General features: G+C 32.8%; 19 protein-coding genes and 1 non-coding gene across 28 annotated transcripts in view; 14 read left to right on the top strand and 6 right to left on the bottom strand.

The window, feature by feature from the left end:
- The window catches only part of LOC107008532, a 2,569-nt gene extending 2,387 nt beyond the window's left edge, over window positions 1-182 (top strand). The window contains exon 1 of the mRNA XM_015207616.2: window positions 1-182. This exon is cut by the window's left edge and continues 2,387 nt beyond it. The gene's annotated coding sequence lies outside the window, so the exon portion shown is untranslated.
- Window positions 183-6,147: 5,965 nt separating this feature from the next.
- On the top strand, window positions 6,148-11,577 carry LOC107009936 (65-kDa microtubule-associated protein 3). Of its 4 annotated transcripts, XM_015209239.2 has the most exons (14): window positions 6,148-6,356; window positions 6,620-6,687; window positions 7,331-7,419; window positions 7,525-7,731; window positions 7,835-8,077; window positions 8,366-8,575; window positions 8,653-8,808; window positions 8,949-9,108; window positions 9,310-9,461; window positions 9,542-9,629; window positions 9,934-10,007; window positions 10,147-10,221; window positions 10,305-10,530; window positions 10,691-11,295. In XM_015209239.2, exons 3-14 carry the CDS (start codon window positions 7,348-7,350, stop codon window positions 11,293-11,295), a joined length of 2,268 nt encoding a protein of 755 aa, XP_015064725.1. In that variant the 5' UTR covers window positions 6,148-6,356; window positions 6,620-6,687; window positions 7,331-7,347. The 4 variants fall into 4 exon arrangements, with proteins under 4 accessions (XP_015064725.1, XP_015064733.1, XP_015064740.1 ...); XM_015209247.2 differs by lacking the exon at window positions 6,620-6,687 and having other exon boundaries at window positions 10,311-10,530; window positions 10,691-11,577; XM_015209254.2 differs by lacking the exon at window positions 6,620-6,687 and having other exon boundaries at window positions 7,359-7,419.
- An 8,864-nt stretch (window positions 11,578-20,441) lies between these two features.
- LOC107011210 (AT-hook motif nuclear-localized protein 1-like) lies at window positions 20,442-24,796 on the top strand. Of its 2 annotated transcripts, none has more exons than XM_015210621.2 (6): window positions 20,442-20,687; window positions 21,380-21,712; window positions 22,543-22,610; window positions 23,576-23,707; window positions 23,925-24,092; window positions 24,247-24,796. In XM_015210621.2, exons 2-6 carry the CDS (start codon window positions 21,409-21,411, stop codon window positions 24,529-24,531), a joined length of 957 nt encoding a protein of 318 aa, XP_015066107.1. In that variant the 5' UTR covers window positions 20,442-20,687; window positions 21,380-21,408; the 3' UTR covers window positions 24,532-24,796. The 2 variants fall into 2 exon arrangements, with proteins under 2 accessions (XP_015066107.1, XP_015066115.1); XM_015210629.2 differs by lacking the exon at window positions 20,442-20,687 and adding an exon at window positions 20,758-20,890.
- A 91-nt stretch (window positions 24,797-24,887) lies between these two features.
- On the bottom strand, window positions 24,888-27,220 carry LOC107011225 (protein cornichon homolog 4-like). The gene is made up of 5 exons (XM_027915780.1): window positions 27,073-27,220; window positions 26,411-26,592; window positions 26,183-26,305; window positions 25,930-26,051; window positions 24,888-25,205 (listed from the first exon to the last, which is right to left on the bottom strand). Exons 1-4 carry the CDS (start codon window positions 27,142-27,144, stop codon window positions 26,024-26,026), a joined length of 405 nt encoding a protein of 134 aa, XP_027771581.1. The 5' UTR covers window positions 27,145-27,220; the 3' UTR covers window positions 24,888-25,205; window positions 25,930-26,023.
- A 375-nt stretch (window positions 27,221-27,595) lies between these two features.
- On the bottom strand, window positions 27,596-29,995 carry LOC107013596. Its single transcript, XM_015213476.2, has 7 exons — window positions 29,739-29,995; window positions 29,594-29,650; window positions 29,022-29,147; window positions 28,304-28,373; window positions 28,121-28,213; window positions 27,931-28,044; window positions 27,596-27,849 (listed from the first exon to the last, which is right to left on the bottom strand). Exons 1-7 carry the CDS (start codon window positions 29,876-29,878, stop codon window positions 27,796-27,798), a joined length of 654 nt encoding a protein of 217 aa, XP_015068962.1. The 5' UTR covers window positions 29,879-29,995; the 3' UTR covers window positions 27,596-27,795.
- Window positions 29,996-31,087: 1,092 nt separating this feature from the next.
- LOC107032578 (ATP-dependent DNA helicase 2 subunit KU80) lies at window positions 31,088-37,494 on the top strand. Of its 2 annotated transcripts, XM_015234208.2 has the most exons (12): window positions 31,088-31,368; window positions 31,536-31,628; window positions 31,748-31,799; window positions 32,788-32,919; window positions 33,409-33,809; window positions 34,599-34,885; window positions 35,002-35,197; window positions 35,301-35,507; window positions 36,058-36,225; window positions 36,327-36,653; window positions 36,757-36,887; window positions 36,994-37,494. In XM_015234208.2, exons 1-12 carry the CDS (start codon window positions 31,354-31,356, stop codon window positions 37,112-37,114), a joined length of 2,130 nt encoding a protein of 709 aa, XP_015089694.1. In that variant the 5' UTR covers window positions 31,088-31,353; the 3' UTR covers window positions 37,115-37,494. The 2 variants fall into 2 exon arrangements, with proteins under 2 accessions (XP_015089694.1, XP_027771574.1); XM_027915773.1 differs by lacking the exons at window positions 31,088-31,368; window positions 31,748-31,799.
- Window positions 37,495-37,876: 382 nt separating this feature from the next.
- LOC107010066 (peptidyl-prolyl cis-trans isomerase FKBP43-like) lies at window positions 37,877-46,161 on the bottom strand. 2 transcript variants are annotated; one of them, XM_015209334.2, is made up of 11 exons: window positions 46,010-46,161; window positions 45,856-45,929; window positions 42,405-42,777; window positions 41,060-41,321; window positions 40,305-40,457; window positions 39,962-40,195; window positions 39,120-39,402; window positions 38,927-39,014; window positions 38,805-38,846; window positions 38,665-38,713; window positions 37,877-38,455 (listed from the first exon to the last, which is right to left on the bottom strand). In XM_015209334.2, exons 1-11 carry the CDS (start codon window positions 46,020-46,022, stop codon window positions 38,371-38,373), a joined length of 1,656 nt encoding a protein of 551 aa, XP_015064820.1. In that variant the 5' UTR covers window positions 46,023-46,161; the 3' UTR covers window positions 37,877-38,370. The 2 variants fall into 2 exon arrangements, with proteins under 2 accessions (XP_015064820.1, XP_015064825.1); XM_015209339.2 differs by having other exon boundaries at window positions 39,120-39,399.
- An 885-nt stretch (window positions 46,162-47,046) lies between these two features.
- On the top strand, window positions 47,047-53,394 carry LOC107008886 (glutathione S-transferase zeta class-like). Of its 2 annotated transcripts, none has more exons than XM_027915770.1 (10): window positions 47,047-47,341; window positions 47,483-47,582; window positions 47,725-47,781; window positions 49,809-49,849; window positions 49,950-50,021; window positions 50,303-50,356; window positions 50,448-50,523; window positions 51,578-51,639; window positions 51,816-51,875; window positions 52,902-53,394. In XM_027915770.1, exons 1-10 carry the CDS (start codon window positions 47,153-47,155, stop codon window positions 52,998-53,000), a joined length of 810 nt encoding a protein of 269 aa, XP_027771571.1. In that variant the 5' UTR covers window positions 47,047-47,152; the 3' UTR covers window positions 53,001-53,394. The 2 variants fall into 2 exon arrangements, with proteins under 2 accessions (XP_027771571.1, XP_015063582.1); XM_015208096.2 differs by having other exon boundaries at window positions 47,051-47,341; window positions 49,764-49,849.
- Window positions 53,395-64,799: 11,405 nt separating this feature from the next.
- Window positions 64,800-67,717, top strand: LOC107003251 (methylsterol monooxygenase 1-1-like). Its single transcript, XM_015201556.2, has 5 exons — window positions 64,800-65,355; window positions 66,177-66,502; window positions 66,614-66,761; window positions 66,889-66,921; window positions 67,472-67,717. Exons 1-5 carry the CDS (start codon window positions 65,026-65,028, stop codon window positions 67,535-67,537), a joined length of 903 nt encoding a protein of 300 aa, XP_015057042.1. The 5' UTR covers window positions 64,800-65,025; the 3' UTR covers window positions 67,538-67,717.
- Window positions 67,718-68,618: 901 nt separating this feature from the next.
- TRNAK-CUU lies at window positions 68,619-68,691 on the top strand. Its single transcript has one exon. It is a non-coding gene; the product is annotated as a tRNA-Lys (tRNA).
- A 322-nt stretch (window positions 68,692-69,013) lies between these two features.
- LOC107003232 (transducin beta-like protein 2) lies at window positions 69,014-78,247 on the bottom strand. The gene is made up of 10 exons (XM_015201534.2): window positions 77,903-78,247; window positions 76,468-76,573; window positions 75,994-76,054; window positions 75,555-75,847; window positions 72,989-73,128; window positions 71,871-71,945; window positions 71,264-71,354; window positions 70,959-71,162; window positions 70,246-70,290; window positions 69,014-69,435 (listed from the first exon to the last, which is right to left on the bottom strand). The coding sequence occupies exons 1-10, from the start codon at window positions 78,125-78,127 to the stop codon at window positions 69,350-69,352; spliced, it is 1,326 nt and encodes a 441-aa protein (XP_015057020.1). The 5' UTR covers window positions 78,128-78,247; the 3' UTR covers window positions 69,014-69,349.
- Window positions 78,248-79,722: 1,475 nt separating this feature from the next.
- On the bottom strand, window positions 79,723-89,609 carry LOC107003225 (protein transport Sec1a). Its single transcript, XM_015201522.2, has 22 exons — window positions 89,361-89,609; window positions 87,959-88,017; window positions 87,093-87,174; window positions 86,646-86,724; window positions 86,455-86,505; window positions 86,247-86,343; window positions 86,105-86,137; window positions 85,712-85,840; window positions 85,242-85,433; window positions 85,074-85,157; window positions 84,900-84,998; window positions 84,747-84,817; window positions 84,396-84,492; window positions 83,788-83,913; window positions 83,598-83,693; window positions 82,623-82,736; window positions 82,455-82,532; window positions 81,536-81,747; window positions 81,186-81,276; window positions 81,012-81,101; window positions 80,353-80,458; window positions 79,723-80,262 (listed from the first exon to the last, which is right to left on the bottom strand). Exons 1-21 carry the CDS (start codon window positions 89,431-89,433, stop codon window positions 80,402-80,404), a joined length of 2,010 nt encoding a protein of 669 aa, XP_015057008.1. The 5' UTR covers window positions 89,434-89,609; the 3' UTR covers window positions 79,723-80,262; window positions 80,353-80,401.
- Window positions 89,610-91,914: 2,305 nt separating this feature from the next.
- Window positions 91,915-97,873, top strand: LOC107003241 (probable protein S-acyltransferase 14). Its single transcript, XM_015201545.2, has 7 exons — window positions 91,915-92,385; window positions 93,625-93,844; window positions 93,935-94,026; window positions 94,899-95,022; window positions 95,124-95,209; window positions 96,149-96,214; window positions 97,440-97,873. The coding sequence occupies exons 1-7, from the start codon at window positions 92,170-92,172 to the stop codon at window positions 97,563-97,565; spliced, it is 930 nt and encodes a 309-aa protein (XP_015057031.1). The 5' UTR covers window positions 91,915-92,169; the 3' UTR covers window positions 97,566-97,873.
- A 339-nt stretch (window positions 97,874-98,212) lies between these two features.
- Window positions 98,213-101,154, top strand: LOC107012034. Its single transcript, XM_015211756.2, has 6 exons — window positions 98,213-98,664; window positions 98,851-99,026; window positions 99,102-99,182; window positions 99,746-99,821; window positions 99,919-100,011; window positions 100,744-101,154. The coding sequence occupies exons 1-6, from the start codon at window positions 98,331-98,333 to the stop codon at window positions 100,881-100,883; spliced, it is 900 nt and encodes a 299-aa protein (XP_015067242.1). The 5' UTR covers window positions 98,213-98,330; the 3' UTR covers window positions 100,884-101,154.
- A 467-nt stretch (window positions 101,155-101,621) lies between these two features.
- Window positions 101,622-105,994, top strand: LOC107010397. Its single transcript, XM_015209683.2, has 7 exons — window positions 101,622-101,775; window positions 101,928-102,162; window positions 102,502-102,596; window positions 102,709-102,789; window positions 103,008-103,083; window positions 103,168-103,260; window positions 105,597-105,994. The coding sequence occupies exons 2-7, from the start codon at window positions 101,934-101,936 to the stop codon at window positions 105,758-105,760; spliced, it is 738 nt and encodes a 245-aa protein (XP_015065169.1). The 5' UTR covers window positions 101,622-101,775; window positions 101,928-101,933; the 3' UTR covers window positions 105,761-105,994.
- A 3,613-nt stretch (window positions 105,995-109,607) lies between these two features.
- Window positions 109,608-110,967, top strand: LOC107031512. The gene is made up of 2 exons (XM_015232920.2): window positions 109,608-110,044; window positions 110,213-110,967. The coding sequence occupies exons 1-2, from the start codon at window positions 109,988-109,990 to the stop codon at window positions 110,804-110,806; spliced, it is 651 nt and encodes a 216-aa protein (XP_015088406.1). The 5' UTR covers window positions 109,608-109,987; the 3' UTR covers window positions 110,807-110,967.
- A 5,811-nt stretch (window positions 110,968-116,778) lies between these two features.
- Window positions 116,779-118,995, top strand: LOC107016468 (pentatricopeptide repeat-containing protein At2g45350, chloroplastic). Its single transcript, XM_015217110.2, has one exon. It carries the CDS (start codon window positions 116,902-116,904, stop codon window positions 118,777-118,779), a length of 1,878 nt encoding a protein of 625 aa, XP_015072596.1. The 5' UTR covers window positions 116,779-116,901; the 3' UTR covers window positions 118,780-118,995.
- A 1,348-nt stretch (window positions 118,996-120,343) lies between these two features.
- Window positions 120,344-123,724, bottom strand: LOC107008196 (BRASSINOSTEROID INSENSITIVE 1-associated receptor kinase 1). Its single transcript, XM_015207124.2, has 4 exons — window positions 123,155-123,724; window positions 122,332-122,592; window positions 121,288-122,142; window positions 120,344-121,189 (listed from the first exon to the last, which is right to left on the bottom strand). The coding sequence occupies exons 1-4, from the start codon at window positions 123,612-123,614 to the stop codon at window positions 120,705-120,707; spliced, it is 2,061 nt and encodes a 686-aa protein (XP_015062610.1). The 5' UTR covers window positions 123,615-123,724; the 3' UTR covers window positions 120,344-120,704.
- Window positions 123,725-130,032: 6,308 nt separating this feature from the next.
- LOC107008179 (40S ribosomal protein S13) lies at window positions 130,033-132,200 on the top strand. Its single transcript, XM_015207105.2, has 5 exons — window positions 130,033-130,184; window positions 130,273-130,345; window positions 130,927-131,065; window positions 131,158-131,344; window positions 132,003-132,200. Exons 1-5 carry the CDS (start codon window positions 130,162-130,164, stop codon window positions 132,034-132,036), a joined length of 456 nt encoding a protein of 151 aa, XP_015062591.1. The 5' UTR covers window positions 130,033-130,161; the 3' UTR covers window positions 132,037-132,200.
- A 614-nt stretch (window positions 132,201-132,814) lies between these two features.
- Window positions 132,815-139,099, top strand: LOC107008178 (tRNA 2'-phosphotransferase 1-like). 2 transcript variants are annotated; one of them, XM_027915744.1, is made up of 8 exons: window positions 132,815-133,082; window positions 133,169-133,264; window positions 134,931-135,078; window positions 135,420-135,509; window positions 136,585-136,639; window positions 137,940-138,062; window positions 138,454-138,510; window positions 138,833-139,099. In XM_027915744.1, the coding sequence occupies exons 1-8, from the start codon at window positions 132,892-132,894 to the stop codon at window positions 138,955-138,957; spliced, it is 885 nt and encodes a 294-aa protein (XP_027771545.1). In that variant the 5' UTR covers window positions 132,815-132,891; the 3' UTR covers window positions 138,958-139,099. The 2 variants fall into 2 exon arrangements, with proteins under 2 accessions (XP_027771545.1, XP_015062590.1); XM_015207104.2 differs by having other exon boundaries at window positions 132,823-133,082; window positions 133,154-133,264.
- Window positions 139,100-139,127: the final 28 nt, after the last annotated feature.

Raw genomic sequence — 139,127 nt, 5'->3', positions numbered from 1 at the left:
AGGTTGAAACATCTGGCAGCCTCTTTGTCGTCTTTGCTGTTGTAATTCTGTAAAGTACAGCCCATGAGCTTCTTTGCACATACATTAGATAGTTATTTGACCTGTCATAAATTTTCAAAACTTAAACTTGGTTGCACTTGCCATATCTGAGTTAGCGATTACCTTTTACTATCTTGCATTTATTGTATATGCTGCTGCTCTATTGATTTTACTTCTCAGATGCTAACCAAAGAATTGAGGACAGTGATAATCTGAATTTTCAAATAACGACCAAGATTGACTAAACCTGTTTCTGTTAGCTATATTAATTTAGGAATTAGGATAAGATGAACTCTTTAGCAAAATTTCAGCTTTGTCTATAGAAGTATGTAATATCAAGCATTTGTGATGCCCATGTGTGTGATATATATATTATGCTATTAGCAATTGGTGGGTAGTATCCAAAGGAATAGCCTAGAAGACCATAAGTTGAAATTTATCCAAAAGATTGCTTATAATCTGGTGAAACACAAGGGATCTTGTGGATTAATAGAGTGACCAAGTGTATGTGGAGAATATGGGTGAAGATTTGTATTGATTATGTTGATTAACATGAACATCATGACTCATGAGCCCGTCCCATTGTAAAACAGTTTTTGTTGATACCTCCTCCTTTTCTTCTTCCACGAATGTGGAAAAAATTTCAAGTTATTTTTTTGATGGTGGCAAAACCTTCTAGTTGGAGATGACAATTTGAAACTCTATGAAAACCCAACTTTTTTGGACAATTGAGGAGTTAGTGTTGATGTACCATTGGCTTATATTTTTGGCTTCTGATTCAGGTTGAACATAGATACATGACATGATTCTATTCAATAGTAGTTTGAAATCATCATGTAAATAGACTTCCTTAATACATACTCTTGAGGATATACCAAAATAATTTGACTTGCTAATCAACTCATCTTGATGTGGAAAAAGAATAAAGAAGACAAGGATAAAAATCTAGCTTAATTCACGATTTGTTTCGGTCAAGTTCTATTTTGGCCTGTTTGCTCTAAAATCTAAGTCCTATTGCAGAAACAAGGGAAATTTTGGAGAAGATGAGACTGTATGATGTTCATTCAACACATATAATTGTGTATGATCCTGTTATGTTATGACGCAATAATAACAATAATTAATAAGCATATGCAAACCTCGTTGATATTTGGATAATCATTAAAAACTAATCCAATTTAAGTAAGAACTTTATTTTCTTGAAAGATGAGTCTCAATCTAAATACAGAGTACTTATAATTGTGTTACTTATTTGAATTCCTGATACCTTGATCTGATGAAGAGACATGTTTTTGACTATTTATTAAATCACCAGGACTTCTCTAGGAAAGTTTTGGCAAAATTAAATGCAGTCAATCTCTAAATTTTACACACATTCTTGGAATTGCTTTTGAAGCGATTTATAATTCCAAATCTATTATGCATCCCTGGTGTGAGAACAATCTGTGGATATATGATTTGTCAAACAAGTGTAATAAGTTGTGATGGTGTTGTTAAAATTGTTGCCCTTGTACCTAGAGAGATTTTTATGGTTTGCTTATAATTAATTCTTTCCAGTCAACTCTTGAATTAGTTCCCTGATTTGCTATTTTTTGAAAATGGAAATGGCAATTCTTACTAAATTTGTTTATGCTTAAGATAAACATAATCAATGTGTTCATTCTATTGACCATAAGTTGCTAAGTTTAGCCTCAATTTCTGAAAGCCGTTATGAGGATTGAGGCGAGGACCTCTTAAGCTGCTAGCAAACATTGAAAAAGTGTGAAGGTTTATTGTTTAAGGACTAGTTTGTGGCATATATCTTAAATTGGACATATACAATTGATGAATAGAAAGCTTATGGGAACTTTTCATTGTCTGTAATTTTCTGTTCAACCATAAAAGCTATCGTCACATATTTCTGTAATTGTTTCTTCATTTTTCTTAATTACGTGTATACCATCCCAGAATGAAAATGATGGGCAACAAATTGAAGTTTATTTAATATTTCCTTGAATGTGTGTTGGCACCTCTCCTTTACAGAAAGAGCTTATGCAAATTTTTCTGTCATCACTTTTCTTTTTCCTTTTCTATTTGAATTGTTGCTATAACTACACTTTGGTCGTAGAAGTATCATATATTTGCATGTCTAAAGAAGGCTGATGTCTGCTCCTGCTTTTACTAAGGATAAAATTCACGTCTTGATCGTTATTCCTTGTTACGTCATCCCTTATTACCCCTGAGGTCTTTACCCACTTATCCACAATTTTGTAACTCCTGCTCCACATACCTGAATTCTCTTAAGTAAATACATTCGTCCTCTTGTCAAAAACATGTGTGGAAGGCTTATTATCATTTCATGGAGCTTCTTTGGATCTCAAGGTCCTTCATTAACAAGAATTTCTATCTTCTTTTTAACTGTACTTCTGCCACTCTTAAAAGTAATTGGTGATGTAGTTGACAAGTTAAACATTTAACTCATAAAATTGGAATCAAAATAAATGCTTCTTCCTGTTTCTGCTCTTCTTTTTTCAAGTTATGGCTCATCCTGTTAATTAGATTTTTCATGTATCTAATAGGGTAGGTTTTGGTATCCTAAGCGTAGAATAGATCACCCATTATGGATCTTGGAAATTGGACAGACTAGTTTTTCTGGCTCTGGGTTGTTAGAAATGTATGAGATGTTCAAGAGTGTTTTATGGCTAGTTCCCGTATGAGAGACATCACAAACGGACTGCAGGAACATCGATAGCACAATGTTGGCAGGCTGCTATTTTGAAGAATACAAGCTTTTGACATATGGATTGAGTGTTGTAAAGGTTTTGGTGAGTAAAACTTAAGATTCAGTAAGTTAATTATTTGCAGATTATTGCTCTTTATGTCCTTACTTAACATACTGCGTCTTGATCATCTTTTATGTTTGCATTATTTGCTTCATTTGGTTATTTCTTTTTGGAGAAAATTTACACATTGGGAAATGCTCTTTGTTACTCAACTGGTGTTGCCTATGTTATATTGCTTAGAGATGTTCATTAGTGAAGCGCAGATGACAGTTTTCTAACCTTAAAAATGAAAACAATGCTTTCTTATCTTCTGCTTCGCCTGCATAATACCTTATTCTTTCTCGTCTTCTTTTACTTAAGAAAGAAGGCATATTCCGCAGAAAATACTTCCAGTTTATTGTTTAATGAACTGCTTGGCATTCCTCAGTACATTTTGTGATAGAAGTGTTCTGCTGTGATGCTTCCAATCTTTTTGTTGAATTTCTGCATTTATTTTCTCATTACGTCCTTCTTGGGTAGCTAAGATCTTTATTTTTGAAAGGAAGTTTAAAGGTCTAGTGGAGAAGAATTTGTAGCCCCATAGCTTTCTCTTTTATTTTTTCATTTTACATAAATAAAATGGAAGGATAAAATTTTACTGTTGGGAGTTACATGTTCATAAGCATAGGATTGACTCTCTGAATGTCTTCTGGATGGACAAGATCCCCCTCTGGCCAATCCCTGCTGATTATGGGACTTGGTCCAGTTTGCACCTATAAAGCTTGGCATTCTTATTGAACCTTTAAACCCCAAAGTACCTCGACTATTCTGTGAGTTTCAAATTTCAGTTATGTCAGCACATTTTATGTATGAAAATTAAACAACAATTACAATTGCTGTTCGATGCTTTTTCTCTCTTTCATATGTTTCACATGGGATGTGAATTCTAAAATCCAAGCTTTCTGAGCAACTGGTTATGTTGTGCCAAAATCCAAGCTTTTTGCCACTTTGGGGTTCCCTCAAGATTAGTGGCAACTTAGGTTGTCCAATCAGTTGATCCATGTGAAGAAGTGTAGTGGAACTCCAATTAATCTGCAAAGCCATGTGAACTTCATCCCACTTCAGCTCAGTCAGTGGTCACCTGGTCTCAAGCGTCCGTGAGGAGAGGAGCAACACTTGATGCCTCTTTTCTCAACTTGGTACCTTGAGGGGATCAGAACAAGCTAGTCCTCTTCCTCTGCACATTTCCCATTTATGTATGTGTACAGGTTGCCTCGTATGGTAGTTTGGAAGGCTTTGTTTCGAGAAAAAGCACAAGTAGAGACGACCTCTGTGAGCCATTTTGTGAGGTCTGTCTCAGACAGATTTGCTTGATGCTAAAACATAGTCATTTTGAGGTTATTAGCTCCTATATAACACAAAGTTGGTAGTTTAGTTTATATTTAAACATGAGTTCTCAAGAGGGTAAGTTATAAGTTTCCAGCCAATAATGTTTCTTGATATTCTTTGTAATTGCTATTTTTTCTTTTTGGATTGTTATCACCAAAGCTTCTGAAGTGTGGATCACAATTGGTTGTAGTTATTTTGCTATGGTCCATTTAGGGGTGATAATTTCAGCTCATATTAATAAAATGAGTCCATTTTGATCATATGTAATGATTTGGATCGCTCATATTATATTGGTCAAATATGGGCTTCAAACTATTTTAAAAGTCTCTTCAAATATGGTCAAAACAGATTCAATATGGATATCCATTTGATCCATATTAGATCATTTATTTTCATTTTTACTCAAAAACAATTTAGAGGCAAGTTGGTAGAAGTTCACAGAATTGAGTGTAACAGTATAACATAGTTACACGAACAACTCATTTCGTTGAACAGAGTTCAACTCATTCGATTATTGGCAAAAGTACCTCAACTTATCCGAGGAAAATGACTCCGTTGCATCAGGCTTTCCCGCTTTAAATGTCAGCTCCAGGTTTGGGGCGGCCCATCTGATTAGTTCAGCTATCACTGTTGGAAAACCCACCGGTTGTTCGGCTATCTCACACTCCTAAAGCAAATTTGAATTTCTTTCTTAGTGGGGGTGGGGAGCGGAGAATGCCTGGGAGGAGAGGGTAAACTCTTCTTTTTTTCTTTTCGCAAAAACAGATTATTATTTTTTTTTGAAAAAAAAAGGGTATGTTGGTGGAAGGTGGAGTGGGGGGCAGGGGGTTGCCAAGGGGCGGGGTAAATTTTTTTTTAAAAAAAAATAGATTTTTTTTATTTTTGAAAAAATACTTTTTTTTAGGGGTAGGTTGGTGAAGGGGGGGGGAGGGGCGCCCCGGGGTATGTGAAGAGAGGTACATTTATGTTTTGAAAAACAAATTTGGTTAAATGGGTTAGAACCATTTTGACTAAATCATATTTGACCATATTATATTTGGATGGATTATGATCCACCCTATTTTTTCTCAAATCATATTCAAACCATGCAAAACCAATCTAATCCGACCGTTTGCCACCCCTAAGTCCATTGCACTAACTGACATATTTTTAGTATCCGATATTGTTATAGGGTTAAGGTTTACATATATTTTATTGTATTATATCCTACTTTATGAAATTACACTGGGTATGTTGTTATTACGATTGACATCCTTGCGTTTTTTGGCCTGATTATTTCCGTGCCACAGAATAGAATGGAGAGATTTCTAATAGGGTCTTCTTGTATGTCCACTTTCTTCAAGTGTGCTGTATTTTTATTTTTTTTGTCATAGTATATACCTTATGGCTGAAACACAACTTCACAATCTTAATCGAATAATTAATCAAATTAGCAGCCCATTACTGCAACAACTCAAAAATAGCCGTACTTTTTTGTCAATTACATATGGTAGTCGATCCATATGGATGTGAATATTACGATCATATGAAATCGATTAGGATATAAAAGAATACTTGATAATCTTTGTTATTTAACAATGTTTTTATGCAAAATCCTTTAAAGTATTATAAGTGTCATACGTTACTCAAATTATAATTTTCAAAAGTTCGTAAACTCCTTTCGTATCCAAATTTTTTAGCATGTAATAAAGAATATATAAGATTTTTAAACAGGAATTGAATAGGTAAAAGGTTAAAAATAATCCGAAGCTTTTATAAATGGTGAAAAACTTTTCTCAACTATCAGTTTTCGAAAATTTCATGCTGAAAATATCAAATATTTTTTTTTACCTTTAATCATATCTTTTGAAGATTGACATAGTATTAAATTTACTTACTAATTATAAAATACAAAAAAAAAGGAAAAAAAAAGAGTAAAATGAAGATGTACTTTGAAATTCAAAAACAGTGGATTATGAAACGGCCTATAAAGAGATAAAAGCGCTCTCTTTGTGCATACGTTTGCTTTACAAAAGAAAAGCTAACGTTTTTCTTTCCCTCCTTCTCTCACTCAAATTCAACAACACAATCCTCCATTTCCCTTTTAACAAAATTTCATATTATCACAACAATAACTTCACTTGGGTTGAGCAAATTTGCCGGAAAAGGATCACAGTTTTCTCTTAATTACGGCTGATCAAAATTCTAGTAAGGGTTTTAATTACTCGAGTTTCTTTGTATTTTAGATGATAATTGGTGCTCTGTTTTCAGAATTCAGTATCTGTGTATAGGTGAAACAAATAATCGCAATATTCACATTCATGGAGACTTCTATACTATTTTGTTGCTACATTTAACTGGGTGGGGTTTAGTGCTTCTTGAATTTTAACTCAATTTTACAAATTAAAGGCGGTTTTCAAGTTGAAAGCTGTTATTTCTAATCTAAATGTATTATATTTCCTTTAACTTAGGACTTGGCTTTTCATGAATCTTTTGAGTTGGCGTGGTCTATCAGAAACAACCTCTCTATCTTCTTGAGGTAGGGTTAAGGTTCCACTTGTGAAATTACACCGGATATCTTGTTGTTGTTGATTGGCATTTTTTGAATAGTTAGTAAGTAATGGTTCATGGAGCAAAAGAGTTTTAGATATTCAAGATTTTTAGTTTCTGGTAAGGGGGACAGATCAAGAGGTTTGTCTGTTAGCGCGCATCCAAAGAAGTAGGGTTCTAGTTTCTATGGCAATTAGTTCGTCTTTCTTGGAATTTTACATATGATAATCTTCACATTTTGGACTAGAAACTAAACATGGCTTAAAAGGCCTTTTTTTTTTCTTGCAGTATCCTTTTAAATTGCATGAAATTTATTATTGAGGTATAGTTGATTGATTGGACAGATAAGTTCTGGTGCGATATATGTTTTTATTGCCTAACAAAATAAATATCAAAAATCATTTGCGAGATTCTGTCCAAGAGGTGCTAAATGATCATCATAACTTTTGAAACAATGAAATTGTTAATGCTTCGTTTTCATTTTAAGGTTGGAGAGTGATAAATCAGCAAATACTTCAACGTTTTATTCTAAATTTAGCTGGGATTTTCCTATGTAGCTTATCTAAATTCAATCTCCGTGCTTCAGGATTGCCTTTAGCTTTTCCATTTACCATCTCTTTCTCTTTCTCAAGGTGTTAATGCTTCAACAATGAATAACAGCCAAAGTGAGAAGCCTTTTCATATGGAAACAACTTGTGGCTCTCTTCTCTCTGAGATGCAGGTTTGCTGGAACTAGGCTCTTTTATTGTTATTAAGAAATACAAGACTTACATTGTGTTCTGAGAGTGTACTCTTTTTTTGTGTGTTACCTTGTATTTTGGATCAGAGAATATGGGATGAGATGGGAGAGCCTGATATCGAAAGGGATAAGATGCTTTTCGAGCTACAGCAAGAGTGTCTGGAGGCATATAGAAGAAAAGTGAATCAGGCAAGTCGTTGCCGGGCTCAACTGCGGCAAACTGTTGCCGACTCTGAAGCAGAAATTGCAAAGATATGTGCAGCACTAGGAGAACAATCATCATATGCTAGGCAGGTGAGACAAACAAAAATCTCTCCTTTGGAGCATTCAGTGAAACTTTATGATCTTTTGCTTGGTATGTAGAAAATTTTCAACATTTAGCCTCCTTACATAGCAGATTTCCAGAAGTTTGAAGGAAGAGCTTGAGGCCATTAAGCCTAAGTTAGAAGAGATGAAGAGGAGAAAAGGAGAGAGGATGAACCAGTTTGCGGCTGTTGTTGATCAGATACAGACTTTCTCGAAAGAGCTCTGTTTACACTTCCAAGAGAATGCTCAAATGAGTGTAATTGATGAGAATGATTTGTCTGTCAGAAGACTAGAAGAAATGCAGAATTATTTGCTTGCTTTGCAAGAAGAGAAGGTTTTTTCTGTTTCTTCTCTTTACTTGCTTCAAACTCTGCATGTTTTAGCTCACGATTGCTGCCTTGAATAAAATTATTACAAAAAGTTCCAACTTTTGCAAAATGAGTTCGGTAAACTGTCACTTCACAGACACATCAGAACAGCTTACAATAGAGGAAAAAACAAACGGGGAGTATCATTCCACTATTAATGTTGCAGAGTTTCATAATAATCGGAAATATTTCCTCTGCAATAAAGAATTACAAGAGTTACTGTTTGTCTAATAGAATCTTGTAAACATTTTCAGAGTGACCGCCTGAAGCTGCTGGTTGACCACTTGACAACTATCAATTCATTATGTGTTGTCCTTGGGGTTGATTACAAACAAACTATTTCTGAGGTTGATCCAACCTTAGACGATTCTCGTGTCTTGAAAAACATAAGCAAAGATATGATCTTTGAGCTTTCTGCTATGATCAACAGATTGGAAGAGCTCAAGAAACAAAGATTGCTTAGGGTTAGTATAAATGTCAATTTAATTGTTCCATACCACATATTTGTCTCTCTACTGATGCTGTTCTTCTTGTTGTTTAGCTTCAAGATCTTGCAACTACCCTGATTGAGCTGTGGAGCTTGATGGATACACCACTAGAGGAGCAACAGAAATTTTATGATTTCACCAGGCACATAGCAGCTTCAGAAAATGAAATAAATGAGCCTAATGTTTTGTCTGCCGACAGTCTTCAACATGTATAAAATACATAAACTAATTCTCTTCAATTATTATTTTAGGCTGTTAATTTCTAGCAGAAATTGAGAGCTCTCTAGGCTTGTTGTGATGCTTTCATAGCAGTAATGAAAATTATTGCAATTCTATAATACTTATGCAGGCAGAGGCAGAAGTGTCAAGATTGCAGGCAATGAAATCAACAAAAATGAAAGAGGTTCTTCTGAGAAAGAGGCTGGAGTTGGAGGAGATCTGTAGGAAAGCACATTTGGTTATTGAAACACAAAATTCAGTTGACTTTTCTGTTGAAGCTATAGAATCTGGTAACTTATTCCTGTCATGAATTAGTCATCAAGATTACACGTAGCTACTTCTAACCAAATGCATTCTAACTGAATCATTTTGTGATAATTTATGGATTATTGTATGCTTAAGCAAATTGATTTCTTAAAGAAATTTATTTAGTTTCCATTATGTGTGAAGTTTTTGTTGTATTTCTCAAGTAGTAAAGCTATAATTTGTAGGCACAATTGATCCTTCATATCTGCTTGAGCAATTCGAGGTCCAGATTTCCAAGGTTAAAGAGGAAACCTTTAGTAGGAGAGAGATTCTTGAAAAGTTGGAGAAGTGGTTGGCTGCATGTGATGAGGAGTGTTGGTTGGAGGAATACAACAGGGTTGGACGTTATGTTCTGTTTTTTGACCTTTTTCCTGTATGTTCTGCGCCATACTTCTGTTTCTAATATGTTTTATTTAGGATGAAAATCGTTACCATGGTGGAAAAGGTACACATCGTAATTTGAAGCGAGCTGAGAAAGCTCGAGTTCTTGTCAACAAAATACCTGGTACGGAACCTATTTTCTGTTCCCCGTGTCTCCCATCATTAAAAATTGATTTTGCTAATACAAATAACCTGCCTAGATTTTGATATTAATCTTCTTTGAGTTAGCTTACTGCATAACAAGTGTACTCTAAGAATGCAGATACCAGAAAGTAAGAGTTAAATCACATGTGTGGTTTCTGAAATTTTGTTATGCTAATCAATTATAGTTTATCATTAACAAATCACTTACATTGTTGCATGTCTGTTTAGTGTGCCAATTAAACTTGATTAGTTTGGTAAGAATCTTAAAATTGACTTTGTGGCAGCTATGGTGGAGACATTGAGATTGAGAGCTAGCGCTTGGCAGAAAGAAAGAGGACATGAATTCTTGTATGATGGTGTAAGCACCTAACTCGACTTTGCTATAGCAATATTAAGCAAGACTAACCATGCATCCACATCTGCAGCTGCCTTAACTCTTCGAAGTTGATGATAACGCTCTTGTATTGTTTACTTACGCCTTCAGTTTTGCTTTCCAGGTAGCCGTTCTTTATATGATTGAGCAATATTGTGTTCTAAAGCAGGAGAGGGAGCTTGAGCGTCAGAGACAGAGGGTATGGATTTTCCATTTTATTATTACACATGAAATGACTTCTCTGTGTATTAGTTGTTTATAAGATTCTTCTTTTTATTCAAGGACCAGAAGAAGCTTCAGGGACAGTTGATGGTGGAGCAAGAAGCACTTTTTGGTTCAATACCTAGTCCTTCAAAGAGTGCAAAGAAGAATTTTAGACCATCAATGGGAGGTTTGACCAATAAAAGACTATCGCTTGGAGGATCAATGCTTCAAACCCCATATGCTGGTAAACCTGCACCATCCTCTCGACTGTCTAGCTCGTTGAAACAGCAAACTCCCCAAAGTGGTAGGCTTGTGATCTTGTCCTCTAGTGTATCTGAATTTACTTTTCCACCAAAATTGTTGTATACTCATTTCTATGTCTATGTTTATTGAGCTTTTGAGGCTTCTAAATTGGACCGCGCTATTGATATTCAAATTGTCTAACTTTTGACTTTTTGTTGTAGGCAGAAGAGATAGCATCTTGGCACCAAGAAAGAACCAAGGAAGCCTCTATCCCCCTTATACACCTAGAACTGAATTAGTACAGACAAGAAAGGCCCCTTTAAATCCACCTAGAAGTGAATCAGCACAGATAAGGAAGGGACCGTTAAATCCACCTAAAAATGCAACAACACAGACAAGGAAGCCTCTTTCTCCCTTGTCGTCATTGTTATCATCAAATGCTAGTACCATCAATATTCAGAATCAGACCCTAAAAAGCGGGGTGGTCCAGGAAGCACTGTATTTGAACAGAACACCAGTTATGACTCCAACCAAGATTACCTCTGCTGAAGGAAGACTCAAGGAAACAGTGTCTTTGAACAAGACTCCAATTACGACTCCAACAAAGATTGCCTCTGCTGTTGAAGGAAGTATTACCCCAAAAACATTGCCCATTCCAATGCCAGCAACTCCTTCATCAGTTTCCACTGCCATGCAGACTGCAATGACCCCATCCAGTCGCCATGTTTCTGCTTGTGCTGATAATATCGAGTACTCATTCGAGGAGAGAAGAGCTGGATACGTTCCATTGCCACATGCCAACGTCATTACCAAATGCTTGATTTAGCGGTACAACTAGTATCAATGGATACTCATCTGGTTTTACAGCCAATGCCTTTTCCTTTTAACGTGGTTCCACTCGAACCCTGCACATAGTGGGAGCTTTGTGCACTGAACTGCGCTTTTTCTTTAGTCGTTCGTACAGATACGAGGTGTGAGGGATGTGCTGTTTTATTTGTTTTGATGATGTGGTGGTGTGAATTGAACCAATGTTCTCAATAAGAGTCCTCCAAGGCCAAAGAATATGGGGATTTGCTTTTCCAACAGTCAAAGTTACTTTTTGAGAGAATTTGCTGGTAAGTTTATGTGAATATTGGATTGCTTCAATTGGTAGCTAAAATTAGTAAAATATGAAACATATTTTAAGTCAAGGTCAAGTATCTTTTGATTCAAGCTTCTTCGGTCCACAACTTTTTTTTTTTTTTGAAAAAAAAGACAACCAAATGACAATTTAATTTGAACTATTCATTTTATCTAAACTGAATAGTTTTTAGTCTCATAAAATGTTATATATTTGAAGCAAAACATAAGTTTACATATAAATTAAAACGGAAAGTATTGAGAGGTGTTAAATGAATACACCTTTTTGATATGGATAAACGATTTGCTAGTCTTTTATGACAATAAAAAATGTTTAAGTTTTATGATGGAGAATTAATTTAACACTTAAGAGATGCAGACCGATAATTTTCTTATGTTCTAATTGTATAAGTGCAAAAGATCATATTTTCTATGAATTTATTTGCCTAACCAATTTATTTATTCCTACCGCCAAAAAAAAAAAGGTGAACAGAAACGAAAATAACAATAATTTAAGCTTTTGACTAAAATTTCAGCAACTTATCAAAGATGGGCCATGACTGCCCCAAAAAGCCTAATAGGTCCCACAAATGTCCTTTTTCCTTTTTGATTTTTTCATCCCTCAGTATCTTAATTTGATTTTGCATTGCTATTGTGATTGCAATAATAAATAAATATAATTGGAACAATTTGATAAAACACTCATCTGTTTGAATTAATGTGGAAATACCATTGAAGAGGACTCACTTATGTTGTTCATATATTAATTAGCTCACTCAAATATTTTGGTATACATGGCCGATATAGGTCGAAAATAAATTGAAAGACGTGATTAGATAGGACATGACATATTTTTAATTGAGAACATCATTATTATAAGAAAATATAGATATCAAAGATTTTAAACATACGGATTGTAGAATAATAGTCTCATCTCCTTATTTATCTTTCTCATATTAGCTGAAACAGTTGTTTCATGCCATATTAATTGTCTATCTGACTAAATAAAAAATTAATTAAAATTTTAATATATTATTTTTGTAATTAATTCTTTTTGAAGTGTTTATATTTATTTGTAAAGTTTTTAAAATATTTTTTAAAGTGTGAATTAATAAAATTTTCTTCCTGTAAATGATTTCTTAATATATGTATTAAAAATGATCAATTAAAATGAGACAGAGAGGATAGTATTAATCAATTATTTCACATGAGATCTTATCCTCCGTTTTTTTACTAGCATACGTGTTTGTTTATTTATCAGAGTGTTTTTTGTTATATAGTTAACGTTGTTTTTCTTTCTATTTTTTTATTTTGATTATTTTTCTTTTGAGTGCAAGATATTAACTTTGAAAAAAAAAAGATATGCTTAGAATAAGTCAAATTACATTGATAATATAAAAAATTAATTATTTGAATTGTTATTGTGTATTATTACACATTTATATTGTAAGTTACTAATAATATTTTATCAGTCATTAACTATTTTCTTTTTTTAGAAAAAAAAAACCTTTTCTATCGTATAGTATATAAAATTTAAAATGTTGAATTTTGTCTCTTGCGGAATTAGTTGAAATCTGTCATAATTAATTTTGAAAATCATTGTTGATTGAACCCGTGATTCAAAATTGATGTAGCCTACTTTTTGGCAGAAAAAATGTAGGGTATTTATTAGGAAACAATGAAATTTTCATTGACTATTGGGTTTTTATATTTTGATTTTCGATCCAAAATATTTAAAGAATTGTCATTTAGTGCGTAACTTTTGGATTAAGTCACTATGAATTAGATTCACAAAATCTATACAATTGATTACTATCGCTATTTTAATAATAATAATAAAAATGTTTGTTTCAATATTAATCTCTCGAAAACATTGCGTTATAATTATTAGGAAAGAGTCTGTATTCAAACGATGAGTATCAACTAGTATATGACGATATTAGCTAAGGACCCGTTTGGTCATAGATTTTCTAAACAATATTTAAAAAAAATTTAGCAAATAATGTTTGTTCATATATTTTGCCATTATTTAGGAAATATGTTTGGCAAATATCCCAAATTTCTCAATACTAGTTTTTTCTAGTATTTGGGACAAATATCATTATTTGGGACCTTTTGAAAATTAAAATTATACCTCAAACTTTTATCTTTTACAAAAACATTTTCTATTAGTAGTTGTTTGTGTTGTATTATATAATTTTTTACGTGAACACCAAAATAGTGATGAAATATTTAGTAATATTAAATGATGATATGATTGTTGATGAAAATAATGAAAAATTAGATCAAGGTAACAAAGTCATGTGTTTCGTCTACTTCACGATGTATGAAATAATGCTTGTTGCACTCACTCCAAATTACCACATTGTTCTAGTGTCATGGACGCTATTTGTTATTGTTGTAACGAACATCCAATTGATTTGTAATACAAACTTATAGTTAGTTTTGATAGTTTTTAAAACTTATGGGTATAAATCATGTTTTTCTAAAAAGGTGAAATATATTTCTTAAATCCTATGACCAAACAGATGGTGAAATTTCACCCAAAATTTTCATTCAAATAATATTTAAAAATTTATGACCAAACACTAGCTAAGTATTAATAATTATCAGTTATTTAATGTATATTGTATTAACTGAAAACATGTAAAAGAAAAATTATATTAACACATATATATTGTGTTGTTATAAAATAAAGTAAATAATGCAATTTAATAATGTCAATTCTTCAATATAGTTATATATATGCATTGGTGCCGTAAAAAATACATGATACTCAATTTACGTGATATTATTTAAAGTTTAAAAATTAAATTTATTTTTTATTTGACTGTTTTAATTTTATATGTCAATATTTTAAGTCATGTATAATATTTTTCACTTGGATTTAAACATGTCAATATTATTTAAAAAGATTTAGAATTCAAATTTATTGTCAAAACTAAAAATTTGACTCTTGAAAATTGTATAATTTCGAGATTTCATTGAAAGGTAAAGTTTTATGTGACGTAGAATTGAAAGGTAATTTGAGCAATCTAACATGGTAAAAGTTTTCTTGTTGTTTTCAAGTTAATAATTTGGTAGATCCGATTGCATGTCTCCCACGTGTGAAAAATTACTTCCACCAACATAAATGAGAATAATATTATATACTATTATTCCATTATCATTTTATGTGATAGTTCAATACTCTCAAGAAAATATCACTTTCTCTTTTCCTATGAAAAAAATAGTTTATTGTTATGTGTGTTTTACTTTGATGATACTACTTCTTAGGACCCATTATTATAACTAGTTTTTGACGTTGAATTTAAATAGCTTAATTAATTAAGTATTTGTATTTTTATTTTATAAGTGAGAATTCGATTATTTCTATGTTGTTAGGATCGAACTCACGTACACACACTAGATGAATGAAGAACACAAGAGCTTTCAAGAGAAAGAGATGAGAAATCTAGAGAGAGAGAGAGAGAGAGAAAATCCAATTTTTCGTGGTAAAACCCCGTGAGTAAACTTCCATGGCGGTGAGGTATATTTATATTAATAAATCAGAGTATTTTTTGTTACAGAGAATAAATAGGAAAACCTAAAATAGAGAATAAATAGGAAAGCCTAAAATAGAGAATAAATAGAAAAACCTAAAATTAATCAGGCTCCACTACCTAACAATTCTCCCACTTGGAGACTGACTCAGTCATCCAAAAAATACATTCTCAAAAAAAATCTCTTCATCATCAACATCTTTACCGCACCGCAACATCTGTAGCAACAACTACAGAAGACCAACCGAGGTTTTACATAACCTCAGTTTCCCAACATCAACACATTTCGTCAACATGTCTGCCGGGTTCTTTGCACCCTCTATCTTCTCCAAGCACATATCACCATCCTCCACTGCCCTGCGAGTGAAATGGTATCGCCTTCTGATGTGCTTTGTCTTCGAATGATAGACTGGATTTTTCACCAACTGTATGGCACTCTGGCTATCTGAGTAAAGAATCTTCTCGCTCTGCTTCTTGCCCAATTCCTCAAGATAATCTGCCAGCCATATCATCTCTTTCCCAGCTTCAGCTATTGCCACATACTCAGCTTCAGTTGATGAAAGAGAAACATACTATTGAAGCCTGGACATCCAACTCACTACTGTTCCACCTATGGTGTAAACGTACCCGGATGTACTCTTGCTCGAGTCAACATCCCCACCAAGATCAGCATCCACAAAACCCTGTAGAGTCACCTTGCCTTTCCAAAACAAAGTGAAGTACTGGATGTACCTCTCAGATATCTCAGAAGCCACTTCACAGCTTCCCAATGCTCTTTCCCAGGGTTCGCCATGTACCTGCTAACAACTCCCACTGCATGTGCTATATCAGGTCTAGTGCAGACCATAGCATACATCAAACTACCAACTGCTGAAGCATATGGAACAAGTGCCATGTGATCACGCTCCTCGGCAGTCTTGGGTGACTGCTCCTTTGACAATTTAAAGTGATTTGCCAATGGAGCAGTCCTGGGTTTAGCATCATTAACCCTGAATCTGCTCAAAACCTTCTCAATGTACAACTCCTGAGATAGATTTAAAGTGCCAGTAGATCTATCCCGAGAAATCTTCATCCGCAAAATCTGTTTCGCTGGACCCAAATGTTTCATCTCAAACGCTGCAGACAACCTTGTCTTCAGATTGTTAATCTCCCTCATACTAGATCCTGCAATCAACATATCATCCACATACAAGAGTAGAAAGACATATGAATCAGTGTATTTCTTGAAGTAACAACAAGGATCCTTTTCAGCTTTGCAGAATCCACTCTTGGTCATGAAGGAGTCAAACTTCTTGTACCACTGCCTTGGTGCTTGCTTTAGTCCATACAAGCTCCTGGTGAGCTTGCACACCATGTGTTCCTTGCCTGGAACCACAAATCCTTCCGGTTGCTGCATATAGATCTCTTTGTCCAGATCTCCATGTAAAAACGCTGTTTTTACATCCATTTGCTCTAGATGCAAATTCTCCGATGCAACAATACTCAACAGAATTCGAATAGAGGTTAACTTCACAACAGGAGAAAATATTTCAGCATAATCAATACCTTTCCTTTGTGAATATCCTTTAACCACTAAACGAGCCTTGAACCTTCTTTTGCCATCTGGTTCAGTCTTGATTTTGAACACCCACTTGTTCAGCAAAGCTCTCTTCCCTGCAGGTAACTCAGTCAACACCCATGTGTCGTTCTTCTCAAGTGACCTCATCTCATCATCCATGGCTTGCTCCCACTTGATCGAATCCTCCACCTGTAGGGCCTCATCAAAAGACTCTGGTTCCCCCTCATCAGTCAGCAATAGATAGTGTAATGAAGGTGAATACCTATCTGGTGCCCTGATGGATCTGGATGATCTCCTTAACACCTGCTCAGGTGTAACTTGCTCCACTTCAGATTCTTCAGTAGGAGTTGGTTGAGTATCTGCTTCGACATCTCTGGGGTTACTCTTCTCCAACTCAACCTCAACTCCCACTTGCTTTGTAATCTCTAGAACCTTCTGCTCTCTGTCCTTGTACAGGACAGACTCATCAAATGTCACGTCACAATGTCTCAGGATCTTTCTGTTCTTGTCATCCCAAAACCTGTAACCAAACAAATCAGAACCATATCCTATGAAGTAACACTTCACAGCCTTGGCATCAAGCTTGTCTCTCTTTTCTGGATCAACATGAACATAAGCAGTGCAACCAAAAGTCCTCAAGTGTGAGTACTTGAGTTCTTTTCCTGTCCACACCTCCTCTGGAATCTTGAACCCTAAAGGAACTGATGGTCCCCTGTTGATCAAGTATGCAGCTGTGCTCACAGCATCCGCCCAAAGTGTTTTGGGCAGCCCACAGTGTATCCTCATACTCCTTGCACGCTCATTCAATGTTCTGTTCATCCTCTCAGCAATTCCATTCTGCCTTGCCTTACCAGGAACTGTTCTCATCAATCTGATTCCCTCAGCTGCACAGAATGCCTTGAACTCTGATTTGTCATACTCCCCTCCATTGTCAGACCTTAGGCATTTGACTTTCAAACCGGTCTGATTCTCAACTTCAGCTTTCCACTTCTTGAAAGTTGCAAACACATCTGACTTATGCTTCAAGAAGTAAACCCATACCTTCCTGTTGAAATCATCAATGAAGGTAACATAGAATCTGGATCCTCCAAGTGATGATACTGGAGATGGTCCCCAAACATCTGTATGGACCATTTCCAACCGCACTTTCTTTGGCTCTCTAGGAGTCTTTGTGAAGCTTACTCTTTTCTGTTTGCCCATAACACAGCTCTCGCAAAGACCCATATCAACAGACTTCAGACCCTCTAATGCTCCTTTTGCAACCAGCATCTTCATTCCTTTAGTACTCATGTGTCCAAGTCTGTTGTGCCACAGACATGAACCGGAAGCACCTTCAGCAACAGCGGCCATGTTTATACACCCTGCAGTGGTGTACAAGGTTCCAGATTTGGTGCCACGAGCTACTACCATAGCACCTTTCACGATCTTCCACGAACCTTTCCCAAACTCTGCTGCATATCCCGTGCTATCCAACTGACCAACAGAGATCAGATTTTTCTTGATCCCAGGAATATATCTGACATCCTCCAATGTCCACTGGTTTCCCGAGGTGGTCTTTATGCAAACATCCCCCTTTCCTTCAATCTCTAAGGCTTTATTGTCAGCAAGATACACCTTTCCAAAATTTCCAGATTTGAAGTTTTGGAACAACTCCTTGCTTGGAGACGAATGGAAAGATGCACCAGAATCCAAAATCCATGATTCAACCGGGCTGTTCACACTAAGGATTAGAGCATCCCCAATGTCCTCTGCTGAATTTACAGAATCATTGTCATCTCCAAATTTCTGATTCTGTTTCTTCTTTGGCTTTGTACAGTTCGTCCGAAAGTGCCCTTTTTCTCCACAGTTCCAACAAGTCACGTTTGATCTGTTCAGGGATTTTCCTCGATTCTTTGATTTTGATCGACCATGTTGATTTTGTCCTTTCGTCTTACTTCTCCCCCTTCGATCAACGCTGAGAGCACTGCTCGATGAATCTCCCACTTCTCGTTTGCGAATACTTTCGCTAAGAACAACATCACGGATTTCATCAAACTTCAGTTTCTCAGATCCACGGGAACTGCTAATCGCAGCAACAACAGTATCCCAAGACTCGGGCAGAGATGACATCAAAATCAACGCCTTAATTTCATCTTCGAAATTAATATCCACAGAATTGAGTTGACTCACAATCATATTGAACTCGTTTATATGATCAGAAACGGATCCAGTTTCAGACATCTGTAAATTGAACAATCTACGCATCAAATATACCTTGTTCATAGTCGATGGTTTTTCATACATGTTTGACAGTGCCTTCAACAGACCGGACGTAGTCTTCTCCTTCACGATGTTGAACCCCACGTTTCTTGACAAAGTCAACCGGATCAACCCTAGAGCCTGGCGATCCTTGAGTTTCCACTTCTCCTCCGTCATGGATTCCGGCTTCACCCCGGTCAACGGTCCGTGAAGATCTTTCTGGCAGATAATCTTCGATCTGCATCTTCTAGAAACTGAAATCGGATCCATCAAACTTCTCGATTCCAAGCTTTGAACTATTCATCTTCAGTGATCGTGTTGAATCTCCTTAGCTCTGATACCAGTAGTTAGGATCGAACTCACGCACACACACTAGATGAATGACAAGAGCTTTCAAGAGAAAGAGATGAGAAATCTAGAGATAGAGAGAAAATCCAATTTTTCGTGGTAAAACCCCGTGAGTAAACTTCCACGGCGGTGAGGTATATTTATATTAATAAATCAGAGTATTTTTTGTTACAGAGAATAAATAGGAAAACCTAAAATAGAGAATAAATAGGAAAACCTAAAATACAGAATAAATAGGAAAACCTAAAATTAATCAGGCTCCACTACCTAACAAGTGTCACCCTCATTTCTCTTGTACATATTTTTCATTTTATTCTAAATTTATTAAGTAATCGAATATTATTTAGTTTCTCTCATATAATTAATATTATTGATTTTATATTACAATTTATTTTTTTTCAATTATCATATTATTTATTTTATAATTCTCTTTTACTTTTTTTTTCTCAGCAAGATAATTTATCAAAAATAATCTTTTTTTTTACTTTCACAAGATAAAAGTACATTTATATCTATTCATAAGATAAAAATATATTTGTGTCTATAATACATACTTCATATCATCTTATCGCGCTTATATTTTTTTTCTTTTTGTTGCTTTATATCAAAAGTCTATCTATTCATTAAATTTTGTGTTTGGTAATTTTATTTTATTTTTGCCATTTTCACGAAAAGAGTATTATAATTTCAGAAAAATAGCAAGCACGTATTAATGTCTATTCAAATTGGACATAATTGAACTAATCAAATATCAGTGGCATTGTTTAGTAATTAATTCAATACTCCAGGGGTATAAACTTAACATCTCAAAATACCCTTGGTTTGAAAAAAGGACAAAAAGTAGGTCAGCGGCAAAAAAAGGTTGACCGCTCTGACAAACTTTTGGTCCCCTACCTTCACTTTTTCAGCTTTTATTTTCTACAATATTAAATCCAATTTTCAAAAAGAAATTTTATCTTTTTCCCCATAATACCTATTATTTCATCACCATTTTACCAAAATACCCTTTCTCAATAATCATAATGACCCCCTTTTTTTAATTAATTTCTTTACTCGGACTTGAAATTCATCTTAATCATATTACATTTTTTTTTTTTTTGGTTTTAGTGCAATTAATATTTTATTGCTACTAATATGAAAAAATAATCAACTTTTCTTGTTTTTTTTTTTTTTGTGAATTTGCATTGCATTCAGAAATTTGCTTTCCACTTTTTTGTTTTACATGTTGTGTCTTTGTCTTGAAATTTTGCTCACCTGAAAACTGGTTATCTTGCTGGGAAACAGCTATTTGTTTTCATCTTAAAAACCACATTAAAAAAAAAAAACTTTATTAATATTTTGGTTATATAACCATTTCTTTCTTTTTTTTTTCTTCTTTTGTAAAATTTAATTTGATCTGTGAAATAGAGCAGTGTAAGTCAAACTCCACTCTCACTCTTTTTTTGTTTGTTTGTTTTTAAATCTGTTGTTTATGACTACTAACTTTGAAAATTTTCTTGTTTTTTTTTTGCAAGTTTTAAGCTTAAATTTTCTTTTTGGCTTTTTGGTCTAAAGATTAGTTTTTTACTTACCCAGCCATGGTGTGATCTTTAAAGCAAACAAGAACATTCTTTCTGGTCTGTACTTTGGTTCTTGAATTTTTGTCAATAGAAAATTAAAGGCTTAGAAAATGTTGGGTTTTTTTTTTTCTCCAGAAGTCATATTAAGCTATTATAATATACTCTTCATATTGTTCTTTCTCTTATTTTTCTTTAAAAATATTGAATTGCCATCTTGTGTTTTTCAGCAAAGAAAGGAAAAAAAGTTGTCTTTTTTATTTTTTTGAGGGGTTATTTTTTGATGTGTTACTTGAGATGTGCAATGATGTTGGTTGAGTAGTTATGTTGTTCGGACTTTTCAAAAATGATGTTGGATTCTTAAAAAATGCACTATTTTGAAGGATACCGTACACATTTTTGAAGAGTTCGAACGTTGAGAAGGATGTTATTTATATAATTTTGTGATGATTGTTCAATGTACTTATTGATTCTGTTTTCAAACTGAATTTCCATTGAAGGAAAATGTTAGAAAGCTCACTTCTTTGACTCTTTTTGTTTTGTTTACAGTTTCAAAGCATTAATATCTGCTGAAAAAAATGGAGTCAAGGGAAGCTATAGCTCCAGAAGCTCCATCAAACTATCATATGGTATCAAGAACAGAATCTACTCCTATACCACCTGGTACATTGGCGGTGATTACCCCTCCGGTGGCTACCGCCTTTCCAATTAGCTCAGAGAAGAAGAAAAGGGGACGTCCTAGGAAGTATGGGCCTGATGGGGCAGTTGCAAGGACAAATTCACCTATGCCTATTTCAGCAGACTTCTTGTCGAAGAAAGTGAGTGTTGCCCGTCCTGCATCGGAGAAAAAGGCTCGAAACAAAGTGGGGGCTGAAAATTTAGGTAATGTACAAGTTTTATGTCTTTGATTCTAACTAGTGTGTTTTCAGTTGGGACCTGGAATGTTGGAATATTGGATATGGAGTAGTACTGTTGAGGTTTTTAATATGAATGAAGTTAAATACAATTTCCTTTGGAGAATTGGGGGCTTGAATTAATTGTTCATTTGGCTAGTTAGTGCTATCTAAGGGACCATATATTCTTGATTTCATGATGATAACTGTAGTTTATAACTTCTTCTTTTTTCCTTTCGTTTTCGTCTTTTCGTGGCTTGTTCTACATTTTGCCAAATGAAGATAATGAGACTTGATTTTATAAACTACTAGTGATTGATTTAGCATTAGTTCATCAGGAGGACATGATTTGTATGGACTATGGCCTAAATTAGGCGGATTCTTCACTTTCCATGTTGCACACGTGTCGGATTCTCAAAAAATACACTACTTTTGGACACGCACCCATTGGCATGTTTGAAAAATCCAAACAACATAAACATACATGGATTCCTTCTGAATGAGGAGCGTGATCTAGATTCTTCAATTTCCCCTTGTTCTTGGTGCAAATGAAAAAGAAAATATAATTCTTGTTTCTAAATTTACTCGGCCAGCTTTTCTGAGGTAGATAATCTACGGTTTTGTAAGGAAAATATCACAAGGAAGTTGTTTTTTCTGCATTTTGTTTTGGTTGCATGTCTGAATTTTGGCAGGAGAACTTAAGTAGCCTTGTCGAGACGATAATTATCTTTTTCCCTTATTGGTTGAGTTCACTTTAGTGATATGCTTCCAGTTAGCAATGCAAGTTTTGCAGCTAATCACCTAGATCTCATCTTGTAGGTGAATGGATTTCATGTTCAACAGGTGGCAACTTTTTGCCTCACATGATCACAGTTGAAGCTGGTGAGGTATGTTTGGTTGTACAAGAATGTTAATAAAACTATTTCCAAAGGTTAAAATCATGTGAACAAGTCTTGTCAGTTTTTGGTTATCAAAGAGTTTAACTACTCAAGGAAAAGGGTATCAAGTAAATTTGCTTAGACAAAAGTAAAGAGTGATCCAGGATACTTGGATGTAGTAATAATTCAAGAATTGCCTGACCTCAAGTCTCAATTTAAATTGAGCAACCAACAGTTCCAGTTTTTTTAACAAATGACTGTACAAGTGAGTGTTGTACTGATTGTCCTAGTGGCACAATGGTGTTAGCAGTTCTGGTTCTGTAACTATCATTTGTATTCGGCTGTGTGATCGGTGACTTGCATACACATGACTAGTATAATTTAAGTGCTTGCAGATGATGTGAATTTTCAAACTGGATATGGTTGATCATTCAATTATTCTACACAGTCGGCCATGTTTGGAAAAGGTTCTCAAAGGTCTTTCACCAAGTCTGAGATATATGTGTAGGATTAGATCTCAAATGATAATGTTGTTGCAAATACCATTTGAGAATAGCTTGATAAAAAAAAAATGAAATGTAAGAATAAGATCATAAACACATAGGGTTGTTTCTCTTTTTCAAAAAAAAAAACAACAAACACATAGGGTTCTTTCTGTTGGTGTGAGGTGAAATTGGCAATTGCAAATTTCCAAATGCACTAAATAACTCCACAATTTTTTTTAAAATTTTTTTATATTTTTAAATTACAAATATAGTTACTTAGTGTAATTGTATATTATAGCTACTTTAGCTTTGTTGCCAATAATAATTCATACTTCTTTGGGAATTTAATATAAAGGAGTGATCCTTTCATTTCCCAGTTAGCAGATTTCTAACTGGGAATTAGTAACGCCACACAACACTTCGTTATGGTTTATTACTCTGTTACTTCTTCAGATCAGAAACGTATTTACTCTTTCGTTGGTTGTTTAGGATGTTACCATGAAGATAATCTCATTTTCTCAGCAAGGACCTCGAGCTATTTGCATTATTTCTGCTGTTGGTTTGATATCAAATGTCACTCTACGCCAGCCAAATTCATCAGGGGGAACTCTAACTTATGAGGTTGGTTTTTTTCTTGTGTATTCAACATCCAGTGACTCTAATTTGCATCACATCATGGTGGTTATTAGCTTTCTTATATCCGACTCCAACGAGTTTGGGATTGAGGTGCAGCTGTCCATTACATTAGGGAAAAAAAGGATAAGCCTCATTCCTGCTTTGGCGTCCTCAATTACATTTGATGAATGATCAAAATTCCTTGTGTAATATTGTCGTGTAGGGTCGATTTGAAATCCTTTCTTTGTCTGGATCCTTTACTCCAACAGAGTTTGGGGGTTCTCGTACTACTAGCAGAACCGGAGGAATGAGCATTTCTTTGGCAAGTCCTGATGGACGTGTTGTCGGAGGAACACTTGCAGGACTGCTAATAGCTGCTAGTCCTGTCCAGGTAAAACTATTTTCTATTGCATGAATTCTAATCTTTGGCATGACATTTACTCACAATAAAATTTCCTATTTATGTTCTACTGTTAGTCAGGAGTATAGAGATTGAGAGTGCTCAATTTTGTGCTCAAGTTCTTTGCTTTTTCAATATATACTAGGTTGTAGTGGGAAGTTTTCTACCAAGCAACTACCAAGAGGCCAAGCCAAAGAAACAGAAAGCAGAACTCAAAGCAATAACTTATGGAACGCTCTCTCCTGCTGCGCCCCATAGCTCTAATATGGAGGCTAGAAGTTCCAATGCACACACTGTAAATGTTCCCGCAGCTGGAACTCAAAATGTTATTTCTTCTTCCATTCAACCAAATCACTGGACGGCCATGCCATCTGTTCAAGATTCAAGAAAGTCTACTACAGATATTAACATATCATTGCAAGGAGAGTAATCTGATCCCTCTACGTGAATTCATTCCCAGATTGTGAAAGCACTTCATACGCCCAGTACCTGAATAGTATAACTTGTCTGATCGGCAATAACTTTTGTTAGGATAGAATATGTTGTTTCATCTGAAGAGCATCTATCATTATGGTGTAATTGTAGGGAACTTTTTGAGTGCTTTAACATTTAACGTGTTTGGTCAAACAGTTGAAGGTTTGTAGTTACACTCAAATTGTTACTACTCTTTTGGGTGGTTTCAGAAAAACCTCAAATACTGTAGCTATTATTGCTCTAATAATATCATGCTAAAATGGAAATGTGTATGAGCTACTAAATATGTATAACAAGTATATAACATAAAGCTCGAGTTCAAAGTTGAGTTGATTTACATTATCAAGCCAAATTGATATTACATCAAAGATTATCAAGCTTATATGACTTGATGCTGAACTTGTTTAAGATTCAAGGACAATATCAGTTGTTAATTTCTTTCTATTTGTTGAAGTCTTATGAGAAAGAAGAAAAGAGTATCACTAGGTAAAAAGATAAATAGCATCAGTAGTAACCTAATAGTCGACTGTCTATATGTTTTCCCTAGTTGAGGACAACCAATCCTTTCCTTAAATTGGATTAAATTCTCTAGGCCATCCACAAACAGTAAGATTCCTTTCATCGACGAACCTAAGACAAAAATGCAATTTTGAGCAAAATTATAAACCAGATCGCGTTAGATACAGAGAAAATTTATGGTCAAATAAAACAAAATGTCCAGGAATTTAACTCCAAATATATATTATCACAGAAAGTATGCACACAATTGAAAAGGTAGCTCAAGGGATCAAGTAAACATTACTTATTATGATCAATCATTTGATTTAGACAGATTTAAAGTGTCTCACCAGGACCACCACTTGTTGCATAATGATACACATGAAAAAGCTTGAAACTTGCAGAATACAAGTACAAAAATAGAGACCATAACTTAAGGCTCATCCATCATAAGATCAAAAAAAAGGCATCTGTACTAGTACCTATTTTTCACAAAAAACTTCATTATATGATTTAAATAACAACTCTCATGTGGATCAATATGGTTAACGATAGTTGGAAACTTTAGACCACGAAAAAGGAAAAAGAAGGTAGTTGAAGGGACAAGTGGAGCCACCATTACATTCTGATATAAGGAGTAAATGAGAGTCTGAAAAAGTGTGTATGGTTTGAAGAGGTAACTTTACTCCATCTTTTTCACAGTAAAAAGTTAAATCCAAAATACTACTTGTTGAAGTTATGAGGATGTAAAATTTAAAAGAAATTAAGAACCATGATGAACAATAGCCCTTGTGAGAGCCAGTATTGGTTATATGAAGAGAAAGATAACATGTCGGACAGGTTGAAAGAAACACACCAAGTTAATGCCCTCCATCTTTTTTCTTATGCAAATGCCATGCAGCAGAGAGAGGAACTAGGGAACTTTGGTGAGATCAGCAATTCCTCGTTCTTCATTCCGCCACAATGCTCCAGATCATACTATAACCACATACAACATTAGACAAACAGATAAGGAAAATTAGGAGAACAAGTACCTAAAAAAGTGGAACAGTTTGTACAAAAAGTGAAGGAAAAGAAAAAACAGGAACAACTCATCATTGACACCATACCAGATTATAGAAAAGGCAAGAAGTATCCCAAGGTATCCAAGCTTAAACAACCGAATCTTCTTTTCCCATGGTAGCTGGTTGAAAATCTCAGTTACATCTAGCAAGTGGCGACGATCAGTATAGCTAATCAAAAAGGTTAACATCCGTTGTCAGAACATTTTGCGATGCCAATGACAACAAACAGCAGGAAAGAGTTCGCAGTTGTACATACTTCATTAGAAGACTTACACTTTGACATCATAATATAAGTAGGGGAGACAGACCAGACACATTAACCAATGTCCCATCACAAGATGTAGGAAGCATAGTGTTCCTTGAAGAACAAATTCCGGAACCACGAGTATGTTAATCTCGGATGCAGAATCATAAGGGTTGACATAATCACTTTCAAGGTCCGCCAAGCACATGACCTGCAGTTAAATAAGTCCAAATGCAATATTTACTGACCCTAAAAATATAAACAGAAAGGAGAACATTGAGTAGAAATAAGTGAGCAGCCAAAAATTCAAGGTTAACAATATTGTGCCTAGGAACTTTAATCAGTAGACTCAACACTAGACATTTGTCACATATGAATTTCCAGATCAATTATTACAAAGACAATAAGATAACAAACAAGCAAGTTAAACTGTTTCTTGATTGACATGGTTTGCTAAGCTTCTCATGTTAAATTCTCTTCAACAAATTAGAAGTTTGAGGATTGTTCGATTAAGTCTTGATGTGAATTAAATTTGGAATTTGCAGATATGGTTTCATCACGTCAAGAAAATTAATTTCGTTCAACTTGTCTTCCCATTCTACCAGCTTCAAATTATCCAAAAGATTTACAAAGAAGGCATCAAATAGAGAAGAAAAAAGGGTACATGCAAAGAGATAGTAATTGAATAAACCTGGTAGAGAACTATAGAGAGAACGGCAACGAGAAGGAACAAGGAAAGAAGCCATGAGAGTAGATCGCCCATGGCCCTCTCCCGGCTGATTCCACAATAATATTGCTCTTCAACCTTCTTTTACACTAAATAATATGTTCCATTGATTTCTAAGAAAAATATGGTTTAATTTCGCGTCATAGTTGAGGTGGAATATCCCAATATAAGCTTTTATTGATTAGCTTTATTACACGCTTAATTGTGGATATGTTATCACACGTACTAAACGATCCATCTATGTATTATTTATTATTAGCACTATATGTATCCTTAGTAACCCTTTAAATTGTATATTTAATAAGCTTATCATTTGTTCCTAATAAATTTTTTAAAAAAAATTATTGAACTGATGATTGTTAGAAAATAATAGTGGCGAAATATTAACCTAATAACTTTCAACTCATCCATCAATTTTTAATTTCGTGTGTGTTTGAGTGATGGAAGGGATGGTGCATCGTTTCTTGATGAAATGAAAAGAGTAAGGAACCAAGAAAATCACTGCCCACACCAAGTCACCAATGTGGGTTGTGGTAAACTGCTTCACCATTCATTAACCAGTTAGTGTCAAATGCTAACATGTTGCCCAGAAGTAATACTGGTGTCATTTCATCTGTTCTATTAAGCTTTTACAAATTAAAGAAGCTCAATATATGAGAATCTGTATTCAGCAGATGATCATGCCGATCAGACTGTGTCCTCTGATGCCCATCCCTTCTTCTCTAATTGCAATCTCAGCGCCTGTTTTATATGACCAGATTAGCCAATGACTTAAACGAGGTTGGAAAGCACAAGAACAGCAAATAGTATGTATAGTCATACCTTGATTCGCTTTCTATTAGCATCAAAGTCATAATTCCCCATGCGAGATGCTGCTCTATACTGTACAATTGATGTCTTGCCTGGAGGGAACCAGAACTCAACATCATCTACCAACTGTAGTAACATGAACTTATTCATTAGTGGCTGAGGAAAATGCTGCTCCTGTAACTGAAACACTTTGAGGACTTACCCCCAAGATAGGACTTTCATATTCCACACGCACATAATCATCTTTCTTCTCCATTATTCTTGGAGAGGATTTGTCTGGTTTTGTTGATTTTAGCTTCAAAATGATGCAGATCAATAGGTTGGTAAGTGAAACATATTGTTCAACTATTTGTTATGATGAGAAACAGGTTTTAAGACTCTTTACCACTTGAAGTAGCTCCTCCATTGCCTTTTCTCTGCTGACCTTACCACGTTTCCCTTCAGGGTTATAGTTCCTGAGAATCAAAGCACCAAAATTTTACCATCTCTGTACAGTATCCCCATTGATAAAGATTAAAGGCTTATCTTTTAACCTTCGATTTTATCATATTCCTTTCCTTAGTTTCATTGACGAAAATAGTTAGACCTTGTCGGGGTAGCATATTGATCTATTCTAAAAGCACAGTCCACCAAGATGCTTATATGAAGTTCACACCACGGTTATAAAAAAAAGATGTTTATATTCAAGAGCATACTGATTCTTGGATAGAAAGGATCTGACACATCCATTTCATCTTGAAAATTATCTGTAACATCATGTCAGTTTTTGATAGTCTAGATAGAGTGCATCTTACCCAGGACCATGCCGGGCCACACCCACATATTAATTTACACACAAGATCACCCATAGTGATTCTAGTCAAATAGAAATGGTCAAAAAAAGGAGGCTTTTGTGATTCATGTGTCAACTAGTAGCTATCATATTAATGTGCACAATTTCCATGTGCACATATATACTGTTGCTTTAGACTAAACGTGAACATCTCATCACCATATAGAAAAGTCGACTACTTTTCGTGCACTTTTTATCAATGATAGAGATAGAGACCAAACATAAAACATACAGATTACTGTGGGAAAAGGAAAAGAAAAAGAAAAGTTACCAAGGAGGTGCATAGTGAGTAGCATCACTGATGTTCTCAGAAGTAGAAACACAATTGTTAGTAGCTGGACAAAGAGCTAAACCAAGTGGATTCTTTTGAACTCCCAAGTAATTTGGCTTTTTACCACTGCATCACAAAAACAAGATTCAATCTTTTCTACTCAAATCACCTTATTTCTAAGCTAGCGTTTCGCCATAGATTTTGAAAAGTTACCTTCAAATATTTTTTGTGACAATGTAATATTCAAATAGCCAATTTGGGGGGTTTTTGTTACTTCCGGTCATAAAACTTCAAATTCTTTTCGAGTAAAATACATATCCAAACACAATTGCAAGAACTCAAATTTTCAAGTTTCAACTTCAAAATCTATGAGCAAACAGGAAACTAATGCCACACAGATCAGAAATCCATCTCTATACAAATTACTCAACTCAACAAAAGAAAATCCAAAATTTTAATGAGTAGCTTGACTATAGCAACAATTGTAAAATCTTGGAAAAGGGGTTACTACAAAAGACTTAAGTAATCAAAACCAAACATATATATTTGAATGCAGCAAGGAGAATACATGCCTGAAGTTGAAGAGGGCTCCAATAAGTGCAATTTCACTGCTTCTTAGTATTATTTCCCTACATATATTAGCAATGAGCTAGATTTAGTATCATGCACATCAAAAGGAAACATTTTGATGAGAGGGGTTGGAATAGGGAATACTACCTGCGCCCCACTTGTTTGTTGTTTTCATCCTGCTGCTGCTCCTTACATGAAACAATGAAATGGGAGAAAGAAGATTTACTAGTATATACTCTACTTGTGAACTTTTTAGGGTAAAAATGGTGGCTACTTAACGATGCCATCACTGAACAAGGAAGAAAAATGGGAGCTGCTTTGTTTCTTCTTGGTTTTTGCTTTTCCCCTTTTCTTGAATCCTTAAAATGAAAAATGGTGCTTTTTTTTTTTTTAGAGCATTTGCCACTGTTTTTAATAGGAGAAAAGTTTGTGGATAGTCCTTTAGTTTCCCATAATGACACGTAAGCTTCTTTTTTTTTAATTATCACATGGAACCTTGTCTTCCCTTTTAATTTTTCATCATTTTTTTAGGTCATATAATTAAAATTTTAATTAATATTTTATGATATATTTTTTTAATTATATTACAATGTAAAAATATTTTAATATTTAAATATAATTTTTTATTTAAAATATTAAATTAATATAATTTAATTTAATTTTAAAAATTAATTAAATTAATTTTAATAAAATATAACATGACAATTAAGAGTGAAAAAAAGAATTGAAATATTTTTTTCCCCTTTATATTAAGACATATTTTTTTGGGCAAAGGTAGACCCAAGTGACTGAAAATTCTAATATAAGGTAGTAGCAGATTTCATGGGAAAAAGAAAAATATCACAATTTTTATTGTATTTAGTTATGAGCTATGACCTTGAATATAAATACTTTTTTAGAAAATCCCATTTATTTTATTTTTTTGGTCAGATAAATTCCCATTTTAGAAAATACTTTGAAAAATAATTTATTTTTATAACTTTTTATTACACTTTTAGTTGATAAATTTTCATAGTTATATAAATAAGGAGTTAAACTTTTAATTACACTTTTAGTTGAAAAATTACATAAATAAGGAGTAATTTGATTTTTTTAAAAAATTCATAGTCAATTAAATTAAATACTCAAATTCTAAAATCTCTAAACTTTTTCTTTTTGATCAATATATAACCGTTGAAACTATTTAATCTATCAAAACTTACTCTAGTAAGAGACTCATTAATAATGAAAGTTATTAATAAAGTTACATAAGAATTAAGATCAATAAGTATGTACATTTGGTATAGTTGAATATCTTTACTAGTTAAAATTTTTTTTAATATTAATCATGTTTCGTGTTATGTTTTTCAAAAAAAAGATTATATTTAAATATATTTTCAATTTTAAATCGAACTTTACAGAAATCTATTTTTTTATATGCTAACTGGTCAAAACAAAAAATACTATGTAAAATAAAAAAAATTAATAAACTAACATAATTTATGTTAAGATCGTTCTATCCTTAATTAAACGTCACGATTTAGTCAAGTGAGTAATCAAAGAGATACAAAATTATAAGTTTTATAACTTATGGGGGAAGAAGAGACTTAACAAGAAAAAGGGGAGCCAACGTGTGAATTCTCCTTTTCTTCAATTTTCAAATACTAAATTGGAGAAGCACTATGTGAAAATTTCAGTGCAAGTTTTGAGAAACTGCGAAGTATTCAACTAAGGGCGCGGGAAGAAGAAGAACAAAACAGCCCTGAACGCTCATTCCCTTCTAATGGCTCGTAATAAGGTAGTAAACTTCAGTTTTTTTTTTCATACCCACTATTTATTTCCTCAATTTGTGCTTCACTGAATCACTTCCTTTTGATTCTTGAAAAAAGATTAGATTTTTTCGTACTGGATACTAAAATTAGTTCTGGGGTTTGCAACTGAGAGTTTTTTTTTTTGGGTGAACAGGAAGCGGTGGTATTGGTAATTGATGTGGGTCCTTCCATGCACTCAGTTTTACCTGAGATTGAAAAAGTTTGCTCATTGTTGATACAGAAGAAGGTAACATGTTGCCACTTTGGGTTTCTTCTGGTTTTAATTTTTGTTTGGAATTGTTAATTTCCGACATTACATACCCCTTAAGAAAAATGTCATATTTGTCCAATTTTTGGTGTATGTAGCTGGTTTTCAGCAGATATGATGAAGTGGGGTTTGTCTTGTTTGGAACTGCAGGTGAGTCTTTTGCATAGTGGCTGCTGATGTATTTGATATGGAGTGAAATTTTTCTACATTAGTGGAAAATATTTTTCTATCCGCAAGTCACTTTTTTTGAAATTATTATTTTCTGGTGTTTGGTTGGATATAATTGGGAAGAAATCGTCATAGTATAAGGTGAAGGATTTAATTGATTGGGGGTTTTATGGAGGAGGTTGAGATTCAACTAGTTGGAAATTTTGTGGTGGAGCTGGTTCATAAAATTCTAACGCAGGGGGAACTTGTTAGTGGTTTACCCTGATTTTCATTTATATATATTGGGGAAGAGACTTTGTGTGACACAAGTTTAGCCATTTTTTGTGTTTACCTCTTTAAGAGTGAATCTTATGAGGTTATTCCCTCGACATTTTTGTACTCTCTTTTATATAACAAAATTGTTCAGATCTTCAGTTTGATGTTGCTTAACTGACCTGATAATGCTAAATTTATGTGTCTCTTTCGGTATATTTCTCCTTTGTCATACATTCATCTTCATTGAAGGGTTGTTTTCTAATTTCTTCCTGATACCTAATTACTTCTAACCTAACTGAATAGAGTATGAACATAATGTTTTGGTGATACTTTTGTGTATTGAAGGTTGACAACAATGTCTAAGTATTAGTTGAAAGAAATGACATAAACTAAGAGTTGGATAATAGTAAAGGAAAATAACTTTCATCCACAAGCAAATGAAATCTTTTTTGCACTTTTGGTAGAAAATACTTATCAAAGTTCAAGTTAATCAACCTATTTCGTCAATGAAAGCCTTTTTTATCATACCATACACACTCTGTGTCCTTTGTTCCCCTTTCTTAATAGAGGAGAATGGGTTGTTGGACTGGCCTGTCCATATCATTTTCATATGATTACCTGACTCTTTCTGGAATTTGTTGCGGTAAAAAATTCTGTTTCTTAGCATTGGTGATGGAATTTTATCAGATGACCTGTATATGTATTTTTTTCCCAGACACCAAGAATGAATTGAAAGAGGAAATAGGAGGATATGAACACGTGACAGTTCTGCGAAATATCAAAGTTGTAGATGAAGATCTTGTTGATGCTCTGCAAAAACTTCCACGAGGAAGTGTTCCTGGAGATTGTATCCTCTATAATTACTGGGTTGTGATAGTTCAGACTAGTGCAGTTGTTAAGCATGCAATCCTTGTTCGAGTCACTGTCCGTCTTCCCTCAGTATACTTATTCCTCTATATTAATTCATCTGCCTCACTCTATTATGATTCACTTAAAATGCATGCTTGTGCACACAACTTTAAGTGTTGGTGGTAACCAAAATCAGGTGTTAAAAGAAAACATTATAAGTTAATATCTGTTAGAGCTACAAATGAGGATTTCCATGAATAGAGTAGGCTGTTATGAGGTATAATAGCTTTTCTCATTCCATAGGATGTGTTTTTGGCTGTGGAATATATTTCTGCACTGGTTTAGTTCTATTGTAGACTTGTAGCCTGTGCACTGGCACTTTTTAACAGTAGTTGTGGCATGTGATTTTGTTGACTTCTAATCTCAATGTTATTCTTATGTGCTCATGATGATCTTGAGTTCTTGATTCTTTAACTGTCTGTATTAGTTCTTGATGCGATTGTTGTTGGTACGGACATGCTCATTAAGTATGGACAAACCAACAAGGCAAAGAGACGTCTTTGCCTTATTACAAATGCTGTTTCTCGCATCAAAGATCCATTTGAAGGAACAAAGGAAGATCAAGTAAACACCATTGCTACCCAGATGACAGCACAAGGCATTAAGATGGACTGTGTAATTGTCAGAATGAAACAAGATCGGGAAACAAATAGGAGCATTATGGAAGAAAATGATTTTTTAATGTCAGTATTCTCGAACAAATCTTCCTCAAAAGTAGTATATGTGGAAAGTCCGACTTCTTTATTAGGTGCACTTAGAACTCGTAATATATCGCCAGTCACGATATACAGAGGTGATCTTGAAATTAGTGCACAATTGAAGATTAAGGTGAGAATTAAGAAATTTATGCTGATTTACGCAATTCTTTTCAATTTTGGTTCTTAACCTTTTTCTTCTGTTAATGAAAAATAGCTTTTCTTTGTCTTTTTATTTTTTTCTTCTTTTGTTTTGCCCTATATACTGAATTATGTTCAAGTGAGCATTTAGTGATAACATATGCATTCCTTCCTAAGGAATCTTGACTGATTATGTTTTTGCATTACCTCTTTGTGACTTTTTTCAGGAGTCTATCATATCAAATGTCTGGGACATGATCTACTCATGAGGGTAGTATTTTATCATGGTGTCAGGCAGCTACTAGCATGGCTAATTTGGAGACAGATTTATATAAGGGGGAAATATCCAGTACCATCAATACTAGGGTCAATAAAACTATCCTCCCGGAATTTCATATTTACACAATCAACAGATATTGTGATAATCAGATTGGATAGTTTACTCTCATCTAGAAACTGTTGTATCTGATTTAAGTCTATGGGGATTGTAGGGATTTTACAATAGTCTAGAAAATGAGTAGGATTGGTAACTTTAGAAGTAAGCAACAACGACAACTATGCTTCAATCCCAAACAAGTTGGGGTAGCTAAAAGTATACACATGATGTATGTCCTTTTTGGTCCCTAATTTGCTAATCATATGTGCACGTTTCGTTTTCCTTTTCTTTCCTTCCTATTCTATTTTGGAGACAGTTTGATGTGGATGTTTAGTTACTACTAAATGTTCTTTTAACCTTATCTTTCTCGGAAGAAAAAAGGAACTAATAATTGCTTTTTATTAGGTGTGGGTTTACAAGAAAACATCTGAAGAGAAGTTTCCTACCCTGAAAAAGTACTCCGAAAGGACTCCTTCCACTGATAAATTTGGTGCTCATGACATCAAGGTTGAATACGAAAATAAAATCATAGAAGACCCTAATAAAGTTGTGCCACCAGAACAGAGGATTAAAGGTTTTCAGTATGGACCTCAAGTAGTTCCTATATCCTCTGCTGAGTTGGAGGCTGTAAAGTTCAAACCGGAGAAAAGTGTGAAGATACTAGGATTCACAGATTCTTCAAACATAATGCGGTATAATTTTAGTTTCTTGAATACTATACAGTTTTTTCAGGTTAATATTTGGGATAGGTGGGAACTCTTGTGCTGTTTATCTTTCCAATCTTCATAGTCATATTCCACTTACTCAGGCATTACTACCTGAAAGATGTAAATATCTTCATAGCCGAACCTGGCAACAAAAATGCCATCCTTGCACTTTCTGCTTTGGCAAGGGCAATGAAGGAAATGAACAAAGTAGCTATCGTCCGATGTGTATGGAGGCAAGGCCAGGGTAATGTTGTTGTTGGGGTCCTTACACCAAATGTCTCTGACAAGGATAATACTGTAAGTATGATTCAAATTTTCACCTCTTGATTATTCTGTTTTCTTTTTTTAGTGGATATTCCACTCTTAGATTGTTGACATTCTCATTGACCACTGCTTGCAGCCTGATTCATTTTACTTCAATATTCTTCCCTTTGCTGAGGATGTTCGGGATTTCCAGTTTCCTTCTTTCAGCAATTTACCTTCATCAATGCAGCCAAATGAAAAGCAACAAGACGCAGCAGATAAATTGGTTCAGATGTTGGATCTTGCACCACCTGGAAAACAGGAAGTGTTACCACCTGACTTTACACCTAATCCTGTTCTAGAGGTATGACGTCGTGCAGAATATTGTTTAAATATTAAGTGTGAAACTACATTTACCTTTGCACTTAGATCACTCATTGGGGACATAACTAAACTAATTTTGTAAAGAGCTCATGAATTTAGGATATTTTCTTGCCAGTTGGTCATGGTCATCGTAGCAAAGTGATGTATTAACATTTAGAACATTTCTGTCGCCGAATTTGGTTAGAAGTTGTTATGATTCTTGTTGACATTGTTGGTGAGTTGTAGTTGTCGTTAAGTTGTATTGACAGCCTTTTCACCGCTAAGTTGGATAAGCTGATTTGATTAATCATTTCATATTAAATATATGTTGATAATTGGACCTAGGTGGTACTTCAGCTTAATAATGTGCGTAACAGGATGCTGGTGATAGAAACCTTTGGAGATACGGGGTTTTAGATTATAAACAGTGCATTAACTCTCTGAGTCCTAATATGAAATTAAAAAAATCATAACATAAGAATCTTATTCTGCTCCATAATTGCCTTTTGCATTATCAGTTTCTAATTAATTAGTATTATATAAATATCCAGCGTTACTACCGCTATCTTAACCTGAAGTCAAAGCACCCAGATGCTGCTGTTCCTCCACTTGATGAAACCCTCAGAAAGATAACAGAACCTGATGTTGAACTTCTTTCTCAAAACAAGTCCATCATAGAGGAACTCCGTAGGTCTTTTGAACTAAAAGATAATCCAAAGGTAACTTTCAATATTTATCCCTTTATTCAAATTGGACTTTTCTAGAATAGTCCGACTATGGTGGCTTATGCCTTACCAATTATTGTATAATTAATGCACAGCTGAAAAAATCAGCAAGAAGAATAAAAGAGAGATCTTCAGGATCAGATGAGGAGAGAGAAGTATTCAACAAAGATGCTGATGTCAAAGCTATAGACTCCATGAAATTCTCAGCCAAAACAGAAGTTGAGAAAGTTGGAGATGTTAATCCTGTCAAAGACTTTGAGGAGATGCTGTCTCGAAGAGATAATCCAAAATGGATTAGTAAGGCCATTCAGGATATGAAAAATAGGATCTTTGATCTCGTGGAAAATTCTTGTGACGGAGATACATTTCATAAAGCATTGCAATGTTTGGTGGCTCTACGCAAAGGTTGCATCCTTGAGCAGGTATGTTTTCTGGTTCTCTCTCTATATCCTATAGTTAAATATCAAATATCTGTGCCACACACCCAAACAAACTAACATAGCAACATCAATTTTACCTGCATAGGAACCAAAGCAGTTCAATGATTTCCTGTGCCACCTATCTAAATTTTGCCAAGAAAAAGACCTGAGAAGTTTCTGTCTATATCTCACATCTCATGAAATCACTTTGATAACCAAGGCAGAAGCTCCAGACAGGTCTGTAATATCCTTAATATGTTGAACTGCTTATATTGCTCTGTCCTTCTTCTTTGTTTTCTTTCCTTGATGCTGATTTCTTTATTGGTAACTTTGTATTTATCAGTGAAATTTCAGAACATGAGGCTAGAAGCTTTATGGTCAAGCCTGAACTTGACTCGCAAAATATGAAATCAGAGGCTAAAGCAGAGGATGATATTATGAGTATATACCTGGGAGGGAAGTAGAAAAGGAAACCCAGATATGCATATTGTGTGATGTACAGGCAATCAGCATTTTCGGCAGGAATGATAATGTAGACTTAAAAAGATCTTATTTTGAGGCTTCTGCTAAAGATTGTATCTTAGACCTCAATCAGCCTCATAATGTTACTCCATCCTCAAGTTGTTTGTTTGGTTATTCAAAGGCTTTTCTTTTATTTGCTTATTTTTGTCATGTCTAAACCTATTCTATAGATGTCTCTATGTCCATGCCTGTTGCTAGCAGGGTGGTAGGTATTAAGAAGGTATAACTTATGCAGTAAAGTGTTGCCTAGTACTATTTTACACGTCTTTTTGTTGACTCCCAAACAACTGGCAATGAGCATACTTGCAGCTATTGAAGCTTATTTCAACTAGAAACTCCTCTCAACTGGCATAAAGTGAATGGAACATTGTTTTTCTGATTGTGTCAAAACAGAAAAGGAACAATGTGTAATACTATGTCTCCCGTTGTACAAATAAAAAACTGTTGAAGGGATCCCTTGATTTACAATCTAGTTAATGATATTTGAGATTGTTAGAGGGATTAACAATAACTGATGCTACTTATAATAACACTCGACTATTATACAGGAAGTTTCTTGGAGAAAAATATTTCCCAATTAAGTTATGAAAAATATTCTCTAAGAAAAATAAGTTACATAAGTAGCGTTGCACACCCCTCTAATAGCCCCATCCACACACCCCTACCCTCCACTCACAACCCTATGCAACGACTTATGGGAAATGTTTTCTTACTTGCCAACCACTTAAAATTACGGAAGAAAAAACATTTATTTTACATGAATAACATTTTTCTTAATGCTAAACATACTAAGCGCGAGTTTTATACTGGAAATTGAACACTGTAAAATGTATTATCCTTCAATGCATACGATCTCTAGGTATGCAAAAATCCTTTCACCGTATATTTTCTATTAGAGAATCATGAACACAGCCAGGTATGCAAAAATCCCCACCGGGAAAGGTTGGAGGCTGGCTTGTCCTATTATCCTTTTCTTTCAACGCTTACAAAGTACTACACAAAATTATGAAAACTTTTGCCTTTTTAGTATTAGCCACTCCATCCTGGTAATGAAGAAAGTGCCTCTAGTTTCCATCTCTGTGTCCAAATCCTGCCTCAGCGCCAATGTCAATAGACAGTTCAAGTCTCAAATTTTCAAGAGGAAAAGATAAGTTCTGCATAGGTGACTTTCCTTCCAGGAATGATAAGTTAAGCTGAATTATCCACGGACTCCAATCAATTCAATATCAAACACCAACCATGAGTTTGGTGGGATATTCTCCCCAGCTCCCTCACTCCCGTAGCTGCAAAAAACAGGAATAGCAAGAATTGATCAAAGTTGGAAAAGGAAGTTACATGTGCATTCAGTAGCAGAGTCAAGGATTCTGGAGGGAGGAACTCATACTGGGACAGTAATGAAGGGAAAAGTTAAAAGGAGAGGAAGGATTGAGGGGAAGCAGGGAGAGGGATCTCGTGTCTTCAAATAAATTCAGAACATGAATATGCAGCATACCCTATTGATGGTGGGACTGTGAGCCTTCTTTTATCACCCACACGCATGCCTGTTATGGAAGACACAATATTATATTAGCAGCTGCAGCTATTAAAGAAAAGAATTACGGACATATCAAATCTACTCATCGCCATCTTTACCAGCAAGACCGAGGTTCCATCCCTCTATGACGTCTTTATCACCTTCAAACAAGAAAAAGGAAAAATCAGAGTTCAAAAGTCCATTAAAACAAAATGAATTCTTCCAAGAGTCCTGTGAATACCTAGACGAAATTTATATGGAGATTTTCCCATATTTGTGTAAAATATCTGCCCATTCTCCTTTAGCTTGCCAGTGTAATGAACTTTGATCTGTGCAACAGTTCGAACATCAAAAAAAAATTGAGACTATTTTTCCTGAGGTGAAGTCGCCTCAATTCATAGTTCAAGATATCTATAAATTCTCAACTAAATTACCTTCTTTCCCGGAGCGGCCAATTTTCCACCAGGTTCACCCACAGCGAGCTCTTCAATGGTCAACCCATTAGACAAGGTCCTTATTACAGTAGACTTGACCTTCAGACTCTTGTCCTCAACATCCACGGGTTGTCTATTCATTTCATTCTCTTGCAGAACAGGAAGATCCTTGTTTACCAAACAGTCGTCCTGAGATTTCGTCTTCTTTTTCTTCTTCTTTTTAAGTTTCTTATCCGGCTGGTGCTTATCAGCTACAGAGTCAGATTTTCCATCTTTACTACTACTGCATGCATGGATGGTCAAAATGTTATAACCAAATAGTCGTCCCTAAAACAAATTTTATTACAATCTTGCCTAGAGAATGCAGGTATAAGGCAAGTGCATGATATCAGAGTATGTACATCAGAATTGACAATAATGACATATCTACTACTCCCTCCAATCACCTTACTCGTCCACTATTCCAAAAATCGATTCACTTTTACTAGTCACTTTCAACGTATCACGTAAACAGAATTATCTTTTTCCTATTTTACCCTCAAAATTATTACTTATTCCCCAAAATCATTTCCCAAGACCTAGGACTACACATCAATTAATATGAGTTGTGGTAAACTACTCATATAATCATTGTTTCTTAAGGGCGTACAAGTCCAAAAACGGACAAGTAAAGTGAACAGGAGTAGTAGTTCGCAGCAGATTTAGTTTTTCCCAACCTTTTTTCCCTCGACAAAAAAAGAGTTTTGATAAAGGTAGGGTCCCCTTTTTAGGCAGTAGGAAGCATCGAGATTTGGTGAAGTTCTCAAGAAAACGGCCCGGCTAATTAAACATTAGAAACTCACTTATTGATGGTCAGTTTTTGATCTTCTTCATCTATTGCAATTGGATCCTCACCCAGGTGACCAGCTTTTAGAGGATCTTGTTTCAGTTGATCCTCTTTAAGAATGACAGCACAGTCTGTATCATGGTTTTCAACAGATTTGGCTTCCACAGAATGCTTTCTTTTCTTCGATTTTGGAACATGATTAGAATCCTCTTCCGCAAGGGGCTCCAGAGTATCAGATTGGCCATCTTTCCTGCCAGAGCATATAGCTTGAAAAAATTAAAAGGGTGATGAGGTGCAAACTGAACATGAGTAAGAACAAAAACAGAACAACTTAATTCAAAAATAAAGCAACATCTTACATATCAATTGTCATTGCCAACCCGACATCCACCAAATTTGTTTTATCCTCTCTGTTGTCCTTCCTATCACTGCTGGTATTTGCTTCAAGAAGTTTACCACCATTGCCATCAGGCTGCTTCCTCTTCTTCTTTGAGTTAATGCTGTTTTCATGTCTGTGTTCAATAAGATGGAGCAAAATAAGCAGGAAGATTAGACCCTGTGCTAGAGATTAGCAATGTTCCCTTGAATGGACAAAATAAAGGAGAAGAACATTCCACATGAATGCATGCCCACAAAGCAGAGATGATAACATGCACTTGGAAGGAATAGTTTCTAGTCGTTTTTCCTTTTCAGGATTACTCAAGAGCTGGCCTGCCAGATGCTATTCAATCTTAATTGTTAGCTTACTTTTGTAAACAATCATGAACTGGCAACAGGTCTAAATGCCAACAATGGATATACGAAAAGAAAAGTTCAAAAAATTCTTCAAGGTAAAACTCAAAGCTAGAGAAAGTATGAAATGATTCAATGTAAAATTTCCTTTGGTAAGATCGGGTACCTAGGATGGATAATAGACCAATTATACATTGAAAACTTTCAGCAAGGCTCCGTGGAGTTCATGAAAAAATCCAGATCTGAGAAAAGGTAGTTTTCAAAGGAGAAGATCCTATCATACTAGATACCTTAGTTCCTTATAAAGCTTATAATGACCCACGTCCAAGACCAAAAAGTTACTGCAATAACAGAAATCAGTAGTTGCTTCTGTGTGACTTACTTAGCTTTTTTAGACTCCACTGCACCACCATTTTCTGTCCTATGAGGAATGGCATTCTTCTGATCATCTTCTGATGCTACTACAACCTTCACGTCTGTTTTCTTCTTAAGAGCAGATAAGAGACAACTATCTTCATCATCGCTTTCCTGCAATATATCCTCATTTTCTGACTCACTTACTTGGTACTTCTTCCTAAGCCTTTTATGGCCGCCTTTGTTGTTGATAAGTTTATTGTCTGACACATTCTCATCATCTTCCTGAACTGAAAATGCCAAAAAGTCTATCAGAAGAATAGAAGTGCAGGATGCACAAAGATAAGAGACACTAGCATCCACTGGGCGGCGTAACCGTCAATGAAGGAGACCAGAGTTTGAATCCAAAGAGGGACAAAGAAAGCTAGGGAATTTTTTTAATCTTCCTAATCTTGGTAGACAAAACTACCCGGTACCTATACTAGTAGGAGATGTGGGTATCGAGTGGACCATTATCAGAAAAATAATAGGAGCAATGGAATACACTATTGTGGTAGCCGAAACAGCAGATTCCCCTGCTACATTACGATACCTTGCTCCTAATATAGGAGCAGCACACCAGCTGGATCATTTGTATCAATATATATACTACCAGATCATGCTGATTTGGAGGGAGGCAGAGAGAGGGGATTAGCAGTCTGTCGACTGCCCCCAATCCCTGCAATTTGGATTTCTTAAGTTGTATTTTTTTCTCATATAAATGAAAGCCCCACAAGTTGTGAAAATCATCAAAATTTCTCATTTCTTATGAACTCTTACCAAATAAGCAACCAAAGTTCAAAAACAAGATATTGGAGTATCCTAAGGAACCGCATTGATAAATCGCATATCTCCATATTTCTTTTAAAAATAAAGTCTTATAATTACAAACTTCCAAATACACATAATTTTATATAGATCCACTAGTAAACAATAGAAGTAACCAATTATTTTTTAATATAATCATTTCACATGGTACGGACAATCAATTCGCCCAAAGCATGAGACATTTTTTGCAAAATTTAAAATGATGGATTTTTTTTACAAAATATTAACTTATGGGTCAAATTTTAACATTTATAAAAATTTGAAATCATGATTTGGAATGTCAAAGCATGCTTTTTGGAGAATTTGGGACATGAAATCATGATATGGAATTGCATGTACAAACGTAAGCTTAGTTTGTCTAAAGAAAGGAGATATCCCACTGGACTAACACAACCCACACTCATGGAGATAAGCAGCAGAAAAGGATAGGTGCAGAACTCATAATCAAATTTAAGAGACAATTGATAGCTTCAACCTTACATGATCACATGGAGTTAAAAAGATACCTCCACTGCTTGAAGCGGGTGAAGGTGGGGATATTTCTGGTTCAGCATCATTGATAAAGCTATCATCATACTTGTCATCATCACTGTCATGGCAGGATTCCCCTGTTTCCGTGTCTGCAATATCCTCTCCATATGACTCTGTATCACTGTTAACATTTGCTCGCCGACTATTTCCCACATAGTAACCAGTCAAATAAACAGTTCTAGGACCAAGAACAGAAAAAACCACATCTTCTGCCTCCTCAAACTCTAAATCCAAATGGCACGACTCTGTCTTGTTAGGTAACAAAGCACAGAGGAAAACAGGACTCTTGTTCCCCACATTACACTGTACCAAACTTTTAGTTTCAGCATTCCCAATTCCCAATGTTGCCTAAAAGGACACAACATGCAAAGCAAGAAGCTAAAGTGGTTAATCTCCCGGTTATCCTTAAGAAGAAATGAATATGCATCACAAATAGAATTCAACTCAAATGAAAGCTTAATCTAGATTTTGAGCTTCTTTTAAACTTTTTCCCTTTCTTTACATCTTTTTGCTTTGTTGCCTGTAATTGAATTACTCGCACGGTTGCTCCATTTCATTCTATATGACAGTACTTGACTAACCAGAAAGCTAAAATTAGCATTAAATTGACTTCTGTGGAATAAAGGATTAGCAAACTGTTGAAAAATTAGTTTGGTAGGGAAAACATTTCATCATGTTTAGCTTGTACAGCAATTGAATGATGCCAAACAATTTATCGTTACTTTTTTGGTTACCAATGTGAAAGATTACCATCAACAAACAACCACAAATCACAACCTAAAGAGCACCTAATTCCACAGCCATCTTCTACGAAGGATGGTGAAAAGTAGGTCTTAAGTAAACAAAAAAACAGCAACTAGTTACATTTCCAATCTATGTAAAGCCTCTAGATCTGATTGCTTTCTTGGAATCACAGTGTACGTCTATTTCTCTTTGTATGTGCAATCACTTCATCCGGCTATACATGATTTCCTTGGAATATCTTCCATTTCCTAACTCTCCATGCATGGTGTATCATAGCTCCTCATACAGCTTCTAGTATCCCCTTTTGAACTGCTTCCACTACTTGTTCTTCAGGTTGATCAAACCTCTTATCAATTATCTATCATAGAGTGTAGCACCAGTCCGCTACATTGATCCAGCTACACTCCACAAACAAATGTGTTGGGTACTCAGGAACTTGATGGGCACACAGGCAACACTCACTCTCCTCCACTGGTATATTCAGCTTCAATAACCTGTCTTCTGTAAGCAGTCTATTTTGAGATGCTAACCACATAATGACTCTATATATAAGCTCAGTAGTAGCAAGTCTAGGTTGTTCTCCAGTCAGATCTAAATAGTTACAAGTAACGGAATACTCACCTCTAGGAGTCAGACAATATGTCCCCTGCACATACCATCTTTTCATCCTTTCTTTCAAAGAGTTCATCTCCCTCCAATACCAATTACTATCTGGAGGAGTCTTGTAATCCCATATGCTTTCAGAGTTTCAGTAGATCTCATATATACACCATGGATCCACTTGACCCATAGTGAGTTTTCTTTTGAATAAGCTGTCGCAACAATTTATCAACCGAAGCAATATTCCAAGTTCTACATCCCTTGATATTTAGCCCCCCTAACTTCTTTGGAAAACAATCTATTTCCCATGAAACCAAGGAGATCTTCCTTCTGTTTTTAGAGCTTCCCCACAAGTACTCCCTACACCTTCTATTCACTAGTAAATACTACTACCCAAAAACTATGAATGGAAAAGAAAGCAACATTTCTAGCCTAAAGTTTGCCTGCAGAGGATAACTGTTTGGAGTATGTCAGTTTGATTTAGTTGGTAATTTTGTCAATTACTTGTTGGCATTGCATTTTACTCTATTTCTTGGATGAGGGGGAAATCCAAGATATCTTATGGGGAATGCTTCAATAGAAAATTGTGTCTAAGCAATGATTCGGATTTTAAGTTCATAAGTTACTCTAGCCATAAAAGATTCTTGATTTGTCTATATTAGCTACCCAACCCAGTAACATCACTGAAATCTGTTGGTGCTTCCATGATCCTATCTACTAAGTAAACTGTCTCTTTATGAAATAGCATAAGATCATCGCCAAATATAAGATGAGTCAACTGTACGACCTTACACATTGGTCGGAACTTAAACTTAAGCAACAAGCTCATTATTTTTAAAATCCTGGTAAGGTAATTCATCACCAAGAAAAACAACAGTGGTGTCTGGTGAGGCAGGATCACCTTGCCTAAGTCCTCTTCTCCCTTTAAAAAAACATGGCTTTCTCCATTTACCTAAACAGAAAATTTTGTTGGTGTCACACAAGTCATCACCAGCTTAATGAATTTCCCAGGAAATCAAAAGCCTTTTATTTCTTCCCCTAAATATTTCCAACTCACCATGTCATATGCCTTCTTTAAGTCAAGTTTTAGTAGGTACCTAGGTGAAGACTTCCTCTTGTAGTGCCCAAGTAGATCATGACAAATCAAAAAATTTTGGATCATTGATCTCCCATGCATAAACATTGCTTGGTTCTCAGCCACCAAATGATTTACAACAGTTCTTAATCTTGTACAAATCATTTTGGAGATGCATTTATACAAGACATTACTGTAAGAGATTGGTCTATATTGGTTCTGTTCTGTGGCTATGTTCTGTAACTTTAGAGATAAGTGCAATGATAGTTGAGTTCAAATGTTTTAACAGTTACCTTTTCTGAAAATAGTCCATGACTGCCTCAGTGATGTCCTTTCCAACAATAGCCCATATTGCTTTGGAAAAGCAACTACCATAACCACCAGGCCCAGGGCTCTTAATACTAGTAACTTTAATAATAGCAGACGTTACCTCCTGTCTAGTAAATGGCTTAACGAAATCAACCAGCTGATCAATAGTTAGAAGAGTACCATTCTGAATAAAGCTAGGAGACCTTAACTCTTGTTGGAGTTGCTTTTCCTAGCAAACCAGTATAATAATCTACAGACACCTGTGCAACTAATTCAGGGTCATTCTTCCAGTTACCTTGGTCATCCCTAACTTGTATTGTAGAAAGACGGGAGTTTTCTATGTTTGATCACAAAATGAAAATAATTGGTATTGTCATGTCCTAATTTTAACCAAGTTACTTTACTCTTTCATAGTAAGTATACTTCAGCCAGATAAGAAACTTCATGTAGGTTTGATATTTCAAACTCTCCTCCTGTTGTATCTCCATATTCCCAGGATCAGCTTGCATTAAGTGCATTCCTATCATCATCAGACTTAGTACCAAACAATTTGAAGTCCCAAAAAGAAAATATCTTCATATGAATCTTGAGATTATAGTAGTTTAAACTTTAAACCCTATACAACATGGATTTCTAATTCACCTAATTTATCTAAAAATATTGGGAATTGAAGAAGATCTCATTCATCTATAAATCACCTGAGAAATTCGTAGTCTTCCTCTCTCATTATTGGACAAATGAGTAACTGGCTTACCAGCTTTCACTTCAATACCTATAAAACCAAAAAAATAAGTAAGCGATCTAGTGATGATCGATCAAAAAAGCTTTAGAAAACAGTTGATAAAATTTTACCCCAAAACGCCATTGTTTTAGCTTCGCGGTTGGTGAACCCTAGGCGAAGCGAAGCGGTGATCTTTGTTTCCCCTCAAACCCTAAGCTATTTATACGTGTGAGTTTGCGCGGGAGCTTGCTTCTTAGCGCGCTTAACCTTTTATTGGAGTAGAAGTGAAGTTAAGTGCATGTGCTCCGTGTTAATTAATAATGAATAAAATAAATTATTCTGTGTGTACTATAATATTAAAATACAATTTATAAAAAAAAAATGGATCTTCTAAAAATATATAATGTATTTAAAGAGAAATATATCACTCACAATTATCATTGCTTACAAAAATATATTTTAACAAAATGATAATTCATCATCATAATAGTAATAATTAGGGAGCAAACTTATGTTGGTATTTTTATACGAAAACATGCTCTAATAATAAGGTAAAAACATATCATTTTATATGAACATAATAATATAATATAATTACTTATAATAAATTAACAACAACAAAAAGAATTATGATAAAACATAAATATCATTCTAAACATAAATATAATTTAATTTGCAAAAATAAGATGAGAATTACAATTAGACTACAATTTTAAAGTGCAAGAAAATCATTACTTATATTTAATATATTTATTAAGTATAATATTATTTTAATCCTTAATATATATTATCAGTCGATAAAAATTAGTGCTATACGTAAAAAAAATACTCTATCCGTCCCATTTTATATGTAACATTTCAGATTTCAAGAGTTAAACAAGATTATTTTTTATCATAAGTTTTTTATAGATCTTTTAAATATTTTGAATTATCAATTATAGGGACTCATAATATTCTTTTACGTGATTTATAAATATATAAATTTATTTTTTTAAAAAGATTAAAAATTTTATACACAAATTTTTAATTAAATTTAAACCATTTGATTTTTAAAATATAAAAAATAACATATAAATTAAGATCGAGGGAATATTGTTTTTGGTCCTAACCCTAAAATAAACCATTCTCTTTTTTAAAAAAAAAAAAAATCTCTTCTCTTTTGATCAAAATAATTTAATACAATTTATCTTTAGATATATATATCTTTCTCCTATACGAATTCAGATGTACAACAGAGAGCAGAAACTGTAATTTTTCCGAAAAAGTGAGTAGAAATGAAGATAAATCCGCCAATGTTGTTGCAAATAAGCAGATCCTATATTAAACTAGTCAAAGCTGACAATTTTCAACTGTGGTTTGGTAGACATTTTTCTAACACTGTAACTCCAACTACCAACTCCATTGTTGATGTTTCATTAGCTGTTCCCATTTCGGGTTCTTCCATGGAATCCGATAACTCAAGGGTAAGTTTTCTTTCTGTCTCTCTGTTTTCACGCACACCAACCAAAAAACACAAAGCTGAAAGGAGCTAATTTTGAGCTGAACGAGAAATTGAAAGCTTACATTTTTATGTAATAAATTCCAAGTTCGATGCATTTTGACAGAAGAAGGCAACTGATTCAACATGGGTTTCGAAGATTGTATTGTATTCTTTCTGGCAAAGTTCATGTTCTTGGAGAGTTCGCTTCGCCTTAAATCTCAAAGGTCTATTCTTGGTCAATCCCAAGATTGAATTTTTGTTTAATATCCTTTCTTTTTTTTTGTGGGGGTGAGTGTTGGGGTTGGGGACTTCAACTGAATAATTATTTGATTGTTAACTTTGTGTTTTGGTTTCTGGGATTCACAGGTCTTTCTTATGAATATAGAGCAGTCAACCTTGGCAAAGGAGAACAGTTCACTTCAGGTATTTTGTTTGATTTTTTTGATAGTCATTCACCTGTATGGAATTCAGAATTACCAAAGGCTTTTCTTGAGGGCAATATTGTGTTGATAAAAGAAGATTTCCCATAGAAATTACTATAAGTAGTGGATAACTCCAGCCAAGAAGCTATTCTTTGTGGTGTGGACGAGATGTCTCTGCAGATTTTTAAATAGAAATAACGGTGTGTCCGACAGTCTGAAGATTGGCTAATCTAGCTCCTATCTGCTTAATTAGACATAGAGATACTAGTTGCTGCCATATTTGTTAGAATGTGAACATTACTATATGCTATTGATGGTTCAACTTCATGGTTCTTCAGAGTCTATGTAAGCCCTTTAAGTGAAGCTTTTGCTTATAGCTCCTGAGCCATGATTACTTTTAAACAAAACTCGTATAGTGAATAGTCCTTGATTATTGTAGTGATGAACAGAAATAGCAGTCATTCAGTTAAGAGTATGAATAAGCCCTTTGGCTGTTTTTGAAACGTATAACACTAGTAGCTTATACCTCATGATTACTATAGTGATGGGAACTGGGTAGAACTAGAAACTATTTCCGCGACAAGTAAGAGAAGTTCGTTCGACTGTTTTGGATAACTCATAACATTAGCTTATGCACGGTTCAGAACCAATAAGCTGAATTTTTTTTTTTAAACTTCTTGTTAATTGCTCTATGCCGAATTCCCCAGTATAACACACATATTGTTCAGTTGTGAATTGCCCCTTTGCTTCTTTAGCCTGCTTATAATAGAGAGCTCCCCGTGGCAGGGTACCAAATATCTGAACTTTGAACACTGACCGGGTTTAAGAGAAATAGATCTTAACTTCATGCAAGTGTTCAGCTTTAGGTTAAATAATTCAGGCCCATCCCTAAAATTATTCATTTCCCTTGGCATTTTCCTTGTGATGTTTCCAGCTTCACCTGACAGTAATCTCATTAGCCAGTGATATAGTAAAAAAGCCTATGCATATCTGTAACTTAGGCTTGAGGTGACTGCTTTATGTTTATTATGCCAATAGGCAATGAGAGATGTCTCATATTCAGTGGGACTGATCAGGGAAAAAAAAGACTCATCGTCAGTGGGTTCTACAACCCCAGGAACATTCATGATTTACAATATTTTTCTGAAGTGTTTTATTAATTGGTACCAATAAGATCTCATCTTACCCATATTTATCCATAGGACATCGTTCACGCAGCATGTCTTCCAAATCATCTTAAAATAGCAGCTGTTTCAGGTTCTGATTTCTAGTTTTTGTAGCTCAAACTATCCTCCTCTCTAAGACAGCATAAAATTGTCCAATCGACATTTTCTGTGATATGATTAAGATCACCCTTCTCGACGGAAATATATGCCCATTTAATCGTTCACTTCCTTTGGTAAGGATGCTGAGCCAGTAGCCTTTTAAGTACACTTAGCTCTCTGGTTATTGGTGCCTAAATCTTCCTGTAATATAAGACCTTTTTTAAGTCAAGAAAGGATTAAAGGTGTATAAATAATTGGAAGTCTTACTATGGGATATCCATAATAGTGTGTAGGTAGCGTCAGTTTATTTAAGCATTTGTATACATGCAAGCTCTTGCCCTGTTGAAAGCGTCAAAGCAGACAAATTTATCCAGGAAAAAAAAAAGAAGATGAAGCATAGATAGGTCTACTTGATGATATAAGGATATTCTCTCTTGATTGAGTTGGGGAAAGTCAGTTTCAACTTCAGATTGTAGAACTTTGTGATACCGGCAGCCGGCCTCTGCAATACAGTTATGAGAACTGTGATGAAGTTCTGGATCCATTTATTTTTTACCTAACACGAGCATAAACACGATCTTCCATAGCAATCAGTGTTCAGTGATTAGCTAGTATAGTTTCTGAGTTTGAGCAATGCTTCCAGAATGAATATTGGTGGTATATGCATAATTTCTTGTAGCACCGTTAATTCTGACTAATGTCATATACATATTTGCAGAGTTTGATAAATTAAATCCTCTTCATTATGTTCCTGTTTTGGTAGATGGTGATGTGGTAATTTCAGACTCCTATGCAATTTTACTGGTAGGATCTCTTAAGCTTATATGATCTTCTTTGATTCCTAATCCTGACACCATCATGAATGATTCAGTTGTGTGTGTTAATCTCTTTGCTGTTTGGCTAGTATTTGGAAGAGAAGTATCATCAGAGACCCCTGTTGCCAATTAAACCTCAATTAAGAGCTCTCAATCTTCAGGTTAGATCCAAGTGCCTATGGATCCTTTCACTTAGGAAGTCCTTGAAGGGCATTATGAATTAATCTGAAAAAGAAGTCCTTGAAGGGCATTTTGAATTGTGTTGCATGTGTATGCTCATTATCTTGAGTCCATAAGGGCAAGATATCTCGAAGAATGGTGATATATATTATCTCCAAATTTAAGGATGATGAACATTGACTTTTTTCATAAAATATGTTCTAAGGAGCAAGTTTGGTTGCAACTAGGATAAAAGTTGTGCACCCCTTGTCTTTCTCTGCAGGCAGCAAGTATTGTCAGCTCCAATATGCAGCCACTTCATATGTTATCAGTGCTGGTATTTCTCTTGCTCCAGCAGTCCCGTTTTATGCTGTCTTGTTAAGGATCTTGTTTTGTCAGGGCCATAATAATTGCCATTCAATTTTCAGAGGTACATGGAAGAAAGGGTTGGTCCTGAAGAGAAACAATTATGGGCAAAATTTCACATACAAAAAGGTTTTGGAGGTAAATTTCTTTAGAATTTTCCTGTCGATTCCTAAGTTTGTTCTTTGCTCTTTTCTTAACCATCTCCTAACAATTTTCTGCTACTTCACTGTAGCTTTAGGGAATTATATCATTCCTCCCTCCAGTCCTCAGAGACATTTTTGTATTTGAGTTTTTATCAATGATTTAATAGAATAATCTCTTCCTTGCCTAGGTTTTAAAAATTGAAACTACCTTTGATTTTTAAGAAAAGAAGGTAAAAATGGGAAATTATGTAAAGCCAAGCAGGCTATGCTTGCTTGTGTATCCACTGCAGGAAATGTACTCCTGTCAGATAAGTTTTAGGCATGTTCTATTTACCATACTCATTTAGTCCACGTGAGAAAAGAAAAGTCACCAATAAAGCTTTCAAGTTAATTTGATGCTTGAGCTTTGAGTTGTTTTGGTACATAAATGCTCATGTTGTACTCGTCAAAAAAAAGAAATTTCATCATCATGGAGTCTCTTTTTCTAATTTATTTGACATAGTTTCACTGGATTGGTTATCAAGGAGTTAGTTTTGCTTAGATATTTTCTATGTAGCGGACTACTTTTTGGTTTGTAAATATAACTTGTATAATAGGGAAATCATCAAATGAGTGGGATTTCGATCTTCTATATTATCAATTGAGTTCTTGAAACTTGATTCCATACAACTATGCTAATGGTTTTTACATGTTCAAACTTTTTGAAAATCCAATTGAACATTTATTGGATTAATTGTCATAAAGGGTATCTCGTATATCTGGATAGAGATCATATTCGCCTTAATTGGTAGTCAATTTGATTTTCATGAGTCAAAAGAGTAAAATTAGTTCTGTATGGGTTTTTTAGCCTGGCAGTGTTCAGGATCCTCGTTTTGTTTGCTTAGGCGTCTGGTACAAATTAGACAAGATGACACTATCCTCTTGTTTCTATAGATTCTAAGATTCAACTAGGACTCCTTCTGTTGCCTGATGTAGTGAATTTTGTTCAGTATTGTTCTTGAACCTCTTGTTTAATTGGTTCTGAAGAAATTTCTTTTGTTTTAGAGCAGCTCTTGAAAAATTGCTGACAGGTTCTGCTGGAAAGTATGCTACAGGAGATGAAGTATATATGGTATTTTGTCTAGCGCTTGTATGCTTTCTTGATAGCATTGTTTATTGTGCACCTGAATTCCGTGAGCTTCGAAAGTAGTGGAGATAATATCATGTCAACAGTTAAATGATTACTAATAATCTTGACAATGTTATTCCTAAATGATCCCAGCTGATATAACACGGTGAACATTGTAGGCTGACGTGTTTTTGGCACCTCAAATTGCAGTAGCTACTAAAAGGTTTGACATTGACATGGTAAGTTTATGTGGCTACTAAATGTATTTGGGTCTTTTTTTTGGCTGCAACATGATAACTAGTTTAAAATCTTCTGAGATCCCTCAAGTCTCTCTGCGTTGGATTAAACAAACTTCATTGTCCTTAACTACAAAACGAGCCAACTTGAATCGAGCTCTGAACTAACACTTGAATAGATAAGCTCAAGTACGAGCTCAAGCTTGGCACATCTTATTTGACTAAGTAACCAAGCATGAGCTTGTTAGTGAACTTAGTTGATATGAGTTTGGCTCTGAATCTCACCTTCCCCACCAAAAATAAGCTATAGTACTAGGGATGGCTAATTGGCAATAAGGTAATGGAATGCCATTTTCATGGCATACACATAAGATTTACGTGATCATTTTCATCGAATCTTTACCTTAATTGAGACAAGATTTCATTATCATTTCATGTTAGGAAAAATTACACGATATAGCGAAATAAGGCCCTTTATTTATTCAAAATTGCACTAGGTTTAAAAAATTATCAGTGTGACGATAGTTTGGAGTTCTATAGCAGGCAGTCAGGCACACATGGATATAGTTAGGTAGAGACATTATACATTGTGTGAATATAGTGTCTTCCTCAACTCTAAAATTAAAATACTGCTACATTTCGTAATTAAGTAAAATCTAGCTATATTTGTTTCATAATAATTGCATAAAAACTACTATATACATAGGTTGTAAATTTGTGGATTGAGATAGAACGCACACCACACTCGCGCCATCGACATCCCTATCATAGTTTACAGTCATATATGAAAAATAAATACGTAGCCTTTGTTTCTATATTTTTGTGTGGCTTAACATTTTACATCACTTGTGAAAACTGAAACATGTGTCCTGTTTTCTCTCCTCTGGAATATATATACTGTCACATTCATTTAATATTTGTGAACCTAACGTGCATCTTCTACTGTCTTTTACCCCACCCTCTTTGTTGCCTCACTAGCAGATAAAAAAAATCTCACATTTTGATGTTGACATTATTGTGCATGTTCAGTCTGAGTTTCCAACCTTGAGGAAGATATATGATTCTTGTGAAGCATTACCAGAATTCCAAGCTTCCTTGCCAGAAAGACAGCCTGATGCTTCCCCCTGAGCTTATATTTTTCTCGGTTTTCCATCCGGTGTCCAGAGCCCACATTAGAGCTCCGACTTTATCCGAGTCGCACTCTGCAGGGTCCATTGGCGCTCCCAACAAGATTTTCTTCATACAGTTTAAGGGTGAAGTGTTAAATGCACAATTGCAAGAAACTATAAAGTATCTTTTTCTTTTTAATAGAAAATCTTATGAAAGAAAAAATATTGTTGACGAATATTGTAATGTGGAACTTTTCTATTATGTGACTGAGAAGCATTTGAGTCGACTGTCTTTTAGAAACAGTCTCTCTATCTCTACGAGGTAGAGGTAAGGTCTGTACATATTTTACTGTCTCCGTATCTCGCTTGTAATATTCACTGGGTATATTAATATTATCGTTGTTTTGCTATGACTGAGAAGTTAGGTTATTCACATTTTTTGTCATGCGTAAGGAAATTCAAGCATGGAATAAAATGTGTCAAAAGCTCAGAGTGATCCTAAGGTGTAAATATCTTAATCTTTAATTTGGTAGGTCCACATTTTCTATGCAAATATATTGATTTTTATACTGTTTAGTAATAAAAAAACTCACAATGTTTACTACTCTCCGTCCAATAATTATTTTTGAATGTCTAATAATATTTGTTCATTTTATAAGATCAATATATTTATTTTGTTCAGTTGGTAATATAGTAAAATTACCTTTTACTTATAGTTTTTTAAAATTACCTTTTACTTACGTGGCATTATCTTGTGGACGTTTGACTTTTTTCTCAAACTAGTGTCACGTAGGCCGAAAAAGGTAGAAATTTACTTATAAAATAAGTTCAGAGGTAATGGACCTTATTATAATATAAGTGTGTCTCTGAAATTTCGGACATAAGTTGAAGAGGTACCTGTGCATTTTCTTAATTTTCTTTTATAAACTAAGTTAAACCACATCGTGTTTTTTTAATTAAAAAAAGATAGTACTTTTTGATCATCCAAAAAATTAACCAAACAAGTTATAAAATCTGTTAGCTAATTTACAATCCGAATTTTTATTTTCCAGATCTCATAAATATAAAAACTCCTCTAAATAAAACGTTTAAAGCACATGGCGTAAATCGTAAATGGGGGGCTGAGAAAATGGAGTGCAAAGGAGGTGCTTTCGATTGGGACCTTCCTTTTTTGTCCAAACGGGCCCTTAAGTTTTCTCATGACGTCGCTATATTATTATTATTATTATTGTTATTATTATTATGTCAGTGTCTGGGTTACCATCCACATAAATTGTTTTTAGAAAAAAGATGTCCGAACATGTTTTAGTAGAAATATTTTATCATGTGTTTAAATAAAATTTCGTTAAAATATTTAAAAAGTTATCGATTTATTGAAACATATATAGATAACAGTAGCCAAACTTTAACGTATTCCTAGAGTAAGTAAAATAGTTCAATTCATATCCTTCGTTACTATTTGATTTATTTAGTAACTTACTCTTATTTACTTTATTTATAAGGTTTCTTTGTTATAGAATTTGAAATGAAAATTGAAAAAGGATTTAAAAAAATAATTGTGCTTAACATATTAAAAATTACGCACAAATATCATTTTTTCAATTCGCTTATAGAATTTATTATCCCCTTTTTCATCTACTTAATCAAAAACATCTTTAATATCATAATAATGATTCAAAAATATCGTCGTTTCCTTTATAATTTGATATTATCATGTGAATGAAGAGGCTATGAACTTTAGTGATAATTTCCATATTTCAACTGAAATGTTACATTACATAAATTGGTGATTAGTTTGATCTTCCAAAAGGTTTGAGAAATATTATTTTTCAATTATTTTGTTATGATCATTGATGAAGAAAATTGGAAAATTTTATTATTTTTAAGAAATATTTTATATAAAAAAAAAGATAAAAAATATTTTCATCATAAAAGTACATTAGACGTTGAAAATAGAATGTGATTATCTCAAAAGAAACTTTGGCATAACCATATGCAATCATTGTAAATTAAATTAATTCCCACATCAGTTTGTACTTAGATCCAATTTGGGAAAACGTATTTGACTGTTGAATAGCATTAATTAATACAATATAAATTTCATTTGTCCCTAATTACTTCATTTTTAAATTGCTACATTTATTTTAAAAAAATTGATATTGTGAATTTTTATTATTTTACCCTTATTAATTAAGAAGTAGATAAATTAAAAAATTAAGATTTTAAAAAAGTTTATATTTTTCAAAATAATTAAGAATATAAAAATAACTAAAAATATTGACAAATAATTAAAGACGGAGAGAGTATGATCTTCATATAATATTAATATTTCTTGATTGTTGTTACAGGTTATTAATTAGTAGTCTCTATTATTAGCCGTTATTTATATTTTATTACTACATAAGCAAGAGGAGACGCATAACAGTATATTCACCATGACCAACATATTTTCATGAATTTAAGGTACTCAAATTTAGTCTGATATCTAATATGAATTGAGAAACACTAGATGGGAAGAAAAAAAATACATTTTATATGTCATGTTCTTAAATATACACATCAAGTCATAATTAAATATACACATTAAGTCTAGCATGTCATCCCCAACATAAATATACACATTAATCTTGATTGAGATAAGTATGAGATTTTGTAGTTTATTAAGATAAATACATATATTTAAAGTAGGTGATATATTTTAAGAATTAACTTCTTTTTTTTTGGGTAAGAATTAACTTATTTGTGTAATGGATGATAGAGAACACATATGTGAACTAAAAGAATTTAATTAGAATATTTTGTTAAATTAAATGCTTAATAGAAAAACTTAATTCAAGTGTCTAAAAAGAATTTTAAAAAATTAAAGAGTTACTTGTTACGATCGTATATATTTATAGTCGAAATTTGAATCGAAAATATTAATATGAACACTGTATAATGAATTTAGATGTTTAATTGCAATTTGCAGTTAATAATTTAAGTGTCGAAATAATTTATTTTGTCGATGTATTTAAATACTCAAATACACTGAAAATGACACCAATAAACATGATCACAAAAAATCATTATATTAAAATATTAATTTATTCATAGGTGAATATTATGAGTACGTAATAAAAATATATTCTCGTTACTCATATCTTATAGATTAGTTAACATCCCAACAGGTAGATCCTAAAAGATATGTTTCATTAGTTAATAACATCTATATCTAATTTACTCTATATCATAGTATAAAATACTAACATTTAGATTAATAAATAAAGTCTGTGTTTTAATCAAGTTTTATATATAATCATTGTTTCGTTTATGAAGGGCAATGTTAAGCCGAAAAATAATCTTTAACATTTAATTTAATACATGGAAGGAGGATAAACTATTTTTAGTGTGGTATGATAATTTAATCTAGTAGATAAAATAGGAACAAATTTAATTCAATTTTTTGGTCATTTCTAATACACATGGGATATTTACTACTACTATTTTTTAAAGTTGAATTAATCTCTGATTAGCCGAATAAAACAAAGGAAAAATTACATGAATTAATATATTTTTAAAAATAATTATTGATTTTAGCGATACTTTTTATTTATTATCATTTATAACAATATTGTGATAAATCTGTAATATGTATTAAAAGTGAATTATGTATGCAGTATATTTGAATTATAATTGTTTTTGAAATATATTATGTTTGTTTGGTAAAACATTGTTACATTATATTATAAGTGTATTAAAATGTGTGATAATTGTATTATCCATCACTAAAACTTGTATTATATTTGAATAATAAATTTATCTTTGTAATATAAATTAAATTTGTATTATAAATAAATTAAAAGTGATCAAGTGAAAAAAATGTTATTGCTATAAATGGTAAATATTTTTTTATTATAGTATATTTATGCAAGTTTCCAGAAAAAATTACATGAATTAATACATTTTAAAAAATAATTACTGATTATAGCAATACTTTTTGTTTATTACCATTTATAGCAATATTGTGATAAATCTGTAATATGTATTAAAAGTGAATTATGTATGCAATATATTTGAATTATAATTGTTTTTGAAATATATTTTGTTTGTTTGGTAAAAAATTGTCATATTGTATTATAAGTGTATTAAAATGTGTTATAATGTATTATCCATCATTAAAACTTGTATTATATATGAATAATGAATTGTTCTTTGTAATATGTATTAAACTTGTATTATAAATGAATTAAAAGTGGTCAAGTGAAAAAGAAAATGTTATTGCTATAAATGGTAAATGTTTTTTTATCATAGTATATTTATGTAAGTTTCCCAAAACTTACGTAAATATACTATAATAAAAAAATATTTACCATTTATAGCAACAATATATATTTTTTACTTGATTATTTTTAATTTATTTATAATACAAGTTTAATACATATTACAAAGAACAATTTATTATTCACATATAATACATATTTTAATGATGAATAATACATTTATCACACATTTTAATACACTTATAATACAATGTGACAATTTTTTACCAAACAAACATCATATATTTCAAAAAATAATTATAATTCATATATATTGCATACATAATTCACTTTTAGTGTATATTATAGATTTAACAAATCATTGCTATAAATGGTAATAAACAAAAAGTATCGCTAAAATCAGTAATTATTTTTTAAAATTTATTAATTTATGTAATTTTTCCGATTTTACGTGGTTAAATATTAGCCCAAAATATTTTTTTAAAACCTTGTCTCCTTTATTCTGTAAAAATAATTCTGCTACGTACTAGTTAATCACTTTTAGGGGTCTAATTGAAATATATTCATGAATAATTAGGAATGACAATTAAGACAAAATCGGTGGGACAAACTCTTAGACCGGTTGATCAAAAATATATTCGGTGAAAACTTAGAAAAATATTTGATAAATGGTGTTTGATCGTATAACTTATCATTATATGACAAATATATTTGTCAAAGGGAAAATCTTTTTGGTCAGAATGATTTTTTAAATATTTTTTCATCTTTTAAAATACTTTGGTTTGTCAAATATCTCAAGATTTCTAGTCATTTACCACTTTGGTTTGTCAAATATCTCAAGATTTCTAGTTATTTAAAAAAATTAGTATTCAGGCAAGTTCTAACACTCAGTAATTTTTAAAAATTTAAAAATTATTCTAAAACTTTTATATTTTGTCTATCAAATTACTCGATTAATAACTACGTGATAATTATTCTTCTCTGCTATCTACAAAATGTGGCAAAAAAAAAACAATTTCTTTTTAATTGATTTATATTCATCCTAAATCATTGATCAAATTTAAGTATATGATTAGAGTATTTTTTTGCTCGTATTGTTATTTTATTATTATTGATTATTATTAATTATGTTATAAAATTATTTTTTGGAAACATATTCATTAAATGATAATACAAACTTCAAGGCATGTTCAATAATTTTTAAAACTTATGAGGATATAAATTATATTTTTTAAAATCATCAAATATTTCTCATAAAACTTATAATCAAATATATGGTAAAACTTTACCAAAAAATAATTTATCCAAAATGTTTAAAAATTTGAGGCAAAAACACTAGCTTAATGAAACAAAGCAAAGGTAATAACCATGGGAATGGACAAAACTTGAATTTGAAATTTTTTAAGATGGGTGAGTCCATTTGCAATTTATTACTTCTAAATTCTAAAATAGTGTATTTGTTCATATTAGTACTCTTTTCGTCTTTTATTTAGGTAGTTAATTTTTTATTTGACTTAAGATATAATGATTGACTTAGAAATTTTTTTATTTTATCTTTTAATTAATAAAATTTTAAAATTAATTTATTTAAATATTAACTCTCTAAATAAAATAAAAGTGTAACTTATAAAAGAATATTATCTTTTAAACTGACGAATAAAACACGAGGAAAAAAATGATATTTAATTTATCTCTATGTAAAATACGAGTATTAGACTATATTTTATTCCATTTCATTTCAAAAACTCTATTTTATGTTTTGTTTTGTTTTGTTTTCTTTATCTTATACTATCAAATAGGATGCATGAATACGATTAAAAATAATTGATTTCTTTTGTCGTATGTTATCAATCTAAATAGTAACTTAAATTTTTTTGTTTAATTGATACCAATTTATCTTATAATAAAATGAGATAAAAAATAATAATAAACGAGATAAAGACAAAAATAACAAAAGAAAAAACAAAAACAATAAATGAAAAAAGAAAAAATAAACCACTGCTCGAGTGTGCAAATCGAGGAGATATCTGGGTAATCCCAAATATTTTATAGCCTATGGGTATTCTATTAATTAATTAACGAGTATTTGAACAAATAATTAATACTAAACGATGAGAAAATTTTAATTGAAATTTAAGTTAGAAATTTAAAAAAATTATTTAATTTTAAAATGAACTGATTTTTTTTTAATTTTCTAACTAAAAGGTATTAAAATTAAAAAATAAAATAGTATAGATAACATATAATTTTGGCCAAATCTGACAAAAATTTTTAGCCAAAAAAGATTTTTATCTTAATAAATTTAGGTAATTAGTTTGTTTAGAGGGACAGTTTATGTAAATTTTCCCTTGATATTTAGCCTCGTGGTTCCTCTTGCTCTAATCAGACAAATCAAAGATTAATTATCTAGTCTTTAATGGACATTTATGTATTATTTTATGCTGAGTACTCTTTTTGTCAAGTATATTTGTTTATTATTTGTTTTGTCTTTCATTATTTGTTCCATTTTTTTTAATTGTTTCTAATTATTTATTTTTTTAATAAATTAAGAAAAGATAAAAAGAAAATTATCTAATACTCTCAATTAATTATAACTTCTTGAAAACTTTAATTTTTTTAAGTCATCCACTTCATAATTAATAAGAATAAAATGATAAACTCATACTTTTTATGTATTACTTTTTTAATTTGCACTTGCATTAAGAAAATTAAGTAATTTTACTATTTTACCCTTATTTATTTTTCTTAGAAGAAAATTAAGTAATTTTACTATTTTACCCTTATTTATTTTTTTTAAAGTCAACTTTATAATAAATGACAAATATGCTAGATTTCAAAAATTAAAAAGCATTTAGCTAACTATTTAAATTTTTGAATGTATTTTTGGAGCCATTTTTTTCCTCAATTGTTTTTAAAATTTTTCCATCTCAATTTTCCTATATATATATATTTTTTTTTGTATAAAAAGTTTTTCATTGGTTTGTTTATATTTCCTTTTCAAAATCTTTTTTTTTTTAATAGTGAATGGGAAAAGAAGTTTATGTATAAAGTACTCCAATAAATATTCATTACTTATAGATTTCTTAGGTTGGTCAAAGTATGTATTTTCAAGATTTATTAACTATTCTATTAAGGATATAATGGAAAAAATAAAATAATTTACGTATTAATTTTATAAAATGACAACTATTTATAGAAACAGATGTCATATAAGAAGAAACGGAGAAAGTATTTATACTACTTAATAAGGGGCAAATAGACACAAAAAATAAATTATTTTTAATTTTCTAAACTGAAAAATATTGCTGAACAACTACTTTTAGTATAGTAAATAAATATTACTGAATAGAAGAAGTATTAATTATGCATGAATAAGTTACTTATGTATTAATTATTTTATTTTTTTCGTATAAAATAATGTAGACACGTATTAGCTATGCATATATTTAAATCATAATTCAAACATAATATTAATTCATATATAAATGACATAATTTCTATCTACATACTAAACGTAAAATAAATTGTGCCAAAATTAATACATGAATAATACGAATCTTATTCAACTATTAAATGACTCAATAAATTAGGGCAATTTAGTAATTTTAAGGTTTGCAAATGGACCCAAATTTTGTGGATGGCGTGAATTAAACACGTGATTTATGCTTTAAAAACAAAAAATAATGTATCGTCATGACGTAATTTTAAAAAATAAATATTCTTTTTACGACTGTAAATAAATTAATTTGAATAAAATTACGTGTAACTTTCTCAACCAAAATAGAAGCAAAAATCAAGAAGGGAATCTTTTCGAATCTTGTGTAACTCTGACACTAACTTTGACAAAAAAACTCTGCGCCTCATGTAATTCACCTTAATTGTAAAATTTCTATTTATTTTATAAATTTATGATATATTTTTGGTCAATGATTTTTGTTCTCTATTAATTTACACATTTTTTTATAAAATATAAATAAAAAAATATTTTACTATATTATTTTTTATAGATAATATCTTGAAAAGTATAATAAAGAATAAATTATAAATTAAGTGTAAGATTTTTAAAAAAAATTATAAAATGGATAAAATCGTTGGATAATTTAAAATAGTATAATTGACAAACAAAGGGAATACTTATTCGTCAATTTGTGAGATATCTGTCCCTAATTAATTCTTCACTTTTTCTTTTATAGTTGTCCTAAATTACTTATACATTTTGATAAATAAAAAAATATAATTTTTCCTACCTGTTATACCCTCAAATAAATAATTAATTACTTTAAAAATATAGAACTTTATATCAACTTTTAATTAATAGAGATAAAATGATAAATTCAGCTTATAATTTATTATCGTTTTAATAAACGTGTCAATTTAACGATTGACAAGTAATTAGAGACGAATGTTTGCAATAAAAAAGTCATAAACAAACAAATTATATTCGGTGAAATAATTGAATCATGTACGGACAACATTTATTGACGTCAGTTATTCATAAAAAGATAAGTATATGTTAGGGGTTGATATTTCACTTTCATTCAAGTAATAATTATTTTTTTTGTATTAGTTACTCAATTTTTTAAAAGCTAATATTAAATCAATTAATTAGAATTTTGTGGTAATTAAATGTGTTCTTTTAATAAATATGTTAAATTTAAATATGACAAATAAAAATAAATAAAAATATTGTTACATTGTGAGTTATTTGGTTTACAATAAGTTAGCCCCAAAATGATAAAATGGAAACTATTGCTTGTAGTATTATATTTGTTTTTGTTAATGATTTAAAACTCGAGGAAGTAGTCTGATTAATGAAATAAGGATAATAATTTTGGATGTATATTTTATTAAATAATATATTTTATATCTAATAATAATTTTAAAATTATCTTAGTTAATTTAAGATAGTAAAAGTTTATTTTATACAGTAAAAAAATGAAATAAAATAACCTAAATATTTATTTTTATTTTATCACACCAATAAAATATTGTATATACGATTATGCTATCCCATCTCTCCCACCACACTACGCTATATGAGCGGCTATTGCGTGACCACAAAAGTTATAAAACTTATGAGGAGATAAAGTGTACTAGGCATTTTGTTTTTCGATAGTTAAATGATGGACATTTTGATGAATATTTAAAATATATATTATTTATCATATCAATATAAAAATGATTATAATTTATAATGTTTTCTTTTAAATAGTTTTCAATCATTTGAATTTTAAATTAAAAAATATTAAATTAACCTAATTGAGTTTTAAAAATTAATCAGTTTAACTTTTATAAAATAAAAATTGAAAAATGAATGGAGAACTATACGTATATATTTATTAATTTTTACAGCACGGTGTGGCAACAAAAGGATTCCCTACTCTTTATACATTTTGTTATGGTATGGTTATACGAAAAGGATATGGTGTGATGAATGAAATTGCTCTTTCGTTAATAAGATATTTTAGTTTTGAATCTTGGATATGTAATTGTTTTCGGCAAAGATTACTTTTTTTGAAGAAATCTTTTGCAATGTGAATTTATATTAGTTAAACTTTAATATAAAAATTAAATACGATGATAAATAAACGAAATATTACGATAAAAAGTCTTTCTCTCTTTCGTGTTTCTTGATAATGGACTATTTCACGAGACAGTGCATCCTCCAACTAATAACAAATGATTCTGTCTATCAAACTTAAAAGACATGTAATTAAACAATCCAACATTTTTTAAAAATAAATTCTCTAATGAGATTTAAATTAAAACTTTATAATTTTCAACTCATACATTGATCGATCAAACATTTCATGTGCAAATATCATAATAAGAGATTTTTTAGCATCTTTTATTGTATGGAGAAAATAGAGTTTAATCGCATTCTACCTACCACACATGTTAATAATATAAGATGCATATCAGAAATGAAATGGGAGGAATATAAAAAAACAAGTTTAAAAAATTACTTCTTTCAATTTTAATTTATTTATAATATATAACTTTTCATAATAAGTAAATAGAAGATACTTTAATACATTTAATATATTTCTAATTTGAGATTATAAAAATATATTTTTTTCAAACAAAATCCAATAAATAAATTAAATAGTTGTAAAGAAAAGGCAAAAGACCTATTTAGGCCCTTGAATTTTGCTCACCATTTTTCAGTTTGGCACTCTTTATTTATTTATTATGAGTATTATTATTATTTATTAGTTACGTTTGAATTTTTCTTTAATTATTTCTTACTCTCTTTGCTCCCTTGTCAAATATTAGTAGTAGATCTTTTTATTTCTTCATATTAATAAATTAAATTAAACTAAACCATTTAAACATTCTAAATATATTATTTACTTTTTCTTCGTTCTAATTAAGTGGTGTTTTAATTTGTTTATTTTATTTTTAGCTAAGTCATATTTTAGTGTTTTAAGAAATAATTAATATTATCAAAATTATTATTGTTTATATGATTAAGAAGTACTAATTAGATTTCATTTGATGATAAATAAATTAGTAAAACCACTTTTTATTTATAAGAATAAATTGTTTTTTTAAAAAAAGATTCTTAAATTAAAATATCACTTATTTTAAAACCAGAAAGGAGTATAACTATGTACTTGGTGTATTTATTTTTTCTACTCAAAAGCATGCTACTTCATTTATTACAAATAATAATAATTAGTAGAAGAGGCTATAAGCATGCAGAACTAGTCAAACATTTTTGCTTGTATATCGGGGGTAATTTGGTAATTCCACTATATTATTCTTTAAAATTTTGTTTTTTATCATTTTATATAAACTAAAAAATTATGTAGAAAATATTATACATCTTAATAATTATAGATTATAACATTTTAAAACATATAAAAAGTCTTTGCATTTTCAAAATTTTATATATATCACATAAATTAGAATAAAGGGAGATAAATATTACGTAAAATATGTAAAATACATTGTAAATCATTATACTTAATAACTTAAATATCAAAAACAACTTGGAAAAGAATTGATTGACTTTTGAAATTTAATTTGTATCACATGAATCAATATAAAGAGAGTAATCATGTTACATTCTTTTCTTTTAAGTTTGTTTTTTAAAAAATACATTTTTCCATTTTGATTGATTTTTCAATTTCAACTTTTCACATGATTTAAAACCAGTGACATATGCACATTCATGTTTATGGGTGCTTGAGCTAGCACCCATTACATTTTGGAGCCAACGCTATTATTTATAAAATAAAGTCAATAGTTTGTATGGATACGTAAATTGAGCACCCAATTTTAATACCAGTTTTAAATTAAAAAATAATTGAGCACCAATAACTAACAAATTCTGAATCCATCACTGTTTAAAACTATAAGGTTAAATGACATTTTGATAGATTTTACGGATTTTTAAAATAACAACTTATTTATTTAATTTTTCCACTCGATCCATATCAAATCAGATAGATAAATTAAAACAAAAATAAAATTATTATTCATCTCATAATAATCTCTACCTTAAAATATTTACACTTACACATCTCACATTTTTAGTACACCTAATGATAATCCTTTTAATTCTCCCCACCACTCTCTCCCTATAATTTTAAACAAGTCTAGTTTCCTTTCTCCATTACTACATCTTCTTCTTTGTTTCTTTTCATCTCTTCCCCCTCTCTCTTTTTCTCTCTCTACATACATAGAGAGAGAAAAACAAACCAAAAACATCAACAATAACAAGTATAAGATCCAACATTGTTGAAAAAAAATAATAATCACATTTTCATAAAAAAAAAAATGTTGCCTTTTGAGAGTATTGAAGAGGCTTCTATGTCTCTAGGGAGAAATTTGACATTTGGAGAGACATTATGGTTCAATTACACAGCAAATAAATCAGATTTCTATCTCTATTGCCATAACACAATCTTTTTGATCATTTTCTACACTTTGGTCCCTTTGCCAATGGTTATGATTGAGCTATTAAGGTCCAAAAAGTTTGAAATTTACAAGATTCAACCCAAAACTACATTTACTTTATCTGAAATGATGGAATGTTACAGAAAAGTCATCATCACTTTTGTATTTGCTGTTGGTCCTCTACAACTTTTTTCTTATCCCATCATTGAGGTATGTGTTTTAATTTTTTTTTCTTCATATTTTACAACCGAAAAAAAAAGTGTCAATATTTCAAATTATGTAATAATTAAAATTATCATTAAACTATTCGAAATAAGTCGTGTCACTTTGAATGGTTCAAAAATGCCATCATTTTTAAGTCAAAATAAATACACAACATCATGTGTTTCTAGGGTGGGGCTAGCTAGAAACATTTGAGGACGTAAATGAAAGGTGTAATAAACACACAAAAGAAAAATATAGATCTGTAAGGCGTATATCCTAAAATTTAGCTCTAACTTGAAGTGTACAACCTGGACATTAATTTTTTTATATTTTTTTTATTATTGGTGTAATGATACGAAGGCCAATGATTATTATCATTTTTTTTATTACAGAACTAGTAAAAAAAATATTACCTTTACTTATTTCATAGTGATATAATAATAATAATAAAAAATACAGGAGAAATACATCTTGTAAATTTATAGAAATTACATCCCATGTTTTAAGGATTATGTCTCATTCCGCGATCCATAAAAATCTGGCCCCCCATCTTTTAAAACACTGAATACTACTTTATTTTTATTATGTTTTTGAACATAAAGGACACCAAAGGTATCCTATGCATGTCTTAAATTAAAGTAGAATCTATTTCACTGAAGTCTATAAAATATGATAATAAATAATTCAATAAACCTTAAACACACAACTCAATATTTTATATTATTTTCTGTTTGACACCATGCAAAAAAATGAAAATAAATAGATAGTGGAGTAGTAATATATATATTTTTTGTTTGTGAGTTATTAAATTTTTGTACTCTGTGCAGTGGGTTGGAATAAGGACAAGTTTACCCCTGCCATCAGCTTCAGAAGTATTTTGGCAATTACTTGTGTATTTTTTAGTTGAAGATTATGCAAATTATTGGCTTCACAGAATGCTCCATCACTACAAATGGGGTTATGACAAAATCCACAGAGTTCATCATGAATATGTGGCCCCAATTAGTTTTGCAGCACCTTATGCCCACTGGGCTGAGATTATTATATTGGGCTTAGCTTCTTTTCTTGGCCCACTTTTGGTTCCTTGTCACATGTTTACATTTTTGCTTTGGTTTGTCTTGAGACAAATTGAAGCAATTGAGACTCACAGCGGGTGCGTTATATACTATAACGTTACACACAATAATTTTATTTTTTTTTTATTATATCATACTATAGTCGCATCGCGATTCATTTTTTATTTTATTTTTTTAAAATCATGCAGGTATGAATTTCCATGGAGCCCATCAAAGTATATACCATTTTATGGTGGAGCTATATACCATGATTATCATCACTTTGTTGGGGAAAGTTGTCACAGTAACTTTGCTTCAGTTTTCACTTACTGTGATTACATCTATGGAACTGACAAGGTCAGTTCGACGTTACGTATAAATATTTAATCGTGAACACGAAAAATTACGAGTCCAGAGTGACAAGTTTATAACTCATAAACTTTAATTTTCTATAGGAGTAATATTTTTTGTTTTTTCGATGCAGGGATATCGATACCAGAAGGAAGTCTTCGAAAAGGTATTAACATAAACATTTTATTTACATAATACGACCAAATTGAAGAAAAAGAAAAAAGAAAACCTTAATATAATTAATAAAACATTCTTTTTTACAAGAAAGACGTGAATTACATGGGATTTTTCTGGAGATTAAAATAAGTTTCCTAACAGATTTTTATACTAATTTCTAGGAAAATTCCCATGTAATTCACAGTTTTCCGGTTGTGTTTTTTTCCTGAAACAAAAAAGAATTAGTGAAATGTAATTATCTAATCAATAGTTCATTGGCTTTTGAGTTAATTTCTAAAATGGTTATTATCTCATTAAATCATTAAAATCAAGAAGAAAAGTGACTTTCTGAAATAATAATTATTAGTTGAGCAATCATATAGGAAATCAACCTTTTCCCGCCCTAGGATAGAAAGAAATACAGTAAAATCTCTTTATAACAAACAATGTTATTTGTTTAGATATTTTTTGGTTGGTATAACGTAATGTTATTATAAAGAATGACTTGTTATAGACGAATTCGTCTAATTATGTAACTTGTGTGTTATGAATAATGACAGAGAAGAGAGAAATTGAAAATGGAGGAGAAGGTTAATGGATCAGCACCTCTTTTCAAATCTGAATAAAATGCAATAACTTTTATTGAAACCTTTTTGTTGTTCTTCTATTAAAAATCATGTAATCCTGTTCTCTTTGTATTTCGAGACAAGTTGATTTAGTAAAACGTTGGATTAATTAAAGTAATGTGAATGTACGTGTTGTGTTGCTCTATCAAGCACTGTATATATATATGGAGTGCTTGCATAGTTTGTGTCCTTTTTTTTTTCTTAGTTAATGTAAACTTTAAATTGTAACGCTTTGTAGTTCTATAATAATCATCTATATTTTCTTAAATGTGTTTATCAAAACAAAGTGTATTTAACATTGCACCAATTGTTAACAAAATAATTAAATTTTGAAACATTCCTACATAGAATTGGAAGGATAAAGGAGGATTATAGCATAGAGAAGTGGTCCAAAGCTCTTTCAAAAAATATAAAATAAATTAGCAAAAGCATTGCAAAGTACTTTGTTATTCATTTTAAGGAGAGAAAAGTATTGAAAACACTTCTAAACTTGACACAAACTATTGGTTTTATCCTTAAACTATCGATAGCCTTAAAAATTACCATTTTACTGGATTAACTTGACCTAAATACACCTCCTATTTTGTAAGATGAGTGAAATATACCTCTAAATTCTCGTCAAAGGGTGTTTTTAACACGTTTCTTGGCTTTTTATTAAGAAGAGTTACATGCTCCTACAAGAGTTTGAGACCACTTGTTATGTCATATTGCATATCCGGAGTGTATCTAAGTTTAGTTAGTCAAATAGAAAGGTGTTTTTAAGACTGTCAATAGTTTTGAGACGAAACTAACTCCAACTTCAGGAGTGTTTTCAATATTTCTCTTTTATAAAATAAAGTTGAAAATTGAGACTAATAAACCATTCTTGATTTTTTTTTTTCTGAAAAAAAGAAAAAACTCTCTTAAAGGTTGAAAATTGAGGATCTGGCTTGAAGATCATATTTAATTTTAGCTTCCAATTAGTTTAATTATACATGATTAACAAAAAAAAAAAAACTACAAAAATAGCCCACTTAATTAACCTGTAATAACTTGACTGAAAAATGGATTATTTATTGTAACTATAATTATTCATCAACAAGCCCGTCTAGCTCAGTTGGTAGAGCGCAAGGCTCTTAACCTTGTGGTCGTGGGTTCGAGCCCCACGGTGGGCGTTTTTTTTAAAAATTTTCTAACTTTCTTTTTCATGCTTTTTAATTTCCAACTTTCTTTACTCTCCAATGTCAAATGCAATTCAAAAATAATTTAATACTCCATTGAATTTCTTATTAGATTAGTCGCACAAAGCTTCATAACTTAACTTTTTAGAACACGAGTACTAAATTTTTTTTTTATTGTGTTAAAGCAAGGAAGAGTAGGGATCTTGAAGGCGAAAGGTTTTTATAATCCCCTACCTTATCCCCATTTTTGTTTTGGTAAAAAAAAGAACAGAAAAGAGACTCCTTTTTTCTCACAAGTAGAAGGGAACTTGCAAAATATATAATTTTCTTTTAAATTGAAACAGAAAAAAGTAGCCATTTCCAGTTTTAAGCTCTAAAATAGACTAGTAACACCTGACCATCCCTCGGGACTTGGCAGAGAACACTACCTACCACCCATGTATATAACATCAAATTAAACATCAAAATTTTTCTCTAGCTTCACCACATTCTGGTTAAGTCTCTCTTTAAATAACAAAGCCCTTAAAAGATGTAAGCACTCAATCCTCTAACTTCGGCTGTATTCTCCTCTTCTGATCGTCAGTCCCCCTATGATCTATTAGTTCAAAAAACTAGGCGAGACATCAAATACTTGTCATTCATGGGGAAACATTCATGATGCATTCAGGGATGGAGCTGCCCACAACTTCACTTTCTTATCGACACTCGCTGTGGCCAACACCAGAACTTTCTTGTCACCTGATACAATGAAAAGAAAACAAAGCTTAATAATGTTAAGACCGTTTCCAGAAATCAAAATTTGTTGAAACTTTTTAGACAAAATAAACACTAATAGTTTTCTGCTGCCATTGGAAATCTTTGCTAAACACATTCTAGGAACTTAAAAGCCTGATTGGTTATTAAGCTACTACTCATTCCCCTTCAATTTGTTGGTCTTAATTTTCTTTTTAGCCTGTTTAAAAAAGGAGCTCCTCTTTCCTAATTTGACAACTCTTTAGCCCCACATGTTTAAGACACCAAAAAATTATAAGACTACACGATTAAAGGACATTTTGATGTATACTACATATCTTTAGTTTAAGACCACAAGATTCTCAAGTCTTCTTTACTTCTTAAACTCAGTGGGCAGTCAAATTAAGACAACATATTGAACCAGGGGGAGTACAATTTTTTCAACACCAGGAAGAAGTGTAAATTGATAGCTTCCTCCTAAACCACAAGGATTTGCTCCTACTATTAATTTTTTCCTTTTCGCTCCGATTTTTTAAACTTCTCCATCATAGCTTTTATGATAGAAAGCGAGTCTCATCTCCATACTTGAAAAAAATGGAAGATTTCAGAAAAGACATTAAAACTAAGAGGAATACACATTGAAAGCAAGATGCCAGCCAAAAGAGACAAACTGTTGTTTGACTTGGTGACAAAAGACTTTGAAAAAAAAAAGAGGAAAAAAAGCTTATCCTCTTAATGACCTAATGTAGACAGTAAAATAAAATAAAGTACAATCACAAATAAAAAAGAACATCACTTGGGATGGGAGAGACTTACCCATTGGAATTGGAGAAGGCGACCATGCCATGTCCGTGATATCACCTGTAAAAAAGTGGAAGAAAATAAATTTTCAAATCAACACAAGTTGATAGCATGACTGGTATGGCTGGACTACCGGCCACAGTGGCAGAGCCACGTTGAACACTCTGGTTCACAGGAACCCTTGCTACTTCCCCATATTTTGTTTTCTTGTAAATCAGACTCATTCCATCGTTGTTCACCCACCCAGTAGACAAAAAGCACTGTGGTGCACAAGTTCATGAACAAGTTACTTGCACCTTTGTCAAAGACCTTCTTTTATCTTTTTCTAATACGTTTCTTATTTTTGTAGTATTTTGTGTTTAGACATACAATAAATGTTGTAAAGCACAGGTTAAGTAATGAATTGTGATACTTGGGGCCCAGGCTTCAATTCCTTTGTGGTATTTCTATTAGAATGATCATTTTTTATAGTTTTCATATTCTGCTATTTGTTTCAGTTTATTTTCCTACCCAAGGATGTGCTAATGTATTCTGTTCAGGTTCTTGTTGTCTTATCTATTAGGGAAGGAACAAAAATTTGAGAACTGTTGCCAAGAAGCACCCAGTCATAGGCTCATAGCTGCTTCATATACAGAAGAACTTCTACAGACTGGTTCTGCACATACAAAAAGGATGAAAATGGTTGAACATTTTTTTGATAAAGTCATGAAGTTATTTGAGAAGAATACCATCATGTGCTTTTTCAGCTGTTTCCAGAACCTTCCCAGTCTCCATACATAGCCATTGCATCATCGAACCATGAGTAGTGGCCAATATCTTTCCATCAGGTGATACACATAAACGATCATAGTGTAAAGTTGTGCCACTTGCATCCATAAGGGGAATAGGGAACACCTTTAATGTCTTAGGGTCCTCAGAAAGGTGATACCGTACTGGACAAGAATGTTGCATGCAAGAGCCAAAGGAAAATTAATTAGACGAGGTAATAATGGTAAATTAGTAACAAAATAAAGCTATGGAGGGGAAGATATACCATTAATATTCCACACTCTGATGGTACCATCCTTCGATGCAGTGATTATTTGTTCAGAATTCGGGCTAAAGCATAGCCACGTCACTGCACTCTGTATAGCATCCACATAAAATTTAGACATATACAGAAATGATTAAAAAAAGCAACAAATTAGCAGCAAATACAAAAAAAAGGTCAATTGCAAAAGTTCATTGAAACTAAATGACACTGTCAATTGTGGAGAGAGCATTGTACACCTATAATAAAATCAAGATTGCATTCATCAGCTGAATCATGAACACAAATTGAAAGAGATGCTCCCAATCTACAATCAACCACAAAGTATTTGAATCTTCGGAGGTCTTTGCTGAAACAGCATACTTCAAATTGATACTCCCATAATAATTTTCTAAAATTTCTCCTTTCCCTAAAATATTAACATAAAGCTAAAAAATTTCACTCAAGTACAAATTAGGACAATAATAAGCCTGTTCCCATCTTGTTCACCCTAGAAATATCATCGGAAACACCTGAACTCAGATAATATTGATCTAGAACCCTAGAGAAGGATACAAAAAGAGAAGATGAAAATACACTTTCTTAGTGCAAGAACGTGATATCATTTAACCTTGTGCCCCTTGAGCTCCATAATCCTTGAAACCTCCTTTACAGCACCATCCTTCGAGTACACAATCTCCCAAACCTGTTAAAAATACAGAATTTGTTCAAGAACTCTACTTTGATGACATCCAACAACCGAGTCAGAAATATATGAAAAAATCCTTCCCAAGTTGACAAAGGAGTGTGATGTAAATTGCATAAAACATAAAAGGACCCAAACCACACCATAAGATATGAAAGCTTTACCAGAGTATTGAATCCCCACCACAAATTTATATAACCTACTTTTCCTTCATAACTTATCCCAGTTTAGTTGACTCTTTTGGAAAAATGACAAATACAATCTCCTAGAGTAAATGTAATACTTAAAATAAACTTAGACGATGCAATCTCCACCTTTCTTAGGAAGGATTGGAAAGTGTTAGCTATTCACACAGAAAACATAAGGAAAAATATTGTGTAGATCCACCATCTAGCTCTCTCTCTCTCTTCAGATTACATAGGAGAAACCTTTGGATCTCCCTTTATGGACGGGTGGTGGGTGTACATGGTTCTAAAAGATGTTCTTGAGTGAATCAATGGCAAACACCATTTGACCATCTGTGTCCAAACTTTCACCCAGCTGCATATGAGATGACTTGAACCAGGTGATAACCATAGGTTCTATTTACTTGACCAGCTCCACCACAAGATACTTGTTCTAAATGCCCTTCAAACCACCAGATTGAAAAGACTGTACATAACAGTCCTACTAACATGCCAGACTTTCTGATACTTGACAATAAACAACAAGATGCAATTGAAAAGAATGTAGCTGACGCTGCAGAAACATTTTTAATGTCTCAGGAAACTACTGATGCAAAAGTTTAGTATAACCATTAGCTTCCGCTCTCTTTGTTTCTCCTATCTAACCACACTGGCCACACCCCCAAAAAAGCTGAACAGGAAAAAAGACACCCGCATTTCCCTTTTCTTCTATCTTCCAATATCTCTTATTACACTAGTTTCCCTACTATATTAACATTGAAATTTAAAAAAATGTAGCACATCACTTGTTGAGACTCTTTATAAAAGCTTAAAGAAATTCAGTCTGACAAAATGATAAGGTCGCAACATCTATTTCACCTTGACATCAGCAGTAAAAGCTGCGGCAGCTATAAAACGTCCATTGGGAGATATAGTAGCCATGTTATTTTTGAGCTGATTAGTATCGACATTTCCAACAATCTTTCCACTTTTTCCATGAAAAAGCACAATATCAGTACCTGAAACACCAAAAAATACAGATGTAGATTATTACATTTGTCATTTTGCTCTATGGGAAAAAGGGTTCTTCCACACAAAAAAGAAAGGAAAAGAAGAATCTGGTTGCAGAGATGTTTGTGGATATGAGATCACAGAAACAATATTGGCAAGCAGAAAAGAAGAACTACGACACAAAGAGGTACTGGAATTCAGGCATTACAAAATAGCTAGTCACCACGTCTATGATCATATCATTAACTTTCATCAATAAACAAAATTCAAAATGACATATTCATTTCTTAAAGCGATAACATTTTAAAAAGATTTTGCATCATACGATCTTTATCTTATTCTGGCAGTTAAAGACATGTACAGCAGAACTTTCTGCAAACAAATCATTGAGTTGCTGTGATGGTTCGTTCTGCAAATACAGCAACAAACAGCAGAAGTGTTTGATCCCAGAGAGCATAGAGAACCCGAGAAAAAAACATGACCAAACATCCAAGCTAAGGTAGTGTCATCAAACTTTATAATTTGGACTAAGTGAAACAACTTCAACCCAGTTCTACAATCCCCATTTGATCTTAAGACCCAGTCGAAGTTTTGACTGATAAATTGAAACTTGATTTGATGCTTTCATTTCCATATTCATTTTGTCGTATAATAATTTCAAATGTAATATATCAAATCACTTCTGACTATTAAATGGTTTAAAGTTGAAGAAACTTAAGCACTTGGAATGAATTGTGTGTGACTTTTCATTGCCATCTGAATTTTGCTTCTGAAACTCTAATAAGGCTACAGATTCTCAACTTTATGGTAGAATGTGATTCATCATCTTTTATTCAAAAAAAAAAAAAAACTACCAAGTTGTGGCATGGCAAAGCCTTTTGGTGCAGGACTGAAAAGTGATTTTGGTATTGTAACATTTTCAATCATGATACTGTAGTTAAGGAAAATATGTTAGGGAAGTAGGTAACTAACAGCTCCAGTAATTAGTGACTTTGTCTATCTACCAACACGCTCAATTACGAGATAGTTGATGTATTGATATACACAAACTTTTAAGATATTAGATATGATGTCCACAAACTTTCATCCAATCTCAGACCAAATAATCTCCTACAAAGCCAAAAAGCATTCAAAATTAAGCATGACGGCTATAAGAAAATAAACGGAATGTGGGGTTTGGAAGGAATTGTTTCAAGTGGTAAGTTGAAAGCATGGCCCAAAGGTCCAACTTCTTTTGGAGTTGGGGAAGTCAACACATCTCAATGGTAATCCTGTCAGGCTCAGATGGACTGCAAATAACAACGGAAAATTCACTGTGAATCATGTTATAAGTTACTCAATAAGGATGTCTCTTTTTCTGCTAGAAAATCAAGAACCTTGATTTGGAAGTATATGGCCCAAGTAAAGTAGCTTCTTCAGCTGGGTTTTGTCACATGATGCCTATATAAAACAGCGAGATCTTGCACCCAAGGGTGTGTGACCTAGTGGTTAATGAAGTGGTTGAGAATCCTGAGGTCCCAGTTCAAAACTCAGCGAAGACAAAAACACTAGGTGATTCTTCTCATCTGTCCTACCCTTGGTGCATAGAGCCTGGTACCTGTTGTTGGTGGGAGGTGGCAGGTATCCCGTGGAATTAGTCGAGGTACGCGAAAGCTGGCCCGGACACCACGATCATTAAAAAAAAAAGCAAGATCTTCAGAGAGAAAGGGGGATTTCACATTTGCAGCAAGTAACATTTGTGTGGTTTGATAATAAAGATACTGACCACTTATTTTTGCATTGTATAGTTACTAGGCAGAATGTTTTTGCAGATATTTGGCTTGAGGAGGGTCATGCCAATTGCCAAGAACCCTAAAAGAATTGTATTGCTTCTGGGAAGGATGGAAAATTACAAGGGAGCTAAAGAAAATCTGTACGACAGTTCCAGCATGTATAGTTTGGGCAGTTTAAGCTGAAAGAAATTGTAGATACTTCTAAGGAAAGACTACATGAACCAGTATTAGAAGCTCACATGCCTTAGCTAATTTGGACATTAGTGTAAATCGCTTGCTGTAAACAGTGAGACATCCAGATAGAATTAACTTAAATATTCAAAAACATAGTACTATAAAGGATGGAATCTTTGTTAATCCAGGACAAACTTTGTGTTGGTCTTTTGCTACCTCAATAAAACTTTACGTACTGATAAAAGCTACGCATGGTAGTTGTTAGGCCAATCAGCACTGGCTACAGTATGAAATTGAATAAACTTAAAAATCCATTATAGAATTAAAAAATCAATACGATACGTGATAGCTTCCCCATAACCATGCATTCTCCAGCTACAAATATGAGCCAATCAATCTTTTTCTAGAATCAGGATATCCATTGAGCTTTAACTCAAAAATTCTCTGGGTAAGTTGAAAAGAAGTTCATTAGAATTATCCAACCTTACCTTCAGAACATGAAACAATGATAGTACTCCCATCAGCACTACCATAAGTTGCCTTGGTACCAACTAGAGTTAGGATTGCTCTTTTGTCGTGAACTTTATGCTGTTCCCATTTGATTTGTGGAAGAGGAAGCTTGGCCTGTTTGGAATCAGCATCTGCTTTAGGTTTCTCTTCACCATACATGTACAGGGAAGAACCAAAAAGAGCATGGCACGCCACTGCAACCGAGGAAGTTTCATCAGCAACTGCAACTGCAATTGGATGACCCCCAGCAGGCAAATTAATTCTCAGAAACCTGAATAAGATACACCATGGATTAGAGTTAGAAATTTGCAATAAATTCACCTAACAATAATTATAATAGTAACAATAAAAATTTGCTCGAAGCTTAATAAAAATTAGATTACTGTCTTAATAATAATAAAACAGTAAGAGTCATACTTAAAGCTTTTGCTCAAAGCATCATCCAACTTGAAGATCCTAACAACACCGTCAGCACAAGCTGCAAGAGAAAAACATTAGTATGGAAAATTGACATCTATCTCCCCCATCCTCCTACCAAAATATGTAAGTGGAATGTAAACAACTATCGCTAGAACCATAGATCCTTTGAAGTGATAGAAGATGTGCACAATGTAACTATGACTACAATTTAAAGCATGTTCTCTTTAATTATAAGTTTAAGGATAACATATATATTTTGTTTAAGTAAAAAACTGGCCACCAAAGTATGTAATGTGAATGAGTGGCTCAGCCAAGTCATATCTTTAAGTTACCTAGTTATCTATACATACAGGTATTTTCTCTTACAGACCAAAAATATAAGTGAGACAATGTTCGTAAAGGTTCTTGCATCCCCTCACTGTTTCAGAATGATTTGAGCTCAAACAATACAAATGCATAAACCAAAATTACCAGTTGCCAAAGACTGTGCATTGGGTAAGAAGCAAACTCCTGTGACAATATCCCCATGACCCTTTAGAGTATTCAAGTCCAGTGGGTGATGCCTTTTGTTTGCATCCTGCAGAAATAGGCAAATAGCCAGTACCAAAAGTCACTTTTCAGTTGCCTGGTCATTGAATACACACCTCAAGGTTATATTTGCAATGAAATCCAGAAAAACCTTAACTGATGAAAGCAACTTGGCTAGTCTGTTGAAACATTATTGGGGATGAGAAATGAGGGAGAGTTATTTATAGTAGTGTTGAAAAAAAGTGAGCTCACAGCAAAGTGAAGTTTTTGAAGGAAGAAACAGGATGTAGCAAATTGAAGCTATTAAAGGAAACTATAGAAATTGCCAATACACCGATTGAGGTCTCCATTTCTACTGATTCTACCCTATATAAGGTGCAATGGTTCCTTTGCAAGAAGGTGAAACATATCCAAGAAGAGAATTCCAAGACAACTTTGACTTTTTGGTTTAACACATCACATCAAGCTTCCTACTGTAGCAAATTTAGACCTCCGCGACAGCATATTATCATCTTTACCCCCTTTTTAACAATATATAGCTACGGGATTGGTCCTGTTCTGTTCAGCCTATTTTGGGCTTCTGACATATTTAGGCATCTACTTTTTTCCCTTTTTGAACTTCAAGGTACTTTTTTGTTCTTTCTCTTCAATTTTCTTCCATCTTTTGCCTTTATATTGCCTTAAGAGATGCGAAATCTTTGTAACTTTTTGACTGATGTACAAGTCCAGCCATCTTAGTGCTAAGGGAGTAATTTGACTATAAGTTTGTCACCTTGTCAGAAAGAAAGAGAAGAAAAAAAGCATAACTACTTGGAAGAAGTTTGATAAGTTTCACATTAGTCATAATATTACACTTCATGGGTTGTATCATTTTACCGAAATATATGATAAAAAGGAAGAAAAGAAAAAGAGCAGCTAGAGCAAACTTCTACCCATTCACAACTTGCAATTTCTGAAAACCAGAAATATTAGTAAAAATATATTTTTCAGTTTACACATTCCATCTCTGCTTGCCTAGGACATATCCTGTCCTAAAACTGGAAAAAAAATGTGTTGCAGCAGGATGATTGCTTAAAAATAGTCTAATTATGATAAAAATGCTAAATAAAGTGCGCCTTAGAGCTAAACTGATACAGATATGTCTATAAAGAAGCCAACTCCACTAATTTGAGATTGAAGCGTCCTTAATTGATTGAATACCTAAAGAATCTCAAAGCTGCACAACAGAGTTGCTCATTTCCAACGCAAAATTAAGAGATTCAAATAATTCAGTAGCCAAAACATGAACAAACCCTAGAGCCAGGGGAAAAAAGAGAGAAATTTCAAAATAAAAAAGAAAAGAAAAATAGTAGTCGTAAATGTAAGCGGTCAATTTTACCTTATGATCGGCGGTGTGAGAATGTGATTTAGGTTGCGATTTCTTCGAAGTATTTTTGTGAGATTGCTGAGGCTTTGAAGTCTTCTGATTGGTTTGAATTGTCTCCGGCTTGGCTACAGATTCAACTTCCGCTTTCCTCTTTTGGAAATAATTCCCGAAAACTAGAAAAGCAATCACAATTCCGATGATCGCCGACAGAATCGCAATCGGAAGCATCGAATCCATTGTTGAATGCTGTAAATCTCGAAAATGGATTTCTGAATCGAAATTTTCAACTAGTAGCCCAAGTGTTATCAATTCAAGCACGAAGCTGCGGCTAAATGCACGTTGAGTGTGTACATTTCTCTAGAGGAATTAAAAAACTATAAACTATAAACACTGTGAACAGTAAAAACAAATTTAATAATAAATTTACTATTGTACTTACATAGTATAATTTTACTATCCAGGGTTAGAAAAAAAAACATATGTCGCTCACGTTAGTAGGCTTGAGGATGGGTAGAGATATGCCTAAGAAATATTGAGGATAAATTGATTATTTAAATATAATATGAGTCCTGATAGAAGGGTAATGAGAATCGAGATAGAAGATTAATTAGTACATAAATTGAAATGTCTACAAATAAAAGATGGTTAAAACCCCCTTTTAGAAGATTAGTTAAGCACATAAAAGATGTATCGTATCGTTATCGTATTGTGTATAATGAATGTAATGTTTAGATAGATTGTATTGCTCTTCGTTGTTACATAATTGGGGAAAAAGAGAAATATAACTCAGAACTATCATAAATGGTATTCAGCCATCCCACTTTAGGGACATTGATGCCGCTGTCGCCCGAAAACTAAGGCATATACCTTTTATACTAACTGATATATACGTGTCATAATCTTATAAATCGACCCGACATCGGATCGATAGATAAGATTGTGTCACATGTCCCTATTTAGTCTTACGTTAGAGTAAAGGTCATATACGCTCTAGTTTTTAGACGCTAGGGACACAAATGTCCCAATAGTATAACAAAGATATCTACATATCATTTATGATAGTTCAAAGGTATATTTTTTCTTTTCCACTACATAATACCACACATTCATAATTTGAATGATAAAACTATAAAAAAAGAAGAAGTAGGGTATTACAGGGTCGAGCTAGAATGAAAAGGTAGGATAAAAGACGAAATATGATTATTAAATACAAAAATAAAGATAAAATGAGAAGAAAATGTTAAGGTAATGACACCATCACATCAAATCGGTCATTTTATAAATTGAGTCTTTGTTGTAACCTAATGATAAATTTAAACAATAGGATGCAATAAAATTTAAGTAACAACTATAACAAACATTGTATTTGAACTAACAACACAATGGGTAATTACAACCATCCAAATAAGGTGTAAAACATGTAATTACAACCATCCAAATAAGGTGTAAAACATCAAGAGTTACACCTTGATTCTCTGATTTTCTAACTAGAAAAATGGAAAACAAATTGTTCCTTCAAGAGCTTGATGAACTAACTTGCTATCTGTTTCAATCACCATAACCACTCTTCAACAAACAGAGTTTCCAGAACATCCATAATCTCTGTAAATAACTGCTAGGTATTTTATTTAAGTATCTTGCTTGCTTATTGATAATCTCCTCTTGCAGTCGGACTGTTATGAATATTTAAGCTAGTATTTATTTTACATTTCATTTCATTCTCATTTGATTTCTGTTAACTTGATTTACATATCCTCTAATAATAACTCCTTTGCCATATAAAATTCTTTATAAAAATTTTGTGCCTTGAAAAGAATTACATACAGCACTAGTAAGTGTAATGTTACAGCAATTATATTTAACTAGAAATTTTAGTAGCAAGCAAATGATATATAAGTTTGATCACCTGAGAAGGTACCAACTGACTCCAGTTTTGGACCAAATTAAAGGCATTGAAGATGGTATATGAAAACAGAAAATTTCCTTTTACAGATACAAACAATCTTTCTTCTTTTAATACATGCCTTTTAAGACAAACTTGGCCAACTACATTTAATACAATTACAAAAATTCAAGAGTGTAATCATGCTTAGTGTTTAAAGTTTAAAACAAAAAGCAAACTTGTACTTAAACTCCTTCACAGCCTCATGAATGTTGGAAGGAAGTTTCTATAATATCTTCTTTTATAGATAGGTTTCTACCTAAGCTGCAGATTAGTATTAAAGCAGTCAACCAACTGCCATGTGTAAATCCAGACTCCAGTAGCATTAAGCCTTCTTTAAAATTGATATATATACCTTTGCAGTGAATCAAATTCTTCTCGTGAAAACAATAAAAGAAGCACCAGAAACTAAGCAACTGCCATGCGCATCCTGAACTTTTAAAATTTAAGAAAGTTGGTTTTAGGAAGCAAAAGGAGAGGAAAAACATAAAGCGATAATCGGTTTAGCTTTCTCACTGACCTTCTGGGTGTCAATGAAAAAAGGTACTCTATAAATCCCAAATACTACATTAAATTCCGAGGCCAGGATCTACTGCAATCTCTTTCTCGGATAGCAGTTTCAGTTTCTGTGGAACAAGATGAGATGAGTTCAGATTGAGTATATATGTCACTTGACTATTAGGGTTACGAAAGTGATGCAATAATTCCTTTTTCTGATTTCAGCCATCACCACAGTTTCTAACTTTGACAAGTTTTATAACACTATCATAGCCTGAACTGCTTCTCCAGTAAGATTACACTTCAAACAATTTGGATGTTGAAATGATGAGAAGGCCTATCAGAGATTAATAGGTAACTTTGCTTGCATGCCTTCACAAAAGACCCTTTTAAAAGATCCAATATTCTCATACAACCAAAATTGAAGTGGTTAATCGGACATGGATTAATCAACTCATCTATGCAAAACTAAAAGTTTAACTCATGAATAATTAAATTATATCTAGAGAAGTCTCCGAGTGATTGATACCAAGATTGATCATTTTAAGATGAATGTTTTGCAAGCATGTAAAGAATTATTCACACAATTTAATTTAATTTTAAGAGAGGAAGATTGTCTGAATTCTAGAAAATCAAAGTCAAAGACACCTCACCAAAAACTCCTGGATGAAGTATTATTACCGTGATGTATTGAGGTGGATCATCTAGACTAGTTGTGCCAAGGACCACTTCCCTCCTTAGCTTTGCTGTAAGCTTATGACAAACCCTAAGCTGCGTAGAAGAAAATCAACAATATACCATTTCAGATGCCTAAGTGGAAAGACAGCGGATGGAACTTAAAAGTTACGGAATTACCTCAGATCGAGTTGCACCACCGATAATGAAAACAAAAATCCGTTGTCCCATGTTCTTAAAATCAGTTGAAAAGTTTCTGAGATTAGAGTCACTAGAGAAAATTCCAACAAAGACACAAGACAAGATGAGGAATGTTAAATACAATTTTTCGAACATATATAAAATTAGATGCTGCATGCTATGCAAATCCTACTCCATGGAAAATAGTAATGAAAAATTAAATGAATAAACATGGTACTCTTTTAACTAAAAAGTGAAAGTTTCTTCATATGGGAGTCCTGGAGGCCTGGATCTTCTAGGTTAAAAAGAAAAAAACAACTCTAATAAAGACGATTTTTTCACAGGAGAACCTTGAATATCCATCATCAGAAGTACGAGAACGTGCCCAATTCGGAGTCCTCCTTGATCTCACTGAACGTGGATTAGTAGATTCAGTAGTGGCCTTTGGTGGGACATTCCTTGCAGAAGATCCATTAAACTCACGAGGAGCAGTTTGAGAACTGTTCATGCACTGATAATCATCTTTTGACAAGTCACCTTTACACATTTTGTCAATCAACTCCTGAAAGAAGCAGGATTGGTTATATCATTCAGAAAGCATGATGTATGAGCTAAGCATTCAAAGAGCTATTGATTAAACATGAAACATTTGAGAAGCAGACAATGTAATCAAAGCTGAATGTATTCTGCTTTCACACAATGGCAATTTAAAGAAGCATCTCTCATAAAAGCATTATTTCTTTTTTTGTGAGCATGGTAGTCCCCAAATTCAAAAATAGAGTTCTAGAAAGAGAGGCAATGGCAATTGACCCGCTTCCAAGTATGGTAGTTTTCTGGAATATAATTCAGAACCCTTCAATGGTAAGCAGGTGAATTGGTCCTTGAGCAATTTCCATTTCAAAAAAGTACTGGGAAGGTATCCTCTACGTGGAGCATGCAATAAGAACTTCCAGTCATATGATCTTCTAGATATTCTCATTGCTAGGTCATTTAGTGGATTCAGTCAGTCAATTAGGACCTAAATCCTACAGTTCATGTAGAAATTTGAAGTTAATCTCTATCTGGTCGTAAAGTTGGCAGTTAATTTGCTATTCCATACTAAAAGGCAACCTAATCTAAACAATGAAGAAGATATAATAATATGGCTGGTAACAAAAACTGCAACCCTCTTATACTACCAATCTTATAAGCACTAAACAAAGATGAAATATCTTGCGAGTTCAATTCTGAAAAATTATATACAAAGGAGGATTGAAAAGTATAGCAAACCTCTATCACGGGATAAAACCGGAATAGCTGCCATGTTTCTTCCTCTCCAGTTCGATCCTTTCTAGCTGCATTCCCTTTCTAATATGCAAACAACAAAATCTAGCAACTGTCAGGTCTCATTTCAGTCGTTATGAGAGCTGAAGACTCCAGGAAAGTTTAAATGTTTACCTTTTGCGAATCAAACTTCAGGGAGAAGCTTCCACTTGGCTTCCGTTTTTCTGAACCCTCTAGCATTCTCATATTTTTCACAGCCTTCATATCCTCAGGTGACAATTTTGCTAACTAGGGGGAAAAAGAATCTATATTAAAATTTTCAAACTTCCCTTAGATTCAAGTAGCAGTACAAATGAGCCAATACAAAACATAGCCATGCATTTAAGACAAAAAATAACAACTCCACAAGTTGATTCTAGGACATTGAATATGGATAAACTAGGGATGGCCATATTTTTCTTATAGCATAAAAACATTTGGTTGAGAACTATTTTCTCCAAAACTGGTTCATTCTATAAATAGTAACCAAGGTGGCCAAGGAATCCTGAGAGCATTGATGTACAGGAGATAGCTTTTGTTGGTCCACATGGTGAAATTGTTACAGAAATTAGAACTTCTCCTCTTGATCTATTGTTCTCGCTCCATAATTTTCTTCTCATATGTCACATTTTCTAAACTACATCCAGTGACACATTATAATTGTACTTGGTAAAATAAATGCTCGAAAAATCACAACAGAAAACTGCCTCAATTAAGCCAACTGCATTGTTGTTCATAAAACCATCTTTTTCTTTTACTTTTTTTATTGTTCTTGACTTATTTGGAAGAATGCATAGAAACCCCAACATTTGAACTTGGAAAATTATATTGTTTGCAACATCCTATTCATACTCTTCTGATACTAAGCATTCTATGGATTCTTCAGTGATTTTCGGGCATCATTTTTCTTGATGCATCACGAAATCATTCCAGTTGCTCTTCAGAAGATTCATTCTTCCCCTTAAATCAACAGACAAAACTACTACGCTCCAGTTATTATATTATGTGTCCACATACTTATACCAATCTACCATGAGATTGTTCACAAAACAACAATGATATGCTAGATGGAATTCGGACTGTTTCAAGAATTTAGCATGTAGTAAATACCTGCATCAGTTTCGCTGCTTTGTCGCCCTCAAATTTTTCTGGATACACAGATGCATAAATCATCATCAGGCGCAACTTATTTTCACCTGAAGTATCCTGCATGCAGAAAAGTTGTTACTTAGACCATGCCTTGTAGTGGAAATTACAATGAGTTTGAATATTTCTTCTGAGTCAGCACAAAAATTTCCACCTGCTTCGACCTAAGATAATGGATAACTTCTTTTGTTCCTGCATCGCCAAAGACAAGATCCTGTTCTAGCTGTCCAAGTTCCCGAAGACCCGTGTCTCGGATAATTTTATTAAGCTCTCCAGCAATCTGATCAATCAAGTAATGAAATAAACTTCAGCATTTTATTGCATGCTAGGTTCATCACATTGTCAAATTCAATTGTTCCTAAATAACCAAAGAATAACTGTATGGATATTAACATAGGTAAGACCAACGACAGGGAAGATGCTATGACTTTTAAATACTTGCAGCAGGTTTTGTGTTCGAATAAGATATGACCATCCCCATGAGCTCTACCACAGAAGGGATCAGTAAGAAGCTGGCTGTTATTAGGGATTATACAAATTTAGAATACAAACCTAAACCAATGAAACTAGCTCCTAAGAATCGTATATCCAGAAGTACCTCAAAGTCTAATTTCTTATAGTCAACCTCTATTCAAGAACAATTTAATTGTTGAAGTACTACTCCATAAGAACTTTTAAATGTGAAGGGCTAAAGCTTTAAGTTTGCTTTTTTGAAATAAACGAAGAAGTCCACGCATGGGTCCAGTTGACCAAGGAACAAACCTCGACATGGGTAGATAGTCTTTCCTTTTGTTCATTATACTGTGGCAATGCTTGAACCATCTTCTGCAAGTCTCGTGTAGATAATTCACTTCCATCTCTGAGTAAAAATAAATTTGAATTGAGGAATCATCAGAAGGAAGTTTCATGAATAAAATTCTGCAAATCTACTCATCTGTAGTTAACAAATCACATCTATAATCAATTGGTAACAACTAAAACAATTAACAAGTGACTGGATGCTGCATCATCCACAGACATGGAGCAGAGTTCATGCTGTACTCATAAAGATGCAGGTTTCCACACAGTTTTCAAAGGAGTAAAATTATATTTCACAGCTTTAGACACACCAACCTCTGCTCCATTTGTGCTGCCTTGTTCTTAGAAACAAAGTTTGTAAACCTATCGTGGAGTCGTTCACTAGCCTGATAAAGTCTTCAAGTTAGGAGTTGAAGTACATATGACATGCACAAGCATCAAAGGAATAAGGTGATTCACAAAACATACATCAGCTATATGAGTATGCCGTAGCTCCAACCAGACAGGATCCTGATCTTCCAAAAGAACTTCCTTCTTCTCAGGTGAACCACCTGTTTTGCCAGGAACCTGATGTGAATACATTTCGGTCAAACTTCAGGAGAATATTGATATAAGAGATCCAGAAAATGAAGCAATGCGTACCTCATGTACATATTTATTTCCATCCATATCAAGCAGGTCATGGCACATGGCATCATATGTCCATTCATGAATCACAGGAGCAATCTAAACGAGAAAATTTATCATTTCATCAAGTTAAAAACGAAACGAGTGCTGATTATTATTTTATCAACAAAATCAATTACAAACCTGGTCAACAGATCTGTCCAGAATCAATAATTCACATGTCTCCTTCTGTGGATAGTTAGGAATACTAGACTTATACGTAGTGATATTGTTCCATATGGCTGCAGCAAGCTTTCCAGCAACTAATTCACGGAAATTTGTTGCTGTTGATCCATCTTGTCCCTTGGAAGCTCTATAACGCACAAAAGGAAATTCCTGGATGTAAAGACAGTTTTAGCAAAACTAAGTTGGTCACAGGGAACAGTAACTGGAAGAGACCCAAATAAAAATCAAAGACATTCGTGAAAATGCAATGTCTTTTACACCACCAAAATACTTTACTCACCTAAAGAGAATCACAATTGCACCAACCTTTTCAACATTTGTTTTTTGATAGAATAATTGCAACATAAACTAATACAAGGCTTGTACCAGTAGTCTTTTGGTTTGTTTATAAAATTCAGATGAAAGAGCATTGGTGAAGTTCAAATTACCTTCAGTGAAGCAAAGACAGTGGAAATTCTTGAGGCCATTACATTCAAGGACGCTTCAGCACGCCGGGAACTTTGAGCACTTTCACCAAACAACTCTCCAAGTGCTCTTTCATGGTCAGTGACAAATCCCTGTGATAAAAGCTGACAGATTAAAAAAGTCGCTATCGGCATAATTCTTCAATTAATCAACAGATGAATACTCAATTAGTTGAGATACGCTATGTGAGTCTTCTACATCTATTCCATTAAATTCAGGTCCATTTCATGTCTTCATAATATTTCTTAGTCAAAATTGTAAAAAAAAAATTAGTATAATTCCCAGTTTATGAACAGATATTGAACTAAATGTTCCAAGTAAATAAAAAAGGTGTTCATAGAGATTTGCCAAATTACCTGGCTGTCTATTGGAAAGTACTCAAAATTCATCTGCATTGTGCCAAAAAAAAAAAAAGGAAAAAGAAGATTCAGTCAAACTTGTGAAGAGATCATTTTCATGATGCATGCAGTACTGTAGACAGAGACATGTGATCATTACCTCTCCTAGTGCACCTATACGGGGTATGACACTTGTGTCATTCTTGATGCGCGAAACCAGGTCCTTAGGTATTGGGTGACTGAAGTATACATATGCTCTGAAAAGATAGGTAAATAATAGAAGTAAGATAACAAGAACCAGAGGATTCAATTAAATTGATCAACCTACGGTACACTAAATTTTATGGAGAATGAGATCCTGTCCATACTTTCTGTATAAAGGTTCTCTTCCTGACATATCGGACAAGAACATAACAACACTGCAAACTCAAATTTTAACTGTTAGTTCGAATAGGACATTCAAGATCATGTATAAAGTCAATACAAGTTCTCGTGCTTTGTTACAAAATCAAACACATGATGATTATGTAGATAATGCATTTTGAGAAAAAGATCATACTTCTCCTTTGACGGTTGGATGTAGTATATAGCATCCATTGTTGGCAAAGGTTGTCTTCTTCTGAAAAGGTCTTCCACCACTGTCACAATAAATACAAATAATCATTAAGACATGCTAGAACTAACAACCATTTAAAATACTCTACATGGGACTTTGTGACTCATTCCACCAGGTTTGGTGACGAAGTCAATAAACCTTATATTTCTGACTGAGTAGAACTAGATACCACAGAGTAACTTTTGTGGTGCCTTTAAACGTTTATTTTTCTCTATACAAATAGGAGTATACACATAACCTAATGAAACTAGTCATCTCTCACTTCTCATTGAAAAACGCTCTTTGTTCTTGGTTTACTGAAGGGGTTTGATAATTGTGTGAGGTTAGATTGTCAACTAGTTCAACAATGACACAGACAAACTTAAAGAGTTCATTGCATGCGGAGCTCACATGAAACTCCTTGATCAGTGATATCAGCCATTTTGCATGTGGAAGACATCACTTTTACCGTTACTTTATCCATGATAAGAACCTGCAAAGAAGTAGTTAAGCAGCATAATTTCAAAAATTGCAAGTCTCCCATGCTGTCAAGACATAAAGGCATCACATAACTGAAATGAAAAATAGAGACCGAAGCCAATAACAACAATGACTCTTAAATTCTTATGCATGTGCATTTCTTCTCTCATAACACTACCTTTTGAGGTTATTAGACAATCTCACCGTGGGCTGGCATTTACTCGCAAACCAGTACCAAGCAATGTCATTCATGAACACAGCTACAACATATTGATGCTGACACATGATCAATCATTGTAATGACACAGATAACAAGTTAGACTATTCATGTTAAATTTAATTAACTCATATTGGGAAGATATTTTACTACAAACCATGTATGTCAAAACTTGATGAGATGGGTAAACAATAGACATTCTAGAAATTTTGGCATTGACAGGACAGAGAACTAGTCTTCACACAATGATAAAATTGCTCCCCCTGATTCAAAGTTCAAGGAGTGGTAACAGCCTCTTTGCAGAAATGGAAGGAGAAGGCTGTGTACTGTATACACCACTCTCCCCCTAACCCCTACTAGTTAGGAAGCACTTTGTGCACGAGGTAAGACATTTGGAAGCTAGAGGAAAAAACATCATAACAAAACACTAGCTTTCCCCAAACATCTGGATGAGAGTCGTTCTTTAAGAGATAAGATTTTTTAAAAAAGTATTTAAAGCTATGAAATATAATTGTTTCAAGGACAAAAGACAAAATTTAACAAACTGATTTCGTGTAATAAATTCCTCCTGTTAACATACCTTCCATGAAGATCTTGAATCTCCTGAATCTGAAGTTCGAAGCATTTCATGTAATAGTCCTAGAACAAAAATACATCAAGATAGACAGCACATTAGTCGAAATTCATCTTTAATGCAGTGTGAAATGCCATAGACACCCACAGAGATCAAAGGACAAGTTCAATGCATCAGGAACAGTAATCTTGTGGTAATACCATAATTCAATGCCGCAATAGAAATAAAATATTTGATGCATCAAGTAGAAACAATAATCTGGGGAAACATACTTCTTGTTGCTAGATTGAAAAGATGCTAACAAAAGGTTTGATGATTTTTCTGGTTAATAAAGTCTCCTATTTTGCATCTCTGTTCTTCCATTTTTCAGTAGTTCAACTGCTAGGTGAATCCACACTGCAATTACTAAAAGAGGTGTACTCCGCATGGGTAAAAAGGCTTTTATTATATGACCTTAGTCACCTTACTCATTTCCTGAAGTGTTGTATCGCTTGAGATCATTTCTCCATCAGCTACTCATTGTTGTGCATCAACTTAACAATTCATCTCGATACACAAAAAATTAGGAAGGCACCAATCACTTATTACAGAATGAGATGTTTCAAAGTGTAAATATATGACGTTTGAGTCTAACTCAACCCCAAAATCTAGCTCATGAGTGGAGTATTGCCAAGTCAATAGAAGCAAACCACCAATTCATTCCCCCAACCTATGTGGGACTGTAACCCCCCCTCCACGTTCAAGCCTGATTGGAACATGCACCGGGAAACGGGAAAGGACCTAGCTCTAATACCATGTAACGATATGGCACCTGAGCCTAACTCAACCCAAAAAAATAAAGGGAATCAAGTTGTGTAAGCCTCCACATGTAAGCAACAAATTCAACTCTCCCCATATCACTCCAATCCTCCTTTTGGATGCTCTAAATTTCGAACCCCGTCAACTCCTACTTGAAATCCAAGAAAGTTTTAGTCAAATCAAAACAGGAAGCATGTGCACTAACCTACCGCTATTCAGAAGGTCTGAAGAATGGCCGAACCATCTATTCTACTCAACCTCACACTACATTTCTATAAGAGGTTGTTTTCACAGCTTGAACCCGTGACCTCCTGATCACGTGACAATAACTTTACTAGTTACATCAAGGCTCCCTTCAATTAGTTTTGATCAAATTATTTTTCTAAAATACAAATTATAATGTCTGGATTCATGATTCAGAAAGCACTGTTCACATTAAGCAACAAGAATAGCTAGCAACCAGAACGCATCGCATCCTCATACACATCAATCACGAACTAGTTGGAATTAATGCTACGATCGCCACATTCTAAAAATTGGATATTATTACAGTAGAAATGTCAAGTGATAAATTTGAAATAAATGCAATATGTGTGAAGTAATGGCTTACGATCACGGCTGATTTGCTTGAAATTCTTATACTCTCCTCCATGAGAGGACGTTTCTGAATCTGAAAAAGACATTGTCGTTGGAAATTCTGTTCAGTGAATTTTTGAAATGAAGAAAATTGAATTGAAATTTAGTGAGAGAGAGAGTGGAGGGAGAAAATAGTGGGAAGGCGTTTTTGAAGGGGAGAATCGAGAGAGTCTGAAAAGGTCGTTAAAACTTCGTGGGGACGCACAAAGAGCTCTAACCGTGCCTTTCTTTTCTTTTTCTTTTTTTATTACGTATTCTATTTGTGGAATTATATTAAGCATGTCACTATTTTTCGTTTTTATACTGCTCATTTTTTAAGGAATAATTGTATATAATAGTAAACTAATAATTTAAATAAATAAAGTAGCTAGGATTTGATTTAATTATGCTCCATAGCAAACGTTTGCCAAAATTTGTCAGTCGCCCCTCTCTCAAAAATCTCGCTCGCCACTCTCCCATTCTCGTTTCAATCTCTCGCTTGCTTCCTCACTTTTTAAACAAACACAAGTATATAAAAACTATTTTTATTTGTATAAAGCAGAGAAAATTATATAAATACATATATTTTTGTTCCTCTTTCAGATCTCGCTCGCAACCCTTGCCTTTCTCACTTATACAAACAGAAGCGAAATATATAAATTGCGTTTCTGTTTGTATAAAGCGTGAGAAAATTGTATATGCACATGCAAGTACATATATTTTCGTCATATACACTTATAATTATACAATAAAAATACTCTCCTGCCCAGTTTCTTTTGTCTTTCTCTCTTTCTCGTTTTATGCAAATTCAAATTGTATTTAATTTCTCTCTTTCTCGTTTTATACAATTCGATTCAATTGTATATTCCATGTCCAAGTCTCTTTTATCTTTCTCTTTCTCATTTTATACAAATTCAAATTGTATATAATCGGTCTATATACTTATAATCATACAATTCGTTTTATACACTTCGCTTATACAATTTTCTGCCCAAATATCTTTCTCTTTCTCGTTTATACACTCGTTTTATACAATTCGCTTCAACTGTATATGTATAGTTATACATTTTCTATGTTTGCTATGGAGTGCAATCATGCAAACTTTGCTATAGCATACAAATATAAATTTTTTATTTGCTATATGTGAGAATTGCCCTTTTTTTTTAATCATTTATTTGTACCATTAAAAATTGAATTTTATTGATGAGCAAGGAAGTAAAACATTTATTAAGATTCTCCATCTCCATTAATCCCTAAGTTGAATATGTATAAATCACATTATCTAGCACGTTCAGTTGTATCTACTTATTTATTTTGATTTTGTGAATATGATTGTGATTATTGGTAGTACTTTTTATTTTAGTACTATATATAATATATAATATATTAAAAGTTGTTAGGGAAATAAAGTTGACGGATACGAGGAAGTAATTTATAGTAGTATACTTTTTATACCAATAATTGTTTAGATTGGACGTGGATGTTGGTCTGCTGCAATTGGCGACCAACTAATCGTGCATTAACAACTCAACAGGACATAACGATATGGTGTTTAATCAGATATTATGAATTTAGATATTTAAAATAAAAGAAATTATTTAAAAAATAATTTTTAAAAATAATCTCCTGGTACACTAATCCATATATAGACTATACATATTAAAAATATTTAACATATAATCCGACAGAAATCAAATTTCAAAAAACCCAACATGATACACTTGTTATTCTTGTGTTCTTAGAAAACTTATACGTCCTTCTCACGGATTTTATATTACTAATATAACAAATTAACATTATTGTTGAATAATTTAAGTTTATTTCCTTATAAGAGTTTTGAAACCCAAAATTCTCTTTCTTAATAGGGTGAGAATAAAAATTTTCAAACAGATCACAATAATGTTTATTATCTTTCTTAAATTTCATAAAATTAAATGTATAAGTAATTTCTATATGTAATTTTAATTTATCTTTTTAACTACTCTATCTTAACATACTCGATTACTGATATGTATTCTTATTATAATTAGTTCACTTATAATAAATAATTAAGGGTGAAATAGTAAAATTATCTTTAATTTTTTTTAAAAAAAATATCTCATTTATTTTACCCAATCAATTTTTTTTTTTTAGAAAAGCCAAGTACAACCAGAATTTAAAGTGGTCTAGATCTGCACTGATTTATTAACAATTGATTTTGTTTCTTAGACTTTACAACTTGATAAAAATTATATTTCGGACATGTTTCAATAACAAAAATCGTAATTTATTGGTGATGTTATGAAAATAAAAATAAAATTCAATGTGATTATTTTTAATGTTCAAGAATAATATTGTATACTACTTTTCTATATATTATATTATAGTGGAGTTGTAAAAATTAAATTGAGTTATTTGCTATATTTTTTAAAAACAATATAAATCATATTTATAAAAAGTATATTCAAATTATAAAAAATGAAATATTACGCAACTTGTTTACACTTGATTTATAATGAGTAGTAATTAAGATGAAGTAATTGCTGGACTATCCCAATACCGTGGGCGCTGTAATTACAATTTTACCCTTTCCCCTTCTCAGTTTTCCTTCTTCCCCATCATTTCACTTCTCTTCAACCATGGATTCCACTTTTTCTGCTCGGAATCCATAAACTCGAAAAAAATAAGAAATTTTAAAGAAATAAAAACCAAATTTAATCAAATAAACACACTCAAGAACAAAAAAAAATCAAATCCCTTTGATTCTTAATTTGTATAATTCTTTTTTTTTTTTCGTGTGATTTTTTTTTTGGAGATATTTTAATATGTATAGATCTGGAACAGTGATGGCTTGGAACGTATTCAGATTCTGTACGGCCCTAAGAGGACTGGGATCAATTATGATCTTGTTGGTCCTAGGCGTTGTCGGTGTTACATACTACGCTGTCGTTTTGACCAACTATGGTCCCTCCCTCATCAGTGGCTCTGGAATCTTGGATGCCCTCATCGCGCTTGCCGTACTTGTCTCGTTCCATTGTTTGGTAAATTTCTCCACTTCTATTGTATTGGGTTCCTTAATTGATCATTGGTCTTTAATGGGTGGAAAGGAATTTTTATGTATGTGGGGTTTGTGAGGAAATTGGAAAGAATGTTCTTTTTGGGTGTTTTATTTGACTGAAGTTATTTGAGAATGGTGCTAAATAGTGTGGATATATTGGGTTAGGATGGGATGTACGAGCATATTCTTGGGATTTTTGTAAAGCAAGGTATTTGAGAATATTAGTTTAATTTTTTTTTTTATGTATCATGCTTACTTGAATTTACATTAATGTGTTTAGCTTGGTCAGAAATTGATGATAGTGTAGGGATAATGTGTGAGGTTCACAGAATCCGATATGTTTCACAGAACTAATTTGTCCTGAAAGATAAATATTGAGTAGCGAGATGGAACGCGGCCAAATGGAGTGGATGTTTAGTGTTATCGAAGGCTCGGTTTGAGTCACGTGTAAGCACTAAAGCTAAGTGCAAAATAAGCTGCGCTCTTCACGCGCTTAGATAACACTTAAGGCACCAAAGCCCCTAAGCGCGTGTCTCATCATGCATGAGCTCTGTCTTGAAGAGGATGACTCTAGACTAATTATTCCATTGAGAATAATTCTTTTCAATTCATTTGTCGATATATATGTTGTTGATACTGAAAGGGTAAGAGGATTTATATAGCTTACCCCAACTAGTTTTAGTTTGAGATTGAGACATACTTGTCCGCAAATTTCATTTTGCATTGAAGAATTCTAAGTTTCTTTTTTTAGACGGTAAATTTTCTCTACTTCTAGTTGAAGGTATCAATAATCGTGCGCCCAAGAAATACACCTTCTATGTCAAGTTAGGTCATGTTAAACATTGAGAAGACGATCATACTTAATGCAAAATGCCAATTCTTGAAGAAGCAATCCGGGATCGGTCTTTTTACGTCGATGGAGATCGACAATATACTTGCAATACTTGATTGTCATTCACAGAAAGTATCTAACAAAATATGAGTTTGATGCGCTCTCGTTAGCATAAAGATGATATTTCTTGCTCGTGATTATATAATCATTTATTCACAAACTTTACTTGGGAAAAGTAGTGTTCATCAACCATCATGGAAAATCTTATTCTCCGCTTAGAAATTCTTTATCTTCTAATTTTGGAATTTATATAAAAGTCAAATGAGGCTATGGATGCATAGTGATCTATACTCTGTAGCTGAAGGAGTTGCTGTTCTTTAATAACTGCAGTTGGTGATGCTTTTGTGGAGTTACTTTTCTGTCGTTTTTACGGATCCTGGTAGTGTACCTCCAAATTGGAAGCCAGACTTGGATGAAGAAAGAAGTGACACTGATCCATTAACCACATCTGAATTTGGGGCTTCACCAGCTGATTCAACAAACCCAAGAGTGCGGTTTTGTAAAAAGTGCAACCAGTTGAAACCACCTCGATGCCATCATTGTTCTGTTTGTGAGTTCTTGTTATGCGCCTTCTGTGACGATTTTTGTATCTATTTTTTTTTCAATTCGAGATTGAGTTGTTTATGTTTCCGTGTTTTAGGTGGAAGATGTGTTTTAAAGATGGACCATCATTGCGTGTGGGTTGTCAATTGCGTTGGAGCACTAAACTACAAGTATTTCCTTCTTTTTCTGGTAAGCTTCACTATTCTTATAGTTGCTGATAATATTCTACTATCAGCAACCTTAGCAAAATTGATAGGGTACCAGCAAATATGAAACTTCTCTGTGGTTTTTCTGCACTGACTGCCTTTGCTGTTAGCTTTCTAGTCTAATATCTATTATCCCATCTGCTATGCAATTTATTCCTTGTTGCACTGTTTGCACGCTTTTCCGTATTTCAATGGATATACCACAAAGTTGTAAATGTTTTATTTTCGACCAACTTCTTAAGTTAAAACAGACGGTAGGAAAGAACTGCGTCTGGAAAATCATATTCACCTATTGATCCAACAGTGCACTATTATGAGGAGCTGTGACTTCTTTTATCCAGCTAGTTGTACAAGTGTGGAAAGAACTGGCTATTTTCATTTGGAAGATCTGACAAACCACTTAACTTGCATTAATTTCAGTGCATTATCATATTTAAATATATTGTGACCATAGCGAGGAATTATTTTCATATTTCTGTAACCTTGTTCTTTGCTAAATTTTACTTTCCTTTTACATTACCAACTCTGCCTGTGTGAGCTTTCCATAGTTGGCACCAAGACTGGATAAAACAGAGTTGTGTAGGTTGTTGGTAGATTAAAACTAATCAAATCATGACGCAGCCTACCTACTAGTTCGCCATTGATGCTTAATTGATTGACCAATTAACTTGCATTGTGATATTGAGTTAATAGTTTCCATCTTATTTCTGCATGTTATGCCTGTGAAATCCTGTTAGCTGATTGTATTTATCAATTCTCAATGGATATACTTATCCACTATTAATGTTCCATTTGTTGACAATCAATACTTTATTGACCCTTCTTCCCAAATTAATTATGTCTTCCTTTATGCAGTTCTACACTTTCCTTGAGACTACTCTTGTGACTCTAGCATTACTGCCACAGTTTATTGCATTCTTCAGTGATGGGGAGATACCTGGGACTCCGGGCACTCTCGCTACCACTTTCCTTGCGTTTGGTAAGGTGTAGAAACCCTGCTTCCCAAACTTTGCCTCCTGTGATTTCTCTTACATAGGCATGCAATTTCCTATTTATTTACACAATTCTTGTGAATCGCAGTCTTCAATCTTGCTTTTGCTTTGAGTGTATTGGGATTTCTGATCATGCACATATCATTGGTGGCTGGTAATACCACAACCATTGAGGTATCACACCTTTCTGACTTTTGGGTTTAAAGTTAAATGGTGAACTGCTATCTCTTATTGTAAAGGCAAACTATTGCTAAAAATTGGTGTTTCTCCGTGTCTTGGGTTAGTCGTTAAGGAAAGTTTGTTTGCTAGATCAATTGGCTAAGTATGTTTATTTTGGCTCGTTTTGATTGACCACCTCATAAAAGTCGTTTTCTTGCAAAATCATGGAGGTCACACTCTTCATACTTTCTCCACCCCACGAAAGAAACAAACAAACAAAATTGAAGTAGAGTGATTCCTCGTCCATTTTGCTATTCCCCACATTCTTTTTTTTCTTTCAAAACTCAAATCTATGAAGAGCCTTCATTTACCCGGAGGATCCATTGGTGTCTTCCCAAGGGAAAAAATGATCCGTAACTCTTCTTCAGCCAGACTTGGGCAGGATAGCTGAGGAAAATACGAAGTTGGTTATCCTTTTAATAGGCTTCTTATCTATATTTGGACTGTATTCTTTTTTATCACTATGCATTACTAGAGTCCGCCTCCTTGCATCGAACCATCTGCTGCCGATGCCACTTAAAATCTGACTTTGGCCCTTAAAACTCTATTCTGAAATGGTGAAAAATACATTTGCCATGGCTGTTGCACCAAACTTTATGGTTTACCTGAAGAAACCACATCTTTACATCTTCTAATGATAAGCCTTCCTCCAATTAGATGCTTGAAGCTCAACCTCTTATTTTCGGATTCTAGGTTTCATGAACCAAACTGCTACTTTGGGGCCACTGATTGTGCTTACCTTGGTATGAAATAAATCAGAAATGAAAAATGTTTGGGATAAGAAAAAAGAATCCCTCAAGATATTTGAACTTGAAGTTTCAGTAGTTAATTGCCCCCTTTACTGACAGATTCTGAATATTCTTTGCCGCATTAAAACACTTCTTATACTTGCAGGCGTATGAGAAGAAGACCACTCCAAAATGGCGTTATGATCTTGGTCGAAAGAGGAATTTTGAACAGGTTAGTTGAGTTTGAAAAGATTGAGATTGTCAATTGTCTGCTTTTACCATGGTTGCTCTCAGTTGCATGGTAAAAATTGATGCATCTTATGTAGCATTATGATCTAAATTATAGATTAAAAACTCGTGTGAAGATACAATATCAAGGGAGGTAATCTCTTCTTTTAAGAATAAAATAAAATTGGTAATGTTGCAAGTGAGGTGATCTCTTTTATCAGGTGCTATCCATATTCTCCATTTTTTGGGGTCTGTATGTTTGAGACTGGGTTGACTAATACTTCTCTATATAGGGCTAGGAAGCAGTTTACACCAATTCAGTTGTTACTCAGAACGTGTATATCTACTCATGCTTACCACCTGTGTTTGAATCAATTTCTGAAAAGTGAGGACATCATATAAAGAAGTGGTACATTGATATAATCTCCTTGATGCCTTTCTAATACAACATCTTACTTCATAAAATAAAAAAAAAGTGGTACATCGATGTTTGCTTGTACTTTTTATATAGAAAAGTTTGGAGCAAAAGTTGATTATACCTTCTTAACCTGCTTGTTGTATCTCAATTGTCTTTGTTTTATAGTATTATATCACATTAGTTTTAGAGTCCATGATATGCCTCAGCATATGGGGAACCAACCTGGTCAAAACAACGGTACTTCTATTTATCTTGTTTTGCTTTTATTAAAGATCAGGGATATGGAGAACCTAATCAAGGAGACAAGATATGCATGAAACCTCAGTACCAAAATACTTGAAAGAGAGTTTGCAAGTGGTGGTGTCTGAATCTGACTAACCTAACCTTTAACCCAACGTATTTCTGTTGACCATCACCTTCACATACCTTTAGTTGTTTGAATCACTCAGGTGAACTTAGTTAGCCTGCCTGACACTTTCCAGACACTTGGTATTGGTCCTTGATACACTCTCCTTTAAAGATCCACAGGATCAGTTTGATGAATCCCTTCTTCATATAATATGGAGCCTATAAAGAATGCATTAGGGGCCTTCGAGTATTCAAACGTTTGTCTTGAAAGGAGCTGTTGGTGTTGGCCACAGGAAAACAAGTGACTGTTAGGGAAGACCAAATCCCTAGCTTTTCCAGCTAGGCTGTATGCCTGTTTTTTTTCTGACTCCTCAGATTCATGTACAGTTGTTTGATGTCTTTTAGCTAGAGTTCTTTATTGAATATCTACATCCATCTCTAAGGTTGTAACTTTATGCATCAGGTTTTTGGCCTGGACAAGCAGCATTGGTTTATCCCCTCTTACTCGGAAGAAGATCTAAGAAGGATGCCTGCTCTTCATGGTCTTGAATACCCATCAAAGCCCGAACTCGAATCCCAAGAATTTTAGGTGTCATCAAGTACATTACCAAGCTGAGTATGTTTTTTTGTAACAGTCATAGAGTAGTAGTACCTACTGATGCCCATCCCGCGATTGCATCTACTGGCGTTGTGCAGAATCTACATAAAGGATATAGCCAATTGATGTATTGATAATGGGTTCTGTAAGATAGAAGTTTTGCTTATGTCTCAAGTCTGGCAACAGGTTTTCTTGTAAGATCATCACAACTGTTTGATTAGAAATGTAGATTTTGATATTTGATTTCAGAGTTAAAATGTAATTTCATTGTTCGTAATTGTCGAAAGTGGTTCTAATCTCTTGGAATTGTCTTAAAATTGCATAATCCCATTATTGTCACTCTTATCTACGTTGCATACAAGGATGTGTATATTTTTACTTAAAGTCAAGACACACAAATGATATTTTCACTCATAAAATCTATTTAACCAGAATGAATTGGCATATAGGTTTTTTTATTTTACAGCCTGCCAAAATGATTTGATAAATATTCCGTTAATTTTTATATGTTCTTTTTTAACAATTTCACACATTTAATTAATATTTGAATGATTTTAAAACTTTAATATTTATGTATTTTCATTTTCATTTTAATAGAGAGAACTGGAAGGTTCTGACGTGAAAGAGGAATAGAAAAAAGGGAAGAATCTAGGCCTCTAACACGTGTCTCTCTCACACCAGCTCCTTTTCAAATACAAAATGCACAATTTTTTTTGAAGCAATTTCAATTTCTAAGACTCTGCTGTTTGTGAGAATATGCAGAGAGGAAGAGGGGACAATTTCAACAGTCCATTTGGAGGCATAATGTCCAGTATATTTGGATATGGAGGAAGAGACCCATTCGATGATCCATTCTTCTCTCGCCCTTTTTCAAACTTGTCTCAGACCTCCATCTTACATCCAACAACTCCTGATGATGATGAATCTAATAGGCCAGTCATTCAAGAGATTGATACGGAGGATGATGATGAAGATGCACCGCTAGAACCAGATGAGGAGAGCGGGGACGTGAATGGCTCTAACAAGAAAAGAGATAGGGCTTATGCTAACAGAAATCCACTTGTTGAACATCCTGAGGACCTAACGGATGGTAACTTTTGCTTCTAATTTTTTGTATCCTCAACTAGATTCAATAAAATAGATTACGCTACACTGTGTGTCCTTGACGAATTTGATATCCTCACTTGGTATAACTAGTTCTAGAAACAAGTACAAACGTTTTTTATGGTGTCTGAATTCATGGTGGTTATCATCATCAATCCGACTTATGCTGCAGACCATAGCAAGAGCAGCAAGAGCATAAGCAAAGATGTGACTCGTGGAATGGAAGACATGAAATTGGAAGGAACACAGTCTAAGCCTCAGAGCATGAGCTATAGAAGAGTTACATATGGTGGAATAAACGGGACATATTACACTGCCACGACCACACGGAGAGCTGGAAATGATGGAGTATGTTCTCTTACATTGGTATCCTGGATTGATATTTTTGTTCTTACTGGTTCTAACGGTGTATGTGTTATACAGAGGGTGTTAGAGGAGAGCAAGCAAGCAGATAGCACAACGGGTCAAGCAACACATAGAATTTCCAGAGGAATTCAGGATAAGGTATAATATATGTTTTATTAGTCTTAGATATTTGGCAGTGTTATTAAAATATTTGAAGAACCTATGTTGCTAAGAACGCATATAATCATTAGTTTACTTATTTAAGGAAGAGATGATGGTGATTTAGTCAAATGCTCCTTATGATTAATGCTATCAAATGATTTTCATAGTAGGTAGGCAAAAACCTTAAACGGCTGGATCAAATGAACGAGAGAATATATGTGGTTTCGAGGATTAAAAGAGTTGGCAACTAACTATTGAGCTCCTAGATTTTCATGCGCATCGTAGTGGATTCTAATGCTTGTGTTTTTTGCGCCAGAGAGATGCTAATAATTCTGTTACTGTATTGATACACAAGCAGAGAACATTAATTGGTCTGACTTTTCTCAAATGAATCTTTTCCTAGGCTGGCGCCACTTTGTCCGTGGTAGCAGTTATGTGAAATCCTATAACATAGTTTCCATGTGTATTATATTGGGGGTATTTGAAGTTTTGCCCTAACAGAGACCTTATTTTGATAGATACAAAAGAGTTTCTTATTGACATTTTTCTGTCATTCCTAGGGGCACTCGTTGACGAGGAAACTTGCCTCAGATGGTAAGGTGGATACAATGCAGACTTTGCATAATCTAGAAGAAGGTAGCATCTACAAATAAGCTTGCTTAGATGTCCAGTATTTATTTTCCATTGGACTGCAGATTTTTCATCTTGTATTGTTTGTTTCTTTATTGTGCAGATGAATTAGCTGGCTTTGAACAGACATGGAATGGCAATGCTAATAACGAAATCCCTGGATGGAATAGTGGATGTGATTTCCACGCAAATGCAGGTTAGTAAGCAAAAGGATATGCCTTTCTCTACTCATGTTAAATAGGACTACGTACATCAACAGATTGCATTTGCACATATCTGATCGATTTCTGCAGTCTTCTCAGTTTATTTTATTGCATTCCTACCACCAGACTTAAGCTGAGCTGGCTTGAGACTGGCGGGTCTTGTAGTATGGATGTGGGTTAATTTGAACACAAATCTTTTTAATTGCTTAAAATACTATACTAAGAACCTATAGAGAACTCAAACTAGGTGATAGATTCATTGGTTAGAACACGAGTCGTGAACCCATAGAATTAAAATCCTGGATTTTCCTCCTCTTTATAATCAAACTTCGTAGTGACATACAAATGTAACAAGCAACGGCAACAAACACTCTGAAGAATTACTTGAACACAATTTGGTCACCTTTCGTCAACATTTGGTACAGATGAAGAGAGCTGCTTCTAAATCTGTTGCTAATACTCTTCACTCATAATTTACTGCACCCTAAAGTTGCTAATCTGTTGAATATCAATTCTTTAAGAACCTGGCACAGAAAATACCTGTTTGAAATCTTCTGTTAATGTTTACCCCCAAGTCGACAAAAATCTAAAATGAGCTTGGACCAGCCAATGTCCTGTAGGTTTTTGTTACCAATTCAGATATTTAGGCATGATGTGTCTTCTTATATTGAAGGGAACTAAAGCTTCAATGATCCTCATAATAGTATACTATCTCGGTTATGCAGGAACAAGCAGTAATTGGCTGACGAACTGGGAAGCTGGATTCCGAGATCCATTTAGTGGTGTGAGACCCAGTAACAACAGTGCTCAGCCAAGGACGCAAAGTGGAAGACCAAAGAAGGTTGTTCGGATCAATATAGAGTGAATGTACGTGTTCACCGGATTGATATCGAGCTATGGAATGGAGAATTCCCTAGGTAGAAGACTAAACTATATTTGGTAGTTGGTTTAGGGTCTTGGTGAGAGGTAATAAAAGCAGTTGTAGGTCTATAAAGAAGGGATTGTTGTATCTTGGTTCGGTTGTAATATTAATGCTTTATCCAGAGATGTATTTGTATTTGTTCGACTTTACATCATACAATTGATTAAATAGTACTTTTTCAAGCAATATAGAAGAAAAAACAAGTATATTTAGTGGAAGTATCCGTTATGGGATGTCGAAAGAATAAGAGTAAAGGGTCGAAAACATAATTTAAGAGTTTCAATTTTGTGAGTTTTATAGTTAACTACTAGGTGTGAGTTTTTTTTTATCTCAAATATTTATTGGAACATATTTGAACGGTAAGTTGTTACTTCTCTTATCATTTAGGTAAGAAAAGTGAACTACTAAGTAATAGTTGAGGTATGTTCCAATAAACATGTAGGAAATTTACACATTACATAGTTCAAGTATGAAATATAAAAAATTGAGACTTCTACAAAGCAACAGTACTTTGATCTATCTGTTTGTAGAAAATAGAGGTACTTGTACAAAATTTAAACCTCCAAAAGAGTTTGGAGTAATTAGAAACCAATACAAAATACATAGTTCTACAAAACAAAATAATTTATGGGGCCCAGTGTTGGTCAAAATAGTTTGGCAAAATGCATATTCGAGAAGCTTCACTCATAATCCCATATTGTCAAAATGCAAATTCTAGAAGCTTCACTAATAATCACTATGGGGACCATATATTATACACTTAGCACTGCCTTTGCCTTTAACCTGTTTCACACACAAGGAAGCAGAAGCAAGCAAGTAGCAGAAGCTCTCAAAGGTGAATTCTTTCAACTGATTTTCCCAATTCTGAATCTTGAAATTTACTTAGGATTGTGGCAATGAAGTTTCTAAATTTTTTATTCAAGAAGTGAAAAGGTAGCTACTTTTTTTTTATGGGGTTTGTTCACAGTGATCATCTTCTTGAAACAGTGAACAATGTCAAAGCTATTTGGAGGAAAAAACCCTTTTGATGATCCATTTTTCACTGAGCCATTTGGTGGTTGGTTTGGTTGGAACGACCCGTTTGATGTACAGCAAGATTCTCGGAAGCAAATCACCATTGAAGAGTTAAATCCTGAAGGTGATGGTGGTCAGGCTCAGGAAAATTCTGAACCAACAAAAGATTTGGTTGTTAAGAACAAGAAACCTAGTAAAAAATCCAATGGTTAGTGCTCTTATTTTAACGTAGGGGTTGTATGTATGGTTGATTCTGCGACATAATTAATCCCAGCATAAAATTACCCCGTATAAAATGATACAGTGGTTTGTTGGTTGAGTGTTTCGTTGTAACATTAAGTTACGAAAGAATTTATGTATTGCTAATACTCGAATAATTTGGCACTGCATAACTGATCTTTGTATTACTAATATCCGCGTAACTAATTCCTATATTATTAATACTTGTATAACTCTAATCGCCAACCAAAAGACTCCTTAGTGTTAAGCTTAGCTGATTATTGTTCAAGTTTTGTGTCTATGGAATGTCTGTGATATTACTTTACAGGGAGCCAGAGTTTCAGCTACCGCAGAGTTTCTTATGGTGGTTTAAATGGAATGTACTATACTTGCTCCGAAGGCAAAATGATTGGTCCTGATGGGGTGAGTAGTTTTTACTGAGATCAGATCAGTAGCTACTCTTACTTCTTCCATGATTATTAGTTTATTACATTGTTTCAAACACAGATTGTTATGTTTTTGTTTTTCTGCGTAGGTGGTTCTAGCAGAAATGAAAGAAGAGGACAAGACGATTGGGGAGTCCCTGCACACAATCTCCAAAGGGATTCACAACAAGGTATTTCTCTTCTTAATAAATGTATAGTTAAGGAGCACAATTCATTGGTCTTCTTCAACTTTTTAGGTTATTTCAGATGTAAATTCTTTGTTTAGGTGATTGTCAGGTTATCGGATTCCACAAAGTGCCTCTTTTGTTATCAATCGCAAGTTATAAAAATTGATCAAAGTGTGCTTTTTCGTCCTGATTATATTCATCAATTCATGAGCTTTATGCAGGGCCATTCTGTCACAACAAAGCATAGTTCAGATGGGCGAGAGGACACACTGCAGACTTTGCACAATCTCAATGAAGGTATTTATATCTCAATAGCATGATAGATGACATGCCTAATGCGTTACAGGAGATCTAACATAATAGTATTTGGTTTACATTTAGACGAGCTTGGTGACTTTGAACAAAATTGGAAAGCTAATGCTGACAAGTATTTGCCTGGATGGGATAAGAATTTCAGCTTGCTGGAGAATCAAGGTAGGTTGTTTGATTTATATCTCTCGAGTTTGTGTCATTCATATCCAGACATCATACATATATACAAGACCAAGAGATTTTAAATTTTTGCTGCTTCTGTCCCGTTAACATGAATTTCCAGTTAACCTAATTGTTCAGCATTTCACAAGATAGATGCAAAACGGTGTTGCAGCCAATGGACTCTCTAGTTAGCTTTAATCATATTTCTTTAAAGCAGGCAGTTCATTTTACTAGAACAGTTTGGCAGAAGCAATTAACTTCTTTTTTAAAAAAAAAGGTGATTTAGGGCCTGTTTAGGATGCGGTATATTTTAGAGAATGAACAGAAATGGTTATTCTGATTAAGTCCATATGAATCCTTTGTGTCCTAGTAAATATTGGCTAATCTGTTTGGTAATAGATCACTGCTTATGAGGCAGAAGAAACGAATAGGTGGTAGTACTACTTTGGAACTGTGATAGGGTAAATTGACAGCAATGTATTTACCGTAAAAATGTGATTGAACACTGCTCAGGAGCAGAAGAAGACAAGTGGGTGAAATAATACGAGTCCTCGAGCAGCTTAGCTATATAAGCTGATCCATACTCCATTTAAAAGATCAAAGCCACTTGAGATCAGTGTGCAGCACAAATATCTCTAGCCTAAAATTCGACCACATGCCTAAGGTTAAAGCTTATCATTTTCATGTCTCAAACAGCTAATGTCAAAGCCACTTGAGATCAGTGTGCAGCACAAATATCTCTAGCCTAAAATTCGGCCACATGCCTAAGGTTAAAGCTTTGCATTTTCATGTGTCAAACAGCTAATATGTTATTTTATTTGAGAATCTTCTCTAGTTTCTTGTGTGTTTAGACATATGAAGATTTACTGCATCTTTTTCATGTGCTTGTCAGTGTCTTCATGAAGATTAGCTATCAAGAAGCAGAAGTAATGCTAGACATGCTTCACCTTGCATTGCATTGGTTCTCCGCTTTATTTACCATAGACTCTTCCTTCTTTTTGTTAATTTAAGCCATCACCATCACAGCTTAAAGCTATTAGGTGTGGGAGGTTTTTCTTGACCCCTACCATGTCTATAATTTCCAAGATAAGTCACACCAAAACAGAGAGGCTATGTACTAACTCTGGCAAAAATAGAAAGTGAAAATTAGGACATCAAAAAAGGGAAGGCAACAAACTTATAACCTTCTATTCAATAAGCAAAATATAAGATTCAACTAACAAGAAAATTACATTTGCCATATCTTCTTCTTATACAAGGTAGTTGCTATCTATCTAGTTGAAAGAGTCCCTTCGCTTCTTTCGGGAGCTATTTATAAGAGTAGTAGAAGGTACCATTGCCACTTGATGAAGCTAATTTGGCTAGAAAGTCAGCCACCTGGTTGGCTTCTCTATAGCAATGTGAGATGCTCACTTGTACGCCTTCCATAGGCGTTTGACAGTTCATTTGATAATGTTTTTTAGCTTCACATTGTTGGTCTTTTTCTTCGAGCATATTTGTAACCACCATTGAGTCCAACTCCAGATCGTATCCAGCTCGATTACACCATTCTGTTGCATAGAGTGCTGCTATTGCTTTTACCTGATTGTTGCTTTTACATTTGAGTTAGGACTCACAAAGCCATAATGAGATGACGAGTGTCATCTCTGAGAACCCCTCCAATGCCAGCCCTGGAAATACTTTCTTGCATATAGCTTCCATCTGTGTTGAACTTAATTCTTCCGGTCACAGGCATGGTCCAAACAACTTGCCTCCATCTTACAATAGGTCTGTACCTTTTACCATAGACTTCCATTTAAAGAAAATGAGCAAATTGTAGCTGCTTCAGATTAGAAACACTAAACCAGCTATAAGAGTTGATGATAAATCCAAACTTTCCCTGCATAAATGCACCTATTCAAAACAAAAGTGTATTTTTTACTGATAACAGAACTATCTAGCCACTTGAGTTCAGCAAGAAGACCATATTTGACGTGAAGCTTCTACATAAAACAACAAGACCTTAACTTCGTGACTGAACTATGACTACTAAGGCCATGAATACGTATCTTTTCCTGATTAATGTGCAGCATCGCTTCAATGACAAATGTGACATCTCCCAATGCAGTTACCGTGGATTATATGAGCTCCCCTATTCACTATAGTCCAGATTTTGTTTGAGTATTACGATTATGCTGTATAATTTTTGATCCAGAAGTCCATAATATATGTTATAATGTATTCAACTAATTAGACACAAGAATGCTACTGTTGACGGAAGGAGCTAAATCTCTTGTGTAACCAGACTGCACTGATATGCTGCAAGAGTAATTTGACAGTGTATTCAACATGTGTAGGGTCCATTAGCAGCTTGTGGGATGAGTTTGCAAATTGGAGGGGTTTGGGTGGTTATGAGAGTCCAGCTCTGGAGTACTATGGAAATGCAGGACCGGTGGCGCAAGTCAGTGAATCAGGGGAAGATTCTTCTAGGAGAGCCACAAGAAGAGTCCCAGTGGAGTAGAGGGGGGCTTCCTTTGATGATGAAATTAGTGGTACCCCTTATATCCGACATGAATAGCCTACTTGCATGTTTTGACCTGTTTTATTATCAGAGTTTAGTGTCTATTGTCGGTTCGCGTTGAGCATGCTTCAGTAAGGCTGTTAAAAAACTGGATTTGATCAAGAAGAGTAATGTACTGTGTGAGTGATCTACATATCTATTCTAATTATCAACGAATTCTGCGAATTTTAGAGATCTTTTGGCATTGTTTTCATTTTTCTTGCTACATACTAGTAGAAATCTATTACATTAATCTTTAAGTAATATAAAAGATAATATGTGTAAACATGGACACCAAATACAAAGGCTAAGTTCGATTAATTACATAGAAAAATGCAAAACCAGCGAAGAACAAATTAGAAAGAATTAAAGAGGGGTGGCTCTGCTTATCGATGTGTTTGTGTATATTTAGAAGATTTAAATCAGCCAAAGATAAAATAAAATAAATATTATATTATATCATTCATTGAATTTGTGATTGCTTTTTGACGAATGATAATGAAGGGGCTGAACCTTGCCACTTACCATATTCATTGGATAATAAATACAGCTATTTCATAGCAATAATGATAACTGTTTTTATTGTGTGATTCTATTCTTGTACTTGATGTAGATTATATATATTTAGTGTATCATATAAAATGGTACTTTAAGCTTAGACAATACGTAATTAGTCAAAGCAGAATATTATGAATTGCAGTCTTCACCTAATTACAAAATTCAACGACAATCAATTTAGTATAAATTAATATGAATCAAATAGAACTTAATACGGAAAAATAATATAAAAGACGAACTTTTTTTTAAAATTTAGAATGTTCAAACAAGCGGTTAGTAAAGTATGGGGAAATAAGGTTTTGGTCAAAGACTCCTAAAGTGATTTTAGAAGTTTAGATTAGGAATTCAATTATAATTTATCGTTTGGAGTAATAGTTAAGGTCTGTTGTGAATATGAATTAATCGAGTCAGATAATTTTGAATATTGAATTGTGAAGAAAAAAAAAAGAATGACAGGATCCAAGCAGGTAGGGTTGTGCATAAAATAACGTAGACATTTGATCAACTTGTCTGAAGAAAAATTAGTAGAAAATTAAAATATGAGGATTGTTTTTCCCTTAGGTTGCAGCAAAATATAGTATGATTCACTTGGAACAAATTACAAAACATTACAGCTAAAACTACACGTGAGAGTACGTACCTCGAGAATTTTAGTTTTGAGTTTTCCGTTAAAGAAATAATTAATTTGATTATCATACTTTTAAATTTTAGTTTTAGGTGAATGTTTATAGCAACAAAATTTCTTCTGTCAAGTTGAAATTAAAGAGTTATTTTCTTCACACAAAAAAACTATATTAGAAAATGGGTTAAATTTATCCGCACCGTGTGTTTACATCAAATAAATATGTATGCATGTCATGTATTTAAATTAATAGTTTATTTTATTTAATCATAATTAATTTACATGTGTTTAACTTGATTAAATCACGTATTGCATTGATTTGGCGTGAACATCCGATATGAATAATTTAAAATTCTAGAACATTTCTGCATTAGGTTCCCACAGAGTTGAGAACTTTGATTAATCAATTATCAATTATAAATATATAGAATCATCGATCATGCCTCCCTATAAGTAAATAGCAGAGGTTTTAGTCAAAACAAAAGTGTATGTAGACCAATTTCAAGTTGGTCAGAAGAAAATTATAGAAAGATCCTTTATAATTAGTAAAGAATTCTAAAACAAAATATCTACCAAATCTGAATAAAAAGGATAGATGTTTAAATTAATTAGGGTTACGTAAATAGCTAATTAAATAATATACTATGACTATATTTATGTATGCGTGTGTGACTTTGAAAATAGCCACATAATATCGTATGTTTTAATTTTATAATCGTATTCACACTTGAAATTTGGAGCATTTTGCGTTAGGCATATACTGTGTAGTCACAACTCATGTCATTTAAAAGTTAATGATTCTAGATGTCAATAACATGGAATTAAAACTATATGTGGATTCACTTGACTTGTATCGTAATTGATACAAAAAAGTTAAAAGTATTTTTTTGATCTACCTAAATTGTTGAGTTATCCTTCGACGATTTTGTCTCCTTATATATATATATATTTCGGATATTTTTCATCTTTTGAGTTAGTTTTTGTGATTGAATCAGGTCTAGTCTAGTGTTCATTCTCTTAACATATTATTAGATTGGGGCTCAGTCAATTCTTGTTTCATCCAATTTAAAATTTATCTGCGCTTAAGTTGACAGATCTGCGTATGTTAAATTAGATGGTATTGAACTATCCCTAGAGGCAAATTTGTCTCATATTTAACAATTTTCATCCCTTAAGCTATTTTTTGAAATTGTGTAAGCCTATTTCAATCTTATCTATTGAATAAATATATATTCACTAAAATCGACGAAATGCATCACGCTAGCTGGGATACTACCATTATTTTAAAAAATATAATAGTTTTGGAGAGTTCATGTATGCCCAATTGTCTATACTTATTTATTATTAAAAAAAATTAATCCATCATAGATTAGCCCTAGCAAAATTAAAGTAATGTCATATATTTTAGTTGAAAAGGAAAAGGTAAAAGAATACGTAATAGATTAAAAGTTTGTATGTGTCATTTAATTAGGAGTACTGAGAAATACGTAATTGTGGATTAAGAGCACTTATTACTTATTAGTGCTGCATTACCTACTTGGTTGAAGTCTAAACCAACCTAATTCAATTAAAAAAATAATTATCTATATAAATACTTTAGTAATTTAGCTAGGTGTTATCTACTCCAAATTTATATATCTTTCTTTATTGCCATGCAATAGAAAATCAAAATTAGAAGAAAGAGACTTTCCGTTTTCAGAGACTAAGTGATTATTATTATTTTTTTCATAAGAAAAAGACCACAATTTTAATTTGATCTAATGAAAGCATGCATGAGAAAAAGAACAAATAGAAGTTCTAATATTTTTTTCTTTAAAAAGAGTTGAGCTGAATCATGTGACTTGACCTAACCAAAAAATATTAAAAAATCAATTTTCTTCAAACGTAACCTTTCGTCGTCCTAATAACTACATATCGAATGGATTAACCATAACTAATTTGGTGGAAGAAACATAAACATATAAAATATTGGAACAACTAATTATTTGCTATGCCTACATCAAATCATTTTAATTTACTAATGATAAATAGAGTCAATACGTATTCAGTATTCCTTCCGTCTCATTTAATGTGTTACAATTTTCAAAGTCAAACAGTTTATCCTTTGATCATAATTTTCTCAGACTTTTTTTTTGAATTATTAGCTATGTTAACTTGTAATCCTCCGTCCGGAATTGTTTGTCATGTTACACTTTTCGAAAGTTAATTTGACTAATTTTTTAAGTTAAATTAAATCACATTAATTCGATATTTTAAATAAAAAAATTAGACATTCTAAAACTATATGAAAAGTCTATAAATTGCAATTTTTTGCACATTAATATGATAAAAAAAATACATCTTATAATGTTAGTCAAAGTTTTTATAGTTTGACTCTAAAAATAGAAACCATGACAAATAATTCCGGACGAAGGGAGTAATATTTTTCTTACATATTTCAAATATAAATTTTATATTTAAAAAAAATATATTTATATTTCGTATCTTGTATGTATAGGGTTTCAGCCGTTCATTTTATTTGTCTATAATAGATTTTACACCCTTTTAAAGAATTACCTAAATAAAATAAGTATCTTATCATAATATCCATATTAATTATGTATAGTTTCATTGGACTTGGAGAATCAATAAATAATCTAAAGGATAAAATAGTGAAAACAATCATTTTTTTATATATATACAATGGAGAGGTAAAAGTAATATTTTGAATTAGTAAAAATGAACGCTTAAAATACACTCCTAAGTAACACACTGTTTAGAAAGTACTAGTTTAGTCAATAAATTTGAGATCTTGATTCAATAATTAAATGGCAGAATCTTCTCATAAATACCTTCCTCAGTTGTTCCTATGCAATTATTATTCTAACTTAACCTAAAAAAAATATTTTATTAAGAATCGATGGAACACAATTAATTAATCTTGTCTCCTTGACTATAAATTGAGATCAAGCTCTTCCTATAAATTTTGTTTAAACAATCCAAAGAAAACACTAATAACATAATTGTGAATGGATTGCTGGTCTACTGAAAATGCTACCAATGCTTTTCTCACAACTCTCAAAATGGTAAGTATAATTTGTTACTTATTATAATTACTACTAGTATAGCTTAATTCGATACACGTTTGAATTGAATATATGAATCTTTACTGTCCAGATCGTTTGTAGAATTTGTATATATCTTCAAAAGTTATATACTAAAAAAAATATGTTTTGAATTTATGGAAAATATAGGGTGAAAGAGGAAAAGCACCTGATGTAACGGAGTTTATATCAGCTATGGCGGGTGGAAATAATTCACAACTCATGGTAATGGCATGTACCGGCCACCCTGGATCCGCGCTACTAGGGTTAGTAGCAGCGGCTCATCAAACGGGTGGCCGGGTAGTGTGTATATTACGTAGCGAGGAAGAAATGCATGCAATAAAAGAAACATTAATATTGGAAGACTATGCAAAAATTGTTGAATTTGTGATTGGTGATGATGTTAAAAAATTATTGGCTAGTAACTATGAAGGAGCTGATTTTGTACTAATTGATTGCAAATTGGAGGATTTTCAACAAGTGTTTGAAGCAGCACAACAAGGTGTTAGTGTTAAAAGTGCATTTATTGTAGGGTACAATGCCCTGCATGAAAGACATAAGTTAAGTTTTGATCACAAAGGTTATTTTCTACCAATTGGAGAAGGGTTATTAGTTAGTAAAATTAGGGTTTTAGAAGGTAAAAATATTGGTGTTGGAAGGAGGAGTCATTGGGTTGTTGAAGTTGATGAATGCACTGGGGAACAACATCTTTACAGGGTCAGCACTTCTCCAAATACAAATTAAAGTACTATAATATGGTTGTTCGAGTCAGTTGGTTTTGTTCACGCTTCGATTATCTCACAAGATATTTTTGCATTATTACTTTAGGTGGAATTTATATGTACCTTGTACGTCTCACTTCGTTGACCGGTAGCCTTTGTTGTAAATATACATTTAATTTTCAATTTTCAGAGTAGTCTAGACTTTGTAAATAAGAAGGGAAATTGATAATTGTAGTGTCTATAGTTGTTTGCTAGTACGTAGCTTTGTCAGGATATTTTAATGGCGGACCTGGATTAATTTCATCGATAGACGATAAAAATAATATCGACAAGTGAAATTTGTTCAACGCTTAGGTTATAAACAAAATGAACAATTTTTAAAATGGAGATTAACATTCCTTTTTTCTTTTCTATTTTTCCTCAAAAATACTTTTAAGTTGTTTTAATCAGTATTTCCTTTTTATTTGTTTATTTCTAAAATTAGCTTAAAAAAATTTATGAAAAGTTGTGGCTTCTATAAAATTTGTGACTTTTATGAAAGATTGTGACATTTTCGAAAGGTTGTAATTTTTTCAAAGATTTGTGACATTTTCGATAAGACACAATAAACATTTGTTCACACTACTGTTTGTTGTCTATGAATAGAGAAATTTTTTCTCATTTTAAAACAAAGAATTTTATGAACTACTTCTTTTTCTTTTTGTGCTCATGTTGAGTGGTTCATTGACACCATTGTTTTTGTATCAATACACTGGTAAATAGAAAAACTCTATCATGAGGTGACTCATTCCTTTAAATCTCAAGTAGTAGAGGGGAATAATTTCTTTAAGGGATATTATACATTCAATAGGTCGATTTTTTCCTTTATGTTTTATTTTATTGTTACACATTCTGAAATGTTCTTTCAGTCATTAATTTATACTTATGATATAAATTTTCTTCAAACGTAACCTTTCATCGTCCTAATAACAACGTATCTAAAAGATTAACCATAATTAATTTGGTGGAAGAAACATAAACATATAAAATATAGGAACAACTAAATATTTGGTATGTTACATCAAATAATTTTAGTTACCACTATTAAGTGATTAAAAGAGCTAACATTCCTTTCCTCTTATTTAATGTAAAATATAATGTGTTACTATTCAAAAAGTAAAATGGTTTTTTCTTTGATCATAATTTTCTTGAACTTTTTTTTTTAATTATTAGCTATGTTACATTACAATGCTTTATAATTGACTTAGTATTTTGATCCTCATATTTATGATCTACTTCATATAAATTGGGACAGCAAAAATATTAAATATGGGACAGCAAAAATATTAAATAAGAGTAATGTATAATATTGTGACGCCATGTGAATTAAAACAGAAAAAAGAAAGATTTTGAAAGTTGAATTAATCAAACGATCAAAGGATAAACTTTTCATTCAGAAACTTGTATATGGCATGCACTTATTGCTTCGTCGCATACATTATACGAATATAAATTTTTCAACCGTTTATTTTTATTTGTAATATAATAGATTTTACACTATTTTTAAAAAATATACATAAATAAAGTAAATATTTTATCATAATATCCATACTAATTATATGTAATTTTATTGGACTTGGAGAATGAATAAAATAATTTTAAGGATTAAGCAAGAAAAAAAATAATTATTTTTATATGCTAAAATAGAGAAGTAAATGTGAATTTTATTTTTAATATAGAAAATAGTAAAGAAGAAAAATGGTATGAAATAGCAATTATTTAAATTAAATTAAACGATATAGCACTGTATCATTTAATTCTATTTCGCAAAAAATATTCCGCTTTTCTTGTCATTAGACTGGATTTAAATATTAGTATACATATACAATAACAAACCTAACACAAAGAACATATTTATATAAAATTTACAATTAATACAAAATTTTATTTTTATACAGATTTGATATATATATATATATATATATATATAAAAAAAACATACATATATACTCATATAAAACATATATAAATTATAACTAACAAGAATTTGTATTTATATAAAGATTACACACATATATACAAAAAAAATAAAAAATTATTGACAAGCATAGTATTGAGAACATATATACTCATATGCAGTAGTTATCAGGCCCATAGGCTATAGGTATTAGGCCCACAGGCACAATCATTTCGCCCGTAGGCCTACAGGCCCAAACCCTTGAAATTCAGAATATTTACTTTTTCCAAAGGGAAAAGGGTCTGATATACCCCTCAACTTTGTCATTTGGAGCTGATATATCCCTCGTTATAAAAGTGACTCATATATGCCCTTACCGTTATACAAACGGCTCACATATACCCCTGTCATACAAAATGGCTCACATATACCCTTCATTTAACGGAAGTTAAAAAATTAGTTTTAAATTTATATTTATTACTTCTAATTTTTTTAAAAAAATTATTTAGGGGTATATATGATTCTTCTATCAAAGTTCAAGGTATATTTTAATTTTTTTCATACATAAATTATTTTTTGAATTCTTTTATTATAATTATTTGAATTTCTTATTCTTATTTTGTTTTTTTTCTTTCATTCCTTAGTTTAAAGAATAAAAAATTAAACTATTTTTTTGTGTGTATTGTAATTTAATTTCATATTCGAAAAAAATTTTGGTCATCTACAATAAGTTTTACAAGAATATTAGCGAAACATAAATAAATTTGATTATTAAAATAATAATTATAAATTAGTCATTGAAATAAAAAAAAATCAAAAAAATATGTTTGACGAGGATTACATTTACTCATATGAGATTATATTTTTTTTAGAAAAAAATAATAAAAATTTAGATTAAAATTATTTTTTTTTCATTTCCGTTAGAAGAAATGGGTATATGTGAGCCATTTGTTTACAAGTAGGGGTATATATGAGCCACTTTCTTAACAAGGGGTATATCAGCTCTAAATGACAAAGTTGAGGGGTATATCAGAGCCTTTTCCCTTGGAAAAATTACATGATTTTAGTGATAGTTTTTATTTATTATCATTTATCAATATTATGTAAAATCTGCAATATGAATTGAAAGTAAATTATGTATGCAATATATATAAATTATAATTGTTTTTTGAAATATATTATGTTTGTATGGTAAAAATTTGACGCATTGTATTATAAATGTATTATAAACGTATTAAAATGTATGAAAAATGTATTATCCATCATTAAAACTTATATTATATGTGAATAATAAATTGTTCTTTGTATATAAATGATAAATATTTTTTTATTTATGTAAGTTTCCCTTTACTATTTCCCTTATATATATACTAGACACAAGTGCTCGTACTAGTACAGGCCCAATATGTATGTATTTTTTTGTCTCATATTATGTAACATGGATAGTATTTAGATAGACAATTAAATTTTAATATGATTTTTAAATATTTTAAGTTGTTAGTTATGATAATTTATTTTCAACCTGATACCTAAATAAGTCAAAATCAAATGTTAGTACTAAAAAGATATTCACAAACATTAATTATATTACACTAAATTAAACATTTAATCACCTGGCGAAAAGAGGAACTGCTGAATTATGTTGCAGCAGAGAACACTCCACTTACAAAAATAATAAAGTAAAAATTTAAGGAATCCCATAATGTTATTCAATAATTACACTCTGTCCCGACAAATTTAGTATTTACTAAAAATCCCTTAAAATTGTTGTGCCGTGATACTTTAGACTCTAGTGATACATGGTAAATGATACATGGTAATTTAAACTGTTAAGAAAAAAATGGGAAAAAACGGTACATTTAATCTTGTTAACTAAAACAGCTCAATTTACGGTAACAGATCATTAATCAGCATTAAATCAGCACGTAATTGGATATTAATTTCAAATTTTGAAAATCAAAGATTATATCATCGACTAAACACTATACACACTGATTCTATATGTATCATCAAGCACAGTTGACGACGCAGTTATTAAACTTAGTGAATGATACATTATAACAATTTTCAAAACCTCATGATACATAGAAAATATTATGATACACAACAAATTCATGTATCAATGCATCATCTAAAACACTATACACACTGATTCAAAATGTATCAGCAAGCACACTTGATGGCGCATTTATTGAAATTAATCACTGATACATGATAAAAAATTTAAAAAACCCTTGATACATAGGAAATCATATGATACACATCTAGTTCATGTGTCAAAGCATAGACTAAACATTATAATCCACTTAGTACTCATGTATTAAACCTATTGTCTGATACATGATAATAATTTTCATGATTTTTTGATACATATTGGATTCCTTAAAAATTTTTATAATTTCAACAACAGTTTTAAGTACAAAAATACAAACCCGAAACAATGTAGGCCTAACAACAATGTTTGCTGCTTCTTTTTTCTTTTTTTGTTGTATTTTGACAACCTTTGATTTTGATGTTTCGCCAGAGTCTTTGTTTGAATCCTTCTGAAAATTCATAGGATCATGCAAAGACTTTTTTCTATTTTCTTTCCAATTTTCATCGTCGGAATCATATATCCTTCTATTAATTAACGGATCCATTACTATGATGTAATAGAACAATTAACCAAAACAAAAAAGGGAAGAAAAGAAGAACTGATGATGGATTAAGAAAAAAAAGAAGAAACCAATAAAAGATGCTGGGTTAAGAAGAAGAAAGACGATGATGGAGAAAGAAGAACTGGAAACGTGATGAAGCAAGAAAGAGAAATTGTCCAGATTTTTGAAATTTCAAATTTTTTGAATTTTGAAATTCAAAATTTCAAAATTGGGTGTTTCAATTAAAATTAATAATTCAAAATCCAAAAACTGATTTAGAAGAATGAGTGTTTTAATGGAGAAAAAATAGGCATTATATTGGGTAATTGTGTATTATAGGAGAGAGAATGTTATGTATCTATACACTTCTACTAAAATTAAAAAAAAGGGAATTATGTAATATTTAAAAAAAGAAGGGAAAATTAGAGAATATAAAACTTATAGTTGTGTATTTAAGTTATTTTTCCAATAATAAATCCGTCCAAATTGAATACTCTGTTGAATTGATTTGTTTCAAAATCGGCCTCCCAAACCTCAAAGACGGAAGGTGATCCGAATTTTCGTTAAACTAGAAACAATTGTTTTAGGTTAAAAATTAATATTTTAAATTTTTTTTACAAAAATAATAAAAATGTATTTGTTTTAGGTTATATTTTATTTTTTACAAAAATCAACCATGTAATATATAAAAGTTGATTGACATTAAATAACGAAATGTTATTGGTAGTAACATTTCAAGCATAAAATTATACTCCCTCCGTTTCAAAAATAATGACCTAGTTTGACTTGAAACAGAATTTAAGAAAAGAAAAAAAAAATTATCTGTGGTTCTAAATTAAAGTTATGTCAAAAGTATCAAAATGTCCTTTAATCTTGTGATTTTAAACCTATCATGTGGAAAGTTAAAGTTAAAATATTGCCAAAAAAATGATCATTTTTTTTAAACAAACTAAAAATGAAATAGAGGCACTCTTTTTTAAAAGGAGAGAGTAACTATTTTGTATTTTGCTGCCTATTTACAGTGACGGAGGGGCGACTCTACAACTTCGTAAAAAAAACAGTCGCCTTAGGCTCCCAAATTTGAGAGGCCTCATTTTTTTAAAAAATTAATAGGTTACAAGTCCTTTTTTTAAATATATCGAGTATTATTTGTAGAAAATAATTTTTTTATAAAAAAGAGTAAAAAAGTAATAGAAATTTGATAAATTATGAATACTATGTCTCAAAAAAAATTAAATTATTGACTATAATAAACTTTATAAAAATATATATTCAAATTTAAAAAATATTTTAAAAAATTTGGCTTAAGGCCTTTGATTTTTATATTCAAATTTAAAAAAAAATTAAAAAATTTAACTTTAGGCGATTTACTAGTGTTGCTCCGCCTATTTACGTAGTTCCCATATTTTTACATTCGTTATAGCCCAATTACTGTCAAAATCCACACATCAATCCTTTGCCGCTTTATTGGCCGTTAAAGAAATTAACACACACTTCACTCTTTATACATATCTCAAGAACAAAGAATTCTAAGCACCAAAACTGATGCTTCTTGCAGCAAATTCAAGTCAAGCATGGAACTTAGCACACCCAACACTGACTTTCTCCCAGAAATGCAAAACACAACAGGACATTGATCAAATTCATGCTCAATTGATAACCACAGGACTTGTAAAATATCCATTTTTGACCACAAAACTTATCTTGAAGTTATCTTCTTCCCCTCACACACCCATCGTTGAATTTGCCCGGTTTCTCTTCTTTTCGGCCGATTTCTGTTGTTCAAAGCGAAATATAAAAGACCCATTTCTCTGGAATGTGATAATGAAGTCATTTTCACATGGAAATGACCCGTATAAGGCTTTTCAAATGTTCTGTTTGATGCTTGAAAATGGGGTTTTTGTGGATGAGTATTCTGTATCTATAGTTTTGAAAGCGTGTTCAAAAATGGGTTTTATTAAGCGAGGAATGCAGGTTCATGGGTTATTGAGGAAAATAGGATTTGGGTCTGATGTGTTTTTGCAAAATTGTTTGATTTCCATGTATGTGAGGTGTGGGTTTGTTGAATATGGTCACCACGTGTTTGATAGAATGTGTATGAGAGACTCTGTTTCGTATAATACAATGATTGATGGGTATGTGAAATGTGGAATGCTTGATGTGGCTTGTCGTTTGTTTGATTTTATGCCAATAGAGATGAGGAATTTGGTTTCTTGGAATGCTTTGCTGACTGGGTACGTCAAATTGGATCAAGGGTTTGATGTTGCTTGGGAGCTGTTTGATAGAATGCCCCAAAGGGATTTGGTTTCTTGGAATTTGATGCTTTATTGTTGTGTTAAAAGTGGAAATGCTGAAAAGGCTACTGCTTTTTTTGACATGATACCGAAGAAGGATGTTGTTAGCTGGGCAATAATGGTTGATGGGTATGCAAAAATCGGCAAGATTGATATTGCCAGACGTTATTTTGATGACATGCCTGTAAGAGATGTGATTTCTTGCAATGCTATTATGGCTGGGTATGTCAAGAATGGCCACTGCCTTGAAGCATTAAAAGTGTTTCATGATATGTTAAGAGAGAGTAGTCCTGCTCCTGATAGCACCACCGCGTTGCTTGCGCTTTCTGCAGTTTCAGAGTTAGGTTATATTGACGAAGGGATTGCACTGCACTGTTATATAGAGGAGAAGGGGTTTCCTGTGGCTGGAAAGCTTGGTGTAGCTTTGATAGACATGTATGCAAAATGTGGCAGTGTAGATAGTGCAATGGGTGTGTTCAATGACATCCAAGAAAAAACCGTTGATCACTGGAATGCTATGATTGGTGGTTTGGCTATTCATGGCTTTGGGGACCTAGCTTTTGAATTGTTCATGGAGATGGAAAGACTTTCACTAGATATAGATGATATCACATTTATCGCGGTTTTGAATGCTTGTGGTCATTCTGGACTGGTAAAGGAAGGCATGATCTGTTTTGAGATCATGAGAAGGGCACATCATATGGAACCTAAGCTCCAGCATTATGGATGCATGGTTGACGTCCTTAGTCGAGCAGGGCATGTAGAAGAGGCCATAAAATTTGTCGATGAAATGCCAATCCATCCTAATGATGTAGTTTGGCGAACATTGCTAAGTTCATGTAGGAATCAAGAAAACGTCCACATTGGAGACCCAATGGATAAGCAATTAGTTGGACTAAATCCTCATAATTCAAGTTCCTACGTGCTTTTGTCTAACATATATGCTCAATTTGGTAAGTGGGACTATGTTAGAAGGGTTCGAACAATAATGAAAGAAAAGGACCTGAAGAAAACTGTTGGCAGCAGTAGGATTGAGCTCCAAGGAATTGTCCATGAGTTCTCTGTGGGAGACAAGTCGCATGATCAAGTTGAGGAAATCTATTCCACATTACAGATGGTTTGTGTATAGCTGTGAGGTCTCTCCTTCGTGATCGAGGAGTTCACCTCCATTCAGGAATCCAAATTTAACTAGTCATTAGCATCTTTTAGCTCTGGACAGGGAAATTATTTAAAGCTGTCCCTCTGTAATTAGCAAAGCACCAGGAAAAACAATCCTGCAGTTTGTAAATTTTTAAGTCAATGTATCTAATAAGAGAAGTTCGAAATAGAACTGTATTAAACACTCTTTTACCTTCTTCAAACTCGTATGTCTGAAGTTGATTTTGAAACGGCTATACTTACAATTTTTTATGAACTTCCCCTATGCCTTAAACAATGATTCTCAAACTAGTTATCAATGAAGGATCTAAAATGATCAGATATTATTTCAGAATTACCAAGATGGAATCCTACCAAGGTTTACTATTTCAATTAGGACATACACATGTAGGTAAATTTTTCAAATTACAGTGAGGCAAACATGTGTAGCCACCCCTATACATGATATCAACTTGAGTAGGAAACTAGAGTTAGCCTACCAAAGAAAGTCATATTATTCCAATAGGCTACAGCTCTGAATTTCCTTAGCCACCATACGTTCCCACTCCCAAGAATTATTTTAGCTCATAGTAATAAAAAAAGAAAAAATCATACTGCAATTATTAGACATTTTCTTTTCTAGTTCGTCTTTATCTTCCCATGAGATACCTACGATTATACAAATATCTAAGATTTGTTTTTGGATCACAAATTTCGAGTGTTTTTTCTTATTTTAAATTTTTTATCTAATTAAATAATGTCACATAAGTTGAGACAGAAAGAAGCCCCGCCCCTACAGTATGATTAGTAGAAGGTCCAAGAGAAGGGTGACAACTTTGCCAAGGACAAAAAATACTCACAGGCAACACAAGAGTAGAAAGTGGTGGAAGATAAAAAGTAGCTTCTCTGGTCAGTGGTCACGAGAGCCTATCTTCGTCTATAAAATATTGAAATAGCTTAACTTCTATACACTAAAGATAACTGTCTATTACAAGTGGAATTTGTTAGCTGAAAATAGCTAAAATTTTACATTGTCAGTGTATACAAGTTAAATCCAAACTAAACGTGTATTATTTTCCTGTTCTTGTTTCGTAAAGAATGAAAACCACATAATCTAAGTATGTGAACTTCACCCTTGGATGATGGACATTATGTACTTGTTAGTTCCAGCCAAAACTTTATACTTATTTACTTGTTTGGAAACTTGTGGTGGTGGAATCAAACGTCAGAAGATCACATGTTTGGGATTAGAAGAATTTGGATGTTAGCTAAAGTAAGAAGTTGTTTTGCCATCTTGACTTTGGTTACATCATATTCTGGAGAGTAAATTGGACCATTCTGTATTATCAATTTGGAGTGCTTAATTTGACATATGTCCAAAATTTATAGCCTAGGATACTCCATTTCTCTATATATTCTCTTTATTTTCTTTTATTCCCTTTTATTTGATTGCAGATGGGGTAGAGTTACTGTTTTTTGTTGTATTTCATATGATTTTGTGTTTTTTACTTCTTGATAACAAGAAAGGCTGAAATGTGACAGTGATCTCTTTGTTATTAACTACATGACTTGTACTATGAAGGTAGTACTCCATTTAGCAAGAGGTCATACATGAACTAAATAGAAATTGCACTAGCTTCTGGTACACTAGTTTGCAAGTGGAGAAGACTTGCTTAGAGTTATGGTTAAGTTACATAATACAAGAGAACTGATCACTTGAGGCTAACCTACGTCGAGGTGCATTAGTACTTACTTAACTATATAGAACAGGCGCCTGACATTCATGTGTTCGTCCTCAAGCACAAGTCATGCAGGATCAAAAGGATGGGAAAAGGGTGCCAACTTCTGGCATCAGTAAGAAATTAGTATCAGGCTCCTAATGGTCATTTGAGAATTTGGATGTTGTTGCAATAGCTTTCACGACTTGCTGAAGGTTACATCATTCAGTTCTTGCATGACTATTTCAATGTCTGGCCTCTGATTTGGTGACTCGTGCGTGCAAAGTAGAGCTACCTTTGCCATCTGAACTGCCTCAGCTTCAACGAAGTTTCCCCAAAGATTTGGATCAATGAAGTCTTCAAATCTGCACAACTCTGCCCCTTGATGATTAGAAGGGGTGATTTTACGTCTGCCGGAGAGAATCTGAAATATGATCATGCCAAATGCATAGAGATCACTCTTTTCGGTGAACCTGCCAGTGGTTGTATACTCTGGAGCTAGATAGCCCATTGCAGCACTTTCCTTGAGTGTTGAGAAGACAATGTCATCTGCTAGTAGTTTGTGCAGACCTGAATCCGAGAGCAATGGGTTGTAGTGTTGATCGACAAGTACTTTTTCAGCTGATATATTTCGATGTACTAGAGCAGGTTTGCCTCCCTTGTTTCCATGCAAGTAATGAATACCTATTAACAATAGATAACAGATGTTGTTATTCAAATCTGGTGTCAAAGAACTATAATGAAAACATCAAACATGAGACAATAATCAAACAGTAGCTCACCTCTGGCGATGCCTTTGATTATACGAAGTCTGGTAGACCAATCAAGAACCTTTCGTTTTCCATCCTTCACGTCAAGGTACTGCAACAAATTTCCATTTGGGACGAAATCGTAGATCAGAAAGCATTCCCCCCTACCTTTTGAACAGCAAAACCCTCTCAATCTCAAAAGATTTTCATGGTTCAATGAGGTTAAGAGTTTTAGTCCCTTGAGAAATTCAGTTTCATCTGACTTGCAACTAGTCTTGGAAATGCACTTAATAGCAACAACAGACCCATCCCTCAATGTCCCTTTATAAATAGCTGTGAAATTACTCTTTCCTAACAAGTTTGCTTCTGAAAAGTACTGTGTAGCTGACTCAACTTCATCCAAATTGAACATAAAGCTCTCAAATACTTCCTGAGAGAAAGCACTTCCACCTCGGCCTTTGCCTAGAGGATCCCAGCCATTGGAATATTCCAGGCTGATGAGGGGCGACGCGCTTCTTCTAGAAATCTCCTTCACCTCATCAGTACTGAGTCGCCTATCGGAGGTATCAAGAGTACCTCCAATTTTCTGTTTCCTTCGACGGTACAGCGAAAATGTGAAAAGTCCAGTTACTGCTACTGCAACAAAAAGTGCAATAACACCAACAACCACAGCAGTTTGTGATTTTCTTGACTGACTCGTCTGTTTTGTTTGTACATTTGCAGACTCTGGAATGTCTTTTGTGGGGAGACGATTCGAACCAGGTTCAAATGGTTGTGGTCTGTTTTGGTTTAGACTAGATACAGTGCAGAGTTTCAAGGAAGAAAATTCAATTCCACACAAGTCAGGGTTGTTTGCATACTGAAATCCTTCATTCAGTCTCTTCAAGGCTTCATTTCATTGATTGCCCCAAACAAAAAGACCAAAAAGAGAGTTAGTTCTACTATAATGTCTAATATTAGTAAACATTTGGATTGATATTTGGGGGAATCAAAAAACCTAAGATTTCTACATTTCATAAGCATATTAAGCAATGAAATAGGGTTAAAGGTACTATCAAGAAAATCAAATAGAACTACCTTGAGGGACATTGCCAGAAAGGGTATTATTTCTGATATCAAGAACTTCAAGCTTTGAAGCATCCGCGAGTTTCACTGGTATAGACCCGAAAAGATTATTGAAGCTCAAGTCAAGCCTGGTTAACATCTCCAAATCCCCCAAGCTTGCAGGAATTGCTCCAGTTAACTGATTGACTTGCAAAGCAAGAACACTGAGTTTCTTCAAAACCCCAAGTTGATTCGGTATACTTCCAGTCAACTGGTTATAACATAGTTGCAATACTGTGTAAAATCAGAAAACAAACGGAGCTCAGCTACTTTTATTTGAGATTCATTCCACCAAAAATTGCAGAAAAAGCCACCCAAACAAGAGACTAAGAAATTTGCAAGTTTGACAGGAAAGTTGAAACTTTCTTCAAGTATTAGCCCATATTGAAGCTCAACTCAATAAAGAAAAGGGCAAATGACACAGAAAAGCTTAACATAAAACCAAGGTAGAGGTTTTTTCAAGTGTTTCATGTTCTAAGCACCTAGCTGTAAGCTACATAGGAACAAAAATCACCCCATAAAAGATTACTTCAAGAAAACTTTTTAATATGGACTTACAATGACTAATGAGTACTAAAAATCAAATCTTTTTTCAAGAAAAAACATAGGCATTGTGAAATTACTCAATAACTAACAGCATTATCACTTCTTGGACTGCTACCCATTTCATTAATAGAGCTATAGATCTATTTGGCAAAGTTCAAACACTCATTCAAATAAACTCAAAACTAAGCATCATCAAGACTGAGGCTTTTTACCATAACTAACCAAAACAACAAAGCAAAAAAGAACCTACCTTGAAGACTAGACATGTTGCCAACCTCAGGAGGAATAACACCAGAGAGATTATTCACATTAAGATACAAATCTGAGAGCTGAGTTAAGTTAGCAATTTCTTTAGGTACAACCCCATGTAGCTTATTAAAGTGCAAGTACAATCCAGACAAGCTCTGAAGCTGACCAATCTCAGGTGGAATTTTTCCAGTAAGATCTTTGCCTTGCAAAGAAATGTTAACAACTTGACCAAACTCATTACAAGCAATACCTTCAAAAGAATCATTGCATGGGTCAGTAGAAGTAGGTGACCATGATGAAAGAATAAGGCTTTTTGGGTCCAGAGAAGCTTTGATAGTCATAAGCAAAGATAAAGATGTTTTAGTACTATCATTAATGGTTTCAGAAGAAACTCTTTGTTGTGGGAATGTTAGGATTAGGATGAAAAGGAAAATGGAAGAGAGAACAGAGAGAAAACCCATTTTTGGTTTTTGCAAGAAAAATGGATGGAAAAGTTTGTAGGGAAAGTTGGTTTTAAGTGACAAATTTCAAGAAAGGAGTGTTGGCTTTAGTGTGAAGAAGATATTGCAATGTGTAGTGATAAAATAATAAGAAGAAAGAAGAATCCAATTTGAATCTTGGTAACTGGTATAACCAGTAACCTGTAACTAGCTAGCTTTGGAAATAACAAAAGAAAAAATTTGAATCAAATTGGTTCGTCTCATTTTAATTGACATAAAATTTAAAAAAGTAAAAATGATCTTTTGAATCGTATATTTAAAATATTAAAGGAAATCACGATCACGATAGTCTCTCAAAATTGAAAAGGTAAAACTAATTATATAACTTGGGACGAAGGAAATACTTAAAAAAAAAAAGACAAATTCACATTAGAGTTGTATAGGAAAGATTGGTTAAATAATTTTTTAACTAATAATAGAATGACATGTAAAATAAAAATGAAGAGTTGATAAGGTTATGATTTTCCTTATGAGGATAAACAAAAAGGTTTTGAGGTACTAAAGTTTGGGAATTATTGATTTTTATGTCTTCTTTTAAAATTTAATAAAGTCAAAAATAATGGAGGACTACTGTCTTCTGACTAGCAGTAAAGAAGTACTGGTACTTCTCATAAATGTGTATATGTATGTAAAGGGAACAGGTTAGGTTAGTTTTTGAATTTTAAAAAATTATTGCTCAAGGCATTTAATACCTCTGTAATTTTGAAACTTCTACAGTAATTTTTCCAAACCAAGAAATATTGATCTTAGTCATTTATATATTTCAAAAAAAAATGTATTTCCTTTTATAAGACACTGTCATTATATAGATCGCACTGTTAAAAAATATTTTGATATATCTTAAATTTAAAATTATAAGATTTAAAAATTTTATTTTTTTAAAAAAAGTTGTGTCAAGTCATTCAATTTAGAAACGTTACAAGTTAGAAAAACTCAAGAAATTTGATAAAAGAGTACGAACAAATTGAAACAGAGAGAGTATCATTTTTTTAAAGGTATAATATATAAATTATAAATATATCTTTTATCATATGTGATCTATGTGACATAATATATGTAGGATGTCACAATTGTGATGTAGGAGGACGTCATGTCGGACGAATGTGTCATAAGTATAAGTGTGGTCTATTTATGCATATCCAAAATTAAAAATTATAGTTATCAACTGAATTAAATTAAGAGTCATGTTCATATATTATGTTTTTTTATAACGATTTCTACATATATTGTTAACTATATAATAAGGTGTAGTACTGTAGTTCTTATCAATCTTATAAAAGCTATATAATAGTTACTGACTGAAATCAATATAAGTTGCACCATATGTTAAAATAAATTTGGTCTAAGAAAAAATAAAAGCATCACATGGAATTAATTACCTACAACTGATGAAATCAAGTCCAATAAAGAGTTCCTATAACTCTTTTCTTTATTAGTTTATATATACTAGTTATTTTTGGCTAATTTCAAATATTTTCATTTTTAACATATTTCCACTCACCAGGGAAAGTGGATATTTCTTCTTTTTAATATATCTGGCAAAACAAAAAAAATTATAATCATATACATATAACAAAACAAAACTAAGGGAATCTTAGCAGAGATTAAAAGAAAAGAAAAAAAAAAGTTCTGATATGAAAAAACCAATAAACACAGAAATATATAAACAAGCATGGGTTGGGTTGTTTTCAGGATTTGACTAGAAATTACAAGAAGACAAAATATAATTAGTAGTAAACTAATTATGTTCAGTAAAGGTAATCACATGAAATATTTTTTCTTATTTTGGTGAATAAAAGTTTATGGGATAGTCATTTTCATGTTTGGAAGATATTGTGTCTATATTGACAATTCTTTTCCAATGCCTACTTTGTGGGAAAAATAAAAAAGAAAAAGGAAGAATGATAGAGTAAAGCATAGAAAAGGACCCATGACAAGGTATAGAATTGAAAACATATATATAAAAAAAACATGCAATATTATTTATATCCATAAAATCTAAACACTATAAAAGTATTCATAAATTTGGTACCAAATTATTGTGTTTATAAAGAATTGTAAATAGTACATCATTCAAGTCATTACATAAATTATAGTCGCATCTATCCGCAAGAAAATATAATTGACATAACTAATTTCAACATTTCACGCATTAAAATACAGTATAACCTGATGAAAATAATGATTAACTTAACTCTTTTTGTTTATAAATCGACATATCATTGTACTTGATTTTTCCAGTCATATGAATAAATATATTGTAAGTAAGACACTATAAATGACCAATATTTGTTGGCTAAATCGATATGTTTTTCTTAAATAAATTGCAATAGGGTAGTAACAATTGTATCGGTGTCGATATCAGTTTCATGAATGGAAAATGATAGTATAGGTAGAAAAAATTGGAGCCATACATAAATGATCTTTTTTTAATATAAAAACATTGTGGTAGGTTTTAAAAACTTAAGGACTCATCTATATTTCGTCCCAAAAATAAGTTTTTGTAGATTTTGAAATTTTGGATATTTTGTCAAAACAAAAATTCCAAAACAGAAAAAATTCTATGGCCAATTTTTTTTTTTGCCAAAACATAATTCAAAAGTACTCGCAATATTTATAACCAGATGAATTTTTAACTACTTGTTTATTATATTAAATTTGTATTAGTATCATATTAATAAAATTATATTATCATCAATATACGAACAATATATTGATGGTAATTTAATTTTATTAATAATTAGTTATAACATACTTTTTACTTGAAGGGATGGAAAGTATATTTTTGAGTTTATATAAGGATCAAAAGTAAAACTTATGTATAACTTTTAAGAATCAAAATGCTATTTTATATCACTCATAATCAATAGTCTAATGGAAATCGAAACTCTTTGGCTCATATCTAATATTCATTAATTAAAAATAAAAGAATCTCATAATTACATCATCAATTAACATTTGAATTGTTGTGAGCGAAGATTATTTATATTTGAAAAAATCACAGTAGAAAGAACCTCTAAAGTTTAAACAGACACATAACTTAAAAAATCAAACATGTTACGAGAACTCAAAAAGAATGACCTAAAGTTTAGAAACGAAATGTTATGTTGCACCATGCTACTTTTGTTACAAGCACATGTCAAAGAAATTATACTTTTGTATAGAATTGGAAACACTATCTAGGCCTAGCAACAAGCAATGTAATTTGAAGGAAAAAAAAATAAAAAGCAAAATGAGAGTGATGTATCACTAATTCAACAAAAGTATGAACTTCCAAGCTACTTTTTGTGAAAGTGGAGGAGTAGTGATTGTCTTTTTGGTTTGGCTTTCACATATAAGTTGATAGTAAAAAGTGAAAAAGAAGGTGTTGCTGGTGTATTGTCCTTACCAACCACATAAAAAACACAACTTGTGAATGCTATATCCATTATTCCACATTTGAACTTGTGAATTCTATATGAGTACGTTCGGAAAGCGACATGGTAATTAAAATCGGCGTAATTATTAAGATAATAATTATCAGTTTATTAGTAATTACACTGACATGGTTATCTGTCTCAATGTAATTACACATGTTCTCTTTGAATGTCACAATGTAATTACACGTGTTCTTTTTGAATGTCACAATGTAATTATACATGTTTCTGGTTGGATGCACAATTGCAATAATAAAATTATATTTAATTTTTAAAATAAAAATTAATTATTTAAAATATACAGTAGACAAATAAGAAACTTTTATTAAATTAAACATTTAAGATATATATATTTTTTTTTGAGAATATATTAATCAATAAACATATGTTCTTAACTAATATAATGAAAAAATAATTGATTTATATTTTTTTTAGAATTAATACATTTCAATTGAATTGATCATAAAAACTAAAAGTATGTAGTTTCTACGAATTCTTGAAATGCATGTTTGATAAAAAGAAGATTAATATATAAATAAAATGTCTAGTATTAAAATGTTTGACAAAAAGATAATCTATCAAGTCTAATTAATAAATGACTTGCAATGTGAATTCAATATTATCAAAACAAATTAAACTGAAAATATAAAATAAGTTATAAATTCAAAAAAAAAATTAAAGTAAACTTTAGAAACTTTTAATATAGTAGTAAAAAAACATAAAATAATAGAAGTAAAAAAGATTAAAACAAAAAATAAAAAGTAATCCATTGGTAATTATTACCAGTCATTCATAAATTTTCGTAAAATTGAAGAATATAATTATTTCTGTTAATTACATCAATTATCTATCTATCAAATAATTATTTATACAATCAAATATAATAGACAATATAATTATATACAATCACACTAAATAATTGTATACAATCAAACACAATAGACAATATAATTATATACGATTACACTAAATTTAATTATCAAACATAGTACTACCACCAACTATTTCACATTTAATAGATGGCCAAACCACTCATTTGCAAAAAAAAAATAAAATTATCTGCACTTATTATTTACATCATATTGTAATAATTTATATTATTGGTTAGATGAGAAATTAAGATTTAGAGCATGTATTAATGAGTACTATTTAGTAATAGTATACACAAAGATATGTATCATATATTCATTAAATATACGGGACAAATTTTATTATGCGTTCACCTCACTCTCAATGTAATCCATCATACAACGAAATGATAAGTTATACAACTCTTCTACCTCGTTTAAGAATGGTGAATGGGTGATTATATATATATGGTAAAAATGTTGATGACTAATGAAAGAAAAAAGTTCGATATATTGAATCGACACATCATTTAGATTAAAATGGATAAGTTAACTGAAAAAAAATGATAAATTCGAATCATTCTTATTCTTAGAACATTAAAAATAAAATGATATTATAAATAATGAACTATATATAAATTCAAATGAAATTTAGATGTGACCTATGACCTAAGAAGAAACACAATAATGGTTATTGTACAGCAATTTCCATTAACTCTATTTTTACTTTTTTTTTGTCAGGGGAGAAGTGATACCAGCAGTCCTCTCATGTGGATTCACAGTTGGGAAAAATTATGATAACTTTTTTGGGGGCCTAAAGAATTTTGTATGGTATCTCTAGTTTTTTGTTTTGTTTTGGTTGTTGGACAAAATAATAGTAGTATTAAAGGAAAAAAATATTTAAATTTATTCATGTATTGTTCAAAATTGGTTAATTTTGTACTCTACTTATATATGTTTTTTTTTGGCTCATTCATCATTTTAACAACTCCCATTTATATATTTTCCTTTGTGATTATACTAATGGAAAAGAATTGAAATCTTTTAAAGAAAAAATAAGATACGTAATTTACTAATGGACAAACGTCACAAGTCCAAAATCTCTAAAGGAAAAAATTGTACATAGTTACTCTTTGATTGAATGTTGCTATAGATTAAAGACGAAAAGTGATTTTTTTAATCGAATTAAAAAAAGGAAAATAACGAAGTATGAAATTGTTTGTTCTTGAATGATGCTAAGGATAAATTTGATATTTTTTCTAATAAATAAAAATATCTTAGTTGATGACAAATGAGAATAGGTACAAAATAAAAACACTATTTTTTGGGGTATAATGAAAGATTAAAAAAAAATAAGAGTTAGGATGCCCTACAGCACAACAATTCAAAATTATTGATGCAACATGTGGGCCAAATGAGTGGGCTTTATATAGCATCACTTTTAAAGGGCCCAGGGATTAGCCCAACCCTACTTCAAGTCTTATGTTTTTCTTATTTTCAATATTATCTTCTATTTTTATAAAATTCTCAAAAATTACTTATTTTTAAATGTATTCGAGCTATATATTATGTATTCAGTTTATTTTATAATGTATTCGAGCTAGTTTTTAATGTATTCGAACTATACATTATGTATCTGAGCTAGTTCTTAATACATCCGAGCTACATATTTTGTATCCGGTTTATGTTATAATGTATCTGAGATTCTATTTAATGTATCCAAACTACATATTATGTATCTGGTTTATGTTACTTTATAAGGAATTAATGTAATTATAAACTAAAGAGGAATATATTGTAGTTTCATATTAAAAACAATGAAATTTATATAAGTTATAAAAAGAAAATTTAACTTAAAAACAAATATCATCAAAATTAGCCATTGATTCAAAATTACTACTATTGGTGTCGATATTATCATTATAAATGTAACAATCATCAACATCTATATCATGACAAAAGAAATTATATTTGTTATGGAATTATTCGTTTTAGATATTGCAAATGAAAGAAATACAAAGACTTATGATTTACAGGTGTTTTATCAAATAAGATTATTCGATTTCTATAACATCAGGGGTGTATTATGTAAATCATCTTAAAAATCAAAGGACCTCAGTGCAAATAAAGAACGTATATATGGCGAAAACCCTAACCCCCTTCAGTTTGTCATTTTAGAGATTTCGCTGCTACTTATAGCCAATCAGAGCGCGGCAGCCACCGTCACACCACCAACCAGCCACCATGGGTCGTATGCACAGTCGAGGGTTCGTCTACTCTTTCTTCCTTTTCATCTTTATTTTGTTCATTCTACATTTATACTGATAATTTTCAATCCTTTTTTTTGTTGCTCAGTAAGGGTATTTCAGCTTCAGCTCTTCCATACAAGAGGACTCCACCAAGTTGGCTGAAAATCTCTGCTCCTGATGTAAGGAATTACTTGCTTATTAGCTTTATTTCTCTTGTTTCTATCGCATGTATAGTTAATTGAAAAATAAGAAAAATGTAGAAATTTGTAGCGATGCCTTGTTTGAATCCTAATTTCCCCTTATTGATCGCCACCACAAAGAGAAAATACCTTAATATTTATTCACATTGCTTATGGTTGATTGATTGATTAATATATGTTTCAAGAATTTTGAATATCCAGTTTCTTCTGGTGATGATTGCGGGACCTCAATGTGTAACTGTACATACATTGCGCACTTTTAGCTTTGTGCCTTCGAGCGGAATGTAACTACATTTGCTTTTCCTTTTTCATTCTCTACTTTTTAAATTTTGCCTAGTGAGCATAATGTTATGTATGCTCTTAAAGAAAGACTATGTGGCTGTACCTTGTTTTATGGATTGTGTTTCCTTAAAATGCCTCTTTTACGTGGCTCAGTAAATGTTACTTGGCTGTTTATAAGATGGGTTGTTGGAGTTACCTAACTGATGCTGTCATGCTCCATTGAAATGTGATCCAGTCATTCAGTTTTTCTATAGTGATGGTACTATCTTTTGCTCCAGGTTGAGGATAACATATGCAAGTTCGCCAAAAAAGGTTTGACACCTTCTCAAATTGGTGTTATTCTTCGTGATTCTCATGGGATTGCTCAGGTGAAGAGTGTTACTGGTAGCAAGATTCTCAGAATTTTGAAGGCTCATGGTACTTGTTTGTCTTTTTGTGTATTTAATTTGCTCGTTTGACAATTACTTTCGAAAAGAATGCTTGTATAACCTGTTGGTGTTTCCAATTAGGACTTGCTCCCGAGATTCCCGAGGATCTCTACCACCTTATCAAGAAAGCAGTGGCAATCAGGAAGCATCTTGAGAGGAACAGAAAAGACAAGGACTCCAAGTTTAGATTGATTCTTGTTGAGAGCAGGATTCATCGACTTGCTCGCTACTATAAGAAAACAAAGAAGCTTCCACCAGTCTGGAAGTAGTAAGTTCATTCTTACATATTTTACTTGGTGGTTATCTGCTTCTGGTTTAATCATCCAACGTACATTTCATTGTGTTTTGCATATTTTATAAGCTCATTGTTGCCTATTTTATTTCGTGGTGATCTGCTTCTGGTTTAATTATCTAAAACATGTTTCATTTTTGTTTAGCATGTGTTACAAGTTCACATGTGCAAGTTAAAATTCTGTTCTGAAATAACTTGTTTATACTCAGGCAGTCAGGCATGTTAAATAACTGTCTTAGGGAACACTACTAGCTGGAAATGTTCTGTAGTTCCACCAACCGAGTTATGTAGGTTTATGGAATGAACTGGTGGGTCAAGTTCATTTTGGGGACTCGTATTGTTCCATTGATTTAATTGGTAACTACTTGATGCTTCCCTTTGGATACCTCATTGGCGAGATGTGCAACATCAACAGTAAATATTTTTACTTCCACTAGTGTAGGACACCTTTTTGAAATTGTAATTGCTGTCTGTGTTTATAGTTCTCGAGTTATGTCAGTTGAAGTATGCTTCTCCTGTGTGCCCCCCACTATAATGCTTTTTTACTTCTTCATTCACTCCTCTTCCTCAATTTCTGTTTAATTCCGTACCAATCTAGTGAATTGCAGTACTAAGGTCAATTTTTGCCTTGCAGCGAGTCTACCACCGCGAGTACTCTTGTGGCTTAGAGAAGGTCATGGATTGGGATTACAAGTTTGTTGGTCAAGTCCCATCTTCATAATTACAGACTTAAGTTGTTTTTGTATGAGACCGGATTGTTTGAAACTTTGAATGGAACAAATTTTGTTTTATGAGAGATGATAAGGGGAACATTTCCTACTTTAAATTTGCATCCAATTCTCTAATTACTTGTCGTGTATATATATAGCTGCTGTTAATTTCGGTGGTTATTAAAGTTTTGGAAATAAGCTTATTAATTGTGCCACATAAAACTAATAGATGGAACTGCGGAATTTGAATTTTGCTTTTGCTGAAACAAGATAATTATGTGTCCTTGTCTATCTTGCTCATTTAACCTCTAAATTATTTATCTAATTTATTTCAATCCTAACCTTTGCTATCCAATTTCATATTAATTCTAGCTTCACTTTCATCCAAAATAAAAATGCAATTCCAATCAAATAAACCTTAACCCACTCTGCCATACTTACTCTCACACAGAGGAGGCTAACCGGTCATCTTTATTGGATTAAGATGCCAAAAATAATTAAAGATCACCACATAGGTTTCGCTTTAATATTTATTGTTTGAAAAATAGCCTTACATATCTATCCCCTTTTATTTAATAATAATTCTAAATAAGTTTAACTTGTCTAATTACTTATCACTTAAGATTTTGTGTTAATAAAAAATCACCTCCTCATATCTTTGTTCTTTCATTTCAAAATAATGTCCTTGCGTATTTTATCATATAGTTAAATTTAATTTAATTAGATTAATAACTATTTCAATTGCCTATATTTGTTTAGACATAATTGAATTTTATACGGAAAGATCCATGTAATTGGGAGCTTAACCCACCCATGTTCACTTTTGTGGTCACTTCCCGACTAGTACGTTGCCGCCTTCTTTTTCTTCCTTCACCTCCTTTCCTCACATCCTTCCTCTCTTCTTCTTTGCTGCCTGGTTTCCCTGCTTCAATGGACAACACTGGTTTCAACAAACCTTCATCCTCATCCTCATCCTACTCTGCCTTTTCTCATTCCAATCGGAGGTAAAACAAAAGATCTTCTTTATTGTTGATTTTTCTGTAATTGGAAAAATTTGATCTTGAATCAATGACAGCGGTGGTGGAGGAAGAGGAAGAGGACTGGACACGAGGGACAATAAAGAAAGATCGGGGGGCCGTGGCGGTGGTGCCGGCAAAGATAAAATTGATGCTCTTGGTAGACTATTGTATGTATATGTGTTCTTCTCCTTTCAGGATTTTGGTATTTGATCTAATTTTTATTGTGTGACCCATGCTAATCAATCATATCAAATACGCCTCAATTCGAAATTAGTTGGGTAAGCTATATGAATTCTATGTTTAGGTTTATAGGTCACACCCATGATAGTGTAGGAATATGTATGCTTTGTAGTGTTTGGAGATCATAATTAGAAAAAAGTATCTACCATGATGATGCTTAGAGACAGTAAGGATATGTATGCGTTTCTGTCTGTTCTTTTCAAGGAGTTCTTCTGACTTTTGAGTTTGTGTTTTTCATGTTTGAACTTTAAAATGGAGAAAATGCAAACTTTTTGTTGAATGCCTTGAATTGGACCCGTTACAAACAGAAAGGACGGGGGTCTCGCTGCCCGGTCAGCGAGTCGGGGGGTCCAGGGGGGCGACGCGCCCCCTGGCCTGGGGGTCCGGGGGGGCGGAGACGCCCCCGGCCCGACGGTATACAATGTTGTTGTATTGGGCCCTTAATTATCTGTCAATTCTGTATGTTGGGCCCAAGCCTGTTAGGGCATAGCTTAGCACTATATATAGACGCTATGGCAAACCCTATTCTGTAATTCTGTTCTTGCCTCTCCATAATAAAACTGCTCTCCCTCTTCCCCGTGGACGTAGCCAATTTATTGGTGAACCACGTAAATCTGTTGTCTTGTTTTTCGCGTTTATATTTTCTCGTATTATCTCAAATTCCGCATAACACTTTTAATTAGAGGAAAAGTTTTTTTTTTTTTTGAAATTCAGCTGTTTTCAGAATCGAGATCTAGTGAAGTAACTCACAGTGTAGCTTTTTTTTATTTTTAAAAGTTATATGCACAATCAGCTTAGCGGGCTTTATTAGTTGTCCCTTAAAGTTTGATTGCTTAAAGGAGAAATTAGGGTTGTTATTTGAAGACCTCTTGTTATTCTCTTTTTTCTGTTTATTGCAAAATCATTCACCTGTTTTCTTTTATTTGATAAGAAACAGGTTCTTTTTTCTTTCTTTTTTTTCTGAATTTGTGTGTATTTTAGGTATAGCAGTAGGCTATGGATTAGTTGGCGTGGGGCTTTATGAATCCTCTCTGCCTATTTTGCTTTATTTCAGGCCTTCATTGTTCAAAGATTCATAATAATTCATAGGTAGACTATTTGACACTTGACACTTCAACTTACTACAAGTATCCTGGTTTGGGACCAATAATTCTTGTTGCGAAACCAAGTGTCATTTGCCTTGAACTTTCTATTTTCTCTCATAAAAGGCCAAACTTTGTCTTTTTTTAAGGAGTCGTTTCGTTTGAATTCAAGTTATGACGGGATTAGTTATGATGGGATAAATTATGATGGATAAGTTATGTTGGGAATATTTTTTATTGAGTGTTTGGTTTGTTGAATTCTGTATAATAGGCTTTGCATAAATTTTAAGAACAATTTAGTTATCCCGGGAGTATTATACCACCCAACGGGGGGGATAACTTATCCCGGTACTAATTATTAATCTCGGGATAAGTTATCCCGGAAATGCCAACCAAACAACAAATTAAGTGGCACTACAATTTAATCCCATGACTATTTTGTGTAATCCTTCACACCAAAGGACCCCTAAATGTGATCTTTTGAATATTCTGAAATGTTGTTTATCCTTAGGACACGCATTTTGCGGCACATGGCCTCTGAGCTAAACTTGAATATGAGGAATGATGGGTATGTGAAGGTGCAAGATCTGCTAAAGTTAAACTTAAAAACATTTGCGAATGTCCCATTGAGGTCACATACAGTTGATGATGTCAAAGAGGTTAGTTGTGTGAAGCCTTGTGCTCCTTCAATTTGGTGCCCTGTTTCTTGTATTAAGTTGATGAAAAGTTTGAATTGCTTCTTCTTATGATTGCAAAAGGTTTTTGACTTAGTTTAGTTGAAAAGATTGATACCTTTTGGTCCTATGTGGAAATTTGACAGTGGTTGTCTTTTCATCTTTTCATTGTCGCAACTGACTATTAAATGAACTTGCTTTGTTTCAATTGAAATGACTGCTCCTTTCTTTAAATGACCTTGGTTTCTTCAATTGAAATGACTGCTCCTATCTTTTATTTGACATTTTTGTTCCATATAGATGATTTCTTGCTTGCTTTCTAATAGGCAGTACGAAAGGATAACAAGCAAAGATTCGGCCTTTTGGAAGAAAATGGAGAGCTTCTGATACGTGCCAACCAAGGCCATACAGTGAAGGTACTTTTTCCTCCGTAAAGTTGAGTAGTGTTATTTCATTGTATATTCCAGATGGAATTTTAGTTGGATAGTCTGTCAATAAGTTATGGCATTAAGAGGGAGAGCCTCTAGAGGATACTTCTACTATAGTTTGACAAATTCTAGAAATCTGATGAATGAAGAAGTAAATTCTCAACATAAATGAAAATGCAAAGGAAAAGGAGAGAATGAAAGACTGGAACATGAGAGATCAAACATGGATACCTTTAAAAGCACATTAGTGGAGTTAGCAGATTTATTAGTAGTTGAAAATATATTGCTCCAGTGAAGGAAACTCCAGCTTTCTTTGTCGTTCTTCTTCTTTATTCCGAGCGTGTGACATCAAAATTTCTTTTTTGAATAACTAGATCTAGCTTTTTTGCTGAATATAGTTGATGTTCAAATATATGGTCTTTTAGATTCTATACAACTAACTTCAGCTTTCTTCTTTTTTCTTGAACATAGTTGATATCTAAGTATTTCATTCCTTCTATTTTGTACGACTGAATCCAACCTTGTGTTTCTTAGTTTTTGTAGAAACTTCATTTGATTGTCCGCTTTCTTCTTCAATGTATGTCTATGACATTATATCAATCTACGAATTTGACTCTGCAAAGAAAATGGATGTAGTCTTACATTCATCGATAGCAAGTTATCGCAGTGATGAGAGAGAGTTTGGAGTTCCATGGGGATGACCTTTTAATATCCCCTATATATTATGTCTCAAATCTGTTCTGGCTCTTTAAGCTCTTTCTCCTTTTAACATTCTCCAAATATCTTTTATATATCGATCCATCTCCCTTTTACCATCAATTTGTTGTGGAACTCCGTCCAATACGATTCCTTCCGAAGTGCTTGGATAATTAGTAGGCCTACTATTTGACTGATCCTTCTTTTTGGCCTCTGCACATATTTCATTATCTCAATTTGAATCTTATACGGTCATTGACTATGCAAATAATGGCACTACCTAAAACAAACATATGTAATCACCCAATATCAAATCATAGTCTATGAGTTGGAGATTTATTCTCTAAGTTTGTTTGCAACTTTGCAGATAGTTGAAACTGAAAGCTTATTGAAACCGATCCTTTCAGCTGATGAAGTTCCAGGTAAGATAATTTTGTGCATTTAATAACTTATAAACACTCCTAGTTGGAGTAATGAAAAATTACTCTAATTTTGAGTCTGTCTGAGCTAAAATGTAACTGTTTTATACATTTTAAGCATCCTGTTCAACAACATGTTGACAGGTCACGGGATCCAAAAAAAGGCAAAGAGAAAAAAAAAAGGGAAAACATTTTTGGTCATAGATCGAGTATAGAAAGTGAATACCTAAAACGCTTCATAAACATTTTGGGGAACTTAAACCAAATATAGAAGGCGTTATTAAAATCTGCCCTGCTAAGAGATGATGCTTTGGGGTTGAGCTTTTTTATTGAGAGTCATATGAAGCCAATACAAATCTACAGGTAATTGACAAAGAGGCTATCTTCTTTTAACCGTGACATTATATTTTCTTCAAGGGAATGGCTATATCTATCCAATTCCCATATGATAGCTCCTCTCTTTATCCAACGCTCTTGATTTCTATGGTTTTTCTTCTTCTAATATTACTGTCATTCTAGCTCCCTAAAATCCTTGAAAAGTAGTATCATTCAGGATTAACTTTGAGAGAAGAAACATATTTGAACTGAATGCTTGTAGCAAGTTGTTGATTCTTGTGTCTTATTAGTGTAAGATTTATTCCCTCTATCTGCGATATTCAGATCTGAAGGTCAACTGTTGACCAATTTTGGAACAAAATTCAACACAGTTAGTTAAATATAGTTTAGACTTTTAGTGACTTAACAATGTTATGAAAATATTACAGTTGATATTTTTCCTTGATAGACTTGCAAAATATCACATTTGGGCTGAAAGAGAATGATATTGGATCTTCCTTCCACCTTAACTTATATGACAAAATCTCAAATTGGTGAGAGTTATCCTGAAAAGATCATGCCTTTTTACAATGCAATAACAGCTACCAACAGTAAATTTCATTACAGGATAATGTACTAAAAGCTCAGTATTAGCGTTAATATATGTTAACAGAAGTTCGGGTTTCATTGTCAAGTTCTAGTGTTATATATGGTAGTACCAATACCAAAGAGTGATCTTGACCTTGTAGAAATGTACAATATAAGTTCAGAGAATCGTTCTTCATTTTTAAACTCTCGTCTTCAATATTGTAAAACCAACACGAAAAATGGTTAATCTTGACCTCAATTGATAGTTATGTATATAATAACATGAGATCAGTTCCTTGTCTGGTGCTGAAGAACAATTTTAGCATCAATGTCTCCCTGTGTCCTTAAAATTTTTCTCTCTATATTTGAAGTTGTGGTTTTCATTTGCGGCAATGTGCAGTTTGTGTACATGGCACTTACAAGAAGAATTTGGAATCAATTTTGGAGCATGGGCTCAAACGCATGAAAAGGTTACATGTTCATTTCTCATGTGGCTTGCCAACAGACGGTGAAGTAATTAGTGGTAAGATATCTCATAGCACCTTGAATCTATTGCCATTTTTATTATTTACGAATTCATTGGATTACATGCTACTGTCATAAATCCATCGACTCTGAAACTTTTTTCTCATGGCATGTATAGTTCCCGTTCCACACAAATTTTCTCTACTGGACCATCAAAGATACAGTTATTGATCTAGTAGAATCCTGACGTGGTGCACTTTGAATCATTCCCTGCAATTTCTTAGATATTGGGCTTTCTGATCTCCATGTGTTTAACTTATGGATTGTAGTTCATTTTTGACCTTCAGATCTTCCTCTATCAGCAGAGAACTCTTGCATTTAGACAATTTACCTGAACTTCAACAGTCTTGGCTTGCTTGGATGATTAATGTTTCTTTGTTATTGTACAGGAATGAGGCGGGATGTTAATGTCCTCATCTTTCTTGATGTGAGAAAAGCTTTGGAAGGTAATTGGTTTTGATTTGTCGAATTCTAGTCGAGTTTCTCTAAAGTATTATGAATATTCCAATATAATGGAACGAATCAAAAGTATAAGTTGGCGATCAAACATATTGTAGCTTATAATAGGTTTTCAAAAAGTAAGTTATCAAGAAAGAATATTCTTTTCTCAAAGTGAAGTCTTAGCTTATTTCTATGTCCTTTCTCTAGATTCAATCACTAATCACGAAATAAAGTATATTCAGAAGTTGATATGTGTGCTGAAGTCATGAATTTTGAAAATCCTACTTTTTTGTTGTTGTTTCTCACAGTTTTCTTGCATTGGTTCAGATGGGATGAAGCTTTATATCTCTGAAAACAGAGTTATCTTGACGGAGGGTATTGATGGTGTGGTGCCAGTGAAGTACTTCCAAAAAATGGAGTCATGGCCAGATAGAAAACCTATGTCATTATAGAATATGCCACTTTTTCACCCGTTTTCATCTGTTTTTTCTTCTTACTTTCTTGCAACTACACTTACCCCTCTGTTCCCAGGAGGAAGAGTAGTGGCGCCCTTTTGTAGTGTCTTAAAGCATTTATTTGTCATTGGATTCATGATCTTATGTATTTCCCCCCCCCCCCCCCC

Source organism: Solanum pennellii, chromosome 1 (genome assembly GCF_001406875.1).
Source record: "Solanum pennellii chromosome 1, SPENNV200".
Lineage (NCBI taxonomy): Eukaryota > Viridiplantae > Streptophyta > Magnoliopsida > Solanales > Solanaceae > Solanum > Solanum pennellii.
The sequence above is the reverse complement of the archived record's forward strand: the minus strand, read 5'-3'. Positions and strand labels throughout refer to the sequence as shown.

Excerpts from the sequence above, each read along its gene's own strand:
- LOC107009936 (XM_015209234.2), top strand. The coding sequence starts at position 7,348 with ATGAATAACAGCCAAAGTGAGAAGCCTTTTCATATGGAAACAACTTGT. Across the intron at positions 7,732-7,834 it reads AATCATCATATGCTAGGCAG|ATTTCCAGAAGTTTGAAGGA; the intron begins GTGAGACAAACA and ends CTTACATAGCAG. Across the intron at positions 10,008-10,146 it reads ATGAATTCTTGTATGATGGT|GTAGCCGTTCTTTATATGAT; the intron begins GTAAGCACCTAA and ends TTTGCTTTCCAG.
- LOC107011210 (XM_015210621.2), top strand. The coding sequence starts at position 21,409 with ATGGAGTCAAGGGAAGCTATAGCTCCAGAAGCTCCATCAAACTATCAT. Across the intron at positions 22,611-23,575 it reads TCACAGTTGAAGCTGGTGAG|GATGTTACCATGAAGATAAT; the intron begins GTATGTTTGGTT and ends TTGGTTGTTTAG. Across the intron at positions 23,708-23,924 it reads GGGGAACTCTAACTTATGAG|GGTCGATTTGAAATCCTTTC; the intron begins GTTGGTTTTTTT and ends ATTGTCGTGTAG.
- LOC107011225 (XM_027915780.1), bottom strand. The coding sequence starts at position 27,144 with ATGGGCGATCTACTCTCATGGCTTCTTTCCTTGTTCCTTCTCGTTGCC. Across the intron at positions 26,306-26,410 it reads TTATATTATGATGTCAAAGT|CTATACTGATCGTCGCCACT; the intron begins GTAAGTCTTCTA and ends CTTTTTGATTAG. Across the intron at positions 26,052-26,182 it reads CTTGCCTTTTCTATAATCTG|TATGATCTGGAGCATTGTGG; the intron begins GTATGGTGTCAA and ends ATGTGGTTATAG.
- LOC107013596 (XM_015213476.2), bottom strand. The coding sequence starts at position 29,878 with ATGGCATCGTTAAGTAGCCACCATTTTTACCCTAAAAAGTTCACAAGT. Across the intron at positions 29,148-29,593 it reads GGAGCCCTCTTCAACTTCAG|TGGTAAAAAGCCAAATTACT; the intron begins GCATGTATTCTC and ends TTTGTGATGCAG. Across the intron at positions 28,214-28,303 it reads TGGAGGAGCTACTTCAAGTG|CTAAAATCAACAAAACCAGA; the intron begins GTAAAGAGTCTT and ends ATCATTTTGAAG.
- LOC107032578 (XM_015234208.2), top strand. Across the intron at positions 35,198-35,300 it reads TCTCTGACAAGGATAATACT|CCTGATTCATTTTACTTCAA; the intron begins GTAAGTATGATT and ends CACTGCTTGCAG. Across the intron at positions 35,508-36,057 it reads CACCTAATCCTGTTCTAGAG|CGTTACTACCGCTATCTTAA; the intron begins GTATGACGTCGT and ends ATAAATATCCAG.
- LOC107010066 (XM_015209334.2), bottom strand. Across the intron at positions 42,778-45,855 it reads GAAGACTACGAATTTCTCAG|GCAACATTGGGAATTGGGAA; the intron begins GTGATTTATAGA and ends GTGTCCTTTTAG. Across the intron at positions 38,456-38,664 it reads ACAGTCCCACCATCAATAGG|CTACGGGAGTGAGGGAGCTG; the intron begins GTATGCTGCATA and ends TGTTTTTTGCAG.
- LOC107008886 (XM_015208096.2), top strand. The coding sequence starts at position 47,153 with ATGAAGATAAATCCGCCAATGTTGTTGCAAATAAGCAGATCCTATATT. Across the intron at positions 49,850-49,949 it reads ACTCCTATGCAATTTTACTG|TATTTGGAAGAGAAGTATCA; the intron begins GTAGGATCTCTT and ends CTGTTTGGCTAG. Across the intron at positions 50,524-51,577 it reads CATACAAAAAGGTTTTGGAG|CTCTTGAAAAATTGCTGACA; the intron begins GTAAATTTCTTT and ends GTTTTAGAGCAG.
- LOC107003251 (XM_015201556.2), top strand. The coding sequence starts at position 65,026 with ATGTTGCCTTTTGAGAGTATTGAAGAGGCTTCTATGTCTCTAGGGAGA. Across the intron at positions 66,762-66,888 it reads ACATCTATGGAACTGACAAG|GGATATCGATACCAGAAGGA; the intron begins GTCAGTTCGACG and ends TTTTCGATGCAG. Across the intron at positions 66,922-67,471 it reads AGAAGGAAGTCTTCGAAAAG|AGAAGAGAGAAATTGAAAAT; the intron begins GTATTAACATAA and ends GAATAATGACAG.
- LOC107003232 (XM_015201534.2), bottom strand. The coding sequence starts at position 78,127 with ATGGATTCGATGCTTCCGATTGCGATTCTGTCGGCGATCATCGGAATT. Across the intron at positions 76,055-76,467 it reads TGCACAGTCTTTGGCAACTG|CTTGTGCTGACGGTGTTGTT; the intron begins GTAATTTTGGTT and ends TTTCTCTTGCAG. Across the intron at positions 75,848-75,993 it reads GCTTTGAGCAAAAGCTTTAA|GTTTCTGAGAATTAATTTGC; the intron begins GTATGACTCTTA and ends TATCTTATTCAG.
- LOC107003225 (XM_015201522.2), bottom strand. The coding sequence starts at position 89,433 with ATGTCTTTTTCAGATTCAGAAACGTCCTCTCATGGAGGAGAGTATAAG. Across the intron at positions 88,018-89,360 it reads CAAGCAAATCAGCCGTGATC|GACTATTACATGAAATGCTT; the intron begins GTAAGCCATTAC and ends TTTTTGTTCTAG. Across the intron at positions 84,493-84,746 it reads GCAGCACAAATGGAGCAGAG|AGATGGAAGTGAATTATCTA; the intron begins GTTGGTGTGTCT and ends ATTTTTACTCAG.
- LOC107003241 (XM_015201545.2), top strand. The coding sequence starts at position 92,170 with ATGTATAGATCTGGAACAGTGATGGCTTGGAACGTATTCAGATTCTGT. Across the intron at positions 93,845-93,934 it reads ATGCCATCATTGTTCTGTTT|GTGGAAGATGTGTTTTAAAG; the intron begins GTGAGTTCTTGT and ends TCCGTGTTTTAG. Across the intron at positions 95,023-95,123 it reads TACCACTTTCCTTGCGTTTG|TCTTCAATCTTGCTTTTGCT; the intron begins GTAAGGTGTAGA and ends TGTGAATCGCAG.
- LOC107012034 (XM_015211756.2), top strand. The coding sequence starts at position 98,331 with ATGCAGAGAGGAAGAGGGGACAATTTCAACAGTCCATTTGGAGGCATA. Across the intron at positions 98,665-98,850 it reads TCCTGAGGACCTAACGGATG|ACCATAGCAAGAGCAGCAAG; the intron begins GTAACTTTTGCT and ends CTTATGCTGCAG. Across the intron at positions 100,012-100,743 it reads TGATTTCCACGCAAATGCAG|GAACAAGCAGTAATTGGCTG; the intron begins GTTAGTAAGCAA and ends TCGGTTATGCAG.
- LOC107010397 (XM_015209683.2), top strand. The coding sequence starts at position 101,934 with ATGTCAAAGCTATTTGGAGGAAAAAACCCTTTTGATGATCCATTTTTC. Across the intron at positions 102,163-102,501 it reads ACCTAGTAAAAAATCCAATG|GGAGCCAGAGTTTCAGCTAC; the intron begins GTTAGTGCTCTT and ends ATTACTTTACAG. Across the intron at positions 102,597-102,708 it reads AAATGATTGGTCCTGATGGG|GTGGTTCTAGCAGAAATGAA; the intron begins GTGAGTAGTTTT and ends TTTTCTGCGTAG.
- LOC107031512 (XM_015232920.2), top strand. The coding sequence starts at position 109,988 with ATGGATTGCTGGTCTACTGAAAATGCTACCAATGCTTTTCTCACAACT. Across the intron at positions 110,045-110,212 it reads TTCTCACAACTCTCAAAATG|GGTGAAAGAGGAAAAGCACC; the intron begins GTAAGTATAATT and ends TGGAAAATATAG.
- LOC107016468 (XM_015217110.2), top strand. The coding sequence starts at position 116,902 with ATGCTTCTTGCAGCAAATTCAAGTCAAGCATGGAACTTAGCACACCCA.
- LOC107008196 (XM_015207124.2), bottom strand. The coding sequence starts at position 123,614 with ATGGGTTTTCTCTCTGTTCTCTCTTCCATTTTCCTTTTCATCCTAATC. Across the intron at positions 122,593-123,154 it reads CAACATGTCTAGTCTTCAAG|TATTGCAACTATGTTATAAC; the intron begins GTAGGTTCTTTT and ends GATTTTACACAG. Across the intron at positions 122,143-122,331 it reads TTCTGGCAATGTCCCTCAAG|CCTTGAAGAGACTGAATGAA; the intron begins GTAGTTCTATTT and ends AATGAAATGAAG.
- LOC107008179 (XM_015207105.2), top strand. The coding sequence starts at position 130,162 with ATGGGTCGTATGCACAGTCGAGG. Across the intron at positions 131,066-131,157 it reads CAGAATTTTGAAGGCTCATG|GACTTGCTCCCGAGATTCCC; the intron begins GTACTTGTTTGT and ends GTTTCCAATTAG. Across the intron at positions 131,345-132,002 it reads CTTCCACCAGTCTGGAAGTA|CGAGTCTACCACCGCGAGTA; the intron begins GTAAGTTCATTC and ends TTTGCCTTGCAG.
- LOC107008178 (XM_015207104.2), top strand. The coding sequence starts at position 132,892 with ATGTTCACTTTTGTGGTCACTTCCCGACTAGTACGTTGCCGCCTTCTT. Across the intron at positions 135,510-136,584 it reads ACCAAGGCCATACAGTGAAG|ATAGTTGAAACTGAAAGCTT; the intron begins GTACTTTTTCCT and ends GCAACTTTGCAG. Across the intron at positions 136,640-137,939 it reads TTCAGCTGATGAAGTTCCAG|TTTGTGTACATGGCACTTAC; the intron begins GTAAGATAATTT and ends GGCAATGTGCAG.